The sequence below is a fragment of the Carassius carassius genome, chromosome 38 (assembly GCF_963082965.1).
Source record: "Carassius carassius chromosome 38, fCarCar2.1, whole genome shotgun sequence".
Classification (NCBI taxonomy): Eukaryota; Metazoa; Chordata; class Actinopteri; order Cypriniformes; family Cyprinidae; genus Carassius; species Carassius carassius.
The window spans coordinates 11,631,900-11,776,078 of NC_081792.1; the positions used below are offsets into that span (position 1 = coordinate 11,631,900).

At 37.8% G+C, this 144,179-nt stretch overlaps 8 protein-coding genes and 1 pseudogene across 11 annotated transcripts in view; 6 read left to right on the top strand and 3 right to left on the bottom strand.

Annotated features, from left to right (window-relative positions):
* The window catches only part of LOC132119313 (AP-1 complex subunit sigma-2-like), a 4,263-nt gene extending 4,169 nt beyond the window's left edge, over positions 1-94 (top strand). The window contains exon 5 of the mRNA XM_059529154.1: positions 1-94. This exon is cut by the window's left edge and continues 742 nt beyond it. The gene's annotated coding sequence lies outside the window, so the exon portion shown is untranslated.
* A 710-nt stretch (positions 95-804) lies between these two features.
* zrsr2 (zinc finger (CCCH type), RNA-binding motif and serine/arginine rich 2) lies at positions 805-5,203 on the bottom strand. The gene is made up of 11 exons (XM_059529156.1): positions 5,011-5,203; positions 4,839-4,918; positions 4,572-4,641; positions 4,369-4,477; positions 4,164-4,250; positions 3,225-3,263; positions 3,013-3,128; positions 2,687-2,900; positions 2,155-2,210; positions 1,963-2,072; positions 805-1,822 (listed from the first exon to the last, which is right to left on the bottom strand). Exons 1-11 carry the CDS (start codon positions 5,094-5,096, stop codon positions 948-950), a joined length of 1,842 nt encoding a protein of 613 aa, XP_059385139.1. The 5' UTR covers positions 5,097-5,203; the 3' UTR covers positions 805-947.
* Positions 5,204-6,555: 1,352 nt separating this feature from the next.
* Positions 6,556-12,472, top strand: LOC132118967 (histone-binding protein RBBP7-like). Its single transcript, XM_059528716.1, has 8 exons — positions 6,556-6,708; positions 7,086-7,230; positions 7,302-7,447; positions 8,155-8,328; positions 9,589-9,727; positions 10,690-10,747; positions 11,780-11,890; positions 12,028-12,472. The coding sequence occupies exons 1-8, from the start codon at positions 6,693-6,695 to the stop codon at positions 12,094-12,096; spliced, it is 858 nt and encodes a 285-aa protein (XP_059384699.1). The 5' UTR covers positions 6,556-6,692; the 3' UTR covers positions 12,097-12,472.
* Positions 12,473-15,731: 3,259 nt separating this feature from the next.
* On the bottom strand, positions 15,732-24,407 carry txlng (taxilin gamma). Of its 2 annotated transcripts, none has more exons than XM_059529157.1 (9): positions 24,242-24,407; positions 22,949-23,192; positions 22,499-22,590; positions 22,028-22,198; positions 21,744-21,938; positions 19,591-19,710; positions 19,163-19,330; positions 18,675-18,770; positions 15,732-17,058 (listed from the first exon to the last, which is right to left on the bottom strand). In XM_059529157.1, exons 1-9 carry the CDS (start codon positions 24,362-24,364, stop codon positions 16,765-16,767), a joined length of 1,503 nt encoding a protein of 500 aa, XP_059385140.1. In that variant the 5' UTR covers positions 24,365-24,407; the 3' UTR covers positions 15,732-16,764. The 2 variants fall into 2 exon arrangements, with proteins under 2 accessions (XP_059385140.1, XP_059385141.1); XM_059529158.1 differs by lacking the exon at positions 24,242-24,407 and adding an exon at positions 23,972-24,195.
* Positions 24,408-30,767: 6,360 nt separating this feature from the next.
* On the top strand, positions 30,768-53,596 carry LOC132118969 (regulator of telomere elongation helicase 1-like; annotated as a pseudogene).
* A 5,663-nt stretch (positions 53,597-59,259) lies between these two features.
* zgpat (zinc finger, CCCH-type with G patch domain) lies at positions 59,260-64,745 on the top strand. Its single transcript, XM_059529159.1, has 7 exons — positions 59,260-59,426; positions 59,701-60,281; positions 61,122-61,255; positions 61,512-61,679; positions 61,777-61,899; positions 63,313-63,712; positions 64,073-64,745. The coding sequence occupies exons 2-7, from the start codon at positions 59,746-59,748 to the stop codon at positions 64,209-64,211; spliced, it is 1,500 nt and encodes a 499-aa protein (XP_059385142.1). The 5' UTR covers positions 59,260-59,426; positions 59,701-59,745; the 3' UTR covers positions 64,212-64,745.
* Positions 64,746-66,242: 1,497 nt separating this feature from the next.
* On the top strand, positions 66,243-112,907 carry LOC132119317 (dynein heavy chain domain-containing protein 1). Of its 3 annotated transcripts, none has more exons than XM_059529160.1 (42): positions 66,243-66,373; positions 66,465-66,638; positions 67,477-67,680; positions 67,784-67,894; positions 70,108-70,264; positions 70,765-71,016; positions 71,110-71,253; positions 72,170-72,245; positions 72,376-72,596; positions 72,732-72,975; positions 73,834-73,991; positions 74,075-74,200; positions 74,279-74,555; positions 74,629-74,756; positions 74,840-75,038; positions 79,455-79,546; positions 79,657-79,870; positions 80,189-80,314; positions 80,411-80,505; positions 80,586-83,721; positions 83,893-84,019; positions 84,105-84,294; positions 84,392-84,671; positions 85,181-86,879; positions 87,982-88,214; positions 88,318-88,504; positions 90,152-90,254; positions 93,015-93,164; positions 93,238-93,429; positions 93,508-93,939; positions 94,038-94,452; positions 95,074-95,205; positions 95,292-95,462; positions 96,351-96,529; positions 96,610-97,620; positions 99,760-99,937; positions 100,013-100,123; positions 108,946-109,144; positions 109,214-109,305; positions 109,392-109,541; positions 110,428-111,047; positions 112,288-112,907. In XM_059529160.1, exons 2-42 carry the CDS (start codon positions 66,565-66,567, stop codon positions 112,669-112,671), a joined length of 13,269 nt encoding a protein of 4,422 aa, XP_059385143.1. In that variant the 5' UTR covers positions 66,243-66,373; positions 66,465-66,564; the 3' UTR covers positions 112,672-112,907. The 3 variants fall into 3 exon arrangements, with proteins under 3 accessions (XP_059385143.1, XP_059385144.1, XP_059385145.1); XM_059529161.1 differs by having other exon boundaries at positions 95,095-95,205; positions 110,425-111,047; XM_059529162.1 differs by having other exon boundaries at positions 72,397-72,596; positions 110,425-111,047.
* A 10,166-nt stretch (positions 112,908-123,073) lies between these two features.
* On the bottom strand, positions 123,074-129,079 carry chrna4b (cholinergic receptor, nicotinic, alpha 4b). The gene is made up of 6 exons (XM_059529163.1): positions 128,916-129,079; positions 128,485-128,636; positions 128,257-128,301; positions 127,992-128,101; positions 124,333-125,716; positions 123,074-123,380 (listed from the first exon to the last, which is right to left on the bottom strand). Exons 1-6 carry the CDS (start codon positions 128,971-128,973, stop codon positions 123,255-123,257), a joined length of 1,875 nt encoding a protein of 624 aa, XP_059385146.1. The 5' UTR covers positions 128,974-129,079; the 3' UTR covers positions 123,074-123,254.
* A 14,822-nt stretch (positions 129,080-143,901) lies between these two features.
* The window catches only part of ptgfr (prostaglandin F receptor (FP)), a 5,421-nt gene continuing 5,143 nt past the window's right edge, over positions 143,902-144,179 (top strand). The window contains exon 1 of the mRNA XM_059528719.1: positions 143,902-143,957. The gene's annotated coding sequence lies outside the window, so the exon portion shown is untranslated. The remainder of the gene's footprint in view (positions 143,958-144,179) is intronic.

Below are 144,179 nucleotides of genomic sequence, written 5' to 3' on the forward strand. Positions count from 1 at the left end.
ATGCTTTCGTATTGGACTTTGATTTTCTGCCTTTCTCTTGAATATGTCCTTTGAAGTTTCATCAAAACAAAAGAATAAAAGTCAGATATTGCAATATGATGTGTAAATCTTTGATGAGCTTTTACTAATGACAATATAATTTGGTATGTATACTCATCATGAGATGGAAATTAACCCCTTAGTGCATCTTAAAGTGATAGTTCACCCAAAAATCAAGTTCTATTTGTTCCAAACCCCTATGCGTTTCTTTTTTCTGGTTAACACAAAAAAAAATTAAGAAAGCTAGTAACCAAACAGTTCCTAGTTCCCATAGACTTCCATAGTATTTTTTTCTTACTATGGAAGTTAATGGGGATCAACAATTGTTTGGTTACCAGCATTATAGAGAATATCTGCTTTCATGTTCAACAGAAGAAAGAAACTCAACTTGAGTTTTCATTTTTGAAAAGGTTAATTACCTTATTGTGAACAATTAATGAATGCAAACATTGAATGTACTTTTTGAGCTCATACTTTTTAATAAAAATGTCATAATTGGAACGTCAGATGTCTTTCTGGTGACATATGCAAGACTTCTCCAATGATTTGTGAAATTCACAACTGATGGACAGAATCAGTCCACACTGTACGTTTTTTTTCTTTATCAATAATCTGTTTCACTCTGATGAACGTCGCAACATGGAAGTAAATATCTGCTGCTACTTACGTTATGTCGCAGCATTAACGCTCACCCACATAATGTCTTCGAGCATCTCAGTGAAAAAGAAGAAAATATCATTTCTATAATCAACGCTTTTCACAAGGTTTTAGAAAACACTAGATTTAATTAAAAATGTACAGGCAATGTATTCATAGGCAACATCGGGAACCTAGGCATTTTGTCATGCAAGCTAAAATAACAACAGCTGCTTTCTGACAACAGAAACAGTTTATGTATATTTATGTATCTATCCAGACTGTGTGGTGCTATCAGATTTGGTAGCATCTATCACACAATCAGTGTCCTCTTCTGGATGACAACCCTCCAAATTTGTAGTCTCTGCTGTATCCTCTGGTGATCCTGTGCTGGATGCCACCACTGCTGTACATTCATCAGCAGGAGTTTGTGATTTAGACGGCATCTCATCACACTCCTCATTCCGGGAGTCTTCATCAGACTCTGAGCTTGAGCTGCGTGATTTACTCTTCTTTCGTTTGCGTTTCTTTTTGCCCTTTTTCTTCTTCTTGCTTTTTTTAGAGTGCTTGTGGTGATGTGCATCCATTCGATCGGAGTTGTCAGGGCTTTGGCTTTCCTTCCTATGACTCCTCCTTTTCACAGATCCGTTTTTGGACACCTGTTCTGGGCTGTTTGATTTTGATATCTGGCTTCTCACGTCTGCTGATGTACATTCGCCTTGCTTCAACCTCTCTCTGCTGTGGGATCGGCTCCTGCTCCTTCTGGATTGCTCTCTCTGAGACGCTGATCTTCTTGTCATTGATTGCTGTGATTTCCTTCTCTCTCTGCTTCTGCTACGACTCCGCTTTTCACAGTTTCGACTCCGCCTCTCTCGGCTACGACTCCGCCTTCCCCTGTAACTGTACCGCTCACGGCTGTGGCTCCTTCGATCTGTCCTCCTACGCTGGGATGAGTGCACAGGACTATTTCCACGCTGGGACCACATTCCATCTCTACTGCCCAAATGGCGACTAGAAAAGCCTCCAGTGCGATCAGGGGACATATGAAGATCACGGTCTGCCTCCCAGAATTCATTGTCTGGGTTCCTGAACACATGGAGGAAGTTGCAGTGTTTCCCCTTTGGACATTTACGTCTGTCGAAAAGACCTGAGAACGTAAGAAAAATAATATAACTATATAAGACATACATAAAGAAAGGTCAAGAATAGTGATCAAATGAAGAAACTTCTATTTAAAGATTGAGAAAAATAGTTTTTTATTTAGACTGACTATTTTGTTTTTCTTACCACATATGGCTGTTTTCCATCTAGTTACTGGGGAGAATTCACATTGCAGTTGTCTTCCAGCATACCAGCGGCCATTAAACATCATGAACGCTTCTCTACATTGCTCCTCTCTGCAGGCATATAAACAGACATATCAAAATAAAATACTTCTCCTCTGCAGCATTGTGTCTAATATAATAAGACTGGACTTACGTGTCATACTGAACGTAAACGTTCCCTCTCAAGTGAGGTTCAAAGTTGCAGCTCACCTATTAAAATATGGGAAAATAATGATGATTGATTAATTTTTTGTTTATTTATGAATTTGATTTCGGCATGCAATTAGAAACTATTTCACATCTATTGATTTAATATAACCTTAATTTATTTAAATCATTTAATGTTTTAAAAAAAATTATCAAAAAATTAATTTTAAACCAGTGTTATTTTAGTACCATTAAATGCTATTATTTTGAGTCCGTTCTTTTAATTTAATTGTAGTTTCAGTAATTGTTTTTTGTCTATGTCTATATAGTTATTATAAAATTTTATTTAAGTTTTAATTTGAGTTATTTTACACCAATCTTTACAACAACATTTTTATTTCAAGTAAACTTTTTTCGGATGGTTTTAATTTAAGTTTCAGTTTAAGTTGGCTATAATAACAATGATTTAAACATTGCATTCTATTTAAATGTGTCGTTTCCATTATGTTGATGATTTTTAGGTCTTTCATTTAAATGACCTTGAACTGCAGCACCCTCCCTGCGTTCTTGAACTCTGGCAGAGCGTCTTCATAGAAATCCAGGAACTGCTGGTGCATTTCCTCCTCGCTGTACTCAAGACTGGCATCAGTGTCGTAGTCATCCCGTCTGCTCTGCTCCATCCCGAATGTCACAAACATCCCCCTCACCATCAGAGTGGTGCTGGATGCTGGGTGCTCATGCTTTCGGGAGCACCTGTTAAAAAAAAAATATATCATTAAAAACAAAAACCTGACCATAACTGTAATTTTGACCGTCAGAACCCTGTGACAAACTCCTTGGAAACAGCAGCTTAATAAATACGTACCGGTCTCCAAACCTACAAGCACCCGTTTTAAGGAAGAAGGGGCAGTTTGCCTTGTCCTTTTCAGTTCCAAAATCCTTTGGGGCATCAGGGTTTTTCCAAGGACCACCATTTTCCAGCTAATTGCACCAAAATAATGGAGACTTTTTAGGATTTCATTATTATAAAAAACTGCATTTTCCAACTTACATTTGACATGGAAAGCAAGATGTTACCTGACTCTCTGCTTGATCCAGCATTTTCTGTACAGCTTCCTATAAATGGTGCAAACATACACAGTATGGCGGGTGAAATTCTGTGGTGTGCAAGCACATGTCTGTCAGAATTAGTTAAGACAATCTGTCAGATAATTTGTACAGTATCGACTGAAGTTATCTGTATTTTGTATGTGCTTATGCATGGTTAAATGAAAATGTAGTTATAAAAAAGCATGTCTAATTAATTGAGAGCACAAACATACAATTTAACAATAACTAAAATTAGTAAAATGTTAATATTTTAATACCTAATATTACAATAACATGAAATGTTGTATTATTTATTAATTTCTATGTTTTCTGCTTTATTAATATTAATGCTTAAATATTCCTGTATTTGTGATTTCATACAAATTTATTAAAAAAACTGGCAATCAAGAGAAGGCATAAAACATTAACAAAATGTAATTAATCCCAATTGTTTTTTTTGCCAAATGCTGCACAAGTGGGTTACTATTAAAATAAAATTACATAGAAGAAAAATTAGTGATCTTTTTTTTTTTTTTAAATAAAGTAGTAATAACTAAGAATCCCTGGTTTACAGCACATAATAATGATATTCTCTTCTGTAACATCAATAAGCAACATTATCACTATAACACCCAAGTGACATGAAAAGATACATGTTCTTCACTGGAAGTGGACACTTGCTGCATTCTAAATCATTTTTGTGTATCTTAGTTAAGGAAATAAAGACAATAATATTCTGCTAAACAAACAATATTACACACTATACATATGAAACACAGATTTATGGCACAAGACTGGAAGCCTTTAAAGGCTGATTTGTCTCAGGAAGCATGAGATGTTTAGATGTCTGATGTTGGTATAATGTGTAAGAGCAATAGAGGATATATGTAGACATCTGCATCTTTATCCTCCCAGTGCAGGGATCACCTCTCTCTCTCTCTTCTCCTGTTCCTTCTGCTCCCGCTCCTCTTTTTCTTTCCTTTGCTGCTCCTCCCATTCCTCTCTGATTCTCTTCTGTGGTTACATAAGGACACAAAAGCAGATATTGGAGAATTATATGTATATATTATATGTATATGAGAATGATATGGATTTAATGTTACAGTGACACATGTAACTTTAGATTACTCGCCTCTTCTTCCTCCTTTCTCTTTTGGGCTGCCTCTTCTCTCGCTCTCTTCAGCTCGAATTCTTCCTGTGCAATTCTTTCTCTCTCCAGCCATTCCTGGTGTAATCGCTCACTAGATTACATGTAGATTAACAGTGTAATATATTGGAAGTTTGTCCGAATATTAATCACTATTAACAATAGCTTATACTGAACTACTGACAAACCTCTGATCATCAACCGTCTGTTCTTCCTCATCTTCAGTTTGGTGCTCCTCATTTTTTGAATGATCTAGAGCTGAAAAAGATGCATGAAATATATATATACAAATATATGTACAGACACACACACTTTTATATACATTACATACATTCATGCATGGTATATGCGTGTGTGTGTGTGTATACACACACACACACACACAAACACACACATAAATAACAAAAATTTCGTAAATTCACTTTAACGTTAGATATAATCAAAATATAAATTACCAGCTTCTCTTAATTTGGCAATAGTTTGACGTTTCCTTTTCCTTCGCTCTCGTTTAAGAACAACCCGTCGTTGTTTTTGACTAAAAGAGATTAAATAAAGAGTGATAAATAAACAGTTTAAGTATGCATTTTAATTTTTACAGAGCTCCAGAATAAACCCTTCATACAACACCTGAGCACAACAGAAGCAGTTTCAGACTCATCTATCTGACTCTCAGAGTCACGCGTCTGACACGAGCAACAGTTATCGTCCGTCATTTTAAACCATTATTTACACATTTCGCAAGTAACTCAGACAGCAAAAGCTCTCGATAAAGACAACACATTTCCCAGCAATCATTCCAGACGCGCGCAGAGATGACATCACTTTTATCGTCGTGCTCTGAAAGCGTTAACGCGCATGCTCAGATTCGCACGAGGAAGTCACTCCAGCGAATCGGTTCATTTTGGACGACTCGTTAAAATTAAGCACCCCAATTGTATTGTGAAAACTAGAATAAAGGAAACTTGAATAATAAATCAGTGCAACAGAAAGTTTCATCGTTGTTCCCAGTATTGATGCCTATGACGATGATGATGATAAAAAATGTAGTGTTCTGACTAAGCAGTCATCTATTTATTTTCAAACTAATTGAAAAAAAAACAAAAATACATATAACCTACCCAAACTTGACAGGGTTATATAAAAATGGAAAGGGAAATGGAAAAAATTGAGAAAAAAGCATTGCACATATTTAACAGTTGCGTAGATTTGTATTGCTTTTTAAGTTTAGATATTTTAAAACATGCCTGTGTTTTCATGACAATTTTAAAGTATTCACACATAGACATTTTCCATTCTTGATTTTATGAAAAAAATCACTATATAATAATTACTTTAAGGTAGTAACTGATTACATGTAATCTGTAGTACATAATCAGATTTCAAAAATTAAGTACTTGTAATAAAATTAAATGATTCATAATTTATTGATACTCAAATCTTTCTAATTTTCCTTTCTAAAATAGCTTATGGCTTATATACATTCAGAAAAACGTCCAGTTTTGTGGACATTGAAACAAAGACCAACAATGTTCAGGTGGCTACACAGCATATTATTTAAATAAGTGTTTCAACACTGAATCAACTAGTGATGAACACATTAATGTGTATTTGAGTTATCACTCAGTAGGTTTTTCAACCATCTATTACTATGTCTTCGGAATGCTTTTTTTTCTTTCAGACACATTAAAATGCACACATTCACATTATTTCTTATTTACATGTAATGCAGTAATGCCCAGGGAATATCTTTCAACTAATATATTTATTTGGAGGCCATCATTTGCATAATGTGCATATTCACGGTTCTCTGACGTTGGTTAATGGTCACATGACAAGATGGAAAACAAATAAATTTTTTAGTAAGTGCTTTATTTTGATTGCTTTTGAAATTATTCATTTAAATTTTAATTATTAGCTTTTCATTAAATTCGTTAACCTACTGTAGTTCCTTGATGAGCCCATGTTTGGAAAAACCTAGTTTCACACCTAAACTAGATAATTTTAGATAAATCTTAATTTTTTTTCTGCCATACTCCAATTCTTGTTAAAGGAACACACACTAGACATGCACTTTTTGTGAAAAGTGTGATGTCACTTTAATTGAGAGTCGGCGCCCCTGCTCAAGCTTGCGTCACGTGTTCAGTGAACTGATGAATCGGTTTGACCGAATCATAAAAAGAATCGGTTCAGAACCACGACTCGCTTGGGAATCGGACAGTAAACCCCTGCAAACTGAGCTGTTATTTCTGGCTTTTTGGCTGTAAACCCCATTGTTCATTCAGTGGCTACACCGCAAAAAAGACGCCGAAATGGCAGACAAAGAAGGTAAAGTTTCCACGTAGTGAATAGCGTGCATTATTTTTAGTTTTGTCAGAGTTTGTTAGCTTTAGCCTAAACTGCTAATGGATTTGACCCACATATTGACCCTAAATGTCACAAACTATACGCCATTTTTCCCAAATGCTAACGGTTCACTTAAGTTTAAACTACTGATATTATTTAATAATTTATCAAAGCAGGTTGAACTTTTGTTGTTCTTGTCTTCCCTCCATCATTCAAATGCTGCAGTGTAACTGCTAGATCAAGTAACATTTTAGTTTCTGCTTTATATGACAATACAGCAACCCACAAGGCAGTTATAATTAAATGTGTTCATTTGGATGCGTTTGTCCCGAATTGATCCATCTGTTTTCTTTTCTCAGTGTACGATGATGCAGTGGAGGAGAGAGTCATAAATGAGGAATACAAGATCTGGAAGAAAAACACACCATTCCTGTACGATCTAGTCATGACACATGCACTCGAGTGGCCCAGTCTAACAGTGCAGTGGCTTCCTGATGTCAACAGGTAAACCAGTAAAAAACCATTCCATCTTCTGAACATAACATGACTATAATTGATTGTCTATCCCTGTGTAGGCCTGAGGGAAAGGACTACGTGGTTCATCGGCTGGTGTTGGGCACACACACATCAGATGAGCAGAACCACTTGGTTATCGCCAGTGTTCAGATCCCTAATGATGACGCTCAGTTCGACGCATCCCACTATGACAGTGAGAAAGGAGGTAAGAGCTGATCGGACCCTTAACAGATGACCCTTAATATTCTTGTTCACGCTGAAGTCGTCATATTAAAATTGTAATTTTGTGCGTGTTTCTTCAGCAGGTATGATCAGGACGTCAGTTGATGAAAGAGAGGGAATCATTTCACAAATATGATGCATTTTCAACAATCTCAGACTGTGGACTGGATCTTGTTTTTGTCTGTATTTAGCATTTATAACCCGAGAGGACTGTAAAGGGATAGTTCAGACATGAAAGCAATCCATATGAAAAAAGCAAGCATGTTTGAGCTTCCGCTTTTCCATATTTGATGTGCTTTATATGTGAATAAAAGCCTATATTATATCTGTTCATCATGAAAAACAGCTGTGTCTCTTCAGAAGACTTGGATTAAACAGTTTAATTCATATTAATTCTTTATTAACGTATTGAAGCATCAATGTTTTGTTTAAATGGACTTTCAGTGGAGGTGCTCTGGCTTCATTAAAAAATATCTTAATTTGTGTTTCAAAAAGTCTCATGAAGGTGAGTAAATGATTTGACTTTCGGCTGAACTATCCCTTTAATACCAAATGTAACTGTACATTTTATTTTTTTGTTCAGCTGAATGAGACAAACAGATGAGCTGTAAGTAAAGTTGATGTAACTGGAACAGAGATCAGACGTTGGACATTATTAATGACATTATTAATGTATATAATTTTTCCCAGAGTTTGGAGGGTTTGGATCGGTGAGCGGAAAGATCGAAATTGAAATTAAGATCAACCATGAAGGAGAAGTGAACAGAGCCAGATACATGCCACAAAACCCCTGCATCATCGCCACCAAGACCCCCACTTCAGACGTGCTTGTGTTTGACTACACCAAACACCCATCCAAGCCAGGTCAGTGGGTCTCATTCACTAATGAACTGTCTGGATTATTTACACGCAGAAGATCGTCCCACAAAACAAAATCTGCCTAATTCACAACAGGTGCATACAAACATTAAATAGTTTTTAACCTTGTCCTAATTCCAGTGAATTTGCAATATGAGTTACCGAGTGCATGAGGTCTGCCGTTTGCAAAAAAAACATCTTATAAGGGCTTTCAGCACAACCTGTCCTTTACAGCCGTTCGTCACTCTCAGAAAACACATGACGCTCTCATCTGAAAGATGAAAGACCCTCGAGTAAACCCAGATTATAGAGCTCTGCATGCATTTTTGTACACAGAAACCAAGCTATAACAGAGCTTTTCTAACTCATTCACTGTAAATGATAAAATATTTTAGATTTTATATCATTATATGGCCCCCACAGTATTTGATTTTTATGTACATGCGGTTTTATTCTTTGTACATTTAGGAGGAAAGTTATTGGTGAACAATGATTTGTTCTTGTTGTCTCCATTGCATGGGGATTTTGTGCAAAACTGAATGCTTACACACTCTTAGTGCATGAAACCCAGTGTTTTTCAGTTTCTCCAAAGAAGCCAGGTAAATTATGCAAAGAACAATTATTTTCATAATATATTTGGCTGATGATGCCTTTGATTAATTTGATTCATAAAAATCCAACTTTTGGTGTCGACGTTTTATTTAAAAAGTAAAACGCTATTCTGCTCAGTGTTGTCCTACAAAAAAAATTGCAAACTGAAAGCTATAAAAAAACAATTTAGTGGATGCATGTGGACTGTTCCAAACATGGTGCAAAAAAACCTTGCCTAAAGTAAGAAAGAAAAACAAAAGCTAAATTTTCACTCATCTGTTTATTATTATGCATTTGTACTTGATACGTTTAACGTCCAACAAAATTCTTATTCTGCTGCACTTTGTCGGTGTTGTTCACTAAAGTCTATGAAGTTTAATGGAGACTCGACACGTGTCTGCCAGAGCACCTAACAGGGCAAGCTGCTTTACATAAATATTTACTACTAATTAATACTAGTTTGTTTGAAGCTTAATACGAAACTTATGTTTAGGACAGCTTAGGACCCACAGAAGCTCACTGTCTGGAATTTTTGTTTTGTCCATAGTAATGCATTATTCTCGAGTGTAAAGTGACAGATTTGTTGATCATTATTGATCACTTGTTGCAGCCTTATATTAAACGATGCATGAATACACTCGCTTGGAATAATAAACGTGAGTTGTCTGTTTGCAGACCCCAGTGGAGAATGTAGTCCAGACCTGAGACTGCGGGGGCATCAGAAGGAGGGATACGGTTTGTCCTGGAACCCCAACCTGAGTGGAAACTTGCTCAGTGCATCAGACGACCATGTGAGAGATCTCACATCAACGCAGTGCTAGTTTAGTATCATTGAGACACAGAGCAGTGAACACACACACACTGTGAACACACACCCGGAGCAGTGGGCAGCCATTTTTTATGCTGCGGCGCCCGGGGAGCAGTTGGGGGTTCGATGACTTGCTCAAGGGCACCTAAGTCATGGTATTGAGGGTAGAGAGAGCACTGTACATGCACTCCCCCCACCCACAATTCCTACCGGCCCAAGACTCGAACTCACAACCCTTCGATTGCGAGTCCGATTCTCCAACCATTAGGCCACGACTTCCCCCAAAGTCTGTCCTTCCATCATAAAAAGTGTTCCACATGGCTCCGAGGGGTTAAAAAAAGGCCTTCTGAAGTGAATTGATGCATTAAGAAAAATATCCATAATTAAATCTATCCACTAACTGTCCTACTACGCAGGTTCACAAGAGAGTAAGCATAGTGTAAGCTGCAGTGAGAAAATGATAGTTTTGCTTATGGCAAAGGAAAACGGTCTCCGACATTTTTCTTCATAAAACCTTGTTTTGCACTTCTAACTTGTGACCGGTGTTTTATTTTGCTCTCTCTTGTGACCGGTGTTTTATTTTACTTCGCTCTTCCACACTCTCGTGAACGCACATAGGAAAGTTAGCGGAAGCTAGAGATTACAGTTTATAAAGTTTTAAATATGGATATTTTTTTCTTAGACTTTTTATGATAGATGGATGCACTTTTATTTTGCTTCAAAATCTCGACCATCATTCACTGCCATTATAAAGCTTAGAAGAGCCAGGAATTTTTATATATATTAAGAAAAGAAAGACATATACATCGAGGATGGCTTGAGGGTGAGTAAATCATGGGGTAATTTTTTTTTATTTTTGAGTGAACTATCCCTGATGTTATTGTGAACTATTTATTGTACTAACTGGGTTTAGATCCACAAATGCCTTAAAGGTATATTGACTGTATTGTTACATGTATGTCCTGCAGTAAAATCGGAGAAGAGCAGTCTGCGGAGGATGCAGAGGACGGGCCACCTGAGCTGCTGGTGAGTAAAGAAGGACTTGCTGAAAATATTTAGCTTTTTCAATACTAAAAAATATTCAACCGTTTCAATACTTCAGCAAAAACACATGATAAGACTGCAGCTTTTATGTAAGAGGTTAAATGTTTATGTAACAATGAATGAATATATATATATATATATATATATATATATATATATATATATATATATATATATATATATATATATATATATATATATATATTGATCAATAATTCTTTTTTAAATTTTAATAATAATTTCTGAAAGATGTCTCTTATGCTCACCAAGGTTGCATTTATTTATTCTTTAATGAATAAAAAAAATTAGAAATATCTTTAGTTACAGTATACTGTCACTTTTCAGTTGAGTTGAATGTGTTCTTGCTGAATAAAAAGTATTAATGTCTTACAACAACAACAACAACAAAATGTGTATGTATTATAAATATTAAATATTTGACGTTTAGTTGTAAATCAGCACAATTTAATAAATGGTACTACTGCTCCTGTAGAAACACTCTTTTTTTTTAAATGCTGTATGTAAGTTTTTGATTCTACTAAAGCATAACAATACCATAATATATTTGCAGATATTCAAGAAACATGCCAAGTTAACATACTTGTTTATCTGAAAAACAATGCTACGGTCAGTTATTCTCCTTTGAAAATGTCTTTGGTTTGGTTTGTGAAACCCGCCGACTGGCAGTTTACCCAATTGTATTTCGGCATCCTGGATTGCCAGATGCTGTAAAACACAGCGTATTTAATTTCATTTATTGTCCAGTGCGCTCGTTCCTGTTGGTGTCATTAATCTGGCAACCTGTGTGTGTGCCAAGTCTGAGGAGGGGTCAATATTTTGAATTTGGACTGCAATACCTAGTTCAACCACTCGGTGTCAATCCTACACACAGCACCTTTAAGTATCAACTTTATAACATCCACTCACATATTTTACAACAGCAATAAAAGTATGGATATAATAACAGAATAGAGGAGACTAGGATAATTACTTGGATTTATTTTTTTTTGGCAGTTCATTCATGGTGGGCACACAGCTAAGATCTCAGATTTCTCCTGGAACCCAAATGAACCTTGGGTAATCTGTTCTGTGTCAGAGGACAACATTATGCAAGTATGGCAGATGGTAAGTGCAGCAACACTTTAAAGATTTACTTTCCTTTAGGAATGAAAGTCACTAATGAAGTGGAGTGATTTGTAGTTTTTGATTCAGTTTGATATTGTATTAATGTCATAATCTCCGACTGAACTTATCTTGTGTAGGCTGAGAACATTTACAATGATAAAGAGCCAGACACCCCTGCGTCAGAGCTGGAGGGACAGGTGTCTTAACTGATCTTATTAAAGATCTACAACCCTTCTTACTTCTCAGCTTTTGCTTTGCAGTATTATTCAGTAAAATCTATCCTCTTACTTCCTGCTCAATACATGCCTTCTGTAGACACTTTTCTAAAAGGTTCACCCCTCATCCATTGCGGTAGAGAAGTTTGGCCTCAGATGGTTTGGAAAAAGACTGCACCACTTATTCAATCACTTCTGAGAAGTTACGGCCTGGTGTGGCTTATCACAGTTTTACTTTTCGTGCATAAACCTGATGTCAATTTGCAATAAATCTTTTGTAATAACTTTTAAAATGATTTTGTATTCCTAAATTGTTGATAACGGTCTGTACTTCAGTTGTTGAAAATAAAGTACAGATCAACAGTTAGATTTTTCTGTTTTGTTACTCTTGTCAAAAAGAGCTCATCAAATAGTACTTTTTATTAGTGATGCACCAAAAATGAAAACCCTGGGTCAAAAAAACAAAATTCAGGATGCACTGTCAAAAGCCAAAACCGAATATAAATATTGAATAATCAACACTAAAATATAAACTTTATATGAACTTTAAATAAAAAGCATAAGGCTGTTTTTATGTTAACTTTTTAATAATCAAATTATTTCTACTATTTGTTGTTGAAATAATGAAGACAACGGGTGAAGTAAAAATCGAACAATTTTGTAATGTGATTCATGTATTTTGCAAAATGCTGTACTGGAAAAAAAACATTTAGCTAACAAACGAGTTTGTCATTGAAAGGCTTTTCTGTGTTAAATGTAACGTGACATTGTTTACAAGCTGTTTTACTGACATCTTCCTGTATTTGAAACACTGATTGATTACATTAGACATGAGACATTTCAGTAAGATGTTCGGTTTTCTTCAACATACATTCTGATGATCATTCGTGTTTATTTCATGCTATAACTAGCAGTAAAGAGTAGTGATCGGTTAATGTGCCGCTTGAACTGAGGCGCTACAGCGATCTGCCATGGCACATTAAAGGCAACAAAACTACATTTATTGTTTGTTTGTGCTTTGTGATAAAATTATCAGAATTTTAAACCTGAGACTTTGTTTCACATAAGAAGCAAAGCACAAAACTTATTTTGATTTAAGATTGCATATCAGTAATTAAAAACGAGAAATCCTTATTGTTAATTCAGCACTAGTATGGAAGTAGTTTCCACCACTGAAAAAAGAAAAAAGGTAGTTGTGACTTTTTATCTCACTTTTTTTTTAGTTCTTTTCTCGCAATCCTGACTTTATAACTCACAACTGTGAGTTTCAATCTAAAAAATCTGAGATAAAAAGTCGCAATTACCTTTATTTTTATTTTTTTCAGTGTTGGAAACAGGCTTCCATAGCACTAGTGTCCTTCACACAGTGACATGTTATGTTTGGCTGCACGAAATAGACACAGAGGCAGTCAAAAAATGACTTCAGCCCTCCACTCTTTCTCTGCTCAGAAATCAGGGTACTTATAGTAACACTGTAGGAAGTAAGGTCTCCAAACATTTGTTTTTAGATAAATTTGATTTAATGAATTATCCGTCAATTACTTCTCTATCTGTTAATATCGCTTCTCTTCCATCAAAATTTGTTTGGGGTCCCTTATTTTCTCCCTCATTTGTGTGGGGTCAATTTTTGGAAAGTATTATCAGTCGAAATTGTTCACAGAATATATCCTGTGAAAGACACATTTCAACTGACTTTCAAAAAAAAAAAATATATATATATGTGTGTGTCTGTGTATATATTATGGATTTGCTTTTGTAGAAAAGGTTATATACATTGGGCCGAATTGAGTTACTGAAAGCCAATTTTTTTTTTCACATTTTCAAACAGCCTTTAAAGTTTATTTAGAATCTGTAAAGTTTATAAAAACAATAATTATCAGAAAGAACTGTATTTATGTTAAATGGATTTAACTTACGTTGATGGCCTTTAATTTTAATTTCATCCTTTGTTTTTTACATTTATTATTTCTGTTTATGTGTGCATATGTGAAAAATTGTAAAATGTTGCAAACTTGCTGAATTTTGTTCATCTTCAACATTTGAAGTGGATCGAAACCTTTCATCAAAGTTGTCCTAAAACCAAAATGCGTTCTTCTCTTAGGACAATGATGAACTCTTTTGATCCACTTCAAATGTTGACTAAATACATTTTCAGTTGCTGAAATACCGGTGCATATCTACTTTTTGTATCTGGACATGTGAAGACGCTGTGAAACAAGGTATGACACAGTAAGGAAAATTCTACAAAATTTTTTATTGAAAAGCAAGACAGAACTACAAGAGCGTTGTACAATCAGAGGGGTCACGGGCTGAGCTGGGGGAGAAAGAAAAGGTCTCGAGCGTCTTTCACAGTACGTCTTACCTGAAGAGGTAGATTTCTTGCATAACCTGAGAATCAAACTGGGGCATTGCCAAAAAACAAAACAAACCTTAACCCCAATTACAGATGTATTTGTCAAAATAAATGCTCACAAACCTTAACTTCTGCAGAGATCATAAAATATTTGACAGTGAGGTGAAACCGTTATGAGGAAATCCATGCAAATTAAGGGCGGAGATGTTCTTGAAATGAACATTAACATTGTTATGCAAAATTTGGGGAAGCTGGTGAAGGTCTACCTTTCAATTCTGTCGAGTTTTACACTTTGGCAAGTTTAAACACATTCAGCCCATGTTTCTAATGAACAGCACAGGCTTGTCCTACACTTGTCACTTTGCCATCCATCCATTACAAGACACGATTAATGGGATTAGTTTTACAAAAAGTATGATCATATTCATTGCACGTTGAATGAAAACGCTGGATGTGTTTTGTTTTATTCAGAAGACTGGTTAGCATCAGAGGTTCAGATCAGGACATGAACAGAGCCAGATGTTGTGATGGACCTGAGGTGCGAGTGTTTCTAGACCCAGTGTGGCCATGTTTAGACATGGTAACTTCTACATTCATCACTTCAGTTCTCAACATAGTTTCACATTAGCAGTATTGAGAATGTTTGCAGCTCTTCTGAACATTTTAGCATTGAATTACAGACATTTTATTCATGTTCATTACAAAGTCCAAAAAGGAAAGCGAGAACTCATTCAGCATATTCAGTATCAAACACATCAAGGCCCCTTTCAAAAATATAGAATTTTAGTCCGTTTTGTGTTCAGTTAAAGAGTGAAAATGCGACCTGTACATTTTAGATAAAAACTTTTTTTTTTAAATGGTTGTTTACCTCAAAACTGGAAATTCTGACATGTACTCATGTTGCTCCAAACCTGTATGACAAAGAATTTTTTTTTTGTTGTCCTAACTATGAAAATCAATGGGGTCCGATGTTGTTTTGAACCCCACTAGCTTTCATACAGACAGTAGAAATAGTCTTTATATCTTCTTTTGTGCTCCACAGAAGAAAAAAGACATACAGGTTTGGACCAACATGAGGGTGACAATTTATGATATTTTGGGGTGAACTACCAGAAAAATAATAATAAAATAAAAATAAAAATAAAAAAAAACCACACACACAAACAAATCCAATTAAAACAACAGCTGTCATCAGGAATAATTAACAGCAGCATCAGGACAATGAAACAAATCTCACCCTTTCAGCAAACAATGTGTCCTTATTGAAAAAAATGTAAATTAAGAAATGTAAAAAATCAATAAAAAGAGGGTTTTTTTAAATTGACGTCAGTCAATGATATAATTTTGGTAAAAAGCAGATAAATTTTACAGTTTGATAAGTTCAGTTGCGTAATCCAATGGGTGCCTGGCTTTAGGTGGCTTGGAAATCCCGATCCAACAAAAACAACTACCCTGTCTATTAAATAAAAGGGCTTGCGAAGCTGACATGAACTTTTAACAATATATAAATGCATGTGACACATTTTCCTGCTGGTAAAGATGCTTTCTCTTCGTCTGTCATATAACATAAAAGTCCCTCCCATAGAAAGTTCTTCAACTTCAGTGGTGTGAGACTGTTCGACCCTGTCTTAGTATTTCACATAACTGTTGGAGATGTAGCAGCCTTTTCAAAGTCAAACTAGCCCTTAATCAGATTCCCATATGAAGACCAGTCCCAGGCAGTGAGGAGTCTTGACCTTCTCTTATTTATAAGACATGCATCTTCCTTTAAAGGCGAGGCATCCTTGTCATGGACCAGTCTTGGCTTGGACTCAAAGTGCCAATGAGTAGTTGAGTGTGTTAATGTATCTTCAATGTTATTAATGCCCTGTTTCTCAAGTCTCAAGGTTATCTGGTCATCTAGAGCTGGACTGCCTTGTGGACTAGTTACAGTTATTTTAAAATAGCAATATTTAACACTATTTGCATCCGAAATGATTTATTCAGATTCTAGAGGTCAGAGCGAAGAGCTACATTTTATTAAAGAGAAACGAAAAGCGTGCAAGCACAGCACAGCTGAGCAGAGAAAGGGGGAGAAAAAAGAAAAACATATGAAACAAAGCTGCACGGACGCCGTCCGAGACCACATGACCATTTCCTACGAAAATACATTATTATAGAAAACAGGGAGTAAAAAGTGCTTTCCACCAAAGTATAGAGCAGTTAGCATCTTCACTAATGTCCTGCTTTTTCCTCACTAAATTTTATGATAATTATTAGACAAAAATATATACCTCCACAAAAAAAGAAAGAAAGGAAGGCCAGGCTCAGTCGCCAATGAGTTGTCTGGATGTTGTGGAGCCCACTTCCTCAGGCTGAAGCCTGAGTTTCTCTGTCTCGGGCTCCAAACCCTCCACCTCTCTCTCCATCTCTGGGTTGAGCCCCTGCGGCTGAGGGTCAGGGGGTCCTGTACCTTCTTCCTCAGGATCTTTCGCTGGGCCCTGAAGGTCACAGAGTTTCTGGTTCAGGTCGTTGCGTTCTCTCTGCAGGGCCCTGCAAAGCTTTTCCAGTCTCTCCAGTTTCCCTTGGAGGGCCTTGTAATTCTTGTCTCGCACTGTTTTCTTAGAGACAGGCAAAAAGAGCAACTTGAAAACAGATTCTTTAATATAAAAATGAAAATAAATGTTAATTGATCCAAAGCAACTGGGATTGGGAAGCAATTCCAATTCCGCCTATCAATTCCTGTGTGAGCATCTTTTCTTGTTTTTTCATCTGTGAGGACCCGAATCGGTGATCTGCCAGGACCGTCCTCTCTATTCTAAGCGCTCCAGTGTTCTGCTACACTTGCGATCGTCAGCAAATAACTGCTAGGTATAATATTTGTGATAAGCTAACATGTTGCAAGAGAGGTGTACCCACCAACATGACAAATCACTTTTAATTAAATATCGTTTTAAAAATCGCAAACACGATTCAAACACCAACGTGATCTTTCTTAGATGATAACAATTCAGCTGTTAAGCCTTTGACGTGTGAGTAAATCACCTTCAATCAAATAAAGATTTATCGATTGCGTTGTGCCAGTAGTAGGTGGCGAAAAAGGAGTTGTTGAAAATTAATTTGTCGTTGAATCATTCAAGAGATTCATTCAAAAACACAGATTCTTCTAATAATGAAACAAGTAAATCTTAAGTGAGCCATTGAATAATTCATTCATAAATTACATGTTATTTTTGTAAAAAAAAAAAATAATAATTCATGAATAAAATAAATAAAAATCTCAATTTATTTTTTAGAATTGTGCAGGTCTATTTTGCACACAAACAGTTTTTAATCGAGTCAAATTTTTGTTCAAGGTATTCAGTTGCAACAATGTTTTGCAGAAAAGAGAAATGTTTGATTTCTAAATGTTTGGGGGGAAAAATGTAACCACACTAGAATTGAAACTGGGAATCGATAAGCAGAATCAGATTTGATACACTTCAAATGATAACCAACCCTAAAAGTGACAGTAAAGACATTTAAAATAATCAAAATTAAAATCAAATTTACAAAAGACGTTTATTTGTCACAGAAGATTTATTTCTATATAAATGCTGTTCTTTTGAACTTTACGTTCATCAAGGAAACCTGAAAAAATGTATCATAGCTGCACAACTGTTTTCAACACTGACAATAATAAGAAATGTTTCTTGAGCAGTAAATCAGCATATTCGAGTGATTTCTGAAGGATCATGTGACACTGAAGACTGGAGTAATGATGCTGAAATTTCAGCTATGCATCAAAAGAATTATGTTTTAAAATGGAAAACAGTTATTTTAAATTGTAATAATATTTCTAATGTTTTATAATGTTTTACCTTGGTGAGCATAAGAGATATCTTTCAACAAGATGAACAAAAAACCCTGAAACAGTAGCGTGTATGTACAAAGTCTTGACCCATCTCTTATTTATAAGACTTTGCTGAACTATACATGCTTGCTGAACTTTATTAATGAGGCGTGCTACAGTTTGTAGGCCTAAAACCAGCAAGAGAATCAGCATTTCAGATCCATCAGTTCACGAAGGAGGTTTTTGATTTCTATGGTTAAAATGACTTGTGAATCAGGGTTAATTGCAGTTTAAGTTAACTTTAACTGAAATTAAAACTACAACCATAAAAAACAAAAAACAAAAAAAACCTGAATTTAGAAAATACTGCATGTCTAAAAACACTAGGTCTATTCCTCCTCTCACCTCTTCTGCCATCTGCAGTAGAGTCTGGTTGTTGGTCTCCCATTTGGTCCTCCATAGTGTGGTCTCCTTCTCAAGCTTCTTGATCTTCTTTGTCATCTGATTAACGTCAGAAAACAATAGCGGGTTATTCCGTATGGAACTAACGAGACCATATTCACTGGACTTTGACGGTCTTTCAAACAATCAGGTCTGATCATTTCATTGTTGGAAAGCGTTATATTTGGAATCATGTAAAGGTGAACAACTATATTAAAACCCTTACCTATAAGAATTATATTACTAATAAAAGGATTATGTGACACTGGAGTAATGATGCTAAAAATTCAGCTTTGCATCACAGGAATAAATTGTATTTTAAAATGTATTCAAATAGAAAACCTTTACTTTAATTTGTAATAATATTTCCCAATATTACTACATTTTTGAGCAAGTAAATGCAGCCTTGGTGAGCTTGAGAGACCTCTGTTGACCACTTCCTGCACACTCACTTTCTCCATCTCCTGTCGGAAGGTGGTGAAGACCTCATTGCTCTTGGCGAGGGTGGTCTGAAACTCCTCGAACTTGTCCATGTACAGAGTGAGCTGCTGCTTTAACTGATGCTCCTGCTCCTTCATCAGCTCACATTTATGTCTGGACTCGGTCGCGTTCTTCAGAAGCTGAACAGAGAATACAGATCAGCATCTAGGTGGCATCATCTTCCTGCAGCTCCAGGAGTGTTTAGTCACATGGCATTTACAGCTCAGGTGATTAGCTCAAATCAAGTGCAAGAGATCAAAGAAGCTCTCACACCAGCAAGCAACTTCTACTGTGATAAATGGGAATGCTATTGGATAGGATAGCTTAATTCAAGTACTATAGATCTCCATGGTTGCAGGTGGCAATGCTTCAGTATTAGGATTATGACAAGGATACTCACAAACTCTCTTTCTCTTTGCTGTTTCTCCTCCACCTCTCGCATCAGCTCAGCAGTCCTCTGGAGTTTAGCGTCCACCAGCTGCTGTTGCAGTTCCTTGTGTTTGAACACCTTGTCGATGTGCTGGGTAAAGAGAAATGTTGCATTGACAGTATTCCTCAAAAGAGCAATCGCTTGGAAAACTGCAACATATCCTTATCGACTTTGTTTTTAATTTTTTAATAATATAAGGGCAATTATAACCTGAATGTGTGAGGCTTCCAGTTATTTTAACTGTACAAAAACAGTTTGTTTTGCTGCTTGACCCTGCATACCGAGGTTATTACAGTTAAATAAAACCATAATAAATTTTTTATTACCTGAAATAAAATATATTTTAAAAAATACAGAAATATATACTACAATTTAAAGTAAATGTATTCCTGTGATGCAAAGCTGAATTTTCAGCATCATTACTCCAGTCTAGGGCTGTAGCTATCGAATATTTTAGTAATCGAGTATTCTACCAAAAATTTGCTATTTAAAATACTATTGCTATTTACTATTAAAAATAAAACATGGAAGACATTTTGTGTGATTAAACCTTAAAAAATAATAATACAAAAATTATGTTCGATTTTTTTTTAGTAGTAGGCTATGTACATTCTGCTGAACAACAGTAATACACCTCTGGCAAATACTGGTCTAAAACAGGACTTTTATTTTGACGGGTTGACGTACCTTTACAGCTCTATGTATGTGATGTGACGCAAGTTTTACTCAAATCAAATGGTCAAATGCTCATGAAGTGACTGTCAGAGCAGTTCTGGAGATGTTGTTCATTTGTTCACGTCTCATTTAGTGAGACAGCAGACGCTGAAATCACTGCGAGTGTCACGCACACTTCAGTGTGTTTATAAAGGAAGACGTGCTTCTGCTCCATTCATTAACACAGACACGCAGAACATGCAGGATTCATATTAAAATAGACTGTTCTGGCTTAATATTTACAGATATTAGTCCATATCGTGATTTGATGTAAGTGCAATGACCTATTTTTGATTAATTCATTCAAAATTTAGCAAATTCCGTGCCATTCTGCGTTTAACTGTAAATTCCGTTTTTATAACTGGATTCCGCGATTCCCTCCGCGTTTACTGCATCGCAGAAATCATAGGGCCCTAGTTGTGGTATGCAAGCTCTATCTTGCAATGGACACACGCCACGACGTTCTCTTTACGTTTGCCCGCGCGCTCAAATCAAACCACTGCTGACTCCATGCAGTATGAGATTTCGGACGCAGCGCTTGTGTCTCCTTCCGCTTTGTGGGTGACGTAAACGCGTTGTCACATTAAAACAATCATTGCGAAAGAACCTGACGTGAGATTTAAAATAAATTAAAAGAGGCTTCGAGGCAGAGGAATTTGCCTCGATCATTTTTTGTAATCGAGTTACTCGAGGAATCGTTTCAGCCCTACTCCAGTCTTCAGTGTAACATGATCCTTCAGAAATCCTGAATTGTTGAATAGAAAGCTCAAAGAACAGCTTTTATTTGAAACAGAAATCTTTTGTAACATTATAAATTTCTTTACTATCACTTTTGATCATTTAATCTAGCCTTGCTGAAAAAAAGAAATGTTTTCAACATGAATGATAAAAATAAATGTTACTTGAGCAGCAAATCAGCATATAAAAATGATTTCTGAAGGATCATGTGACACTGAAGACTGGAGTAATGATGCTGAAAATTCAGCTTTGACATCATAGGAATAAAATATATTTGGAAATATATTAAATTAGACTACAACCTATTCCAAACTTTTGAACAGCAGTGAACGTATGGTTAATCCTTCATACAGAGTCATGTGATTATGTGATTACTCATAATGGTTTCATCTGAAGTTGCACATTTGGAATGAGCTCAACATGCAAAATATCCTGCATGCCATTTAGGATTTAGCAAATCAAATTTAAAACTGCAGGAAATGAAACCGTAATTAAATATCATTGTCCTGTCTCATATTTTAGAAGCAATATGAATGGACAGATTAAACACCTTGACGTTTTTATGGAGTATACAACAAATGAAACCTCTGCAAATCTTAATTCTCTGAGGGCTCGAAGGACTCAACCAGAGCATAACAGGCGTTTTACATATTGGACAGATGTTGCCTCACCTCCTCGCGGAGCTCGTACTGCTCGATGAGCTTCTGGAGTTTCTCAGCCAGCTCCAAGTTCTCCAGCCGCAGCTTGCTGTTGTGCGAGTTGTGCTGCTCCATCTGGACCTCAATCTCATTGAGTGTCATCTGGAAGTGCAGTGTGGCCTCCTTGCGCCGCTCCTCATACTCCCTGAACCGCTGAGCGTTCTCCTCCTGCCATCACAATGTTTATCTGGTTGAACAAAGGCCAATACGAATCTTCAAATCAAATCTTGGATGTGCGTGAGCTCAGGTGGCTTTACCTTCAGGGTCTTGTTATGGCGCTGGAGTTCCCTGCAAAGGCTCTCCAGTTTGCTGCGTGCCAGGACGGACTTGCTGTGCTCGCTCTGCAGGTGGATCTTCTCTTTCAGCACCTGGTTCTGCTTTTTCTGCAACACCTTCACCTGCTTTTGCATGCTGCGACTCTCCTCCAGCTGTCCCAAGAGGAAGGGCACATTAGTATTTAGTGATGCGCTGAAATATCAGCAACTGAAATCATTTGCAGTCACGCAATCAAAACTTTAATCTTTTTTTGTTAGTTTTTCATACCACATGAGTTGTATATTACTTTGCATGGAAAAAAAAAAGAGTAGTGTTTTACAAAGAATATACTACATTTTAATAATACAATAATTTTTTTGTGTGTTTGAACTCTCTCAGTAAGGACATTAAGTATAAGTATTGCCTAATATCCATTGTTGTGCAATATAATTTCTCTAGCCCCAAATACATACCAGGTCTGCATATTTCTTACAAAGGGCAGCAAGTTTTTCTTCTGGGGTGGCTAAGGTGTGAAGCGCCTGCATCAGCAACAAAACCTCTTTGCCTATGACAACAAAAGAAGAAATATGCTTCGAATAACCTGTTGTTGACAAATCACTGTTGTTATCTCATCACAAAAAAAACACACACATTTCGTCTAAAAACAAACAGGTCTACCAATTAAAATGATGGTTCACCCAAAAATGAAAAGATTTTAAGAATGTGGATGACCAAACAGTTGTTGGTCCCCACTGACTTCCACTGTATGAGAAAAAAAAAAAAAGATAGAAACCCAGAAAATGTTTGGTTACCTACATTCTTCAAAATATCTTCTTTTGTATTCAGAAGATAAAATAAATGTATGCAGGTTGGGAACAACTTGAGGGCGAGTTAACAACATTCCTTGAATGGCGAACACTAACCAAATGCATTATGGTCCTTGGTTTTCTCAGCGTTAGGGTCCGACTCCCCATCGAGGGGGTCAAGGTTACTATCCTCCCTTCCAGGCGTCTCCCCTCTTTCCTCCTCACTGCTCACCAGCCCGCTGAAATCCTCCACGTTATCCTGGGACGGGGTCTCCACATCCGGAGGTGAACTGCTCCCTTCGACGAGTCCTCTGGCTTCTAGACCACAGACCCCAATGATGTCCTCCATGACTTCAGCACGCTGACGGCGTAAACACAAAACATGTGTAAGGAGATGAGTCTAAATCAACCAAGCTGAGATTGTGTAGTCTTGACAAAGACCTTAGTCGCCGAATCACTGCATATAAGTGACACATACAACATCCAACACAAAGATGCCAGCAATAGCTCTGGATATGAACTTTAAACACAACCAAGTGCAAAGCAAACCCACTATTCAGAATGAGAGAGATGAGCACGTGCTGCAGACAGACATGAGGCTGTGTCTCAATCCCAGTGGGCTCCCTACCTAGGCAGCAATTTATTTTTCAAATGCATGAACTTCACTTAGTTTAGAGCCACAGCCTGAGAGTTACTTAAAAACCAGCATACGCTAAATAAGTGAGAGGGAACGGCGGGTTCAGACACGAACAAATAAGACCACTGAGGCGTTCATTCAAAGCACGTGTCAACTAATAATCTGCGCCAAAGAAAATGCGTCAACACTGACCAGTTATACTACAAAACCTTATGAAAATTAAACCGTTAAAATACGCATTCAAGCATAATTAATTTTTTTTGTTTTGTTGTTGTTGTATACATTAGAGGCATATATTAATCTTTATGTTTAATCATATGGCAACTCAAACCCCGGATGAGCCTCAAGTTTACAATATTAAACCCCAAAACCATCTCGCTGTGAAATCTTTAATATTACACTAATAAATATAAAGGCTAACTCCACATTCACCGTTCAACACACATGCGCGTCCATTCAGCACTTCTATTCTCTTGACTCTATTGCAAAACAGAGATAATTACCGTCACTTTTATATCAGAGAAATAAATAACAACAAGTCGCCGTTGTAGAGCCCAAAGTTTAGCTTTAATATTCTGATAAGGTGAGTTGAGAGTGCTCTCGTAAGTTGGCTAGCGGGCTAACGCTACTTCCTTCGTAAATCACACGCATTTACGGCTAACAGTTCCTGGCTCCCTTCGCGTGTGTTCAGCAAGCCCTTCTCGGTGTTAGATATGTTAATGGTGGTATGTTTAAAATAAATGTTCAGCGGTGAGTAGGTTGAGGGACAGTACCTGTGTGATTTCGGTGTTTTTGTGCCTGGCGTCCGAGCGCGTCGCCATGTTGTGACGAAACACTGAGAAGTGAAAATAGAGGCAAGACTGGATGAACAGAAATGAAACGCGTTTAAGCAGCATGTATTTGTTTATGCCATGAATTTATTTGTCATTTCGACATGCTTTAGGTAAATCGTTCCATTGTGTGTATATATATATATATATATATATATATATATATATATATATATGCAAAATATATATAAATGCAAAATACAAAAATAGAACTTTTTTATAGTTAAATTAAATGTGTGTCTCAGTTGCATAGTTCAGTTAGAATGCTCAGGACCAGTTTTTGGCCTGGTCTCCCCACAGTCCTCTGTTTCTGTTAGGAGCTGACAGACAGACACCTCGCTCCCATGAAGCTGTTATGGGGACACTGGACACTTCAGAGCCTGAATACAGGGAAGTCTGCCAGATGCAGGAAATGGCATTCATTTGGTTTGATCTGGGCAGCAGACTTTAATAGGGGAACTGGTGGTGAGGTTGCTTTCAAGGCATTTAAATGCTGCAGTAGATGCCTCTGCCCTGCAGTGGGAAGGAGAAAGCAACACTTCATATTTCCTGGCAACATTTATAGTGGGAGTGTAGACCTGAGGCCAGTACCATGAAGTCGGATTAACAGGTAAATTTCAGTTTAGTTTGCACCAATCCTGGGTTTTAGCAGGGTTGCCAACTCTCACGCATCTGGCGTGACACTCACGCTTTCAGCATCAGTCTCACGCTGAAGTCCAAGCTTGAGTGTCACGCCAGATGCGTGAGAGTTGACAACCCTGGTTTTAGGTACCCTGCAGAGGAGTTGTCAGTCACTTTATTTAGATGACACTCAAGTGCATTTCTTTGAGCTTTGTTAAGGGATTGAGGTTAGTGTCAAAAGTGTGTGTATTTTAGTGCTTTTACATGTGGTCTGTGTGTTTTGTGTGTGTGTGGTGGGGGGGGGGGGGGGGGGGGGGCTCTTATTAAGCTCAGACTGTGGACTTTCGCTTCACTCCATACTCGTGCCTGGAGGACTACATGAACAAAGTCATCGAGTGCCTGCAGAATTTAAGAACATAAGTTTAAAGTTTAACCCCTGTGCGTCATTTTCAAAAGCTACAGAGAGGTCCTGTAATATATTACAAAAAAAATTCCACTTTCACTGACAAAGATCCTGTTACCAACATCAGTCTTGATCATAAACGTAATTCATTAATTTGTAGTATTTTGAGCTTGTGCCAGTTTGTTTACATAATCATAATACATATACATAATATAAATGCTAAGCAGACTTTATTTCGCTTTATTACAGTTGTGTATACGTCAATGATTAGTGACAATGTTAATTTTAATGCATTTTTTTTTGTTGCAGTATCAGAAAAAAAAGAAGAAAGAAATACACTACTATTCAGTATACACATACAAACCACACTCTCACATCGATGCCGATACATCTATACAATTATAAATATGCAATTTATATTTTAGTTTTTAGTTTTTGTTCATGTTTTTTTTTCAGCAGTAGACGAAAACAGGAAAAAAATAGAGTATTTTCTTTATAGGCCAGAGAACCTTAGAAAATGGTTTCATCAGGTTGAGTATATTGTTAAAAAAAATGTAAATATGTTGTTGCCTTGCCAAAAGAATGAATAAATGAATTGTAAAATAGATTTATACAATGAGGGTGACATTTTAGTATTCCAATAAAAAAAAAACTTTTTGTTTGCTTTTTGCATTAACACAAACAAAATGATGTATATATGTATGTATATATATATATATATAAAAAAAAAAAAAAATTGTGCATAAGGGTTAAGGGGCTTTAAAGATAGAAAAGAGGCAAAATGTGCAACATCACATTATAATAAAATTCTGCCACTTTTTATTGTTTTCAAAGAGTTCAATCACTTTTTCCATTAGAGGTAAAATAGCATTGCAAACGTCTCTGAACGACATTCAATTGAATGCGTAATGACATTTTTTGTTTTACTTACCCTATTTAATAGACGCTTGCTGATTAAAATTGATTTCTTTTAACAGTATTGTACATTATAACAGATCATTTTTAATTGTAATTGTATTGTTTTTGATTGTAGGCCAAAGATTTGTGTTTTAGGGTCTACTGTAGAGAGCAGCTCTGCATAAACCAGGAAGTGATGCGTCATTAAAGTAACTACATTACTGTATGATTCAGTTATTTTAGTAAGACTGAGATACTATTGCATACTATATGCACATATATATTTTTATTCAATTATATATATTTTTTTCAGTTTAAAACTTTTAGTTAAGTACCTCAAGTTATGCTAAATTAAAGGACAACATTCACCCAAAAATGAGTAGCCTGCAATGTGTCTGTGGCACAACGGCTGTTTCTATAAAGTTGGGCAGTTCAAACTTTGCCAGGACAGTCTTGCGCTTTTAACTCACAGTCTGTAAGTACATATTTTATATTTAAATAATTTGCCAATGATGATTCAAACACAAGTTTTGAGCAGTGTACAGTAGAGCTTGTTGTTTGTTGTTTTTCTGATCACAAATGCAGACATGGCTTTATGTTAAAGCAGTGCGACATGCAATGCTTAAAAAGACATAATAAGTATAAGTCATTATGATCAGTAATTATGTCCCAACTGGATGCAACAAATGCCTCGTTTGTAATGGGTTTTAATAGTTTTGTCTCGTCTGATGTCCAGATTGCGAACAAATCTTTCAATTTAACCAGATCTTCTTAGTGACCGATTTAACCAGTTCACCAAATCGTCATTTGAAACCGTTTGCATCTCCAGTACACAATAATCCACGAATTACTTAAGTTATTTGGCATATAAATGTGCCTTACACTCCCTCTGACGTGAAATAAACCAATATCCCGAGTTATTCAGTTTCATTTACATTTACATTTAATCATTTAGCAGACGCTTTTATCCAAAGCGACTTACAAATGAGAACAATAGAAGCAGTCAGGTCAACAAGAGAACAACAACAGTATACAAGTGCCATGACAGGTCTCAGTTAGTCTAGTATAGAACGCATAGGTAGGTTTTTTTTTTTTTTTTTTTTTTTTTATAAATTAAAAGACAAGAAAAGGAAAAGTGCTAGTGTTAGTTGGTTAAGCGCAGGCGAAAAAGATGAGTCTTTAGCTGTTTCTTGAAAATGAGTAAAGACTCACCTGTACGAATTGAGATTGGGAGGTCATTCCACCAGCTGGGCACAGTCCAGGAAAAGGTCCGTGAGAGTGATTTTGAACTTCTTTGGGATGGTACCACAAGGCTTCGATCACTTGCAGAGCGCAAACTTCTGGAGGGCACATAAGATTTAGCCAATGAGTTTAGGTAAGTTGGTGCCGTGCCAGTGGTCGTCTTGTAGGCTAGCATCAGTACCTTGAATTTGATGCGAGCAGCTACTGGTAGCCAGTGTAACCTGATGAGGAGAGGAGTAACGTGAGCTTTTTTTGGCTCATTGAAGACAACCCTCGCTGCTGCATTCTGGATCAATTGCAGAGGCTTGACAGTACATGCAGGAAGGCCCGCCAGGAGAGCATTACAATAGTCCAGTCTGGAGAGAACAAGAGCTTGGACAAGAAGTTGGGTTGCTTGCTCTGACAGGAAGGGTCTAATCTTCCTAATGTTGTATAAGGCAAACCTGCAGGACCGGGTAGTTGTAGCAATGTGGTCAGTGAAGCTTAACTGATGATCCATCAAAACTCCTAGGTTTCTAGCTGTCCTCGAAGGAGTAATGGTTGATGAGCCCAACTGTATAGAGAAGTTGTGATGAAGCAATGGGTTAGCTGGAATCACCAGGAGTTCTGTCTTCATAATGTTAAGCTGAAGGTGATGGTCATTCATCCAGCTAGAGATGTCACTCAGACAGGCTGAAATGCGAGGAGCTACCGTCGGGTCATCTGGTTGGAATGAGAGGTATAGTTGGGTGTCATCAGCGTAGCAGTGATAAGAAAAGCCATGCTTCTGAATGACAGATCCTAATGATGTCATGTAGATTGAGAAGAGAAGTGGTCCAAGTACTGAGCCTTGAGGAACCCCAGTAGCAAGGTGGTGTGACTTTGAAACATCACCCCTCCAAGACACACTGAAGGATCTGTCAGAGAGGTAGGACTTAACCCACAGGAGTGCTGTTCCAGAGATGCCCATCTTTCTGAGGGTGGACAGGAGAATCTGGCGATTAACAGTGTCAAAAGCAGCAGAAAGGTCCAGTAAGATGAGTGCAGAGGATCAAGCTGCTCTTGCTAGTCGCAGGGCTTCAGTAACCGAGAGCAGAGCAGTCTCAGTTGAGTGGCCACTTTTGAAGCCAGATTGGTTGCTGTCCAGGAGGTTGTTCTGTACAAGGAACATAGAAAACTGGTTGAACACAGCTCGCTCAAGTGTCTTTGCAATGAATGGAAGAAGGGATACCGGTCTGTAGTTTTCAAGAAGCGCTGGATTTAGAGATGGTTTCTTGAGCAGTGGGCTTACCCGAGCCTGCTTGAATGCTGAGGGAAATGTTACAGAGTGAAGAGAGGAGTTGATAACATGAGTAAGCGAAGGTATGACTGAAGAGGAGATCGCTTGAAGAAGGTGAGTGGGGATCTCAGTCTGCGGTGTGGAGAATTGGTCACTGATGGATCTTGTCTTATTTGTGAAGAAAACTGCAAAGTCGTCCGCTGTAAGAGTCGATGGAGGAGGTGGTGGCGGCGGATTAAGAAGAGAAGAGAAAGTCTTGAAGAGTGTCCGAGCGTCACAACAGCTGTTAATTTTGTTGTGGTAGTAGGATGTTTTAGCCGTGAAGACATTTGCAGAGAAGGAAGAGAAGAGAGACTGATACACACTGAGGTCTGTAGAGTTTCTTGATTTCTGCCATTTCCTCTCTGCAGCCCTGAGTTTAGAGCGATGTTCACGGAGAACCTCAGACAGCCAGGGGGCAGATGGGGTGGTGCGTGCTGGTCTAGACAACAGTGGGCAAAAGTTGTCCAAGCAAGATGTTAAAGTGGAGCAAAGAGTGTCCGTAGCGCTGTTCGTGTCCAGAGCAGAGAACTGAGAGAGTGCAGGAAGCGAGGATGAAACCACAGAAGATAGGCGAGATGGAGAGAGTGAGCGTAGGTTCCGTCGAAAGGTGACCTGCGTTGGAGTGTGAGGCACTTCAGGAGTAAGTGCTAGGTTAGCAGTAATGAGGAAGTGGTCTGAGGTGTGCAGTGGAGCAACTGAAGAGTTGTCCACAGAGCAACAGCGCGTGTAGATGAGGTCCAGTTGGTTGCCTGATTTGTGAGTCGCTGTAGTAGACAATAGCTTGAGATCAAATGAGGTGAGCAGAGTTTTGAAGTCAGCAGCCTGGGGTTTATCTAGGTGGATGTTGAAGTCACCAAGCAGTACCAGAGGAGTACCATCTTCAGGAAAGTTTGATAGCAGAACATCCAACTCCTCCAAGAAGTTTCCCAATTGACCTGGGGGACGATAAATGACCACAAAGTGGATTTTAACAGGGTGGGTTACAGTAATGGCATGTGATTCAAATGAACCAGTACCTGTAGGTGATGGCTGAAGATCAAATTTCCATTCTTTTGATATAAGGAGACCTGTCCCTCCACCCCTCCCTGTGGTACGAGGAGTGTGGGAACAAGTGAAATTAGTGGAGAGGGCTGCAGGGGTGGCAGTATCTTCAGGTTTGATCCAAGTCTCTTTCAGTGCCATGAGGTTGAGACCGGAATGAGTAGCAAGAGAAGAAATGAAGTCTGCTTTCTTAACTGCAGACTGGCAGTTCCAGAGACCAACTGGAATAGAGAGCGTAGTAGTAGAGGTCAGAGGGACAGGCCGTAGGTTTGTCAGACAGGCCTTCCTGCGACGTACATAGCGTGCTCTCCGAGTGTTAGTAGTGATAGTAGAGATCTGAAAGCACATAGTGAGTACAAGTGTAAGATATTTGAGAACAAGGTATACAAAAAGTAAAGAAAGAGGAAAAAAAAAAAAAAGCAATACTCAAGTGCCCTGTCGGTGTCCTTGCTCGGTGGAGTCGCGCAGGTAGAGTCGGTTGTCTTTACACTCGTCGGTCTTCACACGAGGAGGGATCACACGAGGGCTGCCGCGACAGTTACTCCTAACAGTACATTGACTGAACTGCTAACAGAGAACCGATGATGGGCTGTGCACGAGCAGAGCAGCTGGACTGAGTCTCGTGCTGCTGGGACACGCATCACAGTATGGTAAGGGGTATAACATTTCTGTCACACGCTTGAGGCATTCGGCCAATCAGAACGCACTGGATAGCTGGCCAATCAGAGCACACCTCGCTTTTCAGAACAATGAGCTTAATCAATGCGTTTTAGAAGGCGGGGCTTAGAGGAGAAACAATAATGTACATCATGTGCAAAATAATGTTATTTTTAGCTACATCATATGGCCCCTTTAAATGTCAGAGCTGTATTGCAGCTCCATATTAATGAAGGCATTGTGTCTTATTTAAAGGTTCACATGTGCAGAGCAAAAGTGTCGTTGCCGCTCTTGTGTCTTTTACAACAATGTTGATGTATGAGACTCACCTTGGTGACATATTTATAGAGTTTTATGATTTTTGCTGGTTATAATGGTTTTGTTTTCTTGTTAACAGAAATAATTCACTGTTTCTTTTTGATTGTTCTTTTTTTGAGAGAGAGAGAGAAAAGCACTGACAAAGAAATCATTAATTCTATCCTGGATGTGGAGGATCTTGTGAAAAAAAGATTCTAATATATATATATATATATATATATATATATATATATATATATATATATATATATATATATATATATATAGAATAATTTTACATGCACAGCAGCTACAATACCATCTCTTCTCCTCTTAAAGCTTCATATATGAGATTTTGTGAACTTTGAAACTAAAACAGCTGTGGTGGAAGCCATGGAGCAGATCACAGGGTATTTAGCAGGGAGTGAGTATTTCTAAAATAGTCTTTACAGATTTCCTGTTTATGAGTGCAACATTGATACACATGTGCAATTCTTTGCTGGGCCTGGTGTCTTTCTGAACGCTAGTGTACTACAGAAAGTGGAAGATATAATTCAGGTCAGGAGCATGTAACAAAATGATCAGTTGGTAATGTTCTGTATTTTTGCTATATTTATTATGTTTGTCTCTTTATTCTGATTCAGTTGGTGTTTGGGGCTGAACCTACAGAGGGCAGCAGGAGATCACAGACGGGAAACAGCCTGAAGCAGTTTAAGGTTCACTCCAGTTAATTTTCATATTAATGCTGTCTTCATCAGTGCATGAAGTTGTCTGAGGACATCAGGTTTTCGGTTTTCTTCAGAATGGTACATTTCAAGTTGTGATCCATGTTTTGTCCTGTGTTAAGAATATGTGAAGTTCCAAATGTTTCTTGAGCAGTAAATCAGCATATTATAATGATTTCTGAAGGATCATGTGACACTGAAGACTGGAGTAATGATGCTGAGAATTCAGCTTTGCATCACAGGAATATATTAAATTTGAAAGTATATTAAATTAGAATGCAAAAATATTACAGTTTTTATTGTATGTTTGTTCAAATAAATACAGCTTTCTTAAAGTTTTTTTTTTTTCAAAAACATAAAAAAAATATACTGACCCCAAGTTTTTGAACGGTATAGTGTATGTCACTCAGTCGATAGTTCCTCTAATCCTTGTCTTTCACCTCCACTCTCTGCTTCTGATTCCTGAATCTGTCTCGTATCAGGTCCACATTCATCCAGACACCAGCAACTTCAGGAAGAAACAGGTGACTGATGTTTGGGCTTCTTCCTCTACCAAGAAACAAGATATGAGACTCTAATTCAGATTCCTTGTGTAGCAAAGAGAAGGTACTCTTTGACTGAAGCACATATTCTTGAAAACTGGGGTTTTTTATGCAGTCGTGGAGAATCTGAGAGGTATTATTGCTTCAATATTAAAAGTGTTGGTTGCTTTGGTGCACGTGCATGCAGCGTTCACAAAGAAATGCTGAAAAAAGTGAACTTGCACGTTAATTTTGTATGCCACAGCTATAAAAGATTGAAAGTGTGTGTGTTTATATTTTCTAGTGAATGTGCTGAGTTACTGGTGTTTTTCCCCGGGGTTCAGCATGCAGGAGTTGCTCAGACAGGAAGTGCGCAGCATCATTCTGACCAGTGAAACTCTCTCGTCCTTCACCTGTGAAATGCAAATGTTAGTGCTCTTCTCCTCTAGCTGTCCCCTCTGAGTTTTATGAGTTGATGCGGGTTGGATGCTAATTCTCTGCTGATTTTCTGCAGTCCTTTCCCTGTATCCTTGGAGAATCCTCACATCATCCAGCATGATCAGATCTTTGTCAGTATCACTGAAAAAGGTCTGGATGGTGTTCAGTTGAGCACAGCCTTTGACAGGAGGTGAGGGTTTCATTAAAGGCTGTTCAGTCACATCAACATCCTCTACTTAAAGGGACAAACTGCCATTCAAAAGTTTGGGGTCAGTAATTTAATACTATATGTAGTAAGGTCTGATTCAATTAAATTGATTAAACTGATTAAATGATCAAAAGTTCTTTTAAACTTTCTGTTTTCAGCATTGATAATAGCAGTAAATCAGCATATTGGATAAATTCTGAAGGATCATGTGACAGTGAAGACTGGAGTAATTTTAACTACAAATTCTGATTTTGAAAATAAACAAAATTTTAACTGAAAAAAAAAATGGAAAATATAAAAATAAAAACTGATTGAAATATTTTTCGTCTGAGAAATTACATTTATATTGGCCATGGACTGTTAAGGTCCAAAAAGAACAACGAAAAGCACTATTAAACAGGGTTATTATAGATAACTAAAACCATAAAAAAAAGTTTTACTTGAAATAAAATAAATGTTAACTGAAATAAAATAATGATTAGAAATCAGCTTCAACTTATTTTAATTTTGCTATATTTGCCGGTGGGGGGGGCAACTATAACAAAAATATTTTTAAAAAAAATTGTTTTTTATAACAAAAATATAAAAAAATTTATTTAAAAATATTTAAAATGTATAGAAAAATGAAAAAAAGTTATCGAATAAAAAACTTTTTTATTAAAAAACAAATACAAATTACAAAAAATTACTAAAACTAACACAAAAAGTAAAAAACTGAAAACGTACACTAAAAATAGTAGTAATAATAGAAAAAAAGGACAAGACTCTGGAGTTACTATTTAAAGCTGCAGCAGCTTATGCAAAACATATATAGCTGACTTCTCAATTCAAATGAGTCCATGAATTCATGTGATAAGCTGTTAGTTTGATTAGAAAAAAGCGGATTTGTAAACTGGTTCTGCTGATTATTTGAAGAAAGTCAGACAGCATTTTGTTTACACTTGCTAAGTTCAGGGTTTCTGCAGGTCTTAAAAAGTAAAGAAAGTTCGTTTCAAATGTTTTTCATTCACCAACTGTAGCAGGTAAAGTTATTATTCACCACTCCCTTCACTCTCTCAGGCTAAAGGACATGCCAATAGCATTGAGCATGTGAAGCCCATGTTTGTATAACCGAGGGGTAAAGGCACGTTTACAGAGGTAACCACTATAGCTGTCAGTCATGTAATAATTGTTCACTCAGCATGACCTGATATAGATGCTATCATAATGCGAATACAGCTTGATCTGCACAAGCTGTCAATCAGTGCAGCTCTGAAATTGGATTCTCTTCCAGGTGAATGATGGTTATTATGACAAGGTGAATGACCCAAACTCCAGTGGAGGCAGCTTCTTCACCGTATGAAGAGGAAAGGTGAGACTATAAATATTTAATGCAGTAAAAAATACTTTAATTATGAACCAACCAGTAATATCAATACATTTCTTTTTGTTTTTCAAGGCAAGTGAGGGGTTAGATTTTGTTGACACGTACGGTCGAGGTGTTGTGGTCACTGGACTTCCCTTGCCCCCCAGGATGGACCCCAGAGTGCTGCTTTAAATGCAGTGTCTAAGATGTGCAAGAAAAAAATATATGAGTGGAGTGAAGGTCCCTGCTCTTCAAGAAATAATAGATAAAGATTGTCAGTTTAACATGTTTACTTATTAAAATTTTAATACATGTAAAAATCAGTTAGTACAATTTTAGTTTATACACATATTTAAATGAATACATTAAAGGGTTAGTTCATCGAAAAATCTAAATTATGTTATTAATAACTCACCCTCATGTTGTTCCAAACCCGTAAGACCTCCGTTTATCTTTGAAAGTGAAAGTGACGTGACATTCAGCCAAGTATGGTGACCCATACTCAGAATTTGTGCTCTGCATTGAACCCATCCGAAGTGCACACACACAGAGCAGTGAACACACACACACACTGTGAACACACACCCGGAGCAGTGGGCAGCCATTTATGCTGCGGCGCCCGGGGAGCAGTTGGGGGTTCGATGCCTTGCTCAAGGGCACCTAAGTCGTGGTATTGAGGGTGGAGAGAGAACTGTACATGCACTCCCCCCACCCACAATTCCTGCCGGCCCAGGACTCGAACTCACAACCTTTCAATTGGGAGTCCGACTCTCTAACCATTAGGCCACGACTTCCCCTTCACAGTTGGAACACAGTTTAAGATATTTTAGATTTAGTCCGAGAGCTTTCTGTCCCTCCATTGAAACTGTGTGTACGGTCTACTGTCCATGTCCAGAAAGGTAAGAAAAACATCATCAAAGTAGTCCATGCGACATCAGAGGGTCAGTTAGGCTACGATCACACTGCAGGGCTTAATGCTCAATTCCGATTTTTTGAAAAAATTAGATTTTTTTGCAAGGCTGTTCACATTTCCAATTAAATGCTACCTTTTGTGATCTCCTGTGTGAACGTGAAATGACCCAGAAGTGACCCGCATGCGCAGAAGAGTACTCAATGCTCAACGACGTCACTCGTTGTTTGCGGAAGTAGCTAACGTTAAACATGGATGTCAACAACAGTGTAGTCAACAGCGGAGCTCTTTTTGCAATATTAAAGTTATTTTCCCAACGGAGCCAGCACAATTACAATCTTCTCGTTTTAAGAAGAAAATTAAAAAGAAGGAGGAGAGCAAGGTTTTTGGCCATGGCGTTTTGTGGAGCAGTGTTAGCAACGTCGGTACAGAGAAACGTGTGGGTGCGGAGTGGCAGCCAGGAGTGGTGGGATACTGATGTGAGTGGCTTCACTAATACAGAATTCATCAGTTTATCTTCTCGTTCCCGCCTTCTTCAACACAGAATTATGACGTTTGTAGCGTATCAATGACGTACGGGCAGTGGTGGACGAAGTACACAAATCAAGTACTTGAGTAAAAGTACAGATACATTTAATAAAACATTACTCCAGTAAGAGTAAAAGTACTCCTTTTTCAATTTTACTCAAGTGAAAGTACAAAAGTACTCGATTTTTTATGTACTTAAGTAAAAAAGTACTGAAATTTTTTTTATATAAGCTACTTAATTAAATTTTATATTCGCACATATTTTTAATAATCCTACTGCTCAAAATACCTGGGTTTTTTTCCAAAATAACCACTATATGGAGTCAAGATATATTTTTGTTGTTGATATGGACAACGCTGATGAGAGTGATGTTCACTGTGAAGCTACACTGTGATGTACATGAGAGAAAACAGAGATGACCATCTGATTTTCACCAGTAAGAACAAAGTATTTTAAAGTTTGTTGTTTTACAGAACATCACAGTTAGGACTATATATGACATGATAATAAGGCCTGAAGTTAGGAAGAACATTTTAAAGGAAAATATAATTATATTTTCATATTTTCTCGTGCAGAAAGTCATATCAGGAAATTCCTAATATGGGCAAAAGCATCCAGCTATCGCTGTATGAAAGCAGTTTTTACACAGAAAAAAAAAGGCCAGAAACTTTTGGAAACATGAAGACATTAAACATACGATTGCAACAATATATGGTTTTTCAAGTCATCTTCAGCATGTGATAAATAAAGTATGAACAATGCAGTGCTAATTGACAAAAACATTTTGTAGTATATAAAGAAATCATTATTATTTGTTATTGTCCAGCAGTTATAGATTTCTAAGCCAATTAAAAGTTAGAAATTTGAGAAAAATTTAAGTTGCCTATTGTATCCACTACCAGTCAACAGTTTTTGAACAGTGAGCTTGTTAATATTTTTTAAAGAAGTCTCTTCTGTTCACCAAGCCTGCATTTATTTGATCCAAAGTACAGCAAAACAGAAAAATTGTGAAATATTTTTATTAACCTATTTATATTAACTGTTTTGTATTTGGATATATTTCAAAATGTAATTTGTTGAAATTTCAAAGCTGAATTTTAAGCATCAATACTCCAGTCAGACAATCCTTCAGAAAAAAAAATAAATAATAAGGTTTCTTTGATGAATAGAAAGTTCAGAAGAACAGCATTTATTTTGAAATAGAAATCTGGAATAATCTGAAATAGAAAAAGATGTCTTTATCATCACTTTTGATCAATTTAAAGTGAAGTGACGTGACATACAGCCAAGTATGGTGACCCATATACTCAGAATTCGTGCACTGTATTTAACCCATCCAAAGTGCACACACACAGCAGTGAACACACACCCGGAGCAGTGGGCATCATTTATGCTGTGGTGCCCAGGGAGCAGTTGGGGGTTTGGTGTCTTGCTCAAGAGAACCTTAGTCATGGTGTTGCTGGCCTGAGACTCGAACCCACAAAAGAGTCCTTGCTAGGTAGAAGTGCTCATTTCTATAATTTATTTTCCAAAAAACAAAAATTATATTGACTGTAAGCTTTTGAATGATATATAGTGTACAATGTTGCAAAAGCTTTTTATTTAACATAAATGCTAATTTTTGGATCCTTATATTCATCAAAGAATACTGAAAAAAAATACTCATGTTTTAAATATTGATAATCAGCAAATCAGCTTATTAGAATGATTTCTGAAGGATGTGACACTAAAGACTGGAGTAATGATGCTGAAAATTAAACTTTGATCACAGGAATAAATTACAATTTAAAATACATTCAAATAGGGAAAAAAGTTATTTTAAATATAAAAATATTTCACAATATTACTGTTTTTTGCTGTACTTTGGATCAAATAAATGCAGGCTTGGTGAGCAGAAGATACTTCTTTAAAAACATAAAAACTATTACTATTAAATATTACTGTTCAAAAACTGTTGATTGGTAAGCTATATAGATTAAAGAAATGTTATATAGCCTACATATATAGCCTATATATATATATATATATATATATATATATATATATATATATATATATAATTTATTTCTGTCCCCCTCACTTCTGAAAAGATGGCTACGCCCCTGGATTTTTTCCTTCTCAAACCTTGTCTGTGGTGTAAAAACACCCCTGGTCAAACGGGGTGCATCTCTTCCCACTTTGATAATTACTGTAGTTACCATGTTCTGAACATCACATCCTTTCTTTTCTACCCAGATGTAATCTATATATATATATATATATATATATATATATAGATAGGTGGTTGAATAAAAATATTTGGACATTATTTATAAAAATTACCTCAACTTAGCACCAGCAAGCTTGTTAGCTAGACAGTTAGCATCAGCAAACAATATTTACTTATTTTCAGTATGGTTATGAATAAACATTCATGTCTGTCTACTCGTCTAGTTAATCTAAACGTTACTGTTGATAAACAATATAAAAACAGACGTCACATAAGGATGGTAGCATTTTAATAAAACTGTTAACATTACGGCAGCGGGGAATTTGAACGTGCATGAGTTATTGTATATAATCTGTGTAATTTTAATGTTTGTTTTTTTTATTTATTTTGTTGTTGTTTTTTCTTCCTAAAATTGATGTGTCTGCATCGTCTGCACTCGAGCATTTCAGTGGGCTTAAATAGATCACTCTTTACAGCGGATTTAGTTCCCAAACAACTGACAATTTTGACCTAAATATGATTTTCAGTTACAATAATTAATCCAAAATTTCGACATTAGTAACTTACTTTTAGCAACATCAGACGCACGCGCGCTCACAAGATCTCCCGTATGGGCTGAAATATGTGCCACCAGAAACTGAATTTGAATTGCTAAACTTGAATAATTGCATTGAATAACTGAATTTGAATAACCTAATTTGAAAGTGTATTGTTTAATTTGAATCATTGCATTGAAAATCTGAATCTGAATTGTATAATTTGAAATTGTATTTATTCAAAAACTGAATCTGAATTGTAGCCGAATAAAATTTGTCCAATAAAATTTGATCCTCACTTAAAAATAAACTCTCTATATATCTTCACATTCACTTCTCACAATTCAGATTCAGTTCTCAAATTCAATTTCAAGTTACTGAGACAGACATCCGGGTAGTTGGAGGATGAAGGAAGAGCAATCGAGCACAGATCGATAGATCGCGTTCATTGGCGCACAGGAGCCAATCAGAACCTACGTTTTGAAGCAAAGTACGTACCCACCATGAAACAAGGAAGAAGTGCTTGCCTTGCCGACTGACTTGACCACCATGGATCCGGTGTGATAAGAGATCACGAGGTCATTCCACCAGCTGGGCACAGTCTAGGAAAAGGTCAGTGAGAGTGATTTTGAACTTCTTTGGGATGGCACCACGAGGTGTCGTTCACTTGCAAAGCGCAAACTTCTGGAGGGCACATAAGATTTAACCAGTGAGTTTTGGTATGTTGGTGCCATGCCAGTGGTCGTAATAAGTGTAATAATTAATTACGTTGTTATATATGGTTTTGCTTACAGGCAGTTAATGTACTGTAATTACTGATTGTCTATTATTTAAGAAACTATCATACAGTAATTATCACACTATTTAAATTATGATGACAGAAATTACAATTGTAATTGAGTTTAACACATATAACACAGTACATAAAAAGGACATTATAATAATAATTCTACTGATTTTTTTTTTTTTTTTTTACATATAAATGTTCAAGCAATATGCACACTATCAATGTAAGCCATTTATACAGTTTTAATCACATCACACTCCAGCCAGGACATAGCCAGTTTTGGGTTCGTTTATCAAAAAATATATTTCTTAAAAAAGAATGGTTGGGTATGTAACCGGTATCCGATCGCCTCAGAGTCAGTCCCCTTAAATTTCATATGAGACCGGCGTCAGACCGGTCTTTTCCCCGTCTTTCAGCGCACTCTTCAACCTGCAGACCACGAGCGGAGCAGCGAGCGCATGCGCACTTAAACACAGAGGACACAACGTATGTGTTTATCAATAGATTGTTAGAATATCCGTGTCTGTGCAGTTCTTTGTCATAAATACAGATTACAAAAAGTCACGAGGGAGCCGGTTTCCCATCTACTGTAAAGTTTTCGCTCATCATACCACAGCTGTTCCCTTTCGAGAGTACTCTCGTACTGCGTAAGCTAGCTTACGCTATGGGAAAAGGTCCCCTTTTCTCGAGAATATGAAGCCAAAAATTATCCTTAATTTTTAAATAATGTAAAACACAGTGCTGCAGCACAGCAGACCTAAGCGAAGCGGCTCGCGCGCTTATTGGCTGTGCTGTGGCAACTGCAGCAACCTATGGTGAGGCGGCGGAGAGGAACGAACCAATGGGGGCGCTTCGCGCCCATTGGACGTCAGAGCGCGCCAAAATAGGCGTGGCTGGAACTATATAAGCCACCGCTTCGCCATAGGGATCAGATTTCATCTCCTTCAGCGATCTCACCTGCACTTCGCTGTCTTCTCCGGAGAAGCCTCTACACGCCGTCGAAAAGCCTCTCAGCGGGATAGCACTGCAACGCAGATCTGAGGACGTCGGCTCGTGCTTCATCTCGACGCCGCCTTCAGCACTCGCTTCCTGCTGCGCCATCCGGCGTGACTATATCCTTTATAAAGCTAGTGTGTTTGCCGCTGCATCACACTTTTTTCTCCAAAATTCGAGGCGTTGTTTCAAATGCCTCGGGCCTGCGCTTCCTGCCGAGGCCCTCTGCCCAGCGAGGACCGCCACATCCTCTGTGTCTCCTGCCTGGGCCGCGAGCATGCTGAGAACGCACTCTCCAAGGGCGGCTGCCCTGAGTGCGACAACATGGCTATATCGACCCTGCGGGCTCGATTAGCTCAAACCAGCCACGATGCTCCACCCGCTCCGCCTCTTCTCTCTCACCAGCGCCCCCTTCTCCTTCGGAGCGCCTGAGGCGGAAGAGGACAGACACGACAGCCTTTCTCTCGCCGCGTCCAGTAGTGAGGAATGGTCGGGCTCCATTGCGGACCCCCCCCCCCCCTCTACAGCCCCCAGCTGCACCGGACAACGCGCTGATATCGACGCGGAGCTTACTCGCGTGCTTACAAGGGCTGTCAGCGACCTTCAGCTCGACTGGTCTCCTCCAGACGAGCCCGCTAAAAGCAGGCTGGACGAATGGTTCTTGCAGGGGCGCCCTTCGGCCCCTCCGCAAAGAAACGCCCCCTTCTTCCCGGAAGTTCACGATGAACTCACGAAGTCGTGGAAAGCCCCATTCTCCGCACGCTTGAAAACTTCTGTCTCGTCAGCGCTCTCCTCTGTCGACGGCGCCCGAGACCATGGTTACGAGAGCCTCCCCCCTCTCGAGGAGGCAATTGCTGCACACCTCTGCCCGCCCTCAGCCGCAGGATGGTGGTCGAAGCCTGTGCATCCATCCAAACCGTGCCGCACCACCTCAGCTCTCGCTGGCCGAGCATACACCTCCGCTGGTCAAGCTGCTTCGGCTCTACACACCATGGCTGTGCTGCAGGTTTTTCAGGCCAGACTTCTCCGTAACCTGGACGAGTCTGCCCCAGATACCTATGACTTTAAAGATCTCCGCAGCGCTACTGATCTAGCCCTGCGTGCGACAAAGACCACAGCACAAGCGATCGGCCGAAGCATGGCAAGCCTCGCTGTTTTAGAGCGACACCTCTGGCTCACGCTCACGGAGATGAAAGACGCCGACAAATCCGCCTTTCTTGACTCTCCTATCTCGCCTTCCGGCCTCTTTGGCCAGTCGGTTAAGGGTTTCGCTGAACGCTTCACTGAGGCTCAGAAGACGTCACAAGCAATGAGACACTTCCTGCCGAAACGCTCTAGCTCTGCTGCGGGACGCCGTAGAAATGCGCCGCCCCCTCAGACCTCGAAGCCATCGCAGCCAGACTTACAGTCTCGCCCAGCGACCAAAACCCAGCACCGCTCTCGCTCTACGAGCCGCAAACCGCCAGAGAGACGGGGACCTCGGCCCAGGATTGTGCTGAACCCCGAGCCTCCGAAGCCCTCCTGACCTTCGTGCTGAAAAGACCGTGGTTAAGTCCCGCTGCGGCCAGACCACCACACAAGAAACCTCACATACTTCCTCCAATCCCCTCACTAAAGGCGGTTGGAGATGTCTATACTGCAGTAAACGAGCCTGTTACAATGCACGCACGCCTGCACACAAACGCTGTTTTCACGGCGACCTCAATAAAGCACAAAAAGAGCTTTTTCTATGTAGGCAGTGTGCCCACTACACAGTACGCACCCCTACATGTATACACACTCCCCCAAGTGTCACAAAAACACACTCGGGTCCCCTTTCATGCCCACCTTCCCGCTCGCGCCGGAGGTGCTCTAAATGTAGCGCGCGTGCCCACTTCTCAGTGCGCAACCCTACAAATAAGAGCTGTCACCACAGTGTCCCAAGCACAGCATACTCGAGCTACTGGTCCCCTCATAACAGGCGGCCAGTGCCCGAAGCACATTCAACCCATAGCCGCACGAGCCGCTGCATGGCAGGCCATCCCCGGCATATCAAATTGGGTTTTGAATATAATAAAACGAGGTTACTCGCTCCAGTTCGCTCGCAGACCGCCGCGCTTTCGCGCCGTGGTCGAAACGAAAGTGAAAAGCGAAATGACACACGTCCTTCGCGCCGAACTGATAAACCTTCTTGCAAAAGGGGCGATAGAAACTGTCCCCCCTGCGCAGCGCGAGTCAGGCTTTTACAGCCGCTACTTCCTCGTACCAAAAAAGGATGGCGGTCTCAGACCCATCCTAGATCTCAGACGTTTGAACAAAGAGCTTATGGCGCGATCGTTCAAAATGTTAACTACCAAACAAATACTCGCGCAAATTCGCCCGAGGGATTGGTTTTTCTCAGTGGATCTGAAAGACGCTTACTTTCACATTCAAATAGCACCTCATCACAGGCCATTCTTGAGATTCGCCTTCGAGGGGCAGACTTATCAGTACATGGTTCTTCCATTCGGCCTCTCCGTAGCGCCCCGTACGTTTACACGGTGCATGGATGCCGCTCTCGCACCCCTGAGAATGCGGGGAGTGCGAGTATTGAACTACCTCGACGACTGGCTAGTTTTAGCCCATTCCGAGGAACTACTGACGACACACAGATCCTGGATCCTCAGCCATTTAGAATGCCTGGGTCTCACGATCAACACTGTCAAGAGCGCTCTGTCTCCCAGCCAGAGGATTTCCTTTTTGGGGATAGACATAGACTCTGTGACGTGTACAGCGCGTCTGACGTCACAGCGCGCTCTTACTATTCAGCATCTAGCCGTGTCGTTCAAAGCCGGGTCTCTTTACCCGCTCAAACGATTTCAAGAAATGCTAGGTCTGATGGCATCAGCCTCTGCGGTTCTCAAACTGGGCCTGCTGCGCATGCGCCCACTACAACGCTGGCTGAGAGACCGTGTTCCAGCGCGCGCCTGGATTTCCGGCCGCGCGCGCATCAAGGTGACCCACGGCTGCATCACAGCTCTGGCCCCTTGGAAAATAGCCAACTGGTATCAGTTAGGCGTAAGCACGGGCGCTGTCTCGAAATGGAAAGTAGTCTCGACAGATGCATCCAACCTCGGTTGGGGCGCCCTGTACGAGGGCAGGTCTGCCTCCGGCCTCTGGTCGAGCCCGGAGCGACTGTTACACATAAACTGTCTGGAGATGATAGCGGTCGAACTATCCCTGAAATCTTTCCTCCCATTTTTAAAGGGCCACCACGTTCTGGTCAGATCAGACAGCATGTCAGTGGTGGCCTACATAAATCGCCAGGGTGGTGTCAGGTCAAAAACCTTGCACACCCTGACCGAACGTCTTCTGACATGGGCACATTACAATCTGCGCTCGCTAAAGGCAGCGCATGTACCTGGCATCCTGAACCGGGGCCCGGACATGCTTTCCAGGGCGAATGTTCCCCCTGGGGAGTGGTCTCTTCACCCACAAACGGTTCAGTTGATGTGGAGCATCTTCGGCAGGGCAGAGGTCGACCTCTTCGCCTCAGAAGACAACGCTCATTGCCCAATATATTTTTCAAAGAGCAGGGACGCGCTGGCCCTCGATTGGCCCAGACGCCCGCTTTATGCCTTCCCACCGGTCGCGATGCTACCGCAGGTCATCGATCGGGTCAGGAAGAGCAGATGTGCTATGCTGCTAGTAGCCCCACTCTGGACGACCCAACCTTGGTTCTCCGAGCTGATGCAGCTGTCCAGTACAGCCCCATGGCCAATACCGCTGCGGAAAGATCTCCTCACGCAGCTGAAGGGCGCGCTCTGGCATCCCCACCCCGAACTTTGGGCCCTTCATGTATGGCCCCTCAACGGGTACCCGGGAACCTCCCTGAGGGAGTGTTAAAGACCATTACGGAAGCCAGAGCGCCCTCAACCAGGCGCCTTTACGCGCAGAAATGGTCAGTGTTCTCCACCTGGTGTGGGACACGGAACCTAGACCCTCACTTATGTGACGTGACGGAGATACTCTCCTTCCTACAGGAGCGTTTAGATGCGGGCAGATCCCCGTCTACGCTCAAAGTGTATGTGGCAGCCATTGCAGCTTCTCATGCTCCGGTGGCCGGCCTATCACTGGGAAAAAAAAAACGAACTGGTCATTCGTTTCCTTAAGGGAGCTCGTCGGATGAACCCTCCCCGACCCCCTTCAATCCCTTCCTGGGACCTGTCTACGGTCCTAGACGCCTTAAAGGGCCCCCATTTTGAACCGCTTCAGTCTGTCGATATGAAGTTTCTTTCGTTCAAAACCGCTTTTCTACTGGCTCTGGCCTCAGTCAAGCGAGTGGGGGATTTACATGCGCTATCTGTAAGCGCTGACTGTCTCGAGTTTGGGCCTAATGACTCCAGAGTCATTCTCAGACCAAGACACGGCTATGTCCCCAAGGTGCTCTCAACACCGTTCAGAGCACAGGTCATCTCGCTGTCAGCCCTTTCCTCGCAAAGCGACGAAAGCAACGCGAGCTTCATCTGCCCCGTCAGGGCTCTCAAAACCTATATTGCGCGCTCCGCCTCATTCAGGAGGTCGGACCAGCTCTTCATATGCTTTGGTGGGTGCACCCGAGGTCTCGCCACCACGAAGCAGAGCCTATCGCGATGGATAGTAGACACTATCTCGCTGGCTTACAAATCCAAAGGCCTTCACTGCCCGTTCGGCATCAGAGCCCATTCCACCCGAGGTATGGCCTCGTCATGGGCGTGGTCCTGCGGGATACCACTGGATGATATCTGTGCGGCCGCAGGCTGGGCCTCTCCGTCCACATTTATTAGATTCTATAATCTGCAAGTCCCTGCCCTGCAGGCCAGGGTACTTTCTATATAGACGTGCTAAGCCTTATCACGTCCCCCTTTTTTCGTTCCCTATATAAAGCTCACTAAGGTTGGCTGTTGGGACTGGGATTTCTCCTGCTATAAAGCCCCGGGCTCTCGCCTCGGGCTGTGACAGGTCGAAGTTCCCGAGCACGCACGGCGTTTTAAATTGTGTTCCCATAGCGTAAGCTAGCTTACGCAGTACGAGAGTACTCTCGAAAGGGAACGTACTCGGTTACTAACGTAACCTCGGTTCCCTGAGATGAGTGAACGAGTACTGCGTAACCTGCCGTGCTATGTGCTCGGACCGGGTGATCGCTTCAGTCGATTTAAAACCTGATCCCTATGGCGAAGCGGTGGCTTATATAGTTCCAGCCACGCCTATTTTGGCGCGCTCTGACGTCCAATGGGCGCGAAGCGCCCCCATTGGTTCGTTCCTCTCCGCCGCCTCACCATAGGTTGCTGCAGTTGCCACAGCACAGCCAATAAGCGCGCGAGCCGCTTCGCTTAGGTCTGCTGTGCTGCAGCACTGCGTTTTACATTATTTAAAAATTAAGGATAATTTTTGGCTTCATATTCTCGAGAAAAGGGGACCTTTTCCCCATAGCGTAAGCTAGCTTACGCAGTACTCGTTCCCTCATCTCAGGGAACCGAGGTTACGTTAGTAACCGAGTACGTTCTAAGGTGCAGTCATCCATCAATGAATTCTTGCTGTTTTGCTGAAACTGGAAACAGTTCATCCTATGTGAAGTCCATTGTGGAAGATTGGGGAATCATCAGTCTCAACTAGCTCCAGAGTGTCTCGGGACAGAGCTTCTGTGGTAAAGAAAAATATAAAAATGTTTAGGAACTGTAATATAATAACAATAATTATTTCCTCTCTGCCGGTGTAATATACAGTACAGTATGCTGGAAGACTTTCTTGACATCATGCAGAACGGGGTCAGAAGACATCAGAAGCAGGAATCATCAAAAATCATTGTTAACCGTAGAGCATCGGTTTACAAATCTTTCAAAATCAAGTTATGATTTATGTGTATGTTGTTATAAAAACAATTAAACAGACATAAATGTAATCTGTTCAACTCAGTCTATTTTGCATTCAAACATTGCTTTAAATTCTTTCACCTTCCTCTTGTTTCTCAGAAACTGTGGTGTATGTACGTGAATTATTCTTTCTCTTGTGTGTTAGTATTTGCATATTTTTGCCATTTACTTTTTTGTTGCTTCTGTAGGGTCATCGCTTACAGGTGATCCCTGGATTCTTTGACATGATATGAGGTACTTGGCCCCAAAAGTTTAAGAGTCTTAGGTTATTTAAATTTGAAGGAGAATATAGAAGCATACAAACCTAGAAATGCTCACTTTTGTTTTGAAGTTGAAGGAATGAAGTCAGCTTTGCTGAAATGACAAAACACAAGAATGAAATATAATGTAAAATTAAAATGTAAAAATGTGTACAATAAACTCAGTACAGAAGCCACATATAAAAGTTTAAGTTAAAAGGTGGACTTTTGAGAGAAAGTAATTTTGCTATGGTCAGGACAAACTGATCAATAATAATCATATGGGAACAGTGACAACCAAAAAAAAAACCTTTGTACTGTTGAAAATAAATGTACATCACACAGCACAGTGAGCCTTTATGGTAACAGCTCAGTCAATTTAAAAAGCATTAAATCTAACTGGTCAATGCATTAATCCATTGGTGGGGAGACAGATGCTTGGAGGGATAGATCTAACTAAAATGCGACAATATATTGACTTTTTTTATTGACTAAAAAAATATACTAAAGTTTGATGTTGGGCACTGGGCCCAACAGGACCATGGGAAGGTATTGCATCTGTGAGCAAATATGTTGAATTGACTACTTCTGAGTTGTCTCCTTGTCAAAACATAGTGAGACATACAGGCTTACTACTCTCTCTCTCCCTCTTAGTAAGCAGTACCCTGACAATGACAATCACGAGGAGTAGTTATCGTAAATAATCACGCTGAAGACATGACCAGTCTACTTGGCGGCAACAACATTTTCACCGGAGGAAGAGGCAAATGCTTAGAAATAATAAACGCCAAGCAAAGATGTTGTTACCAGAGCTAGTACATAACCACAAAAACGTGGGATAATAGCTACTGTGTTTGCAACACATCGAGAAAGATGTAATTTCCCCCGTTTCTACAAAACAGCTACACCATTAAACTAAAGATCGTTAGATCGTGAAAAAAAAAATTGTCATTACCATATTTGTCCCAGGCGGATCCATGGTGGTCAGGTCAGTCGGCAAGGCAAGCACTTCTTCCTTGTTTCATGGTGGGTACGTACTTTGCTTCAAAACGTAGGTGCTGATTGGCTCCTGTGCGCCAATGAACGCGATCTATCGATCTGGGCTGGATTGCTCTTCCTTCATCCTCCAACTACCCGGATGTCTGTCTCAGTAACTTGAAATTGAATTTGAGAACTGAATCTGAATTGTGAGAAGTGAATGTGAAGATATATAGAGAGTTTAACTTTAAGTGAGGATCAAATTTTGTTGGACAAATTTTATTCGACCACAATTCAGATTCTGTTTTTGAATAAATACAATTTCAAATTATACAATTCAGATTCAGATTTTCAATGCAATGATTCAAATTAAACAATACACTTTCAAATTATGTTATTCAAATTCAGTTATTCAATGCAATTATTCAAGTTTAGCAATTCAAATTCAGTTTCTAGTGGCACATATTTCAGCCCATACTCCCGGTTCTTACTTCTGTAGACTCGCACTAAACGGTTCATTTGAATCAGTGAGTGGTCGACTCCAGAACAGCTGCAATCCATAGACAGTATGCTGCAATCGGATCATTCTAATTCGTAAACGAATCGTTCGGTGCGATTTGCGATCCGATTTAAGTTTATTTTGAAAAGACTCAGTTCGTTCATGACGAATCAAACACCACCTCTGCGTGTCGGAGCACGATATATATTATAGGGAGTAACAATATGTTTTATGAAATGTAGTGAAGTTAAAAGTACAATTTTATGCTTTGGAATGTAGTGAAGTAAAAGTAAAAGTTACTCAAAATAAAACTACTCCAGTAAAGTACAGATACTTGAAAAATTTACTTAAGTAAAGTAACGAAGTAAAGCTACTTCGTTACTGTCCACCACTGCGTACGGGTCGGATACATGTGGCCTGGCCGTTCAGACGGAGGTTGCATTTCAAAAGATCGGATACGTATCGGATTCAGGACCACATACCCAAGTGGCCTGGGTCACATTTGAAAAGATCGGATCTGTGTCGTTCAGACTGTCATGAAAAGATCAGATACAGGTCGCATAGGGGCAAAAAAATCGGAATTGGGTCGTTTCAGCCTGCAGTGTGAACGTAGCCTTAGAATATTTTGAAGCATCGAAAATACATTTTGGTCCAAAAATAGCAAAAACTACGACTTTATTCAGCATTGTCTTCTCTTCAGAGAAGAGTTCAAAGAGTTCAGAGTTCAAAACAAAGCAGTTTGTGATATCCGGTTCGCGAACGAATCATTCGATGTAACCGGATCTTTTTGAACCAGTTCACCAAATCTAACTGAATCGTTTTAAACGGTTCGCGTCTCTAATACGCATGAATCCACAAATGACTTAAGCTGTTAACTTGTTTAATGTGGCTGACACTCCCTCTGAGTTAAAACAAACCAATATCCCAGAGTAATTCATTTACTCAAACAGTACACTGACTGAACTGCTGTGAAGAGAGAACTGAAGATGAACACCGAGCCGAGCCAGATAACGAACAAAAGACTGACTCATTCACGAGTCAAGAACTGGTTGCATCGGTTTTCGGATCACTTGTAGTTTTCTTTCGGACAGTTCGATTCAATAAACCGGTTGAAGAAAATGGTTCACCGGTTTTTTTGCGCTCGACGTAATGGCGTCATTGGCGATGACTGCAAGCCTTCGGTTTACCTGGGCTCATAACATTAGCACAGAATCAGATCAGAATCAATCACCAAAAGAATCAGTTAGGTTCAGACGCTCTGTGTGTCAGTCTGCTTCACGCTGAATCACACATGCGCAGTATCATCAGTTCCTCGGTTCTTGAATCGGACACGTCTGACAGAAACGGTTCTTGACTCAAGAAGAGTCAATCTTTTGTTTGGACATTGGTTTGTTTGAACTCAAAGGGAGTGTCAGCCACATTAAAAAAAGTTAACAGCTTAAGTCATTTGTGGATTGATGCGTATTAGAGATGTGAACTGTTTAAAACGATTCAGTTCGATTTAGTGAACTGGTTCAAAAAGATCCGGTAAAATCGAATGATTCATTCGCGAACCGGATATCACAAACTGCTTTGTTTTGAACTCGGTATAAACGGAGATCTCACTGGTTTGGAACGACATGAGGGTGAGTTATTAATAGCATAATTTTGATTTTTCGATGAACTAACCCTTTAAAGTATGCTGTCCTTTTGAACTCTCTATTCATCGAAGAATCCTGAAAATTTATAGAAAATGCTTCTAGAAAATATTAACATTGTTATTACTGATTTTTTATTATTGCTGTGTACTAATATAATGAAGGTTGACAAGCGTGTCCCCAAACATGGCCGCGACTACCCAGAATGCAATGCACAGTGACGTAGTTCCCCAAGCTCTATAATCAGAAATGTATCTTGAGCAGCAAATCAGCACATCAAAATGATTTCTGAAGATCATGTGACACTGAAGACTGGAGTAATGATGCTGACAATTCAGCTTTGATCACAAGAATAAATGACATTTTCAAATATTACAATAGAAAACAAATGGCGGTAATATTTCATAATGTTACTATTTTTACTGTATTTTTGTATCAAATAAATACAGCCTCAATGCAGCACAGACTTTGTTTTTAACATTCTTAAACAAACAAACAAAAAAACTATACTAAACCCCAAACTATATATGAAAAATATGAATTAATTAATTAGTTGCAATACAATGCATACATGTCATGTAAATGAATGCTTCACTTATAATGAACATGGTTTTCATTTCTGAATTAATTAATTTTGATATTTAGGCATAAAGTGAAAATATCAGGATGGTACAACTGTCCTTATATCATAATGTAGAAAACTTCCTCAATAAAAGCATGAAATGCTTGAAAAGTAGTCTTTTATGTACTACTGCGTCACATGCAAATAATTGGGCGGAGCTACATAATTAGGCATTGATATTCTTCTTATTCTTCTTAACCTATCTATTACGTCACATTCCAGGAACTGGCATTCAATGTTCACTGGCCTGGTGTCAATTAAAGCTTTTATTTCAGTAACAAGGACTTTTTCAGTTCTGAAACTTACTAACAGGATACTCTTTTAGTATGATTACCTCTTATATATCAAAAGCTCAAGTAAAAGTTTTTCTCAATTCATGACCCCTTTAAAATATTTTATGTGAATATTATGTTATTGAATGTATATTTTTATTTCAAAACTTTCTGGAAAGTAATGATGCTGTACTGTACTGATGTGTACACGCTCACATGTTTGTAAAGAAACCCTGCGGTGTAATATATTTAGTTCAGGAGAGTAGTGTGTCTTGTGGTCCGTCTGGTTGTGTAGTAACTCTCTGGGCAGGAGTGATACAGACAGCAGCCCTCTGGAGCTGTCAATCAAGCCATCGGCAGAGTGATCCATCTCAGAGGAGACTACGGAGCCATCTTCCTCTGTGTTCACAGGTCAACACTAATTACAACAACAGCAATTCCCAATTTGACTGGAGAGCAAGCATGCAGTTATTAATGCTGTGGGTTTGTATTTCAGGTTTAGGGGCACCGAAACCCGTAATCAGCTTCCTTTATGAGTGAGGCCATACGTTAAGGTTTACGATAGCTTCGGTACCATGGTCTGTGACCATGGCTCATTTCTTTCAGACGGCGCAAAAAACTGTAAGTCCATTTTGTGTTTTCCTGTACCGTGGACCTGTTTTTACACTAAAAAGAGCTGATGTGCACATTTATTTGTTGATTTGTGTATCAAGCTCCTGTTAGGAAAAGAAAAGAGGCCTGTAAAAGTCATGCAGACAGCGGGCCGCTCAACACAGGCTCCAGCTATCCTGTTCCTGTATGGCTCAGTGACGCCTCTCAGAAAGCCAAAACACCAAAAATTAGGTGAGCTCACCTCTATTCATCTTCTTTTTTTCTTTGGCCTTCTGAATTAGGTCTGAGGCTCTTGGATGAATGTGTTTATTTGGACATATGCTTCGGAGGTTTATGCCACCAACTGAATATGAATGTCCTTTTTTTTTTTTTTTCAGTAATCGATATAAAAGTCAAGTAATTATAAACGCTAAATTATAATTTAGTCTCATTCTGAGACTGTGATTTATAAAACAGCCCAGTTGGATTAGATTATTTTATATCTTATTATTTTTTTACTAATTTTGTTGTCAGTTAGAGTACTTGTCATATATTTAGAAACAATATGATTTTTAAATGTTTTTGAAAGAAGTCTCACCAAGGCTGCATTTATGTTCTCAAAATACAATAATAACACTAATATTGTGAAATTATATTACAAAAAAAATGAATAACTATTTTCTTTTTTTGTAACATTTTAAAATGTAATTTATTCCTGTCACAAAGCTGAATTTTCAGCATCATTACTCCAGTCTTAAGTGTCACATGATCCTTGAGAAATCATTATGATATGCTGATTTTCTACTCAAGATACATTTCTTATTATTATTAATGTTGAAACAGTTGTGCTTCTTCACGTTTATGTAGAAGCCATTATATACTACCATTAAAAAGTTTGGGGGGGTTGATGGAAATTAATGCTTTTATTTTGCAAATATACTTTAAATTGATCAAACATGACAGTAAAACACATTTATAATAATAATTGTTTTTATTTAAATTAACTTAGTATTCATCAAAGAATCCTGAAAAAATGTTTCCACATAATATTAAGCAACAAAAAAAAAACATTTTTAACATTGATAATATCAAGAATCATTATTAATAACTGAGCACAAATAATAATTGAGCATTTAATCAGCACATCAGAATGATTTCTGAAGGATCACGTGACACTGAAGACTGGAGTAATGATGCTGAAAATTCAGTGTTTCATCACAGTAATAAATTTGATTTTATAATATATTGAAATAGAAAATAGTTCTTTCATAATTTAATAATATTTCACAATATTATTGTTTTTTTACTGTGTTTTTCTTCAAATATTGCAGCACTGATGAGCATAAGAGACTTAATTTAAAAGATTTAATAACTCATTGTTTTTTGTATGTTCAGTGCAAGTCAAAATGATTGTGATGTTTTAGAGTCAGAAGAGCAATCTGGGCAGGATGGAGCTTTTCAGCATTCAATACGAGATGGAGATGACAAACAAAAGGAAACCAGTCAGCCTGCTGGACGCCCAGGATGACAACCAACAAAACAGGGAGGGAAGACACCATGGTTGGGGAAGAAAGAGTGAGACAAGAATTAAATCACACGAGAATTCATTTAATTGCTCTCTTGCAAACCAGTTTTATTTTCTCTCTGTAGTTTAGCACAAAATATGATGTAATGCAGAATGCTGGTGCAGCTGTTTTCCATATATTGACGATGTATACGGCAGTGGTCCAAAAGAGGACAAGTATAATAAAAGCCTAGTCACATGCGACCTGTGCACCATTTTCCGGGTTTTTGAATTCATATGACAGCTTAGTGCAAGAAACAGTGGTGTAGGCAGGGATTTCACATTTCTCAGAGACATTGGAAGTGAATAACCTAGAAAATGAATTTTTGCTGAATAAATGAAACATGAATGGTAAGGAATTACCTCGTAAATCACGATCGAGGTTTTCAGCGATGCCTTTGATCTGTTTTATCTGCTTCTCAAATCTTTCATGAGATTAGCTCATTGTGCAGATCTGTAAAAATGTCTCAAATGCCGTAACATAACTGTGATCGAATCTTTTTGCTAATTTTCCCTTTCTCTCATTGGTTTTTGACCCTGCAGGCGAGTCGCGTGTCTACTCTTTCCCTCCAGCATGACAAACGTCTGGATGATAAATCGAGGGGTGGGAAACGGAAGATTAAAGTGGTTCAAGAGCGGGTGAGGGATCTTGATTGAATTTTTGTGTGCTCTTAGCTTTTGGTGCATGGAGACTATTTTATGCTGTTGATTACAAGACTATGCAAAAACTGAGTCAAATTAAAGATTCACATTTATCCAAGAAAATTATACTTTTATGTATGTGAGTGTGTGTGTATTATATTACTTAATCTTATATATGTATGTGTGTGTGTGTGTGTGTGTGTGTGTGTGTAGCACTTTTGCTAAAGATTATAACAGTTTAAAATGTTTCTATTGTAATACATTTTAAAATGTAATTTATTCTTGTGATGCAAAGCTGAATTGTCAGCATCATTACTCCAGTTTTGTCAGATGATCCTTTAAAAATCATACTGGAATGTCGATTTACTGCTCAAGAATGATTTCTTATTATCAGTGTTGAAAACAGTTGTGCTGCTTCATATTTTATCCCCGTTGTTTTTGAAAGTTCAAAGGAGCAGCTTTATTTAAATAAATAGATATATCTTGTAACATTATTAATGTCTTTGCAATTCCAAATCAATGATTAGAAATAAAACACTCTACGTTTAAATGTAGTGGATTCCCAGAATAAATGGATTTTTGGATCAAAATGAACAGGCCATGATCCTTTGTTCTTTTGTATTAAAAGTAAATGTACTTTTTGTCTTTAGCTGGCTGTGCTTCAGAAAACAGTGGCTTCCTCTACTGCAAAAACAGACAAAGCTTCCATGATGGAGCTGAGATGATGCCTGAGATGATTATCCAGGGAGGAGCAATTGAGGCCCTCTGGCAGAACACAGGTAACATCTCGCTTGTAAATAGTGTATGACAGGAACTTTTAGGGCTTATTCTTTCTCTCTCAAAAAGCATGAATAAAATGGTTTTATATTTTATATTTCTAGCGAAAGCTGAGCTGTGAATCCACCCAGTGAGCAGCTGAACCAAGGTGCTTCTCAACCGGGGAACTGCAGAAATTAATGGAGGGGATGGGAAAAATGGAGGTATATTGGAGTTTATCGATACCAAAGTCGATACCATAGACTGTATAAAAACATGGACATAGTGTCCATGAAGTGTGGTTTCTGAAGCCTAAAGTGCATAGACAGTAACCTAAAGTGTGCAGAGCGGGCCGTCGCCATCTTGGCAGCGCGTCACCACGCGACTCTCCCGGATAATCAAAAATGGGCAAAAAGGTGGGAGCTACTTGCTGAAGCCACGTTCACCTAGCACGACGGCAGTGTCAGCAGCGGCAATCCACCTGTCACTCAAGTGGCCACGCCCTTAATTATGCAGAACTTTAAGTCTTAATATAATTTAAACGGATGAGTTATAAAAAAATGTACACCCCTCACAGTTGTCATGAAGGGCAAAATTAGCTATTTAGACCAAAATCATTTTTTACATGTAAACATGTTTTTTATGCTGTAAAGTTGGGCATTTTAACATGGGGAGTCTATGGGACTGACTCCCTTTTGCAGCTAGCCTCAAGCGACCAGTCGATGAATTGCAGTTTTAGTCACTTCCTTACTGGCCTCAGGAGAGAGAGCGGGAGGTTGGGACTTGGTCGATACTATCCACCGGTGTTGCAGAAAGCTACTATGGGAGGCCGTTTGAGGCGAAACCCATTGAAAACTTGTGATACACACTGAAACACTTGTCGTACAAGTGAATCACTTGCGATACACACTGAAACACTTGCGTGTACAAGTGAATCACTTGCGATACACACTGAAACACTTGCGTGTACAAGTGAATCACTTGCGATACACACTGAAACACTTGCGTGTACAAGTGAATCACTTGCGATACACACTGAAACACTTGCAATACACACTGAAACACTTGCGTGTACAAGTGAATCACTTGCGATACACACTGAAACACTTGCGTGTACAAGTGAATCACTTGCGATACACACTGAAACACTTGCGATACACACTGAAACACTTGCGTGTACAAGTGAATCACTTGCCATACACACTGAAACACTTGCGTGTACAAGTGAATCACTTGCGTGTACAAGTGAATCACTTGCGATACACACTGAAACACTTGCGTGTACAAGTGAATCACTTGCGATACTCACTGAAACACTTGCTATACACACTGAAACACTTGCGTGTACAAGTGAATCACTTGCGATACACACTGAAACACTTGCGTGTACAAGTGAATCACTTGCGATACACACTGAAACACTTGCGTGTACAAGTGAATCACTTGCGATACACACTGAAACACTTGCGATACACACTGAAACACTTGTGATACTCACTGAAACACTTGCGATACTCACTAAAACACTTGTGCTTACAAGTGAATTACTTGCGCATACATGTGAAACACTATATATCTTTGCAAATATATGAAAGACATGCTGTTACATAGAAACTCTTTGCATATGCCCTGTAATCGCCCACGTACTCTTGTGCCTGAACAAAGACTGCACTTTCAAACATTCTTGCGTGTGAGAGAGCATAAACATTTTCAGTGTGTCCGGAAGTCGTTTCATTGCAACAGGAAGTTATAGCTCAAATATTCTCCACGTATATGGCTCCTTCCAAACTTGTTTAAAAAATTAGGTATTTGTTGTTATTATTTACACTAGGCTTTTTCGTATGTGATCACTCGTGTGTTATTGCCAATTCAGATTTTAAAAAAAAATTTTTTTTTTACATTTTCTTTCCCATGTCCTTCAGTTCATTTAGTCCGAATATATGAGGAGAATATTTGAGCTATAACATCCGGTTAGTGGGTTTAATTGTATTTATGTAAAAAAAAATATATATTTTTTATATATATATATATAAAAAAAAATATATATTTTTTTTTTATTTTATATTATTATTACTTTTTTTCTCACGTTTTGAAAGGGTAAACTCTGGTTCACACTCCAATACAGTAGGTGGCGATAATGCACCTAACTTTGGTGCTACCCGCCATAAAACCGAAGAAGAAGAAGTAGTATAACTTCCGGTTGCAATGAAATGACTTCCGGACACAAAATGTTAATGCTCTCTCACACGCGAGAATGTTTCAAAGTTTTTATATATTTGCACAGATATATAGTATTTCACTTATTCGCACAAGTGTTTCAGTGAGTATCGCAAGTGTTTCAGTGTGTATCGCAAGTGTTTCAGTGTGTGTCGCAAGTGTTTCAGTGTATATTGCAAGTGTTTCAGTGGGTATCGCAAGTGTTTCAGTGAGTATCGCAAGTGTTTCAGTGTATATCACAAGTGTTTCAGTGGGTATCGCAAGTGTTTCAGTGGGTATCGCAAGTGTTTCAGTGTGTATCGCAAGTGTTTCAGTGTGTGTCGCAAGTGTTTCAGTGTATATTGCAAGTGTTTCAGTGGGTATCGCAAGTGTTTCAGTGGGTATCGCAAGTGTTTCAGTGTGTGTCGCAAGTGTTTCAGTGTATATTGCAAGTGTTTCAGTGGGTATCGCAAGTGTTTCAGTGAGTATCGCAAGTGTTTCAGTGTATATCACAAGTGTTTCAGTGGGTATCGCAAGTGTTTCAGTGAGTATCGCAAGTGTTTCAGTGTGTATCACAAGTTTTCAAAGGGTTTCGCCTCAAACGGCCTCCCATATGCTACTCTTAAAAGGAATGCATTAAAAGATTGCTTTACTCCCTTAAAAAAGTAACTTATTGCATTACTTATTATGGAAAATAATGCATTACATTTACTTTCGCTTTACTTTTTCTCACCTGAGCTGGACTTGCTAACACAAAATAAATTGTGTCTCTGTGTCTCGTGCGTTCGCGCAACGCGCATGGCCAGGTACTCTTCTCCAGGGGCGCCCCCAAGGGCCACCCCTAGGATGATTTTCAGTGTGTAACCTACTATAAATTTAAATGCAGAATGTAAATTCGTAATAGTTTAAGTTTATAGTGGGGGGAAAAAATAAATAAAAATGCAGCACATGCTGCAGCCACCAAAAAAGATTGCAGATTGGCAGCACCGGAGTAGTCCTGCCCCCGTCGCCCTCCCCCGTCCAAACAAATCACAGAGTGTGCACATACGTCTAGATGGTCTAGACTGGTTCGCATACGCATTTGTAGTGCGTTCTTTCACTGGAAATTTAGAATTATCACATTTTTCAAGATATGGGGCAGAAAATTTATAGATCTATATAGTTTATATAATTTCATATAGTTATTATCACACGAAGAGTTACATTTTTCTCTAAAAGTCAGCATAATTACAAGTGTGACATTGCTTTTATACAACAGTTCAAACAAAAATCATTCCAAACACAGCCACTGTTTTGCGTCTCTGAGCAACATGACAGTGATTCGTTCCTGAATAAATCAACCGTTTAAATAATTCGGTTCAATCGCAATGACTCACTTATTAACAGTGACTCACTGCCACCTACTGCTGGTTTTAATTTCATATTTACGGTACCTTCTTATTTTTAAAATAATTTCGAACATCAGTTTTCAATGTTTTATTTTTAAAATATCAGAACATTATTTATTAATTTATAACTGCAGGCTAAAGTTACCATGTCCCACAGAGCTGCATTAAACAGTGTGTAAAAACATCTCAATGGCACTTCAGATGCAGCTTCTGTTTTCTCTGCATTGCAAAGATCATTTTTGTTGATACTGATTGCATTTGCTTGGTAACAGCCCAAATGCAAGTATTTGACCTAAAAGATGGTGCACACTTCTAGAAAGAATGGCGTAAAGGTAAAAATAAAAAATTCAGGAGTCATCTGTCAGCAAAATTAGAAATAAGATATCAGCACAATTAAAGTGACATTATTGTCTATTTATCGTTATTGATAAAATCCCAGAAATAACAGGGATACCATTTTTTTTGTCAATATTGGAAACCCTTAATAATTTTCTCTTTATTTTGTTGTGCCACCCCAAGATTTACTGTGGCCTCATCTGGCCACCCCTGTTAAAATTTTCTGGAGGCGCCACTGCTCTTCTCTTTGATTTCTTTCTCTTTGCTCTTGGCATAAACGCTGTCAAAACTGCAACAACCAATCGGAAATAGGCTTCAACGACTGACCAATGATAACGCGACATCGTACATGGAATCTTATTGGTTGATATTGAACCGCACATAATGACACAGTTTATTATGCTTATTTTTTTTGTCACTGGTTTAGGATTATTTTTTCAGTTTTTATCCTGCAAAATGTCCTCCTTTTGGGGGTTACAGAGATTGCCACCCTATTCTTGATGCAGACGTTTGTATATCTATAAAACTTGCTCTGATTAAGTTTGACATTTTTACAGTGAATGTGAGAAGTGAAGTCCAGAAGCCACAATCATCCATCAAAGAAGGTCTGTCATGCTCCTCTTGCTGTCAGACATCAAACAGGCCATCGGTGCAGAAAAAAACCGTCAGATGTTTTTGGCCTTGCAGGCCTATAAAACGTCAAACAATTACCACCAGATGGTGTCAACTGTTGTGAGTTTATTGACTGAAAGAGATGAAGACATCGCTCTACTGGAACGTTAGTCAGTTTCTTTAAGATTCATAATAACCATTTACATTTTGAGCTGTTAAAATCCTTGACTGGAAATTATTGTGTCACAAACCAGGATTCAGACGTGGCATCAAGTCAACCAAATCAAGGTATTCTTTGTAATAAGTGTAAATATTATATTCTGCTATGGGGGTAGTAATTATGCTAATTATTCTTAAATATCTTTCTATCAGAATCTCAGTTTCCTCCAGGAAAGACTCAAAGCAATCATCTTTCTTTTCATGATTGCTGCTAAGATATTGATCTTCATATATATATATATATATATATATATATATATATATATATATATATATATATATATATATATATATATATATATATATATGAAGATCAATATCTTCAAATCAATACATTTGACCAATTAAGTCCACACACACAAGAAACAAGAACAATCTTAATCTGAGAAGAGGGGGAAAATATTCATAAAACATAAACTAGTAAAAAATAGTTCAAATGATCTTCCTTCTTCCTACAGCGGGTGAGCTATTGTAATCTAACAGTATGTCATTCTTTCGTTATACAGACTTTTTCAAAGATTCAATTTCTAATAAAAATAAAATACGTCTTGCAATGCATTTCGCAATTTTTTTTAAATTTATGAATATAATATTTACCTTGCTAAATGTAAAAATGAACAACATAATCATTTTGCTTTTGTGTGAATAAGTGCAAATAATTAATAAAATAACCGATATAGGATGAAGGAAAGCCAGTGCTGACCGATCAGTGTTGCCAAGTATGTGGTTTTCTCGCGGGATTTGTCTAACACTCTTGCCGCGATTTAAGTTATCCCAATAACGTGATATTTATCCCTTAAAATGCAAATTTTACCAGGAGAACAGCACCAAAAACGTGTACTTTACCCATCCGAATGTGATTTTTACCGGGGAAGATAGGGATAGTTTTGCGTAGCAATTGTGAAAACCTGGCAACCCTGTGCCCGATGACGACAGTGATGTCAAAGTTGAGCGGCTCCCAATGAGCTGAAACCGAGTAAATCTCACCGTCTCTGTCCGTACAGAAACAAAACACTGCTAAGAAGACGACAAACAGCAGATTTAAAATGTAAGTCCGTGATTTTCATGTTATGTTATGTTAGCCGGTTACAAAGTAAAATCCTGTATCTGAACTTAAATAAATCAGTAAACTAGCTAGAGAGAGCTAACGTTTGGGCTCTCTAACGTTAGCTTGAAAGCTAACCGGCATAATTGCATAGTCTCCACCTCAACTCATATATATATCTCACAAGAACATTAAATAATGTTTTCTGATATGTATGACGACTGTACTGTTTTGCATAATGTAACGAGACTGTTCTTTGCCTGTTTTATCCTTGCAGTTTTATCTCCGTGAGCTCCTGTCATGTAAGTGTCTGATCCTCACTATGGATGAACGCAGTCTGGAAGAAGCCATCAGGACCTACAGCGCTCAGCTTCAGCAGGTGGAGGTGGCGTTATGTGCTTGTTTGGGCTCAGAGGAGCAGGCTGACCTGCTGAAGCTGAAGGAGGACCTGCAGCAGCTCATTGAGCTCACAGAGTCCAGCCTGGTGTCTGTCAAAAAGAGCCAGTTGCTGGCTTTGTTGGAGGAGCCCTCGACGAACCAAAGTGCCACATCGGTTCCTCAAGAAACAGCTTTAGACGATGAGTTTGCTTCTTTCTATGCTGAACTGTCAGAGGACTCTGCTGAGGTAAAACTAAACTCTGAACCTAAAGACGTGGATATAAGTGGCACTAAGGTACGTGCTCCGTACCGTACCTCATGGGGAACCCTGGAGTACCATAATGCCATGGTGGTCTGCCCTGAGGAGGCAGAAGGAGAAGAGGCTCGAGTCCGGGTGCTGTACCTTCATCCCACAAACAAATCCATGAAACCCTGCGGCTTCTACCTTGAGGACAAGTGCCGCTTCATGGACAACTGCAGGTGCTGTTTTACTTCTTCAGTCATTTTAGTTTTAATCTGTGCTTGCTATACAAAGTGAAAAGTTTTTGTCTGGCTTATATTATAATATTCACAAAAAAATAATAATACTGGTTTAAAAAAACTATTAAAAAAACCCTAAAAACTAACCATTTTCATCAATTTTAAATTAAATTAGGTTGAGTAAAGATTTATATGTTTTTATCTTACACCTTTCATTCCTGTGAGTGCACACATCTTATTCAGTATTTTCATAATTTTCAAGGTAAATTTTTGTAAAATAAATATCTTCTATACATAAACTTGCATAACATATATAAAAAAAAAAATAATAATAAAAATAAAAAAGATATATATATATATATTAGTGGTGTTGTCACTGTAAAAAGTATTTTTATACGTCTCATATCTTTGCATTTTTTAAATAATTTATTACATGTAATTACATCCTTGAAAATATGTTTCAATATAATTTTCAATATAATTTAAGTTTTATGAAAATATACTTTCTTATGTAATTATTAAATGTGATTATTATTTTCATAAAACCTTTCAATCATATTTTCAACTTAAAGTAATTTTTTACAAATGTAAATGCATTTATCATAATTGCATATATATATATATTATTATATATATATATATATTTTTTTTTTTTTACAAACTAAACTCACTTGCCTTTTATAAAAACATTATAGATCTTGACATATGTTATGACTCAAGGGGATGCAGTCCCCCAGACTCATAGCATGTGGGGATCCTGTCTATGATGGCATTTTTTGTTTTCTGTAGTTTCCTGTATGTTGTTTGCAGCTTTTTGTTGACTGATGTGTGTGTTTTCAGGTACTCTCATGGTGAGGTGGTGTGTGTATCAGAGCTCAGGGACTTCCTGGAGGCTGACATCAGTAACATGGAGTTGGGCTCTGCGTGTTTGGCCAGGCATGAAGATGGCATTTGGTACCCGGCCAAAATATCAGGTACATTTTCAGAGTTCTTTCACTGCCATTAACAGAAATGAAGAACAGAGATTGCAATATGATATAATTTGTTTGTTACCTTTCCCACAGTTCACAAGAACAGAGAGAGAGAGAGATTCCTTATTGATCCCCAAGGGGAGATTTAATGGAAAATAGCGGCAGTTTCAGAAACACTGCACAAAAACACAACTCGATTAGGCAAAACAGACATAGATATTACAGGTGTGCATGAGACATTCTGCTTCTCTTTCTCCAGAGATTGAAGGCGAGTTGTACACAGTGAAATTTGACTCGCTGCTGCTGAAGGAAGCTGTCCTGGAGGCTGATGGGATCATTCCTCCTCTTCGTCAGGATGACAGTTCCTCCTCTTCCTCATCAGACTCTGAGGATGATTCTGACCAGTGTGATGCTGCTTATGCTAAAGGTGTAAAAGCATAATTACAACATCTGGAATATCGCGTACTGGAATGCACATTCAACACATTGTTGAAATCAAAAGCTGACTTTGTGTCTAATTACAGTATTCAGATCAAGAGAGGAGGACATGGCCCAGGTAAACAGTGCAGAGTTTTGCGGTTGGGAGGCTCACACACGTGGCATTGGCTCCAAGCTCTTGCTCAAAATGGGTTATGAGTTTGGTAAAGGTAGGTGACTATATCAGAGATCGGTCTTAAAACCATCAGAACAAATGTAAAAGTATTATAAAAACTGTCACAGCATTTGCTTTTCTGTTATTAGTAACAATAAGGCAAATGCTATAAAACATCAGTAAAATTGGTAGCATTCAGCAAATTAACTTTTAATATAAACGTGTCTTTGAATATCTAATCTGAATATCTAACCTTGCAAATTTGTCAACTTCAGCTGTGAGATTCTCTAAAGTGTACGCATTTGTGCATTGCAAAAAAAGAGTGTGCTCTGTGTTTAACAGTCAGTGGACAGGAGAGTTGGGCTGTCACTGAACATTCACAAGTGGCAAAATTTGAACAGTTGATTTCAAACTATGCGGTGCTATATATATATATATATATATATGTTCTCTATATGCTACAGCATATGTAAAATTAGCACTATCTTGTCTTTATTTGATATAGTATATATATTTCATTTAGGGATGGGACGGTTCGCTGAAAAAAATCGAACCGCTCGGTTCTCCACGCACGGTTCAACTTAAATCTGACAAAGCATCTGTAATATGGTTTGCTATAAATAACACGTAAAACAAACAAAGTTCAGCATATATATGTTCAGCATATATATGTTGGTTAATGGAATGCGCATACTGGCTTCCCAGACATTACAACAACAGCTATGGGAAAAAAAAAAACCTTGGACAAACCATCGATAGCATGTGTGCAAAGTCAGAGAACACAGAACAGAGAACATCTCAGTAGTAAGCCTTCTTCAGTAAATCTATTCAGTGAAAACTATCCTACAGCAGACATAGCCGGCTGAATGTAGACTACTGTATCAGTGCATTCTCTTAAAGTGACAGTCTTTATATTAATCGAACAGCAACAACAAAGAAATCACTCAATGCTCTTGATTAAAAAGCTAGAAAAGACCTACCTAAAAAAAAAAAAATGAAAATCACTGTTTATTTTATTTACTTTGTATTTATTTATCCTATTGTATTTATTTGTGCTGTTGCTTGTAGTTAGAATATTCTTTTTTTTTTTGAAAGTATAGTTTTTCTATAAACATAGGACATACTGAACCGTACTGAAATGGTGACCCTAAAACCGTGAAACAAACCGAACCGTGAAAAAATTGAACCATTCCACCCCTAATATGATTCCAGTGCACACAAACTCACCAGATTAACAGGTACACTGCTGGTTGCAGTGTTTGTTTAGATTTATTTTTGCATTTATTTATTTTAAAAATGTAAAAATTACATTTAAGCAAATGTTATGCATGTTTTTTCTTCTTCTTGCTTTAGTGTTATATATATTGGTTTTATATTCGCTATCGGCCCCCAAAATCTCGTATATCGTTCAACCTCTAATTTCTATCTTGTGCATATGTTTGTAACAGTTCTTTCTGTGCATGCATAGGTTTGGGGAAGACCCTCTCTGGTCGAGTAGAGCCAGTTCAGGCCATGGTTCTTCCGAAAGGCAGCTCATTGGACATGTGTGCTGAACTCACTCAGAGAAAGACTGCAGCTGCTATTGCTAAGCACAACCCGGCCTCTCGCAAACTGAAGGCTAAAAAGAGGAAAGCCTCCACATCAACACGCCACAATGTTTTTGATTTCCTGAACTCTAAGCTTGGTGACACAGCTCAGCCTGCGTCTCATTCATCAAGCTCATCAGTCACAGGTGTAGAGGCCTACCAGGGTAGAAAGAGCACCAAACGGTCCCTGAACGTTCGTCTGTTCCAGGCTACGGAGAAAGTAGCTCAAGTGGAGAGAGAGATCCAGCAGCTCACGAAGTCTCTCAGTAGACGAAATGGAAGGTGTTCTTTCCTCACTTTCTTTGCACGCGGCCAGCTTTCTTTTCTTTGTTCCTTTCATCGCCTTCTCATTCTTGATTTTACCCTTATCAGTGTTGCAGAAGCTACTAAAGGAGTTCAGTAGATCTGCTCTTTTGAAAATCTGTTGCACCTCTCATTATTACCATTGCTCTGACATAAATCCTCTGCTTGTGCAATGCAGTGGTGCAAAAATCGCAATGAATTTTGTTGCAGCAGCTCTGTTTTGAAAACTGCTGTTGATGTGGCTAATGAAAACTAAATGTATTGTTTTATTCTTCAACAGTCACCATTACATATTTGTCTTTCTCAGTGTCTTTGTCTTTGCATTCTGTCTGTCCTCAGGGATGCAACAGTGGTCAGTAGAATCGAGGAGAAGCTCACTGCTTCCCGCAGATTACTGGAGCAGCTGAGGGCTCAGGAACAGTCCATCCAGAGAGAGCAGAAGAAAGCAGACACACACAAGAAAATGACTGAATTCTAATAAATCTACTGTCTTTTGCTGTTATTGGGATTTTGTTTAGTGTGTATAAACGTTAATACATCTATCAAAACTTTAAACATGTCTGTATGATAATGAATGTGTGAAATGCATTTTCCTTTGTTTATTGCCCATCAGAATCTTGTTTTTTGACATGAACTGTATCTGATATTCAAACTGATTTTTTTTTTTTTTTTTTATTAAATGATTTTTCTAAGGATTCGGTCCTTTTAGATACACTAGGACAGTGTGAGGCATAACCTGCAATACATTTATAAAACATTGTGGTTAGTGTATAGTATACGTTTCCTGAGAAGTCAGTTTTCTGGAAAATAGCTAGGTGTAAATCTGAAAGCTAGGGCAGAATAAAAGAAGGCCAGGCCATTGTTAAACTATTTATTGGTTGGTCAATAATGCTGCTTAATAATGAACGAGACGCCACAGAGAAATGCTGTTCTTTTCTGAAACTGCTAAAACACAAACTAAAATGTTTTGTTTTTCTGCTGGTTGGTTTTAATGAAGTTTGTGGTGCTTTACCTTAGCCAGGCTAGGAGACCAACTTAAGACCAGCCAGAGTTATTTTACACTCATTGAGATACTATTATAGTTTTTATTAATATTTGGAATTAGCCTTTATTATTATATTTCTTGCCATTTATATACTTTTTACATTTTAGTAGTTTTGTTTCTGTGTAGTTAAATTTTATTTTAGTACATCAGGCTATAAATATATATATATATATATATATATATATATATATATATATATATATATATATATATATATATATATAGGTAGGTAGTATTTATTTCAAATAACGATATATATTTTTAATGGTTTTAATTTTGATTCCGGTAATTAAATAACCATGAGACCAGCAAACCCAGCATGGACTGATATTATTTTTTTTCTTTTCCTTTCTTCCTCATAAGGAAAATAACAAATTATGCAATTAGTACGCTACCTTACAGTGAGTCTTTTAACATTTTATGAATCTTTATTACATTATGAATAGGCTAACCGTTACGCGGTTAACATTTGGCAACTCTATGGTATAAATGTATTTCTGAGCACGAAATCACTGATGTTTTGTCGACAGACTAGAAGGTCCCTTTAAATGGGGCTTTTCTGAAGGTTATTCCTGATTTTCTTAAAGTAAAAACCCGTTCCTATTCTTTACTGTGAAAGTTTGATCGAGTTTGTTACCGTTCCCATGACAACAGGAAGCGCGTAAACACAAATGCGCTGAGATTTGATCCCAGGTAAGACAACTTTACACACTTCACCTCTTATGTAATTAATAAAATAGTTACCTACTTATTTTTTGTCACACGTCTATCAAAACCGCTATTTATTTGTTATCCTTTTTTGTCTGTTAACAAACTTTCTGCAATTGTGTCTCGTTACTTGAATATAGACGTTGCGTTGGTAGCATAGAGTATAAACCGTGGAAATAGCAATATAACATTTCTATTATCACAAGTGTACGTTAGTGTGCTTATACGTATACTTTTAGGTTAAAATATGCTCCTGTGAACTGTCAACTTGTCAAGCTTACGTTAGCCTACACCATTTGAAATATTTTAGACAAATTTTTAGTTTTCTCTGTTATAAGGTATTGTAGGCCTATTTTGTAAATGTTTTGTTTGTAGTAATGCAGTATTAAGAAGTCAAGTTGACCTAATTTTTGTTTATTGTTTTGACAAATACTACTTTTTGATTCATGTTGCCAGGACATCATGAAACACTGGATGCTTTTTCAGAAGATGGGTTTGAAGTGGACTCCCAGTGCAGGCAGTGATATCTCAAACTGACTTTTAACCATGTCTTCACCCAAGAGAGAGACTCAAGGAAATGGCTTCTCAGAACCAGCCGTCACCCGAAACAAGAGAAGAAACAGTCTTGAAGCTGCAGCTTCTCAGCCTCGACTGCTGCTTCGTGAATCTCATACTGCCACACCAGCATTTAAGTGTGAACCCTCACCCTTTCGCTCCCTCAGCCCTCCATTGTCTCCACCGCAATACGATCTGTCGTTTGTTAAACTGCCTCAGTTAGTATCACAGGTTTGCTCTGAACTGCCGGTCAGAGAGACTGTGTGGCGAGAAGGGCGCCGTTTTGTGACACCTGTCAGAGCGATTCAGCACTCGAACGACAGAAGATTCAAGTAAGTTGAGTATTACCAACTTATTCCATTCATTTACTTTTTCTGTACTTTCCTTTGAAGATTGTAAATATAGTTTGTCTTCATTTTGAAGGTTTGAACATGAGAAGCCTGCAGTCCCAAGAGAAAAGAATAAAACCAAGAAAAATAGGAAACCTAAATACAAACCACTCACCGGAGCTGAGGTAGTTGAGATGCTAGCCAAGGAAAAACATCTAGGGGAACATGAATTTTACTATTTGAAGGCTTCTGAAGATGGACCTTACAGGTGCCAGTCCTTTTATTTATTTATTGAAAATCCCAATGTTGTTTTCTCAATAAAAATTATTTGCAAATCTGAATAAAAATTCTTAATAAACATTGCTTGCAAATTTCTCATTAACCGCAATTCTTGTATTAAACCTTTGTTTATTTTCACTTAGATTTTGTATTTATTTTTGGCACTGATTGATAATAGGTTTCTATGATCTGAGTTTATTCACCACATGTTTTTGAGTGAAAATAAATCTATACAATTATTTGTGAATAATTTAGCCAATGTTCAATGTAAAAGTAAAGTACATACACTCAGGCCTATTATTAATCAGTTCAAAAAAGAAATACAAAACCCATTCTAACTGAAAGAAAACTCTGAAGGGAAAGTTCACCCAAAAATAAAAATTGTCATCATTTACATTCCCTCAAGTTTTTCCAAACCTGTATGAAACCTGTATTTCTTTCTTCTGTTGAACACAAAATAAACTATTTTGTAAAATATGGGTAACCAGAAAGTTTATGGTCCCCATTTGACTTCAATAGTATTGTTTTGCTATCATCAACTCTTTGGTTACCAACATTTTTCAAAATATTTTATTATGTGTTCAAAAAAAGAAATAAAACTCATACAGGTTTATTAACAGCTTGAGGGTGAGTAATTTAATTTAATCTTTGGGTGAACTATGACATCTCTCTGGATCAAAATGATCAAAACAAAACATAATGGTTAAATGTATTTCACTTGAATGTATTTCTTTCAAATTAACTTGTTTATTTGCAGTATAGTATTTTAGTTTGATATCAATTTTGAGTAAGTTTATGTTGATTAAGTCTAATTTCTCTTTTATCAGACCATATGACTTGCGAGTGGTCTCACGCAGTGAAGTGGGCACAGATTACTACACCAACACTTTCACAACCATAATACATGTGCAGAACGACTGCTGCATTGAGCTCTGGAGCCTGGGAGAGTGGACACGAGAGTCTGCGCTTTGGGGTGCTGTAAGAAACATCCCATTTTTCAGAGACTTTGTACTGCGCAAGACCTTCGAAAGGTGACTTACCTTTAGTCTTTATGTTGTGTTAACTTTGGAATGTGTGACTATATAGTTGTTAATACAAGCAGTTTTCTAACTGTTACCTTGACAACTTTTTCAGGTGGCACAGGAATGCACACAAGGCTACTGTCAAACGCAGGATTGACTTCCTTCCTTCTCAGCTGCTGATAGCAGTGCCCCAATTCAGGGTTGCCTTATTACATCTAGCCAGGTTTTTGTCCAAAAAGCCTACTGTATCATGTTTGATTTGATATGCAAACTTTTTATTAGGGAGTGAAGACCTTGATACATGGGTCTTTTTGCTGGGAAATATATATATATATATATATATATATATATATATATATATATATATATATATAAATGTGCTGGTCATATAATTACAATATCATCAGAAAGTTGATTTATTTCACTAATTCCATTAAAAAAGTGAAACTTGTATATTATATTCATTCATTACACAAAGACTGATATATTTCAAATGTTTATTTATTTTAATTTTGATGATTATAACTGACAACTTAGGAAAATCCCAAATTCAGTATCTCAGAAAATTAGAATATTACTTAAGACCAATACAAAGAAAGGATTTTTAGAAATCTTGGCCAACTGAAAAGTCTGAGCATGTACAGCACTCAATACTTAGTTGGGGGTCCTTTTGCCTGAATTACTGCAGCAATGTGGCGTGGCATGGAGTCGATCAGTCTGTGGCACTGCTCAGGTGTTATGAGAGCCCAGGTTGCTCTGATAGTGGCCTTCAGCTCTTCTGCATTCTTGGGTCTGGCATATCCCATCTTCCTCTTCACAATACCCCGTAGATTTTCTATGGAGTTAAGATCAGGCGAGTTTGCTGCCCAATTAAAAACTGGGATACCATGGTCCTTAAACCAGGTACTGGTAGTTTTGGCACTGAGTGCTGGGGCCAAGTCCTGTTGGAATGTTTTTTTTTTTTTGCCATAAGTCTATAAATTTTGTTACACCTTTACTATAGTGATTATTTTGACTTATGTCTGTTCTAGAGATGTTACAACTTTTTGATAAAGCTCTTATTGGTTTTCTTTTGGAAATATGTTTCAAATTCATCCTGAATGCATTTATGACTGTAAAGCATATCTGTGTGCGTCAAAATTGCGATTAAAATCAAAATAGAAAAATTGATCAAAGAAATCGCGATATTTTTTTTTTTTGTCCATATCGCACAGCCCCAGTTCATTCAATAAATACAGTTAACAATCAAGCTTCTGAGTACCAAGTTATTAACCCAACAATAGTGGGGTCAGTTAATTTTTTTGCAGTGGGCCGCGCAAACGTGTTTGGTTGTGTGGGTCGCGAGTTGAAAAAGGTTGGGAACCACCGATGTTGCCTACAGAACTAGACTGAGAGACCATTTAAAGGCTTTGCAGGTGTTTTGAGTTAATTAGCTGATTAGAGTGTGACACCAGGTGTCTTCAGTATTAAACCTTTTCACAATATTCTAATTTTCTGAGATACTGAATTTTTGATTTTCCTTAGGTGTCAGTTATAATCATCAAAATTAAAATAAATAAATAAACATTTGAAATATATCAGTCTGTGTGTAATGAATGAATATAATATACAAGTTTCACTTTTTGAAAGGAATTAGTGAAATAAAATTTTTGATGATATTCTCACTATATGACCGATATATATATATATATATATATATATATATATATATATATATATATATATATATTTTTTTTTTTTAGAAAAGTCATGTTGAAAAAAGGTTTTTAAGGAACATATATTTGTTCTCTCAATCATCATTGTATTGCATTACAATATATGTTTTGAAACTACAGAACTTTGAACATAAGAATAAACATTTAAATATCATCTCACTAAAACATATTACTGGGAGATATAGAGTGACAACTAATATTTCTATGCATTTTATGTAAATAGTCTCTTATACTGTTATAAATATGTCATTGATTTACATTACAAGCTATCAGAATTTTTTAATTTTGTAATTTTATTAGAATCTTACTTTTTGGCCATTTAAATATCAGCGACCGCGACAAATTTAATTTTGCTTAGGTTGGGCCTCTGAGTAAAACAGGTAGTTTTTTCCTCCTTGAGGATGAGCTTTAGTTTATCAATATATATCAGCACCCCATCACTCTCCTTCTTGGTCAAATAGCCCTTGATGCCTTCAGTGTGACTCTACAATTTTCATAGTCATGAAAATAAAGAAAACTCTTAGAATGAGAAGGTGTGTCCAAACTTTTGGTCTGTACTGTATATATATATATATATATATATATATATATTATTTAAAGGTTCAGTAAAACTTACTATTGTTTCATTTGTAAGGCTTTACAGGGTTAAATTATATTAAAGAAGTGTTGCTATAAATATTCACATTTTGCTCATCTCAAAAGCTTATTTTATTTTTTTTAGATTAACTGAGGAGCTAAAGCAAGTCAGTTGGCTGCCACATGATGATATAAGGACTTATACATTATTAGATTTCCAAACTGCACTCCTGGAAAAGATTCAGGCAGCTCAAGCATCTTTAGATAGTTTCCTACATTGTTATGCTGCGACACTTAGTAAGGTAATGTTTAACGCTTTCAGTTCACTCAAAATTCTACATTCTGTGATCATTTACTCCCTTGTGTCATTCAAAAACAGGACTTTCTTTCATGGAATGCAAATACAGTTTTTAGCGTAATGTTCAAGCTGCTCTTTTCCATCTTGAAACTGAATAATTACAACGGCTGTCAAGCATTTTCAGTAAATAATGACTTACATTTCTCACACAAAATCATACAGACTTGAAATATATCACATGGAATATATCACATAGACTACTGCTTTTTTGTCCTTGGAATGCATCACTGGTTCCCATCCTCTTTCATTGTATGGGAGAGAGAAACTTGAACATTCTTCAAAGCTGCTTCATTTATGTTCCACAAAAGATAGTCAGTCAAACAGGTTCAGAATGACAGAGGTGAATACAGTAAATGATGAGAGAACACTAATTTCTGGGTGAAGTATCTCTTTAATGTGAATATATATATATACGGTACTCGTAGTAACATCATTTAATTGCAGGTAAGGGATGAGACTTACCAAGCACATCAGGAGCTCCAAATGAAAGTGGAAAACTCAAAACTCTACCAGAGCACTCAATCCCTACACGTTCAGCTCACCTACCATAGAAACCTCCAGAAAGAGCTCAGTCAGGCAGAACAAGCCCTACAGTGGCTGGGAAACCTGGCTGCTCTAGCTGACCGCATGACTGTTCAAAACCTTGTCACCATCTCAAAGCGGGAGATCACTGCATTCCTAAACAATGTTTTAAAAGTAAGAGTGGTTTTAGTTCTGAATTGTTATTTGATTTATGATTTATTGTTATTTGTATTTTGGACTTGTTCTGTATTTTAAACTGCCTTTCAGAGAGAAAAGGAACAACAGGGTGGTCTCTTCAAGACAGATATTATCTTTGGAGCAGACGGTCAGCTCACTGTTTTTCCTCCATTGCAATTGTTTCAAAAGGTTTTGCTTGGAGCATTGCTATTAGTAGCAGATTCTGTCCTGCAGGTGAGAAAAAAAGTAGATTAATTATGGTCTTGCTATAATGCCAGAATTAGTCACATTTTTGTTATTTATTTCTCATTCTGGTGATTTTGACACCATTTTTATTGCTCAATCTGTAACTTTTGGACTAGCAGTGTACCGTAAATGCTTTTTATTAGTGTCAGCATACTGCTACAAATAAGGACTTTTTTTTTACCACATTGATGGAAGTATTTAAAAGTATACACTTGTATAAAAAAAAAGATGTACACAAATAAACTTTAGAACAATATACTTTAGTGTGAACTGAATGTAAACTTAATTGAATTAAATGTTCATTGCAATTAAAAAAGAATGTATTATAGTTTAAATTTATGAAATTAGCTGAACTTTAGAGTATTTGACCCACTTAAATAAAAATGTACAGTAGATAGGAAATATGGTTAAAGTGTACTGCCAAATGTACTGGCAAACATTTAAAGTGAACTAAAATATTTTATATAAAACTTTAATATCAATTAAACTTGTGTGTCATTTATGTAAATGTATCTATAATTACACATTAAGATTGCAATTTAACACAAATTAAATTATATTCACTTTGAATGTTGAATAACACACTTCAGATAAAATAGAAGAAGATATTGTTGAATGATGATAACAGTTCCCGGTACCGATTGACTTCCACAGTATTTTTTTTTCCCTACTATGAAAGTCAATGGGGACCAGCAACTGCTTGGTTACCATGACAGATTAATAATGACAGAATACAATTTTTTGAGTGTTTATCCTTTTAAGTAAACTTGAGTGGCCATTGATTTAATTAATACTACATTATCTGCAAGTACAGTTAAAAAAATTGAAGTACAGTACACTACAAGTGTAAATTCAACAATTTCTTTTGCACAAAGTTTTGCTAAACTGTTGATGTGATCTATAGGTGTTTGACTCCTGCAGTTTGTCATGTGACTCAAAAGGCTGTTTGTCCAACAGCTGTGTTGAAGACCACATTGCAGGTACCCAGAAGAGCATGTACCATTAAATAAAAAAGTAGCATTCTCCTTTCATATTAAGCATGCACAACATGTAGCATAGCAGTCTCATGTTTTGTATTATTATTATTTTTTTCTTCTTCAAAATTTAAAGCCAAATGTTGTGAAGTAACAGGTCCAGGCAGTGTTCCCTCACAAACGGAGCATGATATGTCACCCCAAACCCAAATGCCAGTCACTATGAACTCCCTCAGAGTTCAGGGACAGAGAGTGCGAGGCCATTATCAGCCTCTGCCCCGAAGACTGCTGGAGTGGAACTTGAAGGTTCACATTGAAACACAAGAGTTTCAGAATGAGCAGAACAAGATTACACAGGTATTCTGACTTTTTCGTCTGTATGCATTAAATTCAAATACCTATTATGCCTAGAACAGTACATATACATCCAGGAACACTGCTACTCCACAAAACAAACAGTGCAGTTATGATTCCCTTGATTTTATTGTGTAGGATGCCATTACAGAGGTGCACCAGCTGTGTGAGAGCCACTCTTGGTTGGCAGATGTTCATTTGTTCACTGGTCAGTGGAGTTCAGCCTCTCTAGAGACCCTGAGTGGATGTTCCCCCCTGAAATATGAGGAGCTGATCAAGAAACTTCATATTTGGATGGACAGAGTTCACAGCTTGCCTCCATCTTTTACTACATCAAATAAGTTGTTCACTGTCGAAATCTCCAACTTCCAAAAGGATATCGGTGTGTATTTCAAGTGTCTACAATTCCAATCAAATTTTAAAAAGCCCTAATTAAGCACCTAGGGCAACACAGGCACATAAATTGCATGCCTTCAAAAATGTGCAATACATCTGCTAGTATAATGCAATTTTTGCTCTGTATGCTTCCAGTTTTTTATTAATTCAAAAGAAAATGGCTAATTGAATAGCTGTCAATAAAGAAAAATGAATGGTGTATTTACAGCAGTTACATTAAGTAATCACAGGACTCACTGTGACATGGTCAGTAAAAATATGAATATATATTACAGTCAGGATGATTGATTATATGCTTTCTTATATTTTAGTCAATACTGAGAACTACTAATAAAATTAGTTCCGTATAATTAAAATGATATTTTTGACCCAATATATACGTGTCCAGCGTTCTTGTGCTTTTAGGGAATATGCTAACACCAATCTCAATAATAGTGACTGCTCACTTTTCAGAGGCAGACTTGTTTCCAGACCTGTTTTTGACAAAAACATGATAAAAACATCCCAACATAATTTCATAACAATCACAAAAAAAATTCTAAAGCAACAAAGTATTTTGATTGACACAATAATACAATCTAAAAGTACCAACAGCAAATCATTGATTAAAAATAAGATCAGACTGACTTATAATTGCGTTAGAAGCACATATCACTTCTCAACAGCCTTAGAGCTCATGCTAGGTCAGTCTTGAGTTGTTTATATTTTGTAGCTAAAAGTTGATTTCTCGATGAAGAAAACAAATGGATTTTTATATACAGAAATGTTAAGTTTAGAAATAGAGCGATTATGTCTGTATATCAAGCATTGGTATAAATGTTTCTTCTGCTGTTTTTGTGTTAAGGTTCCATTTTAGGCATCATTGACAAGGATGTACTAAAGCTACTGTGTGACGATTTGCAGACACGTTCTGAGAACCTCATTTCTGAGCTGAAAACAGCTGTGGAAGTCATGAAGTCTGAGCCTAGTACCTTTGACCAGTTTACAGTTTTTTCAAACACGGTAGCTATTGACTTTGACATACTGCTTTTCAGTACTGGTCGATCATTGTGAACTGCAGAGTAATTAATCATGATTATATGCAGGTCCAGCACAGTGAGAGGATATTAGGTGATATACAGCAGAGGCTGGAAGACCTCCACTCTCTACAGCAGACTGTGAGAAGGAATTATACACACATGGATCCAAGTAATGTTCTCTCATTGAAGCAGGTACATGTTATGTGAAAACGTGGTCACTGATTTCTGTTGCAAATTCAGTCAAAGTCTAAAAGCCAATTATTACTGCAGGTAGTTGACTTGTGGGATCAGTTTGTTCAGCTCCTAAGACCAGCTGCAGACATAGTTACCCAGCGGCTTCCTTCTATGCTTGATACACTGGACAAGAACGTTTCTTTATTAGTGAACAAATTAGACAACCTGGTTTCAAGAGCCACCTCTAGACTCTATCTCGACCCTGACCAGAATCCCAAGGAAATGTTTGTCCAGCTGAAATCATTGTACAGTCAGTTGTACGTGATTGCTGAGCAGCTGAATGAACAGAGCAGAGCCAGTGAAATTCTGAGAGGTAAGACATCACGCCCCTAAACACCTCTCTTCCAGTGGTTTTAATGCAATGGTTTCATTTATTTTTTTTACAGGTCACCTACTGGATCTCACTTTTCTGACAGTAGCACGGCAGAATATGGAAGCAAGGAAAGGACTCTGGGAATTGATGAGCGTGTTGTCCACACAAATCCATGAGTGGAAGCTGCTAAAGTTCAAGAAGGTATCAACACCAAACAGTTCTTTTAGATTTTGCATGTATTTATAAAATTTTACAGTATTTCTCTTGAATTTACATCTTTGCAGTTTGTGGTGGCTAAAGCACAAGACAAGGTTAGTGAATGGCTACGACAGGCAGAGGCATTTGCAAAAGTTTTACCCTCCCATGATGCTTTGCTGCAGAAAACCCTACAGATTTTGCAGGGGTTCAACCAGCTACTCCCTGTTCTAAGTAAGCTGAGCAACCCAAAACTGAAGCCCAAGCACTGGAGAAACATCTCAAAGGGTAAGATAAGTCACATTATCAGCGTCATATATATATATATATATATATATATATATATATATATATATATATATATATATATATATATATTGTAAGTGAAACAGGTCAATTTAGCTCAAAGGGAATTATTTAAGATTTTAAAGGGAATTTGAACAGAATCACTGTTTCGCGGCTGATCACTGAGACGCCCTGCGATTTACTGAACGAGCCGTTTAACATCAAATCTGCACTGGATATTAATATCCAAACTATAGTGGAAACACTATTAATTAGCACAGTAACAAGATCGGCAGTTTAAGACATTAACTTGTAAGCACAAAACACAAGATACTTCTCTTTTCAATATGAATAAGGCTTTATTAGATAAATCTAAAACATATAAACTAATCTAACACATAAGCACATGCACTCACACATTCATACAAGTTGCAGGAAGATAGAAAGTTAGGGAAGAATGAGTTTAAGAGAATGAAAATGTGGAATCCCAAGTTTACAGCAATACGTGAAATTGCATAGACATGAATAGCCATCAATCACTTAATTAACCCTCGCATTGAGTTCCTCAATGAGGTTAAAATTATATTAGATACACCAGTAAAGATCAGTCTGGAGGTACTTGCTTTGCCTGTGTAAAGGGGTTCCCTTTTTTGTCATTGGTTGAAGTTAAACGGGCACTCGAGGTCAGACTCGGAGACACAGCGTTACAAAACTTAACTCAGAACACGAAACTCTCAAACGGAAAAGAAAAGAAACTAAAGTAAAAGTACAGAAGTAAAGTTTGACGAGATTAGGTGGTGCTTCTTCTCATCATGATGTAACGGATAAGCAGTTCATCGATTCATTGGTTCTGAACTTATGAATCACGGTTCGTTGAATCTAAAACAATGCAAACCCAAAGCTTGTAGATTTTGAATTCAGGCATATAAACCCAACTCTCTCTAAACTAAATGCCTGGCCTGGCGCCAGCCTGGCTGGATTTAAATTATTTACGACACTCTGGATGAGAAATTCCACAGTCACGTGAGCAGCCTCAAAGGAGAAACGAAACACATTCCACAACACACACACACATAAGCACACACACACACACAAACCTTCCTTAACATTCTTTACCTTCGTCATTTTATTACTAAGATGTATTTTGATAGGGGTGTGTGTTGCATAAAGTGGTTAATCCTGTTATGCGAGGATTGTAAATTGCTGACTTGTAAATTGGAAATGTTTCTCCTAATTTAATGTTCTCAAATAGAATCATGAGTTGTAACCACTGATCTATAATATAGAACTGGATTGCTCATGACATCATTAAAGTGAAGCCGCCGCTCCGCCATATTGGTAATCCCTAGTGTGGGTAAACGTTCTATTGAATTAATAGGAAATTGTATGATTTAAATGAGAAAACATCACCTAACAAGTCAGCGTTTATAAATCAGAAGTATTTCTGTACATTATTACAATGCAAACACCCTAAGCATGTAAACGGTTATTTTTTAAAGGTTATGAATTTCCCCTACTTATTAAAAAGCTACGTTCATTACAGTAGCGAACATGAACACGATAAACATCAGACTGACACGACCTCAACATATATAACAAACTACAAACTGCTCATTCTGAAATCTGAATTTATTCAGAGAAATAAATTACTATATACAGTATGGATTTAAAGACATAAAGCTTTATTTCCCAGATAGTAAGTTAAGTTTTTAATTTATAGAGCAATATTAACAACATAATTGTATTATCCATTGTAATATATTCAAATCCATTTCCGATACTAATACGTTCATGTTTAACACTTCCTGAAAAATTATGTTCATAAAGAAACAGGCTATATTTTGTGTGCGATCAGTTAACGTTACCTGTGTCATCAGTGCGCAGCAGACACACCCACCTAAACGATTTGAATATATCGCTTATACTGCCCCAAAAGACCATAAACACTGCAGATAACATCTGAAGTAAAGATGAATTTACATACACATAACATAAAAACGAATCCGAATTTGACTGATTTGCTTCAAAATCAGTTAGTTTAGGACAGCGGTTTGAATGTAATTCAATGGTGCTCTCTGCTGGTAGGGATTAGTAAGATGGCGGATCGAACACTTCCGGTGGCTTCACTGTCTGTTGGCAGTTTAGAACGCAATGAGCGATCCAGTTATATATATAGATCAGTGGTTGTAACCCTACCCTTCTTACCAGCTCATAAAACTTTACGACCTATGGGAAACAGGACAGGAAAGCTAACTCTTAGAAAAGAAAATAGTACCCTTTTATTTCAAATGTATTCTAAATACATTGACTGTGTTGCCTTTTTGGGTTTAGATGTCTTTCATAATCAAATTGGAGTATCTGCAATTTTATCGTGTGTTAATCAAACTTTAAATGTGTGTAATTCTGCATTTGAATGTAACTCATGTTTTGATTATTTATATATGTTATTTTTGGTATCTGTTTAATCATCATGCTTTGACGGACTCACTTATATAAAGGGAATTAATGTGAAATGTATTAATCTGGAATTACGAACTTGCTAGAATATCACTGCTGAAATCCGATAAGCCATAACTTATTAGAAGTGGGTGTTTCCCCAGAGACAAAGGAACTTTTTCCCGCTTCAGATCGCGGACGTTCATTGGTTGTTCGCGCAAACAGAGGTGTGAACCAGTCACTCCATAAGTAGAACTGATCCAGGAAGGGTCCTCCCTCTCTTGCTCTTCTTCGCGCTCTTGGTCCGCTCTTCTATCGCCGTTGATCTCAGCACGGCGGCTGAGAGAACAGCCTGTTCTCATGGCTCCCTCGGGAGCTTTCATCTCCGTTGTTTTCGTTTCTTTTCCTTACTAAGTTTATTCACCTATTTGCCTCTCCACACGAGGAAGACGAATTCTGAAACATTAATTTGTTTGACCTTTCAAATATCGCGCGATTCCATAGCAGCCCCAGAAGACACGAGAGAACACGCCCAATCACAAAGAGACGACATGCAAGTATCATTCTCTATGGAGATTTAAATGCTGCTTAAAATTTGTCTATTACCTTTTCAAGGTGATTTGATTCGTTGTTGTCTTTCAAGGGTTACTGTCTGTGAGTTTGCATAACTGAGCTTATTCTGTGATCACACCTATTCTCTCACCTCTCTCTCTCATCCTCTCTCACTCATTATCTCTCTCTCTCTCTCTCTCCCTCATTTGGATTCCGTTATGTCTTGTACAAAGTTTACTGTCTGTATTGTCGTACGCGTATTTACTTTGTGTGATTTGTAGTTTGATGTATTATTAGTTCAATTATTAAAAACTAATATATATTCATGATTGCTTCTGTCTAAAATGCTCACATCATGAGTCAATGAAACGTCTGATCTTTAGCTACAAGCTCTTTACTTTTTAGTAACCAAAATTTCATAATGATAGGATAATGTTTTAAGGGTCAGAGAATATTTTTCCTTGAATTATAAGAAGTGATAACTTTATTGAAAGTTGATAAGTTAATCTTATGGCCGTTTGCTGGACAAACCACTGTTTGATTTGCGGTAATTTACAGTAAGATATATCACTATAGTTGATATGAAGAATGGAATATTGACATATTAATGAGTAAATTACAGTGCCTTGTAATGAGTTATTGATATATACAATTGACCTATTTTTCATCTTCAATCATTTTAATGTAACTGTCATATGAGAGATATATATACATTAATCATATTCCTGATTAATTATTAAAATTCCCTATATATCATTTGAGTTAATTATAATGTACAACCCAGTGCGGCTACAGTGGCTAAGTAGCAGCAGGCGTGCAGACTGAAGCACGCTGGAACCGCGCCTTAAAAGAATGCTTAAAGTCATGACTAAAAGGAAACGCAAAAAGCAGGCTAAAAGCAAACTAAAAGCAGGCATTACTTATAGCAGAAGCAAAGCTAAAAGCAAGATTTGATGGTGTATTTAAACTGGCCCTTTGGCCACACCTCAGATGTTGTCTTGACCAATCAGATATCGTCTTTGCTCGGGGGTATCATAAATCATATGTTATCTTATCAAGCATGTGGTCTGAATTTTCCCGCTCTTGCAGGGTCTAATTTTGGAAATGATTCCTATAACAAGAATATGATACATTTGACAAATAACTGATGGTCAGGACTGTTTCAAGCTAACAAATTCAAACACATACATACTAAACATGAATATGTATCCTTAAGCTATCCAATAGTTATTAAAATACATACACAATAAGTGATTATAACATGATAGTCAAATGTGTGGGTTACATATAAATGAATATGGAGTTAAGCGATGGACTGACATTCATTGACTCTTTAATTTGTCTGGTTCGGGTCTGATACACTACAATGTATATATATATATATATATATATATATATATGAATCAACCCTCATTAGAATTGTTTCTGTAGGAATTGGCCTGCTGTATGACCCAGGATGGAAATTAACGCTGGCTGATCTCATGTCCAAAGAGCTAGAGAAGCATCAAAATAAAATCGACAAGGTTTAGTAATACTTGTTTACATTATTAAACATGTGATGTGAATACTTAACATTTTTTAACAGTTTTTGGATCATTGTTAACTATGGGTGTGGATATGCATTGGCTTCCAGATCTATCTAGATGCCAAAACTGAGGCAGACATGGAACAGAATTTCAGAGCACTTCAGAGGCACTGGGAACAGGCAGAATTTCTTCATACCAGGTTTATTATTGCTGTCCAGCAACAGCAGGGTCCACAACTAGGTGATGGAAAGGAGAAAAATGTCTCACCTCAAAATACACCAAAGCATCACATTATTGATGGTGGAACCTTCACCATTATTGGTAAGTTATATACACCACCATCAGTGTTGGGTAAGTTATTTTCAAAAAGTAGTTAATTACTATTTCTAATTACATCATCAATATTGTTTTTAAATTACTTTACTAATTACTCTGTCTGAAAAGTGACTTATTTACTCAATAAGTAACTTAATTATTCAAATTGCTAATTAGGCTACATCTTAAAATGTACTTAATTTTAATAGCGTTAAATGTACCTTAATAGAAATTAAACTCTTTATTCTTTCAATTTGAGTCAAACATAGAATAGTTTAGCCTTTAGTTTGGTTTAGTTGTTGTTTTTCTCATTTCTCTTTGCAGGTTTAGAGGCACTTTTGGCTCAGACTAAGGAAAGTGTTCTGATGCTTTCTGATTTGCTGCGTTCTCCACATGTTGCTGAGTTTGAGCAAGAGGTTGAACACTGGCTGCTGCTTTTACAAGAGCTGGGTATATTCACAAGATCAAATTTATAAAAATTAAATATGTACAGTAGAAGGTTTTAAAAAATGTTGATTTATAGTTTTCTTTTGCCTTTATTTACAGATAAATTGCTTGATATATTTGGGCGATATCAGCAAAAATGGATCTTTTTAAGCAGAACGTTCAATGAAACAGTGCACACTCAAAAGTCTGAGTTGGTATGTTTTTGATGTAATGTTTAGTTTGTTTACTGCCATTTCAGTAAATCAGTTTTCTCTAATCAATTTCTCTGTTGTAGCAAGAGAAGTTTCACCCGGTGGATAAGATATTTCGCAAAATCATTCAAATCACTGTTAATGACCCACATGTATCCAGTTTTGTTCGACTGTGTACAACAACAGAGGCCAGTGACAGTTTACAAGGACAGAGTCTATGTGTTGTCTTTATGAATGGACTCACAATAATGGAGGAGATTTCCAGTCACTTACTCTACGTCATGGAGTCACCACGAATCCAGTTCCCTAGACTCTACTTTCTCAGTGATGGAGAGGTGATGAAACTTCTCTCTTTACAGCTCCCAGGACCTTCATCCCTTTTACCACTGGTGCAGAAATGTTTCAAGGGCGTTAAACAGCTTGATGTTCAAGTTGAAGGTGGTGTTTGCTGTGACAATGACTTGACAGCTCTAAGTAATGAGCGAATGTGCATACACAGTGTATATGGAGAATTTGGAGAACATGTTCCCTTCATTGGTCCTCTTGAGCCAAACCTCAGTCCTGTGGCTTGGCTTAGTCTTTTTGAGCAAAAGTTATATCAAGCAGTGAAACAGGCAATTCTAAAATGCTTAGATGTCCAGCAACATTCAAACATTGAAAAGCAACGTAGGACCCCAGACCTGATTGGGAATAGCAAAGAGAACAATTCAGAAGTAGCTCATGAACCTTCCTCACTTCTGCATCTAATATGTCAATATCCTTTGCAATGCCTTTTGGTGGCAGAGGAGGTTTTGTGGTGTAGCACGATCCGGAAGTCATCACATACTGGCATGTGGACAAGAATCAAGTCCCAAAATGCAGCAAAAGTGCACTATTTGTGCCAGCTTTTAAAAGAACACTCAAATGAAAAAACATCTCAAATCCTGACAGCTCTGCGTGCTTTGGTTATGCTTACCATGAAGCACTCTGGCCAAACAGATGGGCTTGCTGAAGTAAAAGGAGACTTGGAGTCCTCTTTTGAATGGCATAAACTTATGAAATATTACCTCATCCCAAATGATAATGCACCTTCTACTGATTTGCTTCCACCTCAAGAGGATCAGTCTGTGTGTGTTGATATTCTGTGCACACAGTTGCCATATGGCTATGAATACATCGGACCTGATAACTGGAAGATGGTGACTACTCCTTCAACTGAACAAGCTTACATGGGAATTATTCTTGCCTTATCAAGCTTCAAGTGTGCTTTCATCAGTGGACCCCACATGTCAGGCAAGCAGCATACTGCAGTGCAGTTGGGTTATGCATTGGGACGACAAGTGGTTATCTTGAAGTGTTGTTCAAGCACTGCTACTTCAGTTGTTTCGCAAATGCTTCTAGGTGCTCTTCAATCTGGGGCTTGGCTTGTGCTTGATTCAGTGGATTTGTTGAAACAAGGAACGTTGTCCGAGTTGGGACAACGCCTGACTGAAATTCATCAAAATTTATCAGCAGTTCAAAGACAAGCGCAAGAGGAAGCACATGAGCTGACAAGCTCATTTAGGAAGTGTAGCAGTAGAGAATTCATAAAAAAATATAACAGTACAGTGAATGAAGTGGAATGTCACATTGCTGGAAAAAATATTCAGGCCATGCTAAGCTATGGATGTGTCACCATCTCAGCTAATGGCTACTCAACTGAGATACCAGAAAATCTTAGAATTGCAATGAGGCCTGTTGCATTTATGCAGCCACACTACAGAACCATTGCAGAAGTGATGCTGATGTCATTTGGATTCTCTGAAGCAGCTACCATAAGTCGTCGCCTGGTCTCTCTCTTTAGCCTTGCTAAGGATTCACATTGCCTCCCTGATTTTGTCAGTGGTCACCAGACCTCATGGCTTGTCCTTCTCAGAAATGTGATTGCTGTCTCTGGAACATATTTACATCTCTCTCGTAATTTGGTAGAAATTGATAAGGGTACATTTTGTAGTCAATATGAGACAGGATCTGCTTATACAAGACTTGAAACAATATCCGCAAAGGTCGAAGAACATTATTCATCACACTTCAAGTTTGTCAGTCAGTCTAATGTGATCATAAATGAGTTAGAAGAGCAAGCAGCAATTAAAGGAGTTCTGTCAGTCATGCAGTATACTGTCTCAGATCCAAAGATAGCATCACAGTTTTGTAAAATATCTGAGCAAATCTTTCCGGAAGTAAGGTACTTTTCCAGTCCACAACTGTTCACTGATGAGGGGGAACAAAATATCCTTAGATATCTTGTCATCGATGAGTTGCAGCAACAAGGAATTTATACAGACACACAAACACTTCACAATGTCTTGATCCTGCATGAATTTTTGAAGCGCTCTAATGTTGTAGTGCTTGTTGGACCAGCAGGTAGTGGAAAAACAACTTTGTATAAAGCCCTTTCTAGTGCACTTCAAAAACTGTCCAGGGCTTGGGACATTGAATCTACTGGTGATCCTACAGGAGATTTAAATGACATTTATCATTATTTGTCTAAGCCATGTTGGACCTCTGTGAGCACAGAAGTTATATTTCCTAATACCTTGTCCCTCAAACAGTTTTTTGGTGGATATTGTGGTCAGGACAACTCCTGGTTTGATGGAGTTTTCACCAAAGCATTAAGACATTCAGAACAGCCACTGCAGATTACTCCTTGCAAGAGGAAAATAACTGTGCAAAAACTAGAAAAATGGATTGTGCTGGATGGAGATCCACTCGGCAGACCTGCTTGGATGGACTCTTTGACTACTCTTTGTGATCTTGAAAATCCCTATCTCTGCCTTTCATCAGGAGAGAAAATTAAGCCATCAAAACTGAAAATACTAGCTGAGATCACAGACCTTGGTGATTCAAGCCCCTCTGTAGTGACACACTGCAGTCTGGTATATGTTTCTGGAGAAAACCTGTGGAGATCTGTGTGGAAGAGTGAGATGAATGTACTTTCTACTGAACAAAATGTCGACCAGATTACTCTGGAAATGTGGAGTCACCTTTCTGAAGACCTTTTTCCTGACACGCTAGCATTTCTTAAGAACAAAGCACTTTCTTCTGTGATGGCCAGTGATCGATGTGAAGGCAGACAATCATCTAGGATTACAGACGGTTTGCAGGAAATAATGTCCTTCATTAAGATTCTTCACACCCTTTTGGAGCATTCAGGAAAGGGAGGAGGCTTGAAATACACATCAAGGAAAACTGTAACCACAGGTAGGTTATACAAATATCTAATAATTATTGTTTGCAGTGATTTTCCATAGTTCAGTCTTTTAGGTGCAGAGGATATGATTTTTTGACCTACTGAAAAGTTTTATTTACCTGATTCAAACAATTTTTGCTAATAATTCATATAAGGGTAGCTTCCACATCTTTCTTCACTAGATAGTACACAAGCTCTCCAATCACCCGGCAATGATGCCATGGCTTCCTCTTCTCATTGGTGGTTACAAGCAAGAAACCTCTTTATTGTAGCTTTCATTTGGGGATTTGGAGGACATTTGCACCCTAGGTATATATGTAATTTATATGTGATTATACTAAATCCTAGATGTTGTTAGGATATAAATAAAAGAATATACCTGTTCTCATTGTAGACACTGGCCACATTTTGATCTTTTTGTACGAGAGGCTCTGTATAAGAGCCGTTGTACTATTGAGACACCACCAGAAGGCACAGTATTTGAGCATTTCTTTGAATTCAGTGAGGAAATGAGAGATACGACTAATTTCATCAACTGCTTCATGCGTAAGAGTCCACAGCTCTTCTTCACATCTGTGCCTCAGGTTTGCCTTTTATCCCATAGAGTGCATAATAATATATATTTTTGCTCTGAATTTATTAAGTGAACAAATTGTGTCTGTACTACTTGCCCTGATACAGTACGAAAAACATGCATATCTCCTGGACATGCTCCTGGATGTTCATCAGCCAGTCCTTACTGTGGGAGAGTCTGGCTCTGGCAAAACAATGCTGTGCAAGTCTTTAATATCAAAAACAAGACCACACATGCATTTACCAGCCTGTCTAGGCCTTCACTCTTCAGAATTGCGCAAGGTACTGGAGAGAGTTAGATACCAGAAGACTCAAGTGAGGAACATGGAGGCCTTAAAGCAGCCAAACTTTCTTTTGTTCATTGATGACCTTCATGAAGCACCATTTGGTGAGTTTATAAAAGATGCAGATTTAGAAAGGAGCTTGAAGGGTCTGTTGATAATAAACCAAAATCTCTGTCATGCATATTTACCTTTCATTTACCATATTTCATTTTTTTGCAGGATTAATTGCTGTATAATTTTATTTCAGGGGATCAAGTTATCAAAATGTTAAATAACTTGAGCTCCTCAAATAACCTACAATATTGCAATCATATCATATATTCTTTTAGGTTTTCCCCGTATTTTTCTTTTTCTTTTCTTTTCTTTTTTTAATTATCCTGGACTGTTTATCTCCAGAATGTACTCATTTAAACTAATTATTGTCATGATGCACATTTTCATGTATCGTTATATCATATATCATGATATATCATTGATGAAAAAAAAGAATTTCAGTAATTTTAACTTGTAACAATAAGATTAACTTGTAACAAACTTGTAACAAGTGCACTTGTAGCAAACTTTCGGTATTCAAAGAGTAACAACTAAAGTCTCCCTATCTTCTATTTTGCAGATGTTTATGAAAAAACATCAATGACTCTAGAGACATTGCGTCAGTGTATTTCTACAGGTGAAGTGTTGATATCAGACAGCTCTCATTTCAAGCTGTTTCAATCAAGAGCCGTTAATTATCTAGGCACTTGTAGTGCTCCTAATGCAGTCAACAGCAATCGGATATCTCCACGTCTCTCTCGACTCTTCACAATCTTGACTTTCCCAAGCATGACTTCTGAAATCTTGTTTTCTATCCATTCCTCGAAAATGCAACCATGGCTGAAAGAGATACAACCCATGCAGAGGATTGCAGATATAACAAACTGCATCCTAACCTCAACTCTTGATGTGTATTTTGCAATGCATGAATGTTTTACTCCTGCCTTACATAGTCCAATCTTCATCTTTTCATTGCATGATGTTCACAAAGTGTTTCAAGGGATGTACCTTTGGAAGCCAAGGCTTAATGTCCAGGAGGCTCTTCATAGTAATCTGGGTTATAGGAGTGTAACTTCATCCGCTCTTAGACATGCAGCTCATGACCTTAACATGGCGCGCCTCTGGATGCATGAGTGTTTGCGCACTTTTGGTGATCGGCTAGCTTCAGAGGAGGCATGCCAAAAACTTCTCTCAATTATAGCTGAAGTTTCTAAGAAGAATTTTGGCACTAGGTTGTCAAGTGAATCTACAGAAGGTATATCAAGCCCTACAGATCAATCATCTGTATCAAGGAAACATAATGTAAACCAGCAACTAGATTCAACCCCTTCCCAGTTGGAAGAGAATGTGATTCCCTTGCTTGGAATGGCAGAAGTTCAGACAGAGAAGAAAGAGCGCTATGCAGTAGAGAACAACTCCAGCTTGTATAACCAAGGAAGAGATGAGGATGGATCCTCATATGGTAAAGATGAATTAAAAGATGATGGAAATGGCGAAAGTGAACCAGGAACATCAGCGTGTATATCTGAATCTGCAAGTGAATTCTCAAGTAGTTCATCTCTAATGCATCTAAAATGTTCTCATTCTGGTGAAAACAAATATTACTACATTAATAAAAAGCCAGAATCACATGAAGAGTTAACCACACAACATATGCCTTTAACAACAACCACAGCAAAAACATTCATTCAGCTTCTACAGGAAGCAGCTTCTTCCATCCAGAATGTGGTCTTCAGCCCAGAATTTTGTAAACCACTGAACAACATAATTCAGCACCATAATTTTAAACTCAACTGTGTGTATCGAGAAAGAGACATAGATATGTTGGTAGACCAAATATTTCATACTCTTAAAAGCAGAGAAAAAAATAAAGAGGAATCTGACAACACTTACTATAGTCCTACCTGGGCAGTGCATCACCAAAATGTACATCAACTTGTGCATATCATCCGCACATTTCTCATTCCTGGTGGACACGGGGCTCTGTTTGGAGCGGCAAAGAAAACAGGCAGAAAGACCATTGTACGCCTAGCAGCCACTTTGTTGGGATATAAAATAGTTGAGGTTTATCCTGAAAATGAGGCCAAGTTGTGGGAAATTATGAAAGGGGTTCGTAGCCAAATTGGGGTGGGTGGACATTTGGTTCTTCTGGTTCACGAAGACACTAGCCAGGCTCTTAAGGATGAGCTGCTCATAATAATGGCCAATGGACGCTTCCCTGGACTGTATTCAGATAAGGAACTGAGCAATTTGACAAAGGATGCCAGAGCTCTTGAAATGTAGAGTATAAGTTTCCATTACATTTCATATCACTTACTTGAGATACTGATGTCATTCTAATTGCATGTTTAATTATGCATATTAATTTGTGTTCATTAAGATTTTTGAAATCTTTTACATTGTTATACTTAGATTGTGATTTTGCAGCAGATCATGTCACTGAAAAAAAGGAATGCATTGACTATAAATTTCAGGCAGATACTGAAAAATCTATATTTATTGTCATGTTATGGTAAAAATGGATATTCATTTTTGAGATTAGCTGAAGATTAATATAATATAATCAAATAATTTTTTCATATATTAAATTAGTGTTAGGCAAAGGTAATCTACATGTAAAAATAAGAGCATGCAGTTTAAAAGCTTACTCCACTCCAAAATGAAAATTTTGTCAATCACTTATCTCCATATCGTTCCAAACCCGTGAAAGCTTAGTTCATCTTCAGAAGACAATTTAAGATATTTTGGATGAAAACTTAGAGGCTCGTGACTGTCCCATTGACTGCCAAGTAAGTTACACTGTCAAGGTCCAGAAAAGAATGAAAAGCATCGTCAGAATAGTCCATCTGCCATCAGTGGTTCAAACGTAACGTTATGAAGCGATGAGAATACTGTTTGTATTCTGTTTCAGCCACAACAAAAGGATACGTTTTCTACATGTATTTACGTCTGAGACAGAATAGCTTACTCAGTTTGTGTTCAGTGGATGTTCTCCAAAATGGTGCTACAGTAATGCGGAGAGACACAGAGGAGACAAATTGTTAAATAAAGTCGTTATTTTTGTTTTCTTTGCGTACAAAAAGTATTCTCGATGTCTTTCATACTCTTCTGGACCTTGACAATGCAGTTTGCTTGGCAGTCAAAGGGAGAGTCACATGCCTCCTGATTTTCATTCAAAATATCTTAAATTGTGTTCCAAAGACAAAATGAAGCCTTTACGGGTTTGGAACGACATGGGGGTAAGTGATTACTGACAAAATTTTCATTTTGGGGTGGAGTATCCCTTTAAATATTCAATATTCCAATGTTTTAAATTAAAAATTCTCTGATATCAGCAGGTAACCATTATAGTACTGATATTGTGCATCTCTTTTTGTCCAGGTATTTCAAAAACATCAGAAGAAATACTCATGTATTCCTTCTTTATCCTCTTCTCTGGCACAACTGTGAAAGTCAAACCGTAAAATCTTCAGTTTCGGAGATGCATGTCACCAAGGCTTTGAGTCTCTGCTGTTGTGTAGAAGTGTACCAACCTTGGACCTGTGAGGCTTTAGCTGAAAGTGCTTTGTATCATTTAAAAGCCAGCCATCAGATTCCCAAGACAGATAGAACAGGTGAATCTGTCAAATATAATTCTAATTCTGCTCCTAATGGATTTTTTTGTAATCTGTTTCATGTTTTGAATGAGTTTGTGCCTGTGTGTTATTGCTTTTCTAGTTGCCAGGAATAGCTTAGTGGCTAGCATTTCTGAGGCGATGGCAAGAATACATTTATCGGCTACAAAATATGCTGTCACACTGTTTCGTTTCCAACCGTTTGGCCCTCGGTCCTACGTAGAGTTGATGGTCCAGTTCTCCTTCCTCTGCCACCACCTCTTTGAACAAAGCAGAGTTCAGGATAACCGGTGAGGGGACTGCTAATCCCACTAATGTATTTAAACATACACTACTGTTCAGAATTACTGTCAGTTTTTTTTAGCAAGGATGCAAAAATATACCACCATTTGAACTGATAATAGTAAGAAATGTTTCTTGAGCAGCATATCAGTATGATTTTTGAAGGATCAAGTGACACTGAAGACTGGAGTAATGATGCTGAAAATTCAGCTTTGCCGTCACAGGAATAAATTATATTTTAAAATGTATTAAAATAGAATTTTTTAAAATTGTAATTATATGTGTGCCTGGACAACGAAACCAGTCTTAAGTTGCTAGGGTATATTTTTAGCATGAGCCAAAAAAAACATTGTATGGGTCAAAATTATTTTTTTTATGCCAAAAATCATTATGGTATTAAGTAAAGATCATGTTCCATTAAGATATTTTGTAATTTTCCCACTGTAAATATATCAAAACCTAATTTTTGATGAGCAAAATGCATTGCTAAGAACTTAATTTGGACAACTTTAAAGGTGATTTTCTCAGTATTTAGATTTTTTTGCACCCTCAGATTCCAGATATTCAAATTGTTGTATCTTGGCCAAATATTGTCCTGTCCTAACAAACCATGCATCAAATAAAAGATTATTATTCAGCTTTCAGATGATGTATAAATCTCACTTTCAAGAAATTGACCCTTAAGACTGGTTTTGTGGTGCAGGGTCACATACAGGTGCATCTCAATAAATTAGAATGTCATGGAAAAGTTAAACTTTTTCAGTATTTTTTTGTGAAACTTGTGTATTAAATAAATTCAATGCACACAGACTGAAGTAGTTTAAGTCTTTGGTTCTTTTAATTGTGATGATTTTGGCTCACATTTAACAAAAAACCCACCAATTCACCATCTCAACAAATTAGAATACTTCATAAGACCAATTAAAAAAACATTGTTAATGAATTGTTGGCCTTCTGGAAAGTATGTATTTACTGTACATGTACTCAATAATTGGTAGGGGCTCCTTTTGCTTTAATTACTGCCTCAGTTCGGTGTGGCATGGAGGTGATCAGTTTGTGGCACTGCTGAGGTGGTATAGAAGCCCAGGTCTCTTTGACAGTGGCCTTCAGCTCATCTGCATTTTTTGGTCTCTTGTTTCTCATTTTGACATTAGCCCATAGATTCTCTATGGGGTTTAGGTCTGGTGAGTTTGGTCAGTCAAGCACACCAACACCATGGTCAGTTAACCAACCTTTGGTGCTTTTGGCAGTGTGGGCAGGTGCCAAATCCTGCTGGAAAATGAAATCAGCATCTTCAAAAAGCTGGTAGGCAGAAGGAAGCATAAAGTGCTCCAAAATGATTGTGTAGCCTAGTGAACCAAACTGAGAGACCATTTTGAAGGCTCAGGAAACCTTTTCAGGTGTTTTGAGTTGATAAGCTGATTGACATGTCACCATATTCTAATTTGTTGATAATTTGTCTATGTGCACTGAATTTATTTAATACACGAGTTTCACAATTTGAGTTGAATTACTGAAATAAATGAACTTTTCCACTACATTCTAATTTATTAAGATGCACCTGTATTTGGTGCATTTAAGAGACATTAAAGCAGTATTGTATGAAACTTTTTTTGTGTTTGTTACTTTTTTTTAAACTTGTTTTCATATATTAGTTTGGCAAAGGTTTTAGAGCATGTGAAGGACATGACTGACACAGCTGCAAGGCACACCCAGGATGTTCTGAGCTTTAAGGCCAAATGTGAGGAAAAACAGAAGGTATGTTTCAGCAACAGTTGTTATTAGAGGAGTGTAACAGAGACAGTGGTGTGCCAACTGCTACAAGGTGTTCAAGCATTAGCGGCAGAGGTGGGTAGAGTACCCAAAAACTGTACTCAAGTAAAAGTAAAAGTACTTCTAGAAATATTTACTCAAGTAAAAGTAAAAGTACTAGTCTTGAATAGTTACTTAAGTAAGAGTAAAAGAGTATCGGATAAAAAATCTACTCAAGTAGTTAGTTACTAGTTACTTTGTGTCATATATACTGAGCCTATTTTTATTTAGATATATAGATAAAATGTATGTAATGTATGTGTGCGTGTTTAAATGTATATATTTCATCAGCCTTTACTCCAATTTATGTAATTTATTATAAAACCCTGTCTGTTTACTTAAGTAACAGATATAGGTGTCATGCCATAACATATTTTTAATACGACTGACTTTATATTAAATGTGAATTTAACATTGAAAGTTAATGTGATATAAATATTGCTACTAATCTTTCATTGTTCAGAAAGATAGCAAATAACATTTACATTATTAAAGATAATTTTCACTGACAGTCTAGATTTCAATCACTCTCAGAAACTCCCATTAAAATCACTGAAACTGTTAACACTGTGAAATCAATATCTTAATTAAAGATTCGTACACACATCTGCACTTTGTTGTTTCTGACGAGAGAATTCGCCAGAAAGAGGTATTCAGTCAGTGAGCGAATGAAGGAAGCACCGGCATTTTAGCGATGACTCATCTGAACGCCTCTGATTGGCCAATGCTTTAATAAGCTCAAAAGAATCATGTGTGATTGGTTATAATGCGCAGCGCTGTATAAACGCATCTATCTCTGGCTAAGCGCCAGCAAGCGATCACAGATCTGAACTTAGAAGCTGATGACGTACTCGCACCGGTGTGATTGTATTAAAATTAATAAAATCTTAATCGGCTATTTTTTGTCTTTTGGAAGCTGCATTCAACTTGACTCCCCTCTGTTATAAGCCACACACGTACAACAAACTAATGTCACAGTGGTGTCGTGTACTGTAATCGAATGTACCCCAAGTTATTACCTGTTAAACAGTAGACAGCACACGCGGTGTTCATCTAATAAGGATCTCCATCGCTAGCAAATAATAGGCTTTGCAGATTTGCTTTCAATTCAGTGCAGTTCCAGCCACGTTTTCAACGCTGCTGATGTTAAACGTTACGACTCTGAGTGAACTGCTTCAGTCGCTCAGCGCGTGTGGCAGGGAACTGAACGACTCATTCAAACTGATTCATGAACCAATTCACTCGTTTGCCAATTGGTTTGATCAAGCCTTTGAACAGAATTGACTCAAAAGAATGAATCATTCGCGAATGGGCATCGCTCATTGCCCAGAGAAAAGTAGACAGCGCGTTTGGAATAAACTGAAGCATTTATAACATTTATTGCATTAAGATAAAGTAACGAGAGGAGCGTCGCCCACAGTAACGAAGTAAAAGTACAGATTTTCCCCCAAAAATTTACTCAAGTAAGAGTATAAAGTACCCATCTTTAAATATACTCCGAAAAGTATTAGTTACCCCAAAAAATTACTCAAGTAAATGTAACGAAGTAAATGTAACTCGTTACTACCCACCTCTGATTAGCGGCACCTCTGCTCTGGATGTACCGGCCCATGGAGGCGTGAAAAAATGAAGTGACGTGCTGATGAAGTCAAGAAGTTGGTGTTTATTCCAAAATGTGAAAAACAAAGATTTTCCTAAAGAATGCAAATGATATTTACAGTGTAACTCCAAAACTATCAAAAGAAACAAAAATAGAAAAAAACTGTATAGAAAAAAACTGTATAAAGTTTAATTATACAAACAAAACTTTTGGCTATGTCAATAATTTGACCCAAAAATCAAGCAAGAAACTTCACCGACTCACTCTACGAGCCCCCTTTTACAAGACTGAGAGAAACTCTTAAAAAGTATAAGCCCCTCCCACATGGACTAAACCATTAAATAATTGATGGTAACAAATAAGTTCAAGAAAGACAAAACAATTAAATAAAGATTTAACTGTAACAAAGGCATAACTATTGGAACCAAAAAATATACAACCTTTCAAACAACACAAACTAAATTCATTCTTACTGTTTACCAAACAATCAAACAAACACCAATCTCTCCCTCCGGCATGATACCAATTAAGTGTGCCTTTTGGCGGGAAACGGGTATTTAAAAATGGTGGCAATGTGGTGCCGGGGTTTCTTCTGTTTGTTATGAGTAAATGTTCCAGTACATAAGTATGACTATCTATTTTATGTAAGTGGATGATTGAAAACAATAAACATTTAACATGGTAACCGGTCTTGTTTGTTAATTTTGTTCAACATAAAATTAATGACTCACAAAGTGTTCTACTAAAAAAAAAATGGTGACAACAGGATCAACACTTAAACAATACACAATCAATGACACACACACATACCTGGTGTTAACAGATGTTACATTGCACAAAACAAATGTGTTGTTGTATGAAAAGTGTATGTATGCCCAGTGTGTTGTGTTCTCAGTCCAGTATCATAACCAAAGTCTCTAGTCACAGTGCCCCACTGTGACAAGGAGCAATAGGATGTGACGGAAATTATGTTCAAAAGTGATTTTACTTGCTCAACCATTGAAAGGAAATGGAACAAAGGTTGGACCTTTGTGTCAATAGCTCAGGTCTAAATGATCACAATGTATTTTTTCTCACTATTGTGTGCATTCATGTGTCTGTTGTAGTGTCTGGACCAGCAGCAGGAATCAGTGGATGTGGCATACAAAATCTGGGAACAAACCCACCACCAAAGTTCAAAGGAACAAGAATGGCTTTTCAATCTAGAGGATCAGTCATACCGAGTTCAGCAACAAGTTCAAGGTGCCTTCGAACAGGTCTGGTTTGACTAGTATGATCACACATAAGACACACTGAAATGTGATTTTCACTGTTGCTGGTTTTGTGCAGGTAAGTCCGCTGTACCAAGCAGCTGTGGAGGCACTGCAGGCTTTGAGCCAGTCTGACTTGGATGAGATGCGGCACTACAGGATGCCACCTGATGGATTTGTCATGGTCATGGATCTTATATGCATGTTATTCAATCGTCCATGTGGGTGGGACAGTAGCAAACAACTTTTGATGCAATCCAGCTTCTTTCAGGTAAAAAAAGTAACCTACTGACCCCAATTTTTTTTGTAGATTTGTCTGAAACCTTTCCTTTTGCATGTGCTCTACCAGGAACTGGAATTTTTCGACATATCTAAATTAACCGATGAGACGATTTTTAAGTTGGCTCAGATCACACAGGCACCATGCTTTCAGCCAAGCTCTGTGCGAGATGTGAGTCGGACTTGTGAGTCTTTGTGTCGCTGGGTGAGAGCAGTATATCAGTATGCTTGCATACAGCGCCATATGGCACCTCAAAAGGAAAAAAAGCGCTATTTAGATGAGCTCATGGCTGAGAGTCGAGCGAGGTTGAGACTTGCGAGGCTGCAGGAGGATTCAGAGCGGAAAAGACTAGAAGAATTGGAAAGAAGGCAGGAGCTCAACAGACAAGACATGGAGTTGCTGAAGGCCCAGCTTAGTACTTCAGAAGCTCAAGAAAGGGAGTCATGTGCTGCTCTCAAACAGGTTGAATGTCTCATTAAAGATTGGATGTCAGCAGAAAAGGTATAGCTAGAATTGTTGATGGGTATTTCGATTTCAAATCAAGAATTATTCAAGCAATAATTCAAGCATTATTTGACTCAGATTTTTATATATTACAGGAAGCAAAGTTGGCTAATCGCAGCATTCCAGGTGACGCCCTGCTTTTGGCAGCTGTTGTTACATACTTGGGTCCATTCGGGCCTGATGTTCGACAGGAGCTGCTCCAGAAGTGGCACAAACTTTGTCTGGATGGTGCAATTAATATGAAACTGGAGGATCCGTGTGCAACAATTTTCAGTGATGTCCCCCTTGCAACTTGTGACCACTATGTGGCAATTCCTGTCAGTAAGACATTTCAAATTGCCTTAAATCGAATACTTGGACTAGATCTGCATCACATCCATGGAGATTCCACTGATCTGTTCCGGAGTGTTCTTCTCTGGGGGCACAGATTTGCTTGGGCTCAGCGCTGCCCTCTACTGGCAGATCACAATAAACATGAGGAACCCAGCTCTCAGACATTGTTTCCTCCTGGTCAGTATGACAGCCTGCCTTTATATATCTTACACACTGAAAAAACAAAATGGTTCTAAATAGTAGGGGTTCTTTGGCTTGTTCACTGGAAAAACAATGGTTCTTCATTGGCACTGATGGTTCCTTGAAGAACTTTTAACATCTGTGGAATCTTTCCTTTCCACAAAAAAAAGCGGGAAAAAATTGCTTTATTTTGTTGAAATGTTCTTTACACTAAGAAAAAATTGTTCTTTTAAGAACTGATCACTGAAAGTTCTTTGTGGAGCTCAAAATGGTAATTCACTGCATCACTGCAAAAAACACCTGTTAAGACATTAGAAGTATATCAAGTACCTCTTGATAGTGTTTTGACAGTCTGTGTAGTTGTATGGGTGAGCTCCAGAAAAACAGTAATGAATTGGCTTTGAAAGGATTTTTTGACAGTTACAGATAAAAAATAATAATTATAATTATAAGGAATAAAGAACAAATAACAAACAGGCTCTTGAATAACAAACTCTAACACAATGAACCATTTTAGCATAAAACGTATAAGCATGGTTTTAAATAGAACTGATACTATGTGTAAAGAACCTTTAAAGAAGCCACTTTTTTAGAGTGCATTTTAAAAATATCTTTCAGTTATGGTGAGATTTGTTATAGGTCAGGTTACAAGATGTGAAGAAAAAGCCCATGAGGGGGATAGATATGGACTTATAGTTTCTGCTGATGATCCACAGTTATTTGATAAGCTAAATCATGGAGCAAAAGAAGGTAATCATATGCAAAGACTTATTCAGTTTCATTTTCATATCTATGCTGTAAATGGTTTAAGCTCACTTTGCTTTGATCCACTGCAGGTCTAAGAGTATTGGTGACGCATACTGAACGAGCAACATTAAACCTACAAATCCTTCAGATGTTTGTTACGCCAGCAAGTTCCCCTGGTCAGAGCCACTCTGTTAAACCTGCTCATCCGGACTTTCGTCTCATTATGAGTACTTCCCTTCCAGTCCAAACGCTGATACACGGTGAGAGATTAAGGATGTGTGATGTTGATTTTGCAGGATAGTCAGAGTATGATCCTTTTTGAAGTCTTTGAAGCAGGGCTTTAAAAAAAAAAAAAAAAAAAGTTTCAAACCAAGCACCCCCAAATATGCTGATGGATATAGGACCCCTTTCCTAGAAAATGAAGCCATCTACTGTATATATATTTTCATGTACCTAATCTATAGTAAAATATATTATATTATATTATATTATATTATATTATATTATATTATATTATATTATATTATATTATATTATATTATATTATATTATATTATATTATATTATTTTTTTTTCTAGAATGGAACTGTATTATATTGTAATTGTACTAAACATATTTTAATTATTAATATATTATTACGAATATATTTGCTTTAAATAGTTTTTTCTTAAATACTTTTAACATTGGATTTGTAAACCTGAAGAACAACATATTTAGTTCAATTCAGATTTGTTTGTGTAGTACTTTTCACAGTAAATACTGTTCAAAAAGCAGTTCTACAGAGAATATTGCCTTTCAACCCCCAGTGAGCAAGATAAAGGCAACAGAGAAACTTTGTAGCAAAGTACAACACAAATACAAGCTATTCCCAAGTGCATATATGCCTAGAAAAGATTTCACAAAATTAGATGCGGATTTGTTTTTACTGTTAAGACTGTAAACAGAATAAATTGAAACGAATCTCCTGAAAATATATGAATCATGAATCTGAATGAAAATCTTAATTTTACATTTTAAACTTGACATCCCTGAAAAATATATGTGTGTTTTCCCTCACACATTTTCATGGACTCTAGTTTAAATAGCCTTGCTATGAGGGGTTTGCCTTGTGTTATTAATCCATGTTATTTCCCAATTTTTCTGCTAGAAATTCACACTTCATTCCTGGAGGAGGTTCAAATGATTGATCTTTCCCCAAGCACGTCTGAAGTTCAGGACCTTTTCTTGACAGAACTGATGCAGACCGTGTGTTTAGAACTGTGGACTCTACATCGTCAAATTCTAACAAAAAAACAGACACTTCAGCATGAACTTTTTCAAAACAAGGTTGGCTGGTGAAGAAGTTTAGATTTTTTTTGGAAAGCTTTTTAAAATATTCCTAATGTCCATTTTTATTATAATTGCAGGTTTCCTTGATGGACTATGTCATGCACGCATCCACACCACTTCTCCAGGACCCCAACTTCCTTCCACTCGTGTGTATGTGTCAGAGTGTCTCTCTTGAACTTGAGACAGAAATCAAGGAACTATCCCAAGAGATAGATCAGCACAAAGCCCTGATGGCTGATTTTTATCGCATAGCAGAGCTTGCCACAGCCCTGTACAACGCTCTGCAGGATGTGGCCCAACTTTCCCCATGTTATCTTTTCACTCTTCATGGTTTCCTGCTCACTTTACGGTCAGCTTTACCCCTAAAGAGCCAAGACATGAGCCTTCATAGAATGATGGAGTCCACAGCAGTCATATCTGAGATTACCTACAGGATTGTGTCTCATGTCTTTTCTCAGTATAAACCCCGCTTGTTCAAGAGCCATTCCACTTTATTCAGATTATTGGTATCTGTTGCTGTTATTGTGCACAATGAGGGATGCCCTGAGGTAGAACGAGTCACTTTCCTCAGAGGATTAAGCAACTGGAAGTCTTCAGAGCATTTTTTATCACCGTCTGCACAGTCTGTGCCCGAGCTGCCGAGCTGGATTCAAACATGCGCTCGAGATGATATTTATCTGTTAGAGAGGATTGAACCCTTTTGTGGCCTTGTATCATCTCTGGTAAATTCATCCAAGCTATGGCGAGAATACCTGAACTTCCCTTCATCCACAGTGATTGGACCGGTCCCTTGTCAGTCTCACTCTCATTTGTCCACAATGCAGAGGGCTATTCTCTGGAAAACGCTGTGTCCTCATTGGCTAGCAGCAGTGGAAGAGGACCTTGAAGCCTGTGCGCAAGGATATTTGCTGCATTCATATCCTGGAGATCCTCCAATGAGCTCTGCGGAAATGATCTCCAGCCTTTTGTCTAAAAATCAAGGTCCTGTTGTTGTACATTTACCAGATAAAAATGAAGAAATGCCAGTAAGCATTCACCCTCTCCACTTGATTTATCAAATTGCGCAGTGCCAAGTGGACAACAAAGGGGTAAGTTACTGTAGCAGTTGTTAATGAGATCTAAAACAACTAAAAATTGTTTTTGGTAACTAAAAAAGAAAGAAAGAAAGAAAATTTAATATAAATATTAAATTAAACTTAAATAAAAAATGGCAAATGTTGCCTTGGCATGTACTAAATTAAATTAAAAATTAAAATTAAATGTATGCATTTAGCAGACGCTTTTATCCAAAGCGACTTACATTGCATTCAAGCTAACAATTTTCTCCTAACATGTGTTCCCTGTGATTCGAACCCCCAACCTTGCGCTTGCTTTAATGCAATGCTCTACCACTTGAGCTACTAAAATTACTAAAACTAATATAAAATAAATTAAAGCTAAATAGAAATATAGATAATAATACAAATTACATTAAATTACTAAAATTTACACTAAAGTGAGTATAAAATGGTAAGTTACTGTTGCAGCAGTGTTGTTTTTGAAAAAAAGGTTTTGCTAATTAAGATAAAGCTGAAATGAAAAGAAAAAAAGAAAAATATCATTCTTCATACCATTCTTCCCAGTTTTCCCATCACACATGAGCTTTGACAGGCAGAAAATATAAAAAAAATATAATGAAGAAAATATCTGAAAAGTAAAAATAAAGTTACTAATAGGTTTTTAATAAGCCTATAATTTAAATTTGATTAGGTGTCCTTGCATTGATTTGATAGGCTAGCCAGGGTTATATTAGTTAACTAAAACTAAATTTAAAAAAAAGTCATTACTACACACAACAAAACTGCTTAAAATTTAAAATGAAAATGGAAATTCAGAAGTGTGATTCAGTAAGAACTACAGAAGTATTTTAATAGTGTGCAGCTGATATTTTTAAGCCCAAAGTATACTTAAAGAGTAACTAAACCCTAAACAAACTTTTTTTAGTTAATGATCTGTAAGAATGGGGCTTTATTAGTGCTGTTCATTGATTCGAGTAACTTTTTTGACATTTGAGTATAAAGTGTTTTAATTCTATACTATATGGTGTAAAACATCTGAGTGCTGCCCTCTTCAAGTTGAATGGTGGCTACTGCAGTTGAGTTTTCCTATTGGATGTCAGCGGTGGCAGGTGATGTAAGCAGTTTCCAGCTCACCACGCCCCTTGGTACGAGCTACCACGCCCTCGGCAGTATAAAACCATCTTGTTCCGTCAAAATCACTGCAGTGAGCCAGGAGTTGGAATTGCGATTATTGAAAACGATCAGGATAGAGTATTTTAGCATCTATTTAGCTTAGCATTTATATAGTTATTTAGATTATTTTGTGTAGCCTATGTAGTTAATTAGCATAGTTATTAGTGTAACGTTAGTATTGTTAGAAGCATAGTTAATTAGTAGCATAGTATTGCATCAGTCAGGATAGCTTCAAGTTAGCATAGATTTATTTACAGTGGTCAGGATGGTACGTGGGTGTAGTGCTGCTGGTTGCAACAGCACTGCTAGACTGCATAGTTTTCCAGCAGACTTGAAATTTAGGCGCCAGTGGTTGCATTCACTTGACCTGGAAGACCGCGAGTTCCCGCCTAGAGCAGGAGTGTGCAAACTGCATTTTACGCGGGATTGCTTCTCCAACGCAATGGAGGTGGAAATGGGCAACTCTTAAGTTTTGATGCAGACAGTAGCATATGCATACCGTCTGCCAGTGCATAGATTTTCAAAGTTAACTCCATGTACAACCATGGCTCCCTCCCTGATGTTGTGATTTAGGCTCATTTCTGAAAACCAAAAGGTTGCTGTTTCGATTCCTTCAACATTGTTGCTAGCATTGTTACTCAAAGGTGCTCCAGGGGGATTGTCATTGTAACAAGGTCATGGCATTGTTCTATGGATGTCACAGAAACATATATAACTGGCCTGGTCATGTGGAAGTAAATAAAATCTAATTCTAAAAGTCAGAGCTTTGGCCTAGTGGTTAACATATGTGCCCTGTGCTGCTCAGTCCAACATGTGACATTTCCCCTACTCTCCTCATTATTTCCTGACCTTTCTCTCTCCCAATCAATAAAATCATGGCCTTAATATGCTATGGGACAAGGGGTGATCATTAATTTTATAATAAACTCATTATTTTTATTATGAAATAAAACTATACTTTTAAATTATGTTGCAGCCTGTCATTATTGTCAACAGGTGAAGCTGAGTGTTATTTCTTTCGGGTCTGGGTGCCATCGAAATGCTGTTCTCTCGGCACTAGACAGCGCTGTCCAGAATGGCCACTGGTTAGTCCTGAACAACTGTCATCTGCTGGACTGCTGGGATGTCAGTGTTGTGAACAAGTTAACACAAGTAGTGTACAGCACTACAAAAGGTGACTCTAATAATGATACAAACTTCATTTACAAGACTTCATTATCTCATTGTAAACCACCTGGGAATTTGACAGATTTGGAGACAGATGGCGGGCTTCTAAATGCTGAAATTACAGGAAGATTTGTGCATCCCCAGTTTAGACTGTGGCTAATAACCAGAAGTGACAGGACTCGCTCAGTCCCAGGTAGGCAATGCTCTGCTCATTACACATCATGATGGCTGAAATACCTGTGCCATGGTATAATGAATACTGTCAAAATGAACCATATTTATTTCCTTAACACAATGTAGTCTTATTGTTAATAATTTGTGAGTTATTTCAAAAATATATACAAATAATATAATTTGTCTTCGTAATATTTCTCCAATAGCCAAATATTTGCATAGGTGCTGTTTAGGCTGTTGTTGTGGGTAATGTAGCCTTTCTAAGATTTTTTAATAGCTAACAGTTATTTAATGCCATATATAAATATGTTAAAACCTCAAAACGGACTCAATTTAATTTTACCTGTATTGACCTCACTTTAGTTTCCTGAGGTTTGTCTTTTTGGAAAAACTATAGGATAGTGCAATCCAAGATGGCGCCGCACATGGCTGCTTCAGTGCTTGGCTCTCCAGTGTTTGTACTGTTTTTGTTCGTTTTTCCTGTTTTTTGTTTAACAAACACGATCAGTTTCACCAGGGATGAACTGCTGAACATTCGGCAGAACACACCACATGATATTTTTCCGGATTTCTATTATACAGACGTTTTACTGAACATTGTTATCGGAGGAGCAGCGGCGCTGATCAAGCGCTTCAGGACGCGCAGACGGGGAAAGCGAGATTTCGAACGCCGTTGCCTAGCATCCATCTCGCAAATCTCAGCTCTCTACCCAACAAAACGGACGAACTCCTTCTGCTCTCTCGGACAAATAAGGATTTCTCTCACTCTGCTGCTCTGTGTTTCACGGAAACCTGGCTGAATGACGCCATACCGGACAGCGCACTCCATCTGCCGGGCTTTCAGTACACTGAACGGTGGTGTACAGATGTAACTGTGTTAAAGAAGATGTGCTGTCCTGATCTAGAAATGCAGTTTATCAACTGCAAGCCGTTCTATTCGCCGCGGGAGTTTCACTCGTTCATTCTGGTTAGTGTTTACATTCCACCTCAAGCGCATGTGAGCTCAGCTTTACAGAAACTCGCTGATCAGATCACAGACACAGAACAACAACACCCGGACTCTGTTTTAATCATTCTTGGGGACTTTAATAAAGCCAATCTCTCCCGTGAACTGCCAAAATACAGACAGCATGTTACCTGTCCCACCAGAGACAGTAATATACTGGACCACTGTTACACCACAATAAAGGATGCATATCACTCTGTTCCACGAGCAGCTTTGGGACGTTCTGATCACTGTCTGGTTCATCTTATACCGACCTACAAGCAGAAACTTAAATCTGCTAAACCTGTAGTAAAGACTGTGAAGAGATGGACCAGCGAAACAGAGCAGGATTTACAATCTTGTTTTGACATCACAGACTGGAGCGTTTTTGAAGCTGCTACCACCGATCTGGACGAACTCACAGAGACTGTAACATCCTATATTAGTTTCTGTGAGGATATATGCATTCCTACCAGGACTTATTTAACATTCAACAATGATAAGCCATGGTTTACAGTAAAACTCAGACACCTTCGTCAGGCCAAAGAGGATGCCTACAGAAATGGGGACAGGGTCTTGTACAATCAGGCCAGGAACACACTGAACAAAGAGATTAGAGCGGCTAAAAAGACCTACGCTAAAAAGTTGGAAGACCAGTTTACTTCCAACGACTCTACTTCAGTTTGGAGAGGACTGAGAGCCATCACAAACTACAAGACACCATCCCCTTGCACTGAGGCTAATCAACGACTTGCTAACGACCTGAATGAGTTTTATTGTAGATTTGAAACCCCCAACACCCACTTTGACCATCTCCCTACACAACCATTAACACCTCCTGCAATCCCCCTCTCCATACCTCCTGCTCTTCAAATCTGTGAAGATGATGTGCGCCAGGTCTTCAAGAAAAACAAAAGAAGAAAAGCACCAGGCCCAGATGGCGTTACACCAGCCTGTCTGAAAATCTGTGCTGACCAGCTGGCCCCCATCTTTTCACAGATCTTCAACAGATCTCTGGAGTTGTGTGAAGTGCCTTCCTGCTTCAAACGCTCCACCATAATCCCCATTCCAAAGAAACCCAAGATAACAGGACTTAACGACTACAGACCTGTGGCTCTAACGTCTGTCGTCATGAAGTCGTTTGAAAAACTGGTTCTGGCTTATCTGAAGGACATCACTGGACCCTTACTGGACCCCCTGCAGTTTGCGTACCGAGCAAACAGGTCCGTGGATGATGCAATCAACATGGCATTGCACTTCATCCTGCAACATCTGGACAAAACAGGGACTTATGTGAGGATCCTGTTTGTGGACTTTAGTTCGGCTTTCAACACCATCATCCCAACAACCCTCCAGACCAAACTGACCCAGCTCTCTGTTCCTAGCTCTATCTGTCAGTGGATCACCAGCTTTCTGACAGATAGGCAACAGTTAGTGAGACTGGGGAAATTCATGTCAAACAGCTGCTCCACCAACACTGGTGCCCCTCAGGGATGTGTTCTCTCCCCTCTGCTCTTCTCCCTGTACACCAACGACTGCACCTCTAAAGACCCCTCTGTCAAGCTCCTGAAGTTTGCAGACGACACTACAGTCATCGACCTCATCCAGGACGGTGACGAGTCTGCTTACAGACAGGAGGTTGAGCAGCTGGCTGTCTGGTGCAGTCTTAACAACCTGGAGCTGAACACGCTCAAAACAGTGGAGATGACTGTGGACTTTAGGAGAAACCCCCCTGCACTTTCCCCACTCACCATCATGAACAGCACTGTGGCTGCAGTGGAGTCATTCAGATTCCTGGGAACCACCATCTCTCAGGACCTGAAGTGGGACAATCACATTGGCTCCATTGTGAAAAAAGCCCAACAAAGGTTGTACTTCCTTCGCCAGCTGAGGAAGTTTAACAAAGAGATTAACCTGCCACAGGAGCTGCTGAAACAGTTCTACTCAGCCGTCATTGAGTCAGTCCTGTGTACTTCAATTACTGTCTGGTTTGGTTCAGCTACAAAATCAGATATCAGAAGACTACAGAGAACTGTTCGGACTGCTGAAAGGATTATTGGTGCTCCCCTGCCCACCCTCCAAGAACTGTACACATCCAGAGTGAGGAAAAGGACTCAGAAAATCACTCTGGATCCCTCACATCCAAGTCACCCCATCTTTGAACTTTTGCCATCTGGCCGGCGCCTCAGAGCCGCAAATACAAGAACAGCAAGACACAAGAATAGTTTCTTCCCCCAGGCAATCTACCTCATGAACAGTTAAATGTTTCCCACTTAAACTTATGCTTATGCAAATATATCCTTATATTTCCTTAATATATCCTTATATTTATTTGTTACCCCTCCATCCTAGAACATTCCTGCATCTCACTCAATCCTATTCCATTATCATTTATAGCACAATTGTTTATACACTTATTTATTTGCCAATTTGTAAATCTCCTGTAATTTATTATTTTTTTTTTTTGTATGTGTGTTGTTGTCTCTGTTTACTGGAAGCTTATGTCACTAAAACAAATTCCTTGTATGCGCAAGCATACTTGGCAATAAAGCTCTTTCTGATTCTGATTCTGATTCTGAGAATAAATTGTCAGAATATAAATGAGAGCTGAAATCACTGTGATATAATTGACTTTACACTACTGTACAGATTCCTTTTTTTTTTTTTTTTGATAAATGAATACTTTTCAGCAAGGATATATTAAATTCATCAAAAGGGACTGTAAAGACATTTATAATTTAACAAAAGATGTCTATTTCAAATAAATGCTGTTTCTTCTTGTGGAGATCCAGGTCGCTCCGCTTAGATTATGTTTTTATTTACTTTTTTTACCTACTTTTGCTTTCTCTTTTTACACACATTACCTCTGCACTGATCATATACGACAAAGAAACACTTTTGGACATTGGACACCGCTTCACTGACCTGTTTCAGGACACTTTATCCTCCAACCCATCGTGGCCATCTGAGATTCTCCGGAATGCCGAGATGAACAATGGCCACCTGAATAACCACCCGAGGCGACGGATCAAGAAACACTGCGGGAGATGTGCTGGGATTCGCAATAGACTGAGGAAAAGAGCACACGGCCCTCCTTTACCGAGCATTCTGCTCGCCAATGTCCAGGCTCTGGAGAATAAGATGGACGATCTTAGAGCCAGAATAAGTTTCTAACGGGACTGTAACATCCTTTGTTTGTCTGAAACGTGGCTCACGCCCTTGGTCCCGGGCACTGCTGTAACGCCGTCTGAAAACTTCTCTGTTTTACGGATGGACAGGACAGCCGAGGCCGGCAAATCCAAAGGCGGAGGAGTGTGTTTCATGATTAACAAGAAATGGTGTGACCCCAGGAATATCTCCACTCTGTCACGCTCCTGCTCGCCTCATCTGAATCATTTATCCATTATTTGCCGCCCATTCTATCTGCCTCGGGAGTTTTCATCGATCATCATAACTGCTGTTTACATCCCACCACAAGCAGACACCGGTTTGGCTTTGTCTGAGCTTCACGATGCTCTCAGTGGCAACATCAACAAACATCCTGACGCTGCTATTATCATTGCTGGGGACTTTAACAAAGCCAAACTCAGGCAAGTTATGCCTAATTTTTATCAACATGTATCCTGTCCAACCAGAGGACCGAATACACTGGATCATTGCTACACTCAGTTTAAGAATGCCTACAAAGCTCGCTCACTACCGGCTTTCGGCAAATCAGACCATGCCGCCATTTTCCTCACACCGGAATATAAACAACAAAGCATCGTGCTATGCTCTCCGACGTGCAGTAAGAGCCGCCAAACATAGATACAGGGAACGCATCACATTTCCAGCTAAATGACTCCCGACGCATGTGGCAAGGACTAAGGACCATCTGTGCCTTTGGACATAAATCTTCTGCAGAAGTGCAAGCAGATCCGTCGCTGGCTGACGAGCTAAACACTTTCTACAGCCACTTTGAAAGCAATCTAAGCAGTGTGAGTCTGCCGATCAGCGCGTCAGGAAGAAGCAGTCAGATCAGCGATCATCATGCAATCACCGTGTCGGAGGACGAGTTTCGGAGGGCACTAAAGCGAGTGAATGTAAGGAAAGCAGTCGGACCTGATGGGATTTCTGGCCGTGTTCTGCGGTCCTGTGCTGATCAGCTCGCTGGTTTGTTTACATCCATTTTTAATGAGTCTCTTGCTACATCGGTGGTTCCCACCTCATTCAAAAAATCTGTCATCATCCCTGTGCCTAAGAACAATAAACCCTCTTGTCTGAATGACTATCGTCCAGTTGCCCTCACATCAATATTCATGAAGTTCTTTGAGGGACTGGTTAAAAACTTAATCTGCTCCTCCATACCGGATACTTTGGACCAGACCTGGGCATATTACGGCCCACGGGCCACATCCGGCCCTTTGTGTGTCCCTGTCCGGCCCCGGCCCAACATAGATTATAAAAATATCTATCGTATTTTCCGCACTATAAGGCGCACCGGATTATAAAGCGCATAGAATAAAAGATACTGCAGTCAAACTCGAAGCGTCCGCATGAGCGCGAAGGTAATAAAAAAACTAATATCCGTCTGCTCGGGCAGATCCGTCTTAACAGCGCACTCAGCGGAGGCTCGCGCTCTGTTGCCAGGCGACAGTGAAGTTGAATAGCAACAAGTGGTGTTACCCTCAAAATGTCCGCACACGCTAAGAAAAGAAAAGTTGATAATGAATGTCGTGTTTTTAACAAGACATGGACTGCCAAGTACTTCTTCACAGAAATGAAAGGTAACACTGTGTGCTTGATTTGCGGTACACAGGTCACTGTGTTAAAAGATTACAATTTGAATCGGCACTACACGACTAAACACGAGGATAAATACAGAAATCTGTCTGAAAAAGAGCGCGCAAGTGTGTCTGATGCGTTGCTAGAAAAACTGCACACTCAACAAGGACTTTTTACAAAACTTCACACCACCAGAGAAGCAGCCGTTAGGACAAGTTATGTCATTTCTCACAAAATCGCCAGAAAAAGTAAGGCATTTTCGGACGGAGAGTTTATTAAGGAGTGCTTATTGGACTCGGTTGCACTGATGTGCCCGGAGAAAAAGGACGCGTTTGAGAACATCTCACTCTCCCGACGCACTGTGACGAGGCGGGTTGAGGACATCGGTGGAAACTTGGAGCTTCAGCTGAAGAACAGAGTTGCAGACTTTGACTGTTTTTCTCTGGCTTTGGACGAGAGCTGCGATGTGCGTGATACCACTCAGCTTCTCATCTTCTTACGTGGAATGACTGCAGACTTTTAAGTCACGGAGGAGCTGGCATCCATGCAGTCAATGAAAGGGACAACCACTGGTAATGACTTATTCAAAGAGGTAAATGAATGTTTGGACAAGTTAGGACTGAAATGGGAGAATCTGGCAGGTGTGACAACAGATGGTTGTCCAAATCTGACTGGGAAAAATGTCGGTCTTTTAAAGAGAATGCACGATAAAGTTACAGAACTTAATCCTGTGCAGAAATTGACATTTTTGCATTGTATTATCCACCAGGAAGTGTTGTGTAAGACAGTGTTAAAGATGTTAAAGATGAACCATGTTGTTGATGCAGTAACCAAAACAGTTAACTTCATCAGAGCGAGAGCATTAAATCACAGACAATTTGTTGCTCTTTTGGAGGAAAATGAGATGGAACATGGTGACATCAGCTACCACTGCCCTGTCAGGTGGCTCAGCCTAGGCAAGGTACTGAAAATTAAATTGCACTGATTCAGTGATTGTTTTTGTTTTATTTGACCTGCGCACCACAATTTCACTTAGCCTAATATAAACAGAATTTTATTTTAGTTTTATTCTACTGATTACCAGTACCAGCTATTCATAATATATAATTAAGGGAATTGTACAATGGAAGAAAGCTGAGCAGAATTAAGTGTTATTGTTTGTGTGGCCCTCTGACACGATTCAGGTTTCTCATGTGGCCCCTTGTCAAAATTAATTGCCCACCCCTGCTTTGGACCCTCTTCAGTTTGCATATCGCCCAAACAGATCCACAGATGATGCCATCTCTCACATCCTGCACTCTTCTCTCACACACATTGACAGCAATAACAGGAACTACGTAAGACTGCTATTTATTGACTATTGCTCAGCTTTTAATTCTATAGTCCCCTTAAAGCTAGCTTATAAACTCATAGACCTCGGCCTGAATTCTTCACTCTGCAACTGGATTCTTGATTTCCTCACCGGCAGACCTCAAGTGGGGAAACTAGGCCAGTACACCTCCAGCTCCATCACCCTGAACGTAGGAGCCCCACAGGGCTGGGAAATTAGGTAGAGGTAGATGAGGTAGAGAAATTAACATCATGGTGCCAGAACAACTGTCTCTCTCTGAATGTGAGCAAAACTAAAGAACTGATTGTGGACTTCAGGAAGAGACAGCAGCAGCCCTATACACCTCTTATGATCAGCGGGACCCCTGTGGAGAGGGTGAGCAGCTTCAAGTACCTTGGTGTAAACATCTCCGAAGACCTGACTTGGACTACTCACATTCAAACACAGCTTAATAAAGCCAGGCAAAGACCATCTGCGACAGCTGAGGAAATTCAGGGTCTCACCAGCAATCCTGATAACTTTCTATTCTGGGGCTATAGAAAGTGTATTGACTCAGTGTATCTCAGTGTGGTATGGGAACAGCTCCAGTCAAGACTGCAAAGCCCTGCAGAGAGTTGTGCGCTTAGCTGAGCGCATTTCAGGGTCTGCTCTCCCCTCTCTGCAGGACATCTATCTCAAACGCTGCAGAAGCAGAGCTGCTAAAATCATCAAAGACTCCATCCACCCCAGTAACCATCTTTTCACTTTGCTGCCATCTGGTAAGCGCTTCCGTAGCCTAATGGCAAAAACCGAGAGACTCAGGAGGAGTTCCCCCAGGCCATCAGGCTCCTAAACTCAAAACCAGCCTCTTAACATCCTCATGCCTCCACTTAATGTACACTTTATCAGTAAGATATTCATCATTCACTACCTCACATAGACACACTGACAGTGTCACCCTGTTTGCACATTTGCTTCTTGTACATTCCTGTGTATCTTAATATTTAAGACTACAGTATGATGCACATATGCACATTGTACATCCCTGTATATCTTAATATTTAAGACTACAGTTTACTTTCAAGAACATTATTTTGCGTTCTATATTTAATTCTACAATATACATCTTTTTTTATATTTTATTTTTATATTTTTGTTGTTTACTTTTATTTCATTCTTATATAGCTATATTTATGTATATTTTCATCTGTGTTGTTTTCTTTAATAATTGCACTGTCCATGGAGCGGACCTGACTCACATTTCACTGCTGGTTATATATGCTATATATAATTTTGTATGTGACGAATAAAAATCTTGAATCTTTTTTTCACTTTCTAGTTATCAAAATATCCTGAAAAAATATATAATAATAATTATTATTATTGTTGAGAATAAGAAATGGTGCTTGAGCCGCAAATTAGCATAATGATTTCTGAAAGATCATGACATGTAGAGTAATGATGCCGAAAATTCAGCTTTGCATGACAGGAATAAATTATATTTTAAAATATATTCAAATAAAAAACTGTTACTTTAAATGGTAATAATATTTCACAATATAAAGTTTTATTGCATTTTCAACCAAATAAATGCAGCCTTGATGTGCCAAAGAGACTTCATTCAAAAACTTTTATAGCTCCCAGAATTTTGCATGTTGGTATATGTGACAAGAGCAGGTCTAAATAATAAAAAAGTGTTCCTTTTTAGAGAAAGTAAATCAGTTGATTTCTGTCTGCAGCATACAAATGCTGTCTAATGTGTATAATCTTTCATCTGATACAGTTGCAGTTAGGATTAGAGCCCTGCACTTGGTGTGTGATTCCTCCTGGGACCTGAAGGATGAGTTGTGGTCTTCAGTAAAACAGACACTCCCCTTCTCCTCTCATGAAGACACTGTGTACACTCAGTGTGCTGTCCTGCACTCTGTCCTGCGGCAGAGACAAACATTCAAACACCTGGGCCAAGCACGGCTTTACCTTTGGTGAGGATTTTAAACAGAATTTGTTGTGCAAAAGTTATGAAAATAACTCAAACTTTATTCCATTTATAGGTCTCAAGAAGATCTACTTGCTCTGATTGATGCACGTCACCGCATAACCAAACACTGTAGTGACCCTACTGGAGCATTGGAGTACATAGCAGGTACAGCTAGGACATTAAATGCTTTAAATGCATCTCTCCGGTTCAGTATGAACTTGATGATGTTGGTTGAACTGCTTTCTCAACAGGTCACCTGGTTTATGGGAGCCACGTGTCAGACCATGAAGATCGAGCAGCTGTGCAGAGTGTGATTAGGGCATGTCTAAGAGAGCCGTCTACATTATGTGGACGTGGCAAAGACATTCTCTCCGATATCATTAACATTACAGGAAGATTTGGTATGCAAACACACACTATCACTTAAATTTCCATGATAAACTATAACTATATAATAATAAAGCTTTAATGTTCATATTATATATATATATATATATATTTCCACAATATTAGAAAACCTGGATATACTGTCTGTGGTTATTTTGTTATTTCTAGACCTTGAAAAGTCATGTAAATCAATCCAATCTTAAACAGCCCATGGTAATTATAGTTAAAACTAAAATTATTAAAAAAAAAAATATTAATAATAATAAAAATAATTACTTGAAATAAATTTGATGTACTAAAATGAAAACTGAAATAAAAATATATAGACCAGTTTAAAAAAAAATTACTAAAACTTTACAATTAACATGAAAGCAGAAAATATTTTTAAAAATGTATAATTCAAAATATTAACAAAACCTGTAATATTATCTTTAACACTGAAACAGCCATGTTTTTTTTTTAATGTAAAATATCCTTTTTTTCTAGTTATGGCAATCTCTAACATATTTTGTTGAGTAGAAATTAAATAAATAAATAAATCCTTATCCTCCATGTACAGTTAATCACAAATGACTGGAAGAGTCATATAAATCCATTGGTTAGAAAAAGTGGGAAAAAAAAGTGGTTAGAAAAATTTCTGGCTTATAATTATTTTAAATTATAATTATCTTTTACTATAATTACTTATTTTAATATATGGATGCTCCTAGTTTCTGTGTTCTTGAAGACAAAACTTTTCATTACAGCAGATGTACTAGAGGAATCTGTTACATGTTAGCCTGTATGGGGCACTGGTGGGCCTCAGGGTCAAAAATGCTGAAAACCACTGCTATGTTTTAAACATCTATGTTGTACTTAAATCTTTCAATTAATTGTCACACACTCATATTTTTGCAGAAGCTGGTGGTCTGTTGAAAGACTTGAGGCATTGTATTCAATGCATTACTAGCAGTACAGACCCATTCATTCTGGGCTTTAGTCCAGGTATGGCAAGTGAACTGGTGAAGCTAAAAAGTCATAGACTCAGCATTCTACTGCATCAGTCACAGAATATCTATGTTGATGTCAGAGGAGACACCAGTCTTTTCATGCAACCTCAAGAACTTCCAGACTATAGGACAGCTTGGGAAAGGCTGCTAACTTTACAAGACAAGTTGAGGAAAATGGACATTGGCATGGGAATGGAATCTGCTTCTCTTGGTCCATTGCGTTGTTTCTTCCAGGCAGAGCGGGATGCACTGGATGCACTGGTGTCTTCCCTCCTTTTAAACAGTTTTCAGCCAGTTAAATATAACATGACAAGCTCCACTACTGCGTATCTAACATCATCAGCTCTCTCAAGGCTGGAGACTCAAGCAGAGCAGCTCAGGTCATACCTGTGGGAGGAGTCATCCAGTATTAAACCTTGTGTTTATCGACTGGCTGCCTTTCTCAGTCCCAGAGGCTTTCTGGCAGCGTTGATCAGAGATGCTGTCCGTATCCAAGACGAGGATATCAGTCTTTATGGCTTGAATTTTAAGGTAAATCTCAGTTTCTCAAACACAAACTGAAAAAAAACAAAACAGAATACCAAACTGTTTGTTTGTTTGTCACCAAATCCTTATCCTCAATCCTAGTCCAGTTAATCACAAACAACTGAAAAAGTAATAATTTCATTGTATAACATTCCTTCGGTTAAAATTTAGCTCTTAAAAATTCAGGAATTCTGAAATGTAATCTTTACTTTTTGAAATAAGGTAAACCTCAGATTTCCAAAAACTAACATAACACTAATAGTCACCAACATATAATTTGAAATATAGGTCAAAGCACCTCTGAAAAAAATAAAATAATAATAATATATATATATATATATATATATATATATATATATGTATATGTATATGTGTGTGTGTGTGTGTGTGTGTTTGTGTGTGTGTGTGTGTGTGTGTGTGTGTGTTTGCAACCATTTTATGACAGGGTGAATAAAATTTGTTTATAATAATAATGAATAATATTTATAATATTTTATTTTATTTTGATTAACATTTGTTTTATATCAAGTAGAGAAAGTGTTTCTTACGGGTTTAGTTTGAGTTAACTATAAAAACCCTGCTTAGCATAAATTAAGCAGTCAACTTGTATTTAGCATTAGCTTGAAGAATGCAATCAACACTTAAATTTGTGTAGATTTTATGGAGAATGGTGAAATACAGACATTTGATGTTTAAATCTAGCTGATACTTATACTAGATTAAATTCATGTTATTCAAACAGATGGTAGGAGGTTGGAACTCCATCGCCACTTTCATTGGCCAAGGACTGGCCAAGAGACAATATGACACCGTTAGTTTTTGTAAACTTCACTTACTTTTGAAAATCCAGCATTTATTTTATCCTGATAAGTGACCATTGTCATAGTTGTAAACACAACAGCTTTCTTCTGCCATGAGCAGGTTTGGTGTCTCATTTGATTTGTTTTCTGGTGGACTGTTACCAGAATGTGACAAACACACACGTCCCCCGGAAATCCTGTAGAATTCAACCAATCAGATGATGACTTGAAAATGCTAAAATGGTTTCCATTTTGTGTGCCTTATACATCAGATGTTCAGCCAGTGGTCTGTTGACTATTTAATAGTTTACAAAACATATAGTTCTCACTTCATACAAAAAAAAAAAAAACTTTAATTAAAAAAAAGTAAACGGACACCAAAGTGTGCTGTATTCAAGCAAATTTCCACATGATTTACCCATCTTGTTTCTCATTTTGTCACTCAGGTGCTTCATGATATGGTATCCCTATCCTCTCCACCCTTAAGTGGTGTTTTCCTGTCTGGACTGGAGCTACAAGGGGCACTGTGGGATCCAGGATCAAGAGTTCTTAAAGACACGGAGTCCCCCAATCCTTCCCCTTTCCCAACCCTCTGGGTCAGTGTTGAAGAGAACAAACGTGACCGGACCTGTTCCTCTAAAAGCTCACACTGTAATTCCTCATCCCAGCCTCTGTACTGCTGTCCCCTGTATGTAGACAGACAAACTGCGGATGGAGGTCAAGATCTCTCCGATGACAATATTATCATCCATGTTCCACTTGCAACAAGGTTAGATCCAATCCTCTGTGCTATGAGGCGTGTTAGGTTAACTAGTACTCTCTTACAATAAACCCTGCGGTAAATGGTGAAAAAAAGCATATGCTCATATTATGTCATCATTACTAAATAGTTATCTTGCAGATTTATCTTTCTTTAGAGTAAACTTGGAAATATCATTCAGATTATCATACTTTTGTTGCAGTACAGTACTAGTAGACTTTGTAGACCACTTTCGGTCATTTTTAGCATTTAGTATACATTCACGTTTGTGAATAAAAATAAATAAATAAAGCAATTTTCAAATCAGCCCCTATGACATGAACAGTGCATGTGTGTGTGTGTGTGTGTGTGTGTTTATATGTAAATAAAAAAAATAAAAAAATAATAAAAATATATATATATATATTTATATATATATATATATATATATATATATAAACATTGGCTCACACCAAGGTTGCTGACTTTTGGGGATGTACGTAGAGTTTAGTTGAAGGCTTTGATGCTTATGTTCATAACAGCCTCTGGATCAGCTTCCTCCTACCTCATACCTTACAGATCTGTGTGGGTGGAGCTCATGAAGCCTGTCAAGAACATGTCCATGTCATATTTCACCCCATAATCAAAAGAAAAAAGAAAGAAGTGATATTTTACATCTGCGGCTGTAGCTCTCAAATCTCATTTATGCATGTACACATTCTAACCTGGTCAGATGTCTTTGCTTATTGCATGTCCAGGTGAGATTTGTGACTTTTATTTGATAATGTCAGCTGATAACAACTGGAAATGTTTTGTGATGCTTCATCCACACCACTAGATGTCAGTACACGTTCAATATGACCATATCTGCCAGTGAAACATAAATATTACCAAATCAGGACTTGAGCAATAAAGACTGCCCAATGGCCAGAATGAAAGATGCTCGGGACATAATTGGACAGAATTGTAGGTGTCAACGATAAATCCATTACGAATGTTTATCATTTGAATGTGTTTTTAAGCCTTGCCAATTTAAACATTCAATTGATTTTAAAGCATTCAAGAGCAAGAAGTACAACAAAAAAAACAGGGTTCACACAGAGAGCCACGTCTTAGACAGTGTGCAAATACAGAATTAAGTTTTTTTTTGTGTCTGTCTTTTTGCGCAATATGGACAAATACACCTTGCCGATTTGAATATTCAAGCAGTTTTAAAACGTTCAAGCTCAAGATGATGGGAAAGAACTCAAGAATTTATGTGCACACAGAGACTTCCCCAGACCACGAGCGAACAGAATTAAGTTTTCTTTCGCGTTTTCTTGTGTTGAGTGAACAAATATACACAAAGTCAAAAACAGTAAGTTATGTCTTAAGTGAATGTAAAGAGTTGAGAAAGCTACCTGATGTGTATCATTATATTGGATCCATGCATTTTCTTCTAAAGTAACTGCGCCTCATTTACTAGCTGCTTTCAGTGTCCTTAAAGGGGACATAGCACAACACAGTTTCTGTCAATCTTATATTAATCTTGAGTATTTATATAGTAATATTGCAACCTTTATATCTCCAAAGAATCTTTAGTTTCATCAGGTTTATAAAAGAAGTATACAGCTTTACGATTCTTTCTGAAAACCGTCGATCTCCTTGAGGCCTGTCGTGGACGGAGCTAAAGAGTCATGAACACTTACAACAAAACACAGAAATTTGATGTAGTTTTAATCACACCTGCATTTCTGATTTATAAACAATATATTTTATTGCTGGGACCACAATGTGCAAATCCAGTGTCGAACTAGGCCTCGTTTATAAAACATTCATCACCATAATGACGGGAACAAACAAACACATTAGCAAAGCTTAAGTTGATGTGTGAGTTTCAGGAGAAGTGCCCATTAAAAGGAATCCTGCCCCTTATGATGTTATGAAGGACCATGTTTGATAAAAACCTTCTGAAATAGAAATACTCCATCATACGCCCAACTCGATTTTTGAAACTGTGGCCATGTTTAGCATGAGAATCCAACTCTTTTAACAGTGTAAATAACTCAGATTGCATTAAATAGTATAAGACCCCCCTTTTAATGTTAATCCAATTTAAAAAAAAGATAGAAATTTTGAACAGTGGAGGCTCGTGGGTTTTAAAATAGAGTTTAATTGGTTTGGGGATCCCTGCCGATTATTATTTTTATTTGCTTAACCACTTTGTAATACTGTTGTAAGTCGGGAAGAAGGAGTGGGGAACTGGCGAACATTTAAATAAAACTTTAGCACGACTGCTGTGCACAAACAGAAACAAAACCCAAAATAAAATCCAGGCCTGGTCCTCTCTCGTCCTTCACTGCCATAACTCCCCCTTTTATCCTTCCGGAGCTCCTCCGTGGGATTCAAGACCGATGAGTGTTGCAGATGTTATTCATTATCACTCTCACTCCACCGGCATTGCTCCATTCCCACAGCTCTCGGACCCACTCTTTTTAGTCAGAAAACATAAAGAAAACAACACACATACAACAAGATAATATAATTTCACTTAATCACTTGAAGCAAAAATACATCCCTTCTTAAAAGTCTGTGTTAAAACAGAGCTGCCTGTTGTGTTATTTAATTAAGCTGACTACTGTAGCCTTGCCCAGCTTAGGCGTGGTTTCCATTTATTTTTAATTTGCATATATATGGTTTAAATGACAGATTGGTACATTTTCAATATCGCTACTCTTCATAAGTCCTTGGTACATTATCAGCGCAGCAGGAAACATTCAAAATGATATCACATAATTTATGTCTCTATGATGATTGGTTGATATACCAGAAGGGAGTCTAGCCTCCCCTACAAGGTTTCTTTTCTCAACAATTCTCAGCGTTAAAAGTGAACACTCGATGCTGATTGGCTAATTTTTTTTATCAACAAAGGCACAAGAGCTCAACCCTCCCTAGGCCTCCCCTCCCCTTCTCTATCACATAGAGGTTGTAATTACATCAGCAGATTCAGCACATTCACGATAGAAAATATGTTATGGTATTACAGCTATGAAATTACAAACAAAAAATACACATTCTGAGACATGAACTAAAATGAACTGTGAATTTTATTGACATTAAATAGTACCCCACCCATTTTCACCAAAAAATTTGGGGGAAACTGTGCCTCCCCTGACGAGCTGCCACTGATTATGAATAACCCTTTTTCAGCTTTAACAAGGATTAATCTGTATTCAATTTATTATTTTATATTTAATTATTCAATTTCTGTACCTGAACAACCTACAAACCTAACAACCGTAAATAAGTTTTATTTGTCTGTTTGTTCTATTTATTTGTGTTAATGCTTGTAATTTGTTTATTAATACTTAATTTATTGACTCTTCACTTGTCTTTAATAATGACTTGAGGCTCGATGATGGCTTGTAGTTTTTGCTGTGCTATCAAAATTGAGAAATCAAAAAAATCAAGAATTTCTAACATGTTGGTGTCAAACCAGCTTATTTAGCTCAAGCTTTTTTTTTTTTTTTTTTTTGTGGGTGGGCAGGGCCAGTGAAAATGTTGGCAGGGCAAGTAAAAAGTTTAACTATGTCCTAACTGGGAAGGTCGAAAAAATTCTTAACGTTGAGCCCTGTGAATGCACCTTTAAAGCTTTGCATTGGCAGTTTCTTTCACTAACTGAAGTAAGTCGTAACATCTGGTTCACAAAGACTTGAAGGGAACATTCCATTCCATAATTCTGCAAACTTTGGTTCTCTCAAAATTTGTGCAAGGTTTGAAACAACCTTGCCAGAACATTAACCAAATTTCTGAGAATGGTCACCTGTTAGCTGGGAAACTAAAGGTGGTCCGGAAAGCCCTTATATGGTTTTGGTAATTAGTTTTTTGCTAATTTAGAATCCTCCAAATTCATTAACATTACAACAACGTTAAGAACAAATAATGTTACATACAGTACTTGTTGTGATTTTTTTTTTCTCTTGTGCAGATAAACACAAATAAACCATTCAATTATTGGTGTGTGATTATTAGAATGATTAGAACTCCGTGACTTAAACTTAGTGATAAAGCACCAGCTGCCTTTTCCTGCTCAGACGCCTCCAGGAGCGGAACAACACCAGATGCTCCATGAACATTCAGCTCTTCTGGGTCGCTCAGGTGGAGAGAGGAATCCTGTTGCTCTCTGAGTCCCTAAGCAGATTGAATAGAAGGCAGAATTTCACCTCCTTCATTACACCGCTCCTCTTTTTCCCCACCTCTTTATAGCTCTCTCATTATTTCTTCCAGTTCCTCTTCCGTCTGCTGTTCCTTTTCACACTAGAGAATGAGTAGTTCTGCCTCTTTTCTGTCCTTTGGGATTCTGCTGTGTTTGCAAGCTGAAGGCTCAGGAGCAGAAGATGACTGAATTCGAAATGATCACAGTCTTACCTGTGAATGGGAGAAAATAATAAACCGCTGCCCTCTTTTTTCACACTGACCTAGCACTTTGTCCTTCTGCAGACACTACAGTCTGACAGGCTCTCCTTTTTTTATGCTGATAAATGCATGTGATCTGGCATACAGAATAACAAATATTCGGATGCTATGTGTTATTTGATTAGTGTCACTCCAATCTCTCTGTGAATGGACAAACTTTAAGGAAAAGCTGAAAATATTTCTAAATAATTTAAAGGGGACCTATTATGCCCCTTTTCACAAGATGTAAAATAAGTCTCTGATGTCCCCAGAGTGTGTATGTGTAGTTTTAACTCAAAATACAGATCATTTTTGTATAGCTTGTTAAACTTGCCAATTCAAGGGTAGAGCCAAAACGCATAATTTCTGTGTCTTCCCCTTTAAATGCAAATAAGCTGGTGCTCCGCGAAAGAGGGCGGAGCTTCAAGAGCTCATGCTCCTGCAATACTGGTGCTAGCCTTTGCAAATAAACACTTCACTATTAATACAAGCCTGTTATCTTTTCAGAAAACGCACTTGGTTTAAAAGTCAGTCATTTGATTGTACTGTGCATAAAAAATGCACTTACTGAATTACAAAGACTCATGGTGCCATCGCATGCTATTACAAACCTTATAAGCCCCACTTGTGATTATGAGCTCAACTAATTCCACCAGTCGACTTCACATTGCTTTCATATGCAATTTTAACTCCCACTTTCCTATTAAAGATTATTCTGGTAGCACGTCAGCGTCAGTTAAAAAAGACAGACAATTGTAGCTTTAGCTACGTTAGCCTTACAGAGTGTCAAGAAGGTCATTCAGAAAGGCAATTTGGTAAACTAATGCGTGATATTTCTTCTGGAGGAGTAGCTGGATCATAAACATTTGGCACTGCTCCATCCTTCAGGAGCATTCATTGCACCCATTCACTGCAGAGCATCCATTGGTGAGAAAGTGATGAAATGCTACATTTCTCCAAATCTGTTCTGATGAAGAAACAAACTCATCTACGTTTTAGATGGTCTGAGTAAATTTTCAACTAATTGTAATTTTTAGGTTAACTGTTCCTATACAGTAACCATTGAATCTGGTTGACCAAGATAAAAGTCAGACACCAGCACACCATTATCCAAAACATGATACGGGGCGAGCAGAATGGTCTTACAGCAGGGCAAAGGGGATTTCCTTCTTGAAATTGCAGATTATCCAGTCCAGCCGGGGTAAAAGGTAGTGATCCCCTAGAATCAAATCTAATATCATCTAGAAAATGCATTAATGTATTTATAAGTAAGAACATTCAGAGCACCACAGCACTAAGAGATGCTTCTCTATGCACTACCACATACCTGAACATTCAGGTTTCTGAGAATCTAAACATAATAATGATCATTATTAATGAAATTTAATATCAAATACTGTGGCTTTTTCTGCAGATCACTTATATTTGGCCAGTGGACATTTGTTTAAATATGTATGAACCAAAGCAGGATGAACAGCCCATGCATTTTGGTTTTGGTTTAATTCATCCAACCAACTTTTCTTTATAAATCTTCTTTGGAATGGTATACTGGAGCGGTATATAAAAATGCATGGGTATCGAACATTTTACAGAGAACTTATGATGAATATGTCGACTGAACCAGTATTTCTTTCCAAAGAAATACCCAACAGATAAAGGAATTACAGTTAGTGCATGTTTTAAAGTGGCAGCCTATCTCAGTTGTTTGACAGCTTTCATTATGGTGTGGATGGTGAAATCCAATATTGGTGATGCTCTTGAAGAGGACGGCAGCACTGGTTCGCTCTGAGCTTTCCATCTGTCCCAAGGCACTGATTTAACTCAACCTGTGACCTCTTCTCTTGTAGGTCAACTCATCCACCACCTGAGAGGAGAGAGGGGAATTAGAGCAGATTTTCCTTGACAGCTATTTCGGTTTTCCTCAGGAACGATAACGTAACATGTCTTGCTAAACCTTTCATTGGGAAATGTCAGCATTTAATGGCAAAAACTTAAATCCTCCACAAAGTACTTGAAAGACAATTTAAAACAAATCTCATGTGGTTTTCATTTTTTATTTATGGACTCATTTTTTGTCTTTTGAAGAGGTTTCATCACTCCTCCATATGGCTTTTCAACGAACATCTTAACATTACGTTACTAAATCATCTGAAATTAAGTAATGATCATTTTCGCATTTTAAATAGTCATTCTTCCTGTTATAAATAGCCCCTGCAAGTTAATTTAGTTTATTTAAAAAAATTATCTTGCAACCTTTGACACTATTTTTTGTCAAAAAGTATTTGTTAAAAGCTGTTTCCAAAATATGGACATAAATAGTTTCAGTACAATTTCACAAGTTAAGAAGGACCTGCTTCTTTTGGCGTCTACAGTCTGATATATTCAGTGTTTGGAAAGCTGAACCGCTGAAATACAAGCAGACCTTGGGAATGATCTTTATGAATTCATATCACATTCACGACAGACTTGAACAAACTATGGCACAATTTTATCTGCTGTCATCTATGTTATGTTTCACAGCTGAAATCTCCTGTAAGTTATTCTCACACAATTCAATCCATGTGCTGTGATGCAATGCCCAAAATAGGGGAAAACAATTAATTAAATAATTGAAATCTGTTCCAGTGTAAACCATTAAGCTAGATGTATTCTTTATGTTGATTTCTGTGTTTTATATCAGTGGGTTTAGTTTTCCGAAAATGTACAGTACTTAAGAGCACATCTTTGTACCTAAAGAGTACACATTTGTACCTATATACATATAAGTACCTAAAGTGTACATTTTAGTACCTAAAAGTTACAAAAGTGTACCTTTTTGAAAAGGTACCACCCTAGTGACAGCTATTGTACCTTTTTTCTGAGAGTGTGAGATTCTTTATGAGTTTCTTCCAAAAAGATATTTTGAAGAATGTGTACAAACAAACAGTTGCTGGTCCCAGTGACCTCCATATTATGAGAAAAATACGTTGGAAGTCAATGGGGACCAGAAATGGTTTAGTTACCCACATTATTCAAAATATTTTCTTTTGTGTACAGCAGAAGAAATAAATTCTGCTGGGTTTAGAAACAACTTGAAGATGAGTAAATGATGACAGAATTTTAATTTTTAGGTGAACTATCCATTGAACTCTGAAAGCTTCACCTGAATGGAAAAGAGTGATTAGAACTATTCCAAGTTTCTCCTTATATTCCACAGAAGAAATAAAATCATTGATTTTGAAAGACATGAGGGTGAGTAAATGATCACAGTAGTTTCTTTTTTGTTGCATTAAATTTTTTATTGACTTGCATTTAACACAAAACAGTCCTTCATGTGCAGAGAATCCCACTATCAACTTCCTGTTGCACTGAAAAGCACTGACATTAAACATCCTATGGAGTTAAGTCCGGGCCACAAATAATTGCAAAATAAGTATTGCAGTATTGTAGTAGTAGTATTGAAGTATTGCAAAAGAAAATAAAGTTTTGCAAATTAAAGTATTGAGAAAAAATAAATGTGCTTTTTGCAAATAAACATAAATAATTGCAAAAGAAAATGAAGTAGTGCGAGAAAAAGACATTTTACAAACAAAAAGGTATTGATGTATTTTTTCATTTACATAACTCCCGACATAAATTAAGAAATTACTGTCACTGTAAGATTAAAAAAATTAAGCTTGAGTCATTTTAATGTTTATCAAGTTAATTACATTGCAGTGACTTTGAACGAATATAAACAAAGAATGTTTCTGTGCGCTGGCGTCCTCCCACAAGTTAACAGATTTGAAACAAACAGCGTTAATACACATTTACTTAACAAAACAAAACAATACACATTTTGATGCTATAACACTGTGTGCACATTCCCAGCTAGCAATTTTTCATGTTCTGGGAATGTTTTCAGCGGCAAGTTTTATTTTAGTTCCCAGAATGTTCTTTTAAAAGTTAGGATAACATTCTCTAAAAACATTCTAAAAATGTTTATTGATAACATTGTTACAACATTATTCTCTAATATTCTTATAAAGCTTCCCATCATACTAGAGGGGGCTCAGAAGTCAAATGTTGGTTGAAAGTGAAAACCCAACCTTTGTTTGATGTCAAACTCCAGCGTAAATAACTCCAAAAACAGTATTACCAATTTCACTTATTATAAACAAGATTGACTTTATTTCTGTCATAAATGTAAAAAAAGTTCTTATAGAGATTAACAGAGGTGTTGATGGTTTATTGAAAATAATAGTTTATTTTGACGTCATCATTATGGTGATCAGTACTTAGGCAGTATGTCTCTTTTCAATGTTACTTTTTGTTTAATTGCTGTAACTATTTGTAACAGTGAAAACAGTAAGCATTAAAAAAAATCATCAGTTGGCATGGGTTATTTGCTGATGTTAAAAATTTCATTGTCTAATAATCTGATCAGCTGGTTGTATCTGCAGACTAGTGTTTGCTATTACTTTACTGTTCGTTACTATAGCAAATGTGTTGCAACGCATAGAATCCTGCAGATTAATACCACATATTTTTGTCTATTCTTTTTAAATTACTTTATGAACCTCTTTGTAACGCAGAATGCTTAGCCACACAGAGACCTTAAGAATTAATGTATGAATCTCAACAATGGTGACATGCTTCATGCCACAATGCATTCTGGGTGACATGGATGAGCTTTGTATGACGTGCCCAAAATACATTGCTGCATGAAGCATGTCACTATTGTTGAGAGTAATACACTGAATCTTGATGTTTGTGTGACAAAGGTTTTTTTTTAACTCTTGAAATTATATGCTTCAAATTCAGCTGATCCTCAGGCTGTTGACCCATTGAGTCACTTTAACAAATAATACACAACTAACACCATACATTAGGTTGGGTGTAATCATGTGGTGATGTCTTATTCATCAGCAAGCAACCAGCATCATGCACATGTCCACTTGCTGTTTTTGCTATAATAAAGATAACAGCAGCTAAAGAACAACACTGACAAGTCAAGTGTCAAATTACACAATTAAGCCAACACTTACCACCATTATGGTGACATCAAATCAAACTATTACTTTGAAACAGACATCAACATCTAAACCTCTGCTTAAATCTTAATTAGAATGTTAGGGGATGATGTTCTTATAATGTTATTAATAAACATTTTTAGAATGTTTTTAGAAAACGTTATCCTATCCTTTGAGATAACATTCTGGGAACAAAAATACAACTACCCGCTAAAAACATTGTTAGAACAATGGTAATGTTCTTAGAACATTTTTAGAAAAAAAATCTAGCTGGGTTGAGAGAAATAAACAGTAGATGTTCATGTTAGCAACTTCTTGAGCATACACTGTTAATACACATATGTGACCCTGGACCACAAAAGCAGTCTTAAGTGTCAATTTTTCGAAATTGAGATTTTCTTTGATATATTTACAGTAGGAAATTTACAAAATATCTTAATGGAATATGATCTTTACTTAATATCCTAATGATTTTATGCATAAAAGAAAAATGGATCATTTTGACCCATACAATGTTTTTTTTTGGCTATTGCTAAAAATATACCCTAGCGCTTTAAGACTGGTTTTGTGGTCCAGGGTCACATACAGTATAGTTAATAAAGCGAAACCATGCATGTTTTAATGGTAGTGAATAAAAGGAATTGATCCACCTGCATGCCTCTACTCAATAACGGTGCCATGATCAGATGTGATCTCAAGGAGATGACGTTACTTCCAAGGAGGCATGTCCAGGCCTGTTGTACATGCCCCAGTCCCTTGACTCCACCCCATGTCAAAACAATGCCAGAAAGTGAGACGCACAGAAACATGAAGCTCAAAGAGAAAAAACAGAATTGCAAGCTCAAACTTGACTGAAACGCATAATAAAAGCAGCATTGCAAATAAATTAGTAGCTATGACTATGGAAAATATGTTGCAAAATCATTGCATTTGCTCTGTTTCATTTATATTTTGAAAATCAAAAATATTCATATTTTTATATTTTTTTCTTACAATACTTTATTTTCTTTTTCAATATATATTTTTTTTTTTGGAAAAATATTTTTATTCTCAATCCTTTCGTTGCAAAACTTTATTTTATTTTGCAATACTTCAATTATTTTGCGAGTATATGTGGCATTGAATTGACTCCATAAACATCACTTAATTTTCATGACAGCAAAAGTTTAATGAGGTCACTGAAGTCAGATGTGATTGACAAGGCCATTCCCCACCCACTTAAAACCATTCAGATACTTTACATGAGGATCTAGATCATTCCAGCCAGCCACGGTGGGAGGAACAGTCCGACGGTCCCCAGAATGCACACCAGCACAAACATCCAGAGGAATATTCTATCAATCACCATGGCAACATATTTCCAGTCTTCCCTCACCTGGTGGGGCAAAAGGAGATTCATTCGTTTCAGATATCATGATATATTTTTCACTCACATCTTTTTCTCTCAGAAATGATTTTTTTGGGGGATGACTACTTTCCTGTGAGACCACTGTGTTTTCAGTTTTTTTTTGTTTTTTAGTGTAGCAAGAGCAGCGATAAATAAATAAATATATATATATATATATATATATATATATATAATATCAACATCAAAGGCCATAATTCTTGAAATAATATATTGGTTGTTTTAATTAACTGTTCACAAAGATGAGTTACCAGTTTTAGTCATTAGCTATGTTTCCATCACCCTGTTTTTATCTGCATTTTGAAGAATTGCAAGAATTGCATGAGTGATGGATAACAAATCTCTTAATTTACTCAGCATTTAAAATGTTGTTTTGGTCTTTCTGAAATGCCTGAGCAAAGTCTTTCAAAGTATTTCTGTAATCTCCTCCCAGAACTGTCTTACACGACTGCGTTCCCAAAGAGCAGCATCCACCTATGAAAGCAACGACCGCCTTTATTATTTAGAGAGCGAGTCATTTATTATATATTAAAAATGATTATATTCCGTGGCTTCTCCTACTTTTCTTAGTGATTTTTTGTGTGTTTTTGTTTTTTGTGTGTTTTTGTTTTATTTATAAAAAAAATTAAAAATGAGCGAATTAGCAATTAAAAGAAAATTCCAAATTGGGCTTTCCATAGGCTACTCATTACTTAAAAATGCGCATTAAAACAGGGTGATGGAAACAGTGTTAATTTTAACACATTATTTTTTCTATAATTTAATGCACAACATTAACATTAACATGTTATATCAGCAGGGCTTGTGTGAACATTTATGTTCCACCAAAGAAAGAAAATCACATGGGTTTGGAATGATGTAACAGTGATTATATGATGACAAAATTTGAAGGCAAAGCACTCTTTTAATTGGTAAAACTTACCGAAAAGTCTGAATCTTCTGCTCTCAGATGGTCAGCTATGTATTGAACTCCTTCCAGGGCCTTGAGCAGGGACTGCGAGAGATTGCTCCCTGGCTGCTCTGCATTCAGATTAGTAGTGCCGTCACTGTTAGAGCTGGAGATCTGAGCGCTGGGCATGTTATGTCTGGAACACCTCCCTGCTTCATCGTGATCAAGCTTCTGTAAACTTGTCCCTTCAGATGTAAGATAGTGTTGACAACTCCCTGCTCCCAGAACACTCTCTTTAGCTTCCATGAAGACGCTCTCAACACTCCGGCCTTGGATATCACAGTCTGTACACCCGGCTACCTCCTGTGGGATAGTGTGTAGCTGAGTACCAAGCATAGTATCAGGAAACGAAGATGTGCTTGAGGCAAAGATGCTGTTTGTGTATGCACACGTAAAAGCGAGGACCGGCGGTGTCTGTGAAGTTTCCTCTTGCAGGATGGAATACTGGCTGCTGGGAGAACTGCAGAAAAACATGGGTTTGGGGGAAGAGTCCTGTTGAATTTGATCCAGCCGGGCAACCATGTCCCTGTCCAAATGAGGGAGCGGGCTTTCCGGAGAAATATCCAGAATGTTGTTCCGTAGAAACATGGACTGTGATGCCATTGGCTTGTGCATCATCTCAATCAGTTTCCCACAGTTCCTCTTACCTGAGGCGGGAGGACGTTTCATGAACAAGTAACGGGGCACCAGGTGAAGGAAAAACTGACGCACCCAGTGTGGCATGCTGTGCGTGCGGGACGAACGGTGGTGTACGTTGAGCACAAAAACGGTGATGATGATAGACAGGGTGACAAAGATCATGGTGAAGAGGAGGTATTCGCCTATAAGTGGGATGACTAGTGAGGTTGAGGGGATGATCTCCGTGATAAGCAGGAGGAAGACAGTCAGAGAGAGGAGGACAGAGATGCACAGCGTGATTTTCTCTGCACACTCTGAGGGAAGGTAGAAGACCAGCACGGTCAGGCAGGATATAAGCAGGCAGGGGATGATTAGATTGATGGTGTAGAACAGAGGAAGACGTCTGATGATGAAGGAGTAGGTGATATCTGGGTAGATTTCCGTACAGCACTCATACTTCTTGATGTTGTAAGTGCCAACAGCGTTTATGATGACCCACTCTCCGCTTTCCCAGTAGTCCATCTGGTCTACATCACTGGCCATGCTGACCAGGTCGATCTTGGCCCGATCGTACGTCCATGAGCCAAATTTCATCTTGCAGTTTTGCTGGTCGAAGGGAAAGAAGGTGACATCTATGCTGCAGGAGCTTTTATAAATGGCAGGAGGTTTCCATTTGATCCAGCCATTGTAAAACACCTGGGCTTTAGTCAAGTGAGTCACCGCAAAGTCTCCGTCCGCACTGCAGATCAAACACAAAACTGTCAGACAGAACCTGCGATGAAATATCTGTGGAGCAATGTGAAAGACAGCTTTAGTGGTGTCAGTGCATCACAGTGAGCCAAACCATCAATAAACTGTGACGTCTTTGACTGTGTTTAACCTCTCAACTCTCAGAACTTTATTCCTAATAGAGCGAATATCTTGGATCATGTTCATAATGGTTCTATATGCTTCTGTATTCACTTCAAAGGGAAATGTGCAATCAGAGCTTATGTAAAGATCAATTCAAACAAAAATTCTATCATTGTTTATATCAAGCTTAAAAATGACTTCTTAACTATTGTGTTCTGACCCGGAAAGGATTTGCTTTGTCTAGAAAATGCTAGTTATTGCATTAACATTGTTACACTTGTGATGTTTCCAGTCAAAAATTTCCAGCCTACAAAAAAATTGCTAATTGATTTTTTGTTATTGTATATTATTATCAAATAATGTATTGAGTCTTTTTTTTATCAACTTTTTTTCTTTCAATTGGCACAGGTTTTGTATATTTAATTTTGGAAATGATTCATTGTAGGCCTCAGTGATCTAAGCTTATACACCTCCGTTTTTGAATGAATATTGCCAAAATTGACTGATTTATCTATCTATCTATCTATCTATCTATCTATCTATCTATCTATCTATCTATCTATCTATCTATCTATCTATCTATCTATCTATCTATCTATCTATCTATCTATCTATCTATCTATCTATCTATCTATCTATCTATCTATCTATCTATCAATCAAGCAATCCATTCCAAGGTTTGGTGATTATATAATGCTATTTGAAATTTACTATAGCAGTTTTTAAAAAGCTGATCAAAAGGACTTTTAAAAATATATATTCGTCCCCTGGACCACAAAACCAGTTTTAGGTCGCTAGGGTATAATTTTAGCAATAGCCAAAAAAACATTCAAAGTCAAAATTGTTGATTTTCCTTTCATGCCAAAAATCATTAGGATATTAAGTAAAGATCATGTTCCATGAAGATATTTTTTTATTTCCTACCATAAGTATATAATTTAATATAAAATGTAATTTATGATTAGTAATATGCATTGCAAAAAAATAATTTGGAGAACTTTAAAGGGGATTTTCTCAGTATTTAGATTTTTTTTGCTCCCTCAGGTTCCAGATTTTCAAATAGGCCAAATATTGTCCGATCCTAATAAACCATACATCAATTGAAATATGAGAAGTAATTTGAGTTTCATGTGACAAACAACAATAAAAGTAACGGATGTTCGTTGACTCATTTTCGAGAACACCTCGTCACTGATTCAATCTGCTAAAGGCTGGAATACACTACATGACTTTTGCCCTAATTTACAGTTTGGATAAGTCGACACTAGCTGCCGAAAATCAGAGCCAGTCTGCAGATTTGAGTTGACAGATTCCATAGAAAAACGAGTATTGTATGATGGTCACAGACTCAGATTTTTTTTACTTTAGATTTTGATTGCATCCAGTGATATTTTCAGCCTATTTTAAAACACACCTTGTTTTCCTTTGTCAAGTATCTTCTAGCAACAAGGCAACAAGGCCAGTTTTCCACTATGACTGATTTAAAAAGTCATGTAGTGTATTCCAGTCTTGACTCCTGATTTCACGAGTCTTTTTGAAAGATTCTGTAAAAGAACCGGCTCAGAATCGTACCGCATGGAGCCTGAGAAGAATGAAAAGCGTGTTTTTTTTGTTTGTTTGTTTTGGCTAGTTTTTTTGGCACTATTTAAAATAAAAAGGTAAATAAAACATCCTTACCTTACATTATCCTTTGTTAGCAACCAATTATACTCCATTTCTGATCAGTAATTGTAAGACGTTCTTTAAAACCTAGTACTTCTTTTAGTGCAAAAGTCATACACAAGGCACCTTTAACTGAACCGTCTGTAATTTCGCTCACTTGAACCTGGTTTCTTATGAGGGCAGCACTGATCAGTACTCATATCAGCCTTCATAATGAAGGACAGCCTAATTCCCATGTCTTCTAGTTATCACTACATGAACAGAAGACATACAGAATTAAGATTAAAGGGGGATTAAAGATTAGAAATATAATGCACCAATTTCCTCTGTAAGATCCACAGCATCACCCTGAGGAAAAGAGTTAACAGGTACCCAGAGCGCAGTCTGGATAGTGTGAACACATTATAATGCTGGAACAGCAGGAGGTTCACAGTGTTTGAGGATATAGATTTGTAGAAATGGATTTGGCCGAATTCCGGATTGTTAAAAGCTTCACACACTTGTTATAGAGCACAATATCCGGTCTCCAGATGATCTCGGAGGGGATCCTGATGGAGGTGACATTCTCATACTCCTCTGGGTTCCAGCGCAGCTTGTAATCGTTCCACTCCTGCAGGGAAACATGTGCGCTCATCACCGTTCACAACCAGCAGGTATGACAGGGGTGGAGAGTGAAGCAACAAGAGCCCAGTTCCAATTAAAAATCTCATTAATGCCCAATTACGGGCTTTCGTTTTATTGTTATTTTTTTTTATGAAAACCCACCTGCTTCACCCAGACATTTGTGGTCATCATCTGATTTTTCTCATCCTGGTTTATTATGGTGCAAAGTAGGATGTCCATGCAATAGAGAGTAGTAAGAGATAGGTTAAATATACAGTGAGTATATGTCTGCACATTTTGAAATAAAAATACAACATCGTTCACTGTCCATAAACTTTTTTGGTTGATAAAATGAAGATGTTGCTGTGATAGAAAGCAACTGAGACTCACCACATCAATAAGCTGAGCAATGGACAGGCCAAAGTGGACCAGAACCACATCCGAGATGTTTGCTACCGGACGAGAGAGCTTGTTGTAGTTGCTGAACAAAGATTGCAGGAGTCTTTCTTCCGCATGGGCACGAGCTGGACCGGTGGAAAACACTGGTCAGAGGAGTAAAAACCAAGTTTCATCAGCGCTGCTTAAATCTACACCATACAAATGGGATAAAAGCTGTTTCCATTACAAACAATATTTTTTACATTCAAAACATAACATTGTTATTATTATTATTATTGTATTATAATAAAAAATTATAATTAATATTGATACTAATACCGTATACCAACATTAAATAATCATCAGTACATAAACAGGAAATCAAGGGTATTTTGTAACTGCAGCGAGTTACTTGTAAAGTTAAACCGAAGGACAGACTTTACCATACTCCAGCTGCAGAAAGACAGGCAGAAGAAAGAAGACCCTCCACGCTTCTCTCATCTCGTCCTACTGATGTCGGATGATGTCCCAAACCAAAAATGATTTCCAGTTAATAAATAAGCTAATAAACAAACAATCTAAATTGTATTAAAAAAAACCTCTTTTTAAAAAATCGGTGAAAAAGACCGGTAGATCATTTCTCTGCAAATTGAAAAAAAAAAAGACCCAAAAAGTGCATAAAATCAGCCACAACTAGTCATTCAGTGTCCAAAGCTCTTGTAAAAGTGAGGAGTCCATCAGAATGCCTCTCTAGCTGTCATTAGACTCTTTTCCCTCCCCCTTTCTCTCTTCCTTCCCTCTCTCTCTTTCTCTCTCTCTCTGTGTTTTGCTGTTTCACTCTCAGTATCTCTCCTCTCTGGCCCCTCCACCTTCCAGTCTCTGCCTATTACACTGAGTAGATGTTGTGCGCTGGAGGCTGCGCTTTATACATGAGAATGTGTCACAGAGAGAGAGAGAGGGCAGGAAGATACTGATTGAGGACAAAATCCTTAAAATAACGTGGCTATTTGAAAGTTCTTGATATGTTTATATGAGCATTAACTGTTTTTAATTGCATTTTTATTTTATGTTTGGCCTTTAAAGAAGAGTAAGATAGCAAATCCAGGACCAAAAGAGCAAGCAGATGTGTGTGTGTGTGTGTGTGTGTGTGTGTGTGTGTGTGTGTGTGTGTGTGTGTGTGTGTGTGTGTGTGTGTGTGTGTGAGAGAGAGAGAGAGAGAGAGAGAGAAAGAGAGAGACAGAGAGGGGATGAAAAAGTCAAAGGAAAGGAGACGTAAACAGACTGAAATATGTCTGGAAGTGATCTAACAGTGCAGATGAGCAACGGCAGCCAAACTCAGAATGCTTTCTGCTTATTAATTACAAGAGATGCTCCGTCTCAGCATTTGTCCCTGATAGCATGAGCCTGTGCTGTTAGACTGTGTGCTTAACATTTATTTATCTGTTAATAAGATTCAAAGTTCATTCCAAATCTAAATGTCTCATATTTGATAAAAATTAAGTTCATTATATTCTTATATGTATATTTCGTCCCATATATACTATATTATTTCTAATTATTTAATATTAATAGATAAATATACAATTACATGGTTAACCGGCCCTTTAAGAAAACACAAGGCTGCTATGCATGCCAAACATTTATCATTAATACTGTACCATAAGACATGTATGTGTTATAGAGAACTAACCACCAAAAGCTGCTAGTATCAGGTGAAGATTAGCATTTTAAAAGAGAGTAAATAAAATATTTATCCATGCTGTTTCCCATCAAGCACACACCTGCAATCCAACAAGATCCTCTCCAAGAAACTGATTAACCATCTGTCTGGAGAGGCAATAAATCAGCCACGGATGACCCACAATTTCCTTATGAATAATACAGATATGAAGTGGACATGCAGGGAGAGCTTGCGATACATCTTCACCATGCATAAAACACCTAGGAGTTGTGAAATGCTAAATATGAAATGGTTTATCCCTCACAGCTGACAGCTGACTGATCACTTTACCTAACAGCAAGACTGTGTAACCTATTTGTTTACCTACAAACACTAAATGTTGGACAGAAACCAGCTGCAAAGAGCTATTTTCTGGCTGTGAAAGTCCCGGTCATCAACATTCATAATTTGTTTCATCAGGTGCCATTTGCAAATGCCCACGGAGAACGTTGTCCTCCACGCGAATGAATTCAACCTTGAATCGTAATATCCAGACTTTCATTAAGGTGCTGAGAGAAAAGACCTGACAGAGATAGTCTCTCTCTCTTATTCACACACACACACACACACACACAGACACAGACACACACATACGCTTAAACTCAGATGTTCAGGATCAATATTATCCTATTGAATCTGAAATTTCCACACCCTGAATGCCTATCTAACGTAACTGCTTGTAATATCATGTCAGCTTTGATCAATAGGCGGATATACATAAAGAGAGAGCAATTAAATGGGGCTTTAATAGACAGAAATATGAGTTTAATATACTGAATTGGATCACATAAAGCTAAATTCATGCCCAGGCATACAGCAACACTCATAAAGCAAGGGCACTCCCTGAATGTCATGTTCACCTTGAACTTACTGAGCTACAACTAATTGTTGATCAATACCATGCTACAGTAGATCTGGTAGCCAGTCATAACACCTGTATGGAAGTAAAATAATGACTTATGTCTTTGAAACAAAAAAGCATGCTGAATAGCACTATCTGAAAAAATAATGCATTGAATTAACAGTTCTTGCATTTTAATGCCTTGTATTTCCAGGGCTTGCATTGTTAGGTCCTGAAATGTAGTATAGTTGTTCGTTTAAGCTGTGAATATTTCAATTAAAAATATTTTCGTAATAAAAAAATCAATAATTCATATTCACGTTCCAGAATTCACTTCCAAAATATTAAATCGGTTAAAAAATACGATGTATAATATTCAACAGGCAAATTTCGGTCCATTTTATTTCACTTTCCAAATTCGCTTCCACAAATTCAGTGGTTAAAATTCGGCAGATAATTCGCCCTTTCACATCCGGGAGCTGCAGGAATAGCAGTAGAGCACAGAGGCATGATCTCTATCTACTGTCAGTCGCTCACCAGCAGGTGGTGCAAGAGGCTGTTAAATAAGGCCAAAGCAACAGGTGGATTAAGTAATACAGTTACAAAAACTGATCTGCAGAAATTAAGCATGCGCTAAGTAGAAGTTTTGATTATCGGGGCATTTGGAAAAGCTGATTGTGCGTATGTTTATTTCAACCTCTTTTCTGTTACCAAGTAAGCAGCATTCGAAGGAGATTATTATGTTGTTTTACCCAACGCTGAATTACAGAACTAACATTACATCTAAGGAAGACATATATTGCTTTCGGTTGTTTAGTTTGCCTAACTTTGTGTCATGGCTTGTGAGTCGCTGTGCTGTAGGCTAATACTGGGGATCCCCTCACGTCACATTCCAGGATTCCCCAATGACGAGTAATGCTTCTCAGTCAAATAATACTGTGATATAAGACCTCAGATCTCAGAATACATTTTATTGATGATTATGCAAACTATATAGACAGTTAAGCAGATGTAAAATATGAACGAACGCTCAAGGTTTCACGCGGTTTCCCTCAGAAATCTGTTAAAGAAAAGAAAACACGTGGCTCAGCGCACTAACAGTGACAGCGATTTAAAGACAAACTCACATCTTACTGATGATGCAAACTATATACAGACAGATGTGGATATGAACGCAAGTTACGGAACAAGAAAAAGTGCATGTTATATATATAAAATAATTTAATTTATTTAAAAAATAATTAATGAATGAATAAGGGGCAATTCACATATCGCGCCTAATAACGCGTGGAAAAGGCTATGTGCGCCGCTTTCTCCTTTTTTCCAAAGTGCTCGGGCAGAAGCGCTCCTGAGGCTAAGCAACAATGACGCTCTCTCTCCATGAAGACGCGGAAATTTCAGCAAAGGATAAATGGATTTGCAGCACAAAAAAATCGCTTTCAGTAGCTCTGCTACTAAATTTATTTCAAAATGGCAATCCATTCAAAGGAGATTATAATGGTGTTTTACCCAACACTGAATTACAGAACTAACATTACATCTAAGGAAGACACATATTGCTTTCGGTTGTTTAGTTTGCCTAACTTTGTGTCATGGCTTGTGAGTCGCTGTGCTTTAATACTGGGGATCCCCTCACGTCACACTCCAGGATTCCCCAATGACGAGTAACGCTTCTCAGTCAATTAATACTGTGATATAAGACCTCAGATCTCAGAATAGATTTTATTGAGGATTATGCAAACTATATACAGGCAAGCAAATGGGATCAAAAAGAATCCAATGCGCTGCATTTTCTTTATAATTGATTTCCATTACCACTGGTCTATAAAGTCGACAGTCACACAAAGATATCAAGACCATGATTAGTTTTAACAATATGCAACCAATTTATATTAACATAAAAAAATGAGTTAAAAACAATCTAGGTATATTCTGAAAATGTAAACTGAAGAAATTATTGACGTGCTACCGCACCCAAGGGACCGTCTGACAACTCCACTGACTGGGTTAAAAGGTCCGATGTGTTTTAATTAAAATTCTAAATAACACAGTCAAATTCTTAATCTTGTATTTCTCATAGTGATTTTCTACAGGTGAGATTTTGCCAATACCTCCCTTCATATATTTACAGTATACAATTATTTACATATTAAAGATCCCTGGAAAGGGTTTTCATGTTCCAACAGTTGTAGTACATTGCTAGATACAAGACTGACTTACTAGGGATGGGCGTTTTCCACAAATATCACATTCGACTATTTGAACTCACAAAAAAAAGAATATTCGTTTTTTTAAATTAAGTTTAATGAGTCAGACATTTTTCAGCAACATTTCGTCATTTTGAACAAGCTTACACACAATAAGCTTGAACATTACACATCGTGTTTTGTAGCTGAAAATCTTTAACAATGCGTGCAAACAAATAAAAGTACAGATTAAAAGCAAAAAAATAATAATAAGTGAACAAAGAAAAAACGTAAAGCAGCCTGCAGCAATTAGGCTATTGTACACTTAACTTTTAAACTGTCAGCAAATCTTTTTTTCTTTTTTTCTATTCTTTCAAATGTTCTTGTTAAGAAATACGGGCATGTAAACATGATTGGGGGAAAGTCGGCTCCTTAGTCTGTTAACAATAAGGACGGCCGCGGAGAAAACGCGCTCTGACGCACAGACGTTGTCGGGACTCACAAATAACGGTGTGCTAAGCGAATCAGTTTTTGTGAAACGCTTCGTGTTTTCGTTTACCACTGAATGGGATCCTCATTTGGTGGAATACATGGAATACATGGCTCCAGCAAGAACTGTACCCACTCGTCTCGGCTGGACTCTCTGTAATCATCGCTGAAGTACTGGCTCAGCCTTTTCCAGCCTTTTCCTACGAGTTGTTATTGCATCCTCTTCATCGTTGGTGACGGCGGCTGCATCCGCACCACTTGCATCAAGGAAAATGTTCTGATAATGTTCAAATAAAGTTTTTTTTCTTACTTCTCTCATGTTTTCATCGAGAAACCTGAGATGTTTGTGCCGAGGGTCTACGGCAGACGCGAGAAGAGGAGTTTCCACTGTATTCTCCAAGTTAGCGGTGTTTATTCGTTGCATGAGAGATGCTGCAACAATGTTCTTGAATTCGGTCACTTTCTGTGATTCTCCACGGCATATTTGAAGTACTGTAGAAGACCGCAGTTCTTAGGGGGCGTTCACTTATCGCGTCTTTTGCATGCTCAAGTTCGTTATTTCCAATGTAGGCGCGCGGTATGCGCGCTCATAATGGAAGCGACGCGGTCGCGATGCGCACGCGGTGCGACGCGGTCCCGTTTTTTCCAGGCGCGTCCGAACAGCATCGAGTTAAAAACATCTCAACTTTCAGAATGCCGCAAGCGCACCGCAGGTCATGTGACAAGAACTAAACATTCAGCTTCATCCTTTCCCGTAACAACGTTGAAAGCTCAGCCAAGATGAAGGAACTGCTGAACATAGCTGCTTACTTGGTAACAGCAAAGAGGTTGAAATAAACATACGCACAATCAGCTTTTCCACATGCCCCGATAATCAAAACTTCTACTTAGCGCTTGCTTAATTTCTGCAGATCAGTTTTTGTAACTGTATTACTTAATCCACCTGTTGCTTTGGCCTTATTTAACAGCCGCTTGCACCACCTGTTGGTGAGCGACTGACAGTAGATAGAGATCATGCCTCTGTGCTCTACTGCTATTCCTGCAGCTCCCGGATGTGAAAGGGCGAATTATCTGCCGAATTTTAACCACTGAATTTGTGGAAGCGAATTTGGAAAGTGAAATAAAACGGACCGAAATTTGCCTGTTGAATATTATACAATATTTTAACCGATTTAATATTTTGGAAGTGAATTCTGGTACGTGAATATGAATTATTGATTTTTTAATTATGAAAAGGTGTGTGAAATATTTTTAATTGAAATATTCACATCTTAAATTAACAACTATATAAAATTTCAGGACCTAACAATGCAAGCCCTGGAAATTCAAGGCATTAAAATGCAAGAACTGTTAATTCAATGCATTATTTTTCAGTTAGTGCTATTCAGCATGCTTTTTTGTTTCAAAGACATAAGTCATTATTTTGCTTCCATACACCTGTTCACATATCAGCCTTCCATAATTCATTGTGGTTATTTCTGCATCATGGACACAGAATTACATACAAGCAGCATATCTGAGCCCATATATGACCTCTGACCTATGCAGCGGTCCACACTCTCTGACTGTATGCATAAACGTACTGTAGGTAATGACATAACACTCGTTTTTTTGTCCTGGTTATTAAAGGAATCATTCAAATTCTGTCATCATCTTCTCATCTTCATGTTGTTCCAAACCTGTATGACTTTCTGTAATCTGTGGAAAATAAAAGAGGAAAATTATATATATATATATATATATATATATATATATTTTTTTTTTTTTTTTTTTTTTTTTTTTTTTAATTAGGTTTATGGGGTTTACTATTGTTTTAAACACTTTCATTATACTGTATGTACATAGAAGAAATAGAGTAATACAGGTTTGAAATGACATGAGGTCAAATTACGGCATAATTGCCATTTTTGTGTGAATTATTCCTCATCATTTAAAAAATGCAATTAATACATACAATGAATATTCTTTGATGAGCATGCATTTAATTATCCAGAATTATTTTTTTATATTTTCTGTGCATACAGTACAAAAATATATGGGTGAGACATTTTATGTTATAATGAAACAAAAAATAACAAGAAAACAAAACCGGAATTAATATTAAAGAGAAAATCCCTTAAATAACTAAAGACTCCCCATAGATGAAAAAACTGAATAAATAATTTACTATCAATAAATAAACTCATGATGTTTATTAAAAAAAAACTTTTATTAGCCATATTTATCTTTTTAAATAATAATTAAAATAAAATAAATAAATAAAAAACTCACATGGGAAATGTCAACACAACAGTTTTTTATTTGATGTTTACAAAAAGCATTTTTAGTAATTATATTTAAACTAAAAAAGGGTGAAATAATGGTTTTCCAGCATGTGAAATGCAAAGAATAGATTTCTAAGCATTTGGCACATTTTAACGAGATTTTTCTTTTTGAAATTTTGTGGTGGTTAGTTTCTTTTTCTAGATTTTTTCCCCTTTCATCCTACTACCTCTCTGCTTAATCCTATGACATCTAATCTCCTTAAAACAATTTCTTCTTCAGTTTTAATTGATTGCACATCATTAACACATCCCTTCACACTGGTGTTTTTCCCTCAACATTTAAACATGCTCCGATAACTCCACTATAGAAACCCACTCTTAACCCAGCTCATCTAGAGGACTACAGACATTATCCCTTCTTCCTTTCACTGCAAAAACACTTGAAGAAATTGAGTATAATCAAGTCTCTGAATTTCTCACACAGAAAAACACTCCTGGACAGCAGCCAGCATGGCTTCAGAAGTGAACATTCAACCGAGACTGCCTTACTCTAGGTTGTTGAACCCCTAAGACTGGCAAGAGCGGCTTTCAAATCTTCAATACTTATCTTGCTGGATCTGTCTGCTGCTTTTGATGCCGTTATCCACAAGATCCTCCTGTCAGCGCTATTGGCAAAGGGCATCTCAGGAACCGCACTCCAGTGGTTTAATTCTTACCCCTTAGATAGGCCCTTCAAGGTATCTCGGAAGGGTGAGGTGTCCAAACTGCAACATCTATGAATGAATGAATGAATGAATTAGGCATTTATATAATGCTTAATTGTGTATTGCTGTACACCGAAAGCACTTTACAATCCTGATGGGCTCTCTCCTCAACCATGACCAGTGTGCAGCATCCAACTGGATGATGCGACGGCAGCCACAGTACAACAGCACCAGCGCGCTCACTACACACCAGCGAGATGGATAGGTGGAGAGGAGAGAGAGAGACATAGCCAATTCAGTGGATGGGGATTATTCAGAGCCAGTGGTGGGGATTTTGCCGAGACACATTAGGACCCACACAGACTATAGGGTGAGCACCCCCTGCTAGTCTCACTAACACTTCTTCCAGCAATAACCTAGTTTTCCCAGGAGGTCTCCCATCCAGGTACTGACCAGGCTCAACCCTGCTTAGCTTCAGTGGGCAACCAGCCTTGGGCTACAGGGTGATATGGTTTCGACAAAGCTACAGGGGTGCCTCAGGGCTCAGTTCTTGGACCACTTCTCTTCTCTGTCTACATGGCATCACTAGGCTCTGTCATTCAGAAACATGGCTTTTCATATCACTGCTATGCAGACACCAACTCTCATTTCATCCTAATGATCTAACAGTAGCTGCTCACTTCTCAGCTTGTCTAACAGTTATTTCTTGCTGGATGAAGGATCATCACCTTCAGCTTAATCTTGCCAAGATAGAAATACTTGTTGTTTCAGCAAACCCATCACTTCATCACAATTTCACCATCCAGCTACAGTAGGTACATCAACCAAAGTTGTTATTGGAGTTGTAATTGATGATCTGAATTTCACTGATGAGCTGAATTTCTCAGACTACATTTCTAAAACTGCAAGGTCCTGCAGATTTTGTTTATTCAACTTCAGGAAAATCAGGTCCTTTCTTTCAGAACATGATACACAGCTCTTGTTCTGTCCAGACTGGACTATCTCAGTGCACTCTTGGCAGGCTTCCATCACGTTAAATAAAACCTCTACAACTAATCCAGAATGTGGCTACAAGATTAGCCTTCAATGAGCCAAAAAGAGTGCATGTCAAACCTCCGTTCGTCAATTTTAACTGACTACCAATAGCTCCTCACATAAAATTCAAGGCATTGATGATTGCATACAAAACAACCAGCTCTGCACCTCTTTAACTAAATCCACTACTTCAGACTTTTGTGCCCTCCAGAAGCTTGCGTTCGATTTGTTTTCTTTTTATTAAAACTCTGACTCTATAAAAAGATCGCTTTCTCTATTCTTTTTCTATTGTATCTACTTGTTTTCTTTTTATTTATTAATTAATTAAAAAAGATACTTGCTACATGTGCTGCATTAGGCTAACTGAGACTTATCACAGCACTTACATATTATTGCTTTTTTTTGGTTTTGATTGCTTCTATTGTCCTCATTTGCAAGTCAATTTGGATATAAGTGTCTGCTTAATAACTAAATGTAAATGTATACTCCTTGATTGTCATTTGTCATTGACCACACAGGACAAATTCCACTTGTAGTGGTTTAAAGGAATAATACACTTAACTAAGACTCAAAATATTTGCATGTGAAAGGTTATTTCTACTACATAAATTCTTCTTAGTCAATACTGATGTCATGTTAAAACAGTCACTGTGTTCTCACTAAGATGCAAATGAGTTTTTACACTCTTGAAACACAATCTCTCCCCTTTACTTTTCATTTTTTCCTCTTGCCTTGTGGAAATTAACACCAAACAAATTGATTTTTAAAGACAGCTCTCCCTATGGTTCAACCTCACATACAAAGACAGTGAAGCAGATATCAGTAAATCTATATGATAAAAGAGCTGCCAATCAAACACTGCTACAAGGATTTTGTTAAATAATACAAGAGCTTCTTTATAGAAATTGGCTGCCCTTTTGGATGCAATCTGAAACATTCAGTATATTAATGAATAATTTTATTTGGTTGCCTTTTATTCTAATAGATGGTTGATACAATACGTGTGAAACTTTAATGAATTTCATTAGAGTTCATTATTCAGGACTTACTGTTTGACTTGATGTTAATTCACGTAGCTGCTGAATGCATGGAAAGGGGTCTTTCTTAGATTTCATTTAATATAAGAGCATAATGTATTAAAGTCAGTTTCACCAGATTGTATTATATGCATCAGCATCACAAATGCCTTTTTATCTTTCTCCTACATGTGATGAAAGTGTGGCCATCTGCTGCAATACTGATGAGGTTGTTAGTTAAGGTTCCAGTGGGGCTTTTATGAAATTACATCCGTGATAATTGTAGGAATACATGATTTAAGACCTTTAGCTTGAATCTTTTAGCTGCACACCCAAGTACCAAATGAGGAGTGTCTTTCTGAAATTGCTGCTGCTTTTTAGGCTATGCATTGTGGGATTTGGATGTTTTCCAGCCCTTGACAAACAGCATGGTCTGTTCTGACTGTGTAGACAAACCAATTACGAGTTTAGGATTCTAATTCAAATGGTCACTTTTGATAAACTGCGATATGTAATTGTTTTTGGTCTCTAGAGAGATTGGACTTTTTCATGTTGCCACTACCAAATTGGATTGTCACAGTGAGTAGGTCGATGTCACTGCACACGTACCTATCAGGACAAGACAAACAGTTCTGGATCAAACAGCACAGGTCAGAACCAACAGACATGGACTTAACACTGAAAACACTGGAGATTTCATCAAACTCCCACTCCTGCTATCATATCACATCATGAAGTGTCTCAACTCATGACATTGTTGAGCCGCTGTGTTGGAAACAACATCTTAAGAGTCTCTGAAAAACATAATGTGGCTGTAAAATTGAAAATGTATTCTTTGTAATGTATTATAATTTTGAAATCAACTTTGGAACATAAAGGTTGAAAAAAAAAAAATTATATATTTTTTTGCTCTATCTCTCAGAAATGTGTGTCATTGAGCTTCACTGTTTACAATATATATTTAGCATAATATTTAATATATTTGGCCAAGAATCTATTTATTTTTTGCTGTATGGGGTTGTCTGGCTTCCTAAATCAACTGTAATGCATGGTCAGACAAACAACCATATATCAAACACACTAACTTTATTCTGCCTCCTGAATTATTTTAGGATTCCATGAATGGGTTCACCACAATGAATTGTTTTGTATACATATTATTATTATTATTCCTGCTTTAAGTATGCTAGAGTGCCAGACAGCAGGGATCTGTCAAACTCAGCTGGGTTTATTAACATTATCCCTGGTCTACACACATGAATCCCCTGCTGAATTTGCCAGTAGGCCTATAATGTATTTCAGCCCTATGCTACTTGTGAAAAAACATTGAAATAAAGATCCCAAAGGCAAGGAAAGCATAAATCCTTCAAAGTCCACTAATTATCAATTATATTTAATTATATTAAAAATGACGTATAAAATTGAACATATATTTTGGCCCTTTTAAACACAAGAAAGCATTTGGTTTTCCGGATAACCTCTAGCAAATCTGCAGGGTCAGTGACTCCAATATCCCACCAGACAATAGTCAGCAAATACCAGAGCTCTCATGTAACTGATTCCAATAGAGGTGCAATGACCCAGCAAGGACGTTAAATGACAGAGAAAGAGACACACAGAGGAAGACGGAGAGAGAGTGAAAAAATGCAGCTTGTGAGGACAGATAGAAAGAAGCATAGAGTGAAAGATGCTGATTTGTAAGAAGTTTGTTTTGAGAAGGGCATCATCTGAGCAGTGTGTTTTCCACAGGTGTTAATAAAGGCAGGAACTCTGTGTCTTTGCTCTTATGGTTTTGACAGTGGTGACAGATGTCTCAGAGAGGTGCTTCTTTCCTTGCCCTAATAAGAAACAGAAATATATATGGATAAGACCTGGCCACCCACAGATCAAAAGTATGACATATTTTGAACAAAAGCAATATCAGCTCAAAAACACACCTGCACTTCCTACACCGATGCTACTTCTGAAAGTTCATTGTTATGAGTTCTTATAGCTTTGATATGATATTGTTTTCCACTAGATCTAATTAAATTACAAAATGTAATTTTGCTTCGTTTGTAGTATGAGTTCTCACACTGCTGTGTCATTTAATAAAAGCTCAAAATGCCCTGCATAAGACCCTTTTCTTTTCCTTCTGAATTTGAAGGTAGCAGCTGGAATATTACACTGAACATTGGTGGTTGCGATTTATTATTCTTTTAGAAAACACTTTTTTTCCCTTTTTTTTTTGTTATACACCACATCTGTTCACATCTTACAAAAATCCTCTTCAAGTTTCATCCTGAAAGTACAATTGTGGAAAAAAAAACACATAATGTCCTGCCCAAAATGAAACTCTTTATGTCTGCTCAGCTCAGCCCTTAAAGGGATAGTTACCCAAAAAATGAAAATTATGTCATCATTTACTCATCCTCAAGTTGTTCCAAACCTGTATGAGTATTTTCTTCTGCTGAACACAGGATCATTTGAAGAATGTTGCTAACCAAACAGTTTCTGGTCCCCATTGACTTCTGTTATTTTTTCATGCTATGGAAGTCAATAGGTACCAACAACTGTTTGGTGGATTGGTAATGCTCTGCATATTATATACTGCAGAAATAGCATATAAGAGTGCTATTCCAAAAGTTTTGTGAAATTATATGGTGACCGTTACATAGACAGACTTTGCCCTCTAGTGGCTCTTGACTCTCTTACAGGAATGAAAGTGGTTGCTTGCAAACTAATGTGACTTATAAATAACAAATTTAGTTGCTTGTTATTTTGCATTTAATTTTATCCAAAGTGTATAGTGTAATTCAGATCAATGAGCTTTAGGCCACCAGCCATGGACAGTGGTAGTCATTTCTCATCAATTTCTTCCACTGTGACTTTATAACTGGAGTAAGATGATTTTGTTCACATTTAGACATCAGTAGTCTTGTAATATTGCAATGCGGTCCTTTTACTTTTCAAGAAGCTCATTATGTATTTAAGCCCCAGTGAACCTGATCATAATGCAGTGCAATTTACAGAAAGACTCTTTAGAGATATTATTAGCTGAAAAAGATTCCATGACTGCTGTTATATTCATGCTTTCAGACAGCACTCGGCGCAGCATTATGCAAAAGTTAATCTGAGATCTGCAGAGAACCTGTGAAATCATAGACCACTGAGCAGAGAGCAGGAAAGAGTCAAGCTGACTGATGGGTTTTGGCAGAAATGCATCACGGTTTCAGCAAAAATGTGAATCAGCACAACCGTTTTCAGCATTGATAATAATAAGAAATGTTTCTTGTGCAGCAAATTAGAGCAGCATATTAGAGTGATTTCTGAAGGATCATGTGACACTGAAGACTGGAGTAATGATGCTGAAATATATTCAGATTCAAAACAGTTATTTTAAAATACAATATTACAATTTTACTGATTTTTTTACAAATAAATGCAGCTTCAGTAAGCGTAAGACTTTCCAAAATATAATCAAGAATCTTAGCTATACCAAACGTCTGGCTGGTAGCATGGTTTAATGGATGTATTTTAGATTTGCATTTTTCATGTGTTAAATTTAAATGTTTTGTACTGATCTCCTTCTTCTAGAGTCCTAGTCTGGAGAAACGAACAGCCAAACCACACTCCATTTTCCCTTTTTTATGTGATACAAAGAGTAATGCAGCTCATCTCAGTGTGTATTTTTGCTCTTTCAGAGATTCTTTCTGACCTGCCCTGAGAAAGATGTCCTCGCTACTTTACACTCTAAAGAGACACACTCTTCAATCTCATTTTCAGAGCCTGAAGACTTGCGGGTCATGATTCATTTTAGTATTACAAACCTTGTTCTGTGCTAAGGCACAAGTGTACTCTATTTCTTTTCTCTTATTGCTCTGTATTATGTCACAAATCTATGCTAGACATCTGTATTTCAGAGCCAGAGGTTTCTCATTCATTTATCTATTTTTGTCCTTTTCTTTTCCACTTCTTTATTCTGTTTTTGGCCACACTGTTTCACCAAAAGCAATCATGTTAATTTTGTAAAATGGCTCTATTTTCACAAAGTGAGAGGCCTTGTGAGATTTATTTTCATGTTTTTTTTTTTTTAAGATTTTAAGAAATTTGACATTTCTGTTTTATGTATCTCCAGGGGTCTGTGTATTTTTTTGAAAACTTTGAATTTGACAAAGAGCGAAACCTTATGTTGTTTGTCTCTCTACCTTTAAATGACATCAAGAGTTTTCTTTGAAACTTTAAAGCTTTACATGAAACCTCCTCATGTGTTTCAGTTTTATAAACTACTGCAGTCTGAGCACTTCAAAGAACAGTAGTGGTTGAGTTTAGTCTGGTCACATAAAAAGCCCACTAATTGCCAAATAACATTCAGGCTGTACTTCATGCAAATCCCTTGTATGATGTAAACTTTATATCCTGCTGTGCACTTGTTACAAAAAACATCTAAAACATAATCCATCTAGCTTATGTTTTACTTTTATTTTAAAATGATGAGGTGATTTTGCTTTCCAACTATACCTGCAAGTGAATGTGTGCACATTGTAAGTTATTTTACAAAATAGTGCGTTTCGATGTCTTCCTCAAATATATAGTTTCAAAAATTCTCTCCTTGTGTTTTGATAAAAACAGTATAGGTTGAAATAAACCATAGCATGACCTTTTCCATTTGTATAAAAAAAGAAAGACACTGTCACAATGACATTGACTTGCTTTCCACATAAAATATTACAATTGCATAAACCTTTATGCAATTTATGCAGTTTATTAACATTTAAACATTATTTTATGATAGGGTTAATACAAATCATACAAAATAAATGAATAAATATTAATGAAAACGCTCGTTTCATAGGAAATATCCCGTGCGTAATGGCACAATTTGGCACGCGCAGCAGGTGTTCAGCTCTTAATGGCCCTGGTGGAAAATAACATGTTGTAAAATCTGTTATAGTGATGGAGTCCATAATCAGACCACATGATTTATTATATTACAGTAGTAAATCAAAACACGTAGGACTGCTATATTGGAGACATTCTGAACAAACCACGTCTCGCTCTCAGCAGACTGATGCGCGATGGGCAATTCGCATTTACTGTGGTGAATTCAGAGCGCGCGCATCACAGTCTGCTCTATCACTCTGTACAGCTCCGTCAGTGTCCGTGCATTTCCCCAACAGCCGTTATTTACGCCACGCCGGGTGAGCGAATGAACCTGGACCGCTGAGACTCCCTCGGTTCGTAGATAACGGTGAGTAAAACTTAAATATTTTTTTGGAAAGAAGAGATTCGCCAACATGAAGCATTATTTATGTAATGAGTGGATACGATTTAATAAGTTGGGAGTTCAAATTATGGAAATCATTTTCAATAGAAATCTGAACTCACGACCTGTTTATAATATAGGATATGAAGATTTTAATTGTTTAGCAAGACTGAAACACAGATTACTTAACTTTTCGGAAAGCTGTGG

Bases quoted from the DNA above. Each gene is read 5' to 3' on its own strand.
- zrsr2 (XM_059529156.1), bottom strand. From the start codon at position 5,096: ATGACGGACGATAACTGTTGCTCGTGTCAGACGCGTGACTCTGAGAGT. The intron at 4,919-5,010 runs GTGTTGTATGAA...AATCTCTTTTAG, and splicing joins ACTGCTTCTGTTGTGCTCAG to TCAAAAACAACGACGGGTTG. The intron at 2,901-3,012 runs GTACGTATTTAT...TTTTTTTAACAG, and splicing joins GCTTGTAGGTTTGGAGACCG to GTGCTCCCGAAAGCATGAGC.
- LOC132118967 (XM_059528716.1), top strand. The intron at 7,231-7,301 runs GTAAACCAGTAA...ATCCCTGTGTAG, and splicing joins TGGCTTCCTGATGTCAACAG to GCCTGAGGGAAAGGACTACG. The intron at 8,329-9,588 runs GTCAGTGGGTCT...GTCTGTTTGCAG, and splicing joins CAAACACCCATCCAAGCCAG to ACCCCAGTGGAGAATGTAGT.
- txlng (XM_059529157.1), bottom strand. From the start codon at position 24,364: ATGCTGCTTAAACGCGTTTCATTTCTGTTCATCCAGTCTTGCCTCTAT. The intron at 22,199-22,498 runs GTATGTATTTGG...CTCTTGGGACAG, and splicing joins GTAAGAAATATGCAGACCTG to CTGGAGGAGAGTCGCAGCAT. The intron at 19,331-19,590 runs GTGAGTATCCTT...TTCTCTGTTCAG, and splicing joins AGCAAAGAGAAAGAGAGTTT to CTTCTGAAGAACGCGACCGA.
- zgpat (XM_059529159.1), top strand. From the start codon at position 59,746: ATGGATGAACGCAGTCTGGAAGAAGCCATCAGGACCTACAGCGCTCAG. The intron at 61,256-61,511 runs GTACATTTTCAG...CTCTTTCTCCAG, and splicing joins GTACCCGGCCAAAATATCAG to AGATTGAAGGCGAGTTGTAC. The intron at 61,680-61,776 runs GTGTAAAAGCAT...GTCTAATTACAG, and splicing joins TGATGCTGCTTATGCTAAAG to TATTCAGATCAAGAGAGGAG.
- LOC132119317 (XM_059529160.1), top strand. From the start codon at position 66,565: ATGCTAGCCAAGGAAAAACATCTAGGGGAACATGAATTTTACTATTTG. The intron at 74,757-74,839 runs GTATCAACACCA...ACATCTTTGCAG, and splicing joins AGCTGCTAAAGTTCAAGAAG to TTTGTGGTGGCTAAAGCACA. The intron at 100,124-108,945 runs GTAGGCAATGCT...CATCTGATACAG, and splicing joins CAGGACTCGCTCAGTCCCAG to TTGCAGTTAGGATTAGAGCC.
- chrna4b (XM_059529163.1), bottom strand. From the start codon at position 128,973: ATGAGAGAAGCGTGGAGGGTCTTCTTTCTTCTGCCTGTCTTTCTGCAG. The intron at 128,637-128,915 runs GTAAAGTCTGTC...TCCTCTGACCAG, and splicing joins CTTTCTGCAGCTGGAGTATG to TGTTTTCCACCGGTCCAGCT. The intron at 128,302-128,484 runs GTGAGTCTCAGT...ATAATAAACCAG, and splicing joins TTGCTCAGCTTATTGATGTG to GATGAGAAAAATCAGATGAT.